Consider the following 118,021-nt stretch of genomic DNA (forward strand, 5'->3'; position numbering starts at 1 on the left):
CTGGTTGGTGGTAGCCACAGGAGAAATGAAGGCAGGCAAGGACAAGGCTGGAAGGAGATGATAATCTGTTTCCTCTCTGCACTGAACAAGGGGGAAAGGCGTTATGTCGCAGTGAGATTTAGATCAGGCCTAACCCTGGCTCACAAATCATGCTCAGCCTACTGGGATGGTGGTCCAGCCTGTGTGTCCCCCCTGCTGTCCTCTGGCCTGACGTGGGCAGGTATCTGGGGAAGTCAGCAGATGAGATGGTTTGCCATCACCCAGAGGTGCCATCTCCCCCTCTGTCCATAACCTGCCGGGGACTGGGGGCACCCTTGAGGAAAAGGCAGCAGCCCCAAAGCCGTGTTACTGGGTGGCCCCTCGGACAGCAGTGGGGGTTTGTCCTCATACACAGGCTTTGCTGCGTGTGCATCGGAGGTCTGGGCCACCTCCGCTCCTACAGAAGGACTATCCGAAGAGCTGGTTGCGGTGGGAAGACGGTGTTACCCGGCCGGGGAATCAGCCCCTTGACCCACGGCTCACAAGGGCGGCCGTGGCCCCGGCGGCGGCGGGCGGACGGAGCGCTGCTGACACCCGGTGGCCGGGGCCGGGCGGCACCTCGGAGGTGCCGGCGCAGAGAGCCCGGGCTTCGTAGGAGCCCACCAGCCTTCCGAGCGGAGCCACGGCTTCCCCAGGCGGCCACAGGCGGGGGAGCAGGGATGGGAGAGGGCAAAACCCCGCTGTCGTCTCGCGTGGGCTGTGCTGGTGGTCTGCCCTCGTCCTACCCATCAAGCTGCCACTGTTCTCTTCAATGCGGTCCTGTGCTGCCGCGTGGCACATAGTTCACGTGTTCATAAAGAATTTTAAATTTTGGCTCTTTTGGGAAAGGGAGCAATTGAGAGACACATCTGGTCCATTGACTCCTGCAGGGTTGCTGAAGTCCAGCAAATCTGGAAGCACAGGACTGCAGCCCCCGAAGCATCCCACAGAGATCTCAGCCGCTGAATTGCACCCCAGTTGGGGGGCAAGTGTCTGAGGTAGGCTGGGCTAAGATTGCTGAGGGGTTTAAACACCATCCTCACGGGATGTATCCAAAAAGTCAGAAATGGTCAATGCTGCTCCCAGTGAGCTTTCCCAAGCAGGGCAGCCCTGTGACTGTCTATAGCCAAGAGCCACATGCTGTAAAATACCTGGGAGCTGCCCAGCAGAACTAGGTGGTCACAACAGTGAGTTTGAGAACTTTGCTGAACTTGTAAGCATGTAATCAGTGAATAGGTGAGAAGCAGTGAAGTACAAATAATAGCTAATGAAGCCACACAATAGTTTAATGCAAGATTTACTGTGAATAAACTGAAAAGAGCTTAGGTTTTACCTATGCTTCAGAGACTAAATGCTTAAAAAAGTGCTGGTGCATTTAAAGGTAGGAACACAAGTTCAGTAAGAGGGGAACAACGTCACAACAGAGACCTCCTTTTATAATTTCCTGTTATATGAATTATGGTAGTCCATCAGGAAGGTGGATGTAGTGATGCTGTTTTCCATAGCGCTTGCTTCTGTTAACAAAGCTGTTGGAAAGTGCCATCTCATCTCCCACTTCTGATGCTTCCTGTTATTTTTTTCCTATGCATTAGCCTACACTGTAGTGCAACTTTCATCAGTTTAGGCCTGCACTGTCTCATAAGTTTCTTCTCCTGTTCAATTAGCTCTTCCTACCTCTGTAGATTTAAACTGCTCCTTATGCTACTTTATCACAGAAGCATACTGAATGCTAGCGGGGAAGGCCTCTTTGGGACTAACAGACAAGGCGTTGAGCTCCTGGATGTGGACCTCTCCCTGTTGGGATTCAGCTGGAGAAAGGCAGGCGGCACCTGCCAAGAGTCTGGTGGGATGGGAGTCCGGGGGTCTTCCTTGCTCAGCTTTCTTTGCTTGCCATAGAAGATTCAGCCAGTTTCTTCACCTCCAAACCACTATTTAAAAAACAGCCTGTGCCTTTTCAAGGAGCAAATCAAGGAAGACTGATCAGCATCCCTTCCTCTCATCACACTTGTGCAACACGAGTTTGCAACCTGCTATATTCTTGGGGGTATTATGTGGGGACTCACTTGCATATCTGGCAGGTAGCTGGGTTGGGGAAGAAATCTTTGATCTCTGAGTCACGCTTTTGTCGTTTTTGAGGTACCTTTTGCTTTCAAGCCAGGTCCTTGTGCTTCTTCAGGTGTGATGCCCACTTGGGTGTTTATCCCTGCTCATGGTGCTTCAAAGACAGACTTTCCTCTCAGTAATGCCAGTACAACGTTCACCCAGGCAGTTCCCAGGAGCACAGATCATGCTTGCTGCAGAGACACTGCATCAGAGCTATTGGCCGGATTTTGGTTCTTGCACTGCCATCATGTCACATCAGGGCTTACCAAGGCTGGACCAGCCCGGGGCTACAGGGGCTGTGCGCTGCTGGAGGGTCACTGGTGTAGGAGTGCTCACGGCCCTGAGCAGCCAGTGGGAGCCATGGGGCACGGGGTCTCCCATCCTAAAGCCCATTTGCTTCAGCAAACTGAGACCATCCTCCTGAACATCCTGCATAAAACCAGGGGAAAGATGCCCACAAGGCCTCAAGCTTAGACAAGGAATGGTGATTGGAAGTGCAGGCTTTAATGCTTTTTAGCTGATGTGGAACTCAACAGAAAATTCTGTAGGAGATGTGTGTGCATACATGCACATGTGCATATGTACCTGTGCATGTATTGCAATGGAGGTTTAAGAAAACACCACCCATGGAGTGATAGTAAAGGTTATTCATCATCACAGCAACTAAATATTATTGAGCTGTTAGTATTATATTCTGAAAAGAGGAAAATTTACCATTATCTTGTAAAGGACCTTGTACCTTTCTCCTACACCTGCTTCTTTCTGCTCAGCTGGAGTTGCATATGCCATTCCCTGTGAGTTTGCAGCCAGCCAGTGAAGTCCCCACGGGGGGCCGTGTACAGGTACATGAATGCAAGAGAGCTCTCTAATGTGTTAGGAAGTACATAAATGTTAGTAAATATATGTTTGTACACATACAAATGTTTATGGAAGCTTATTACTGTGTTGTACAACTTAGCAATAAATTTCTATAGTTCAATTTCAATCAGTGCTTGTCTGAGATGCACTTCTATCCCTCTCCACCTTCTCCTCCTCCTCAGATAGATTTATCTTGGTGGATTGGAGACATGTAGGGATGGTTACTGACAGTTCCTACGTCTTGATCTGAAGATAGCAGCTTCCACCTTTCATGTTGGTTCCTCACCAGTTTCTCACAAGATGGTTGGCTATCTTAGCCTTTGCACGTTCTTAGAACGGGAATGATATCAAGTAATTCAAATGCAGAGTAAACCTACTCATTTGATGAAAAAATGGACATAGCCAGAGAAAACTTGGTTTAAAGGAAAGGTAATGAAAGCACATCCAGCCGAAAACACTGTGCTGAGGAAAAATTTAAAATGCAGAATAAACAGCTTACTCAGCACCAAGGTACTCTGCCTGGAATTCTGTTTTTTTCTTCTGATGTTTAGCAGTTGATCAGTACTGCCACCACCAATTTCCCATCTTCTTGTCCTGATGCCATCCCTGGGGATAACCACCAGATCTAGTTCATCTCCATTGTCTGGAAGTGGGAACCAAATGCTTGTGTATGAGTTAGATGGGAACCTGCTGAAAATGTATTATCGCCAAGGGAATGAACATAGCACCGTAAATACGGAAGTGGGAACTTGTGTGTAGAATTATTTATCCATGGCTGTGTCCTTTTTTGTTTGTTTGTTTTAGTTGCAGCAAAGAATGACGATAGTATATTGTGTAGTGCTATAACTTCGTTGTACAAAGTTTCTCAGGAATGAGACATCTGGGAAACTTTAAACCTCTGTGATGATTTTTAAGCTCCTGGAAGAAAACTAAAAGGATGTTCAAAATCCAGATAGAAGCTGGTTATGTTATAGAGCTGGACACTTCAGTCCTGGCCCTCCAGTAAGGGGGTAGGGGTTGGGAAGCAAGGGCCTTCAGAGCTGACCTTCCACTCCTGCTCAGCAGAGAGAATTAGTCTGTAACTCATGTCCCAGCACCGTCTCTAACTGAGAAAAGAAGAACCCCTCGGGGGTGATGTTGGAGTACGATTGCAGGAAGAGAGGCTTGCTTTGTGTAGGCTTGTGTATGAGATGTAGTACAAAGAGTATGAGAGCAAGTGGATATGAATGGAGGAAATCTGGTAGGTAGGTAGTTTCTTAAGTGGGTTTTGGACAGTTTGTAGGTACCTGTTAGGTACAACATAGAGGTTAAAGTTGGCTTTCTCTGTGTGGTGCAATTGGACCGGTGTGGAAAGATAATCAGAAGTGGATTTTTGGAATTGTTAACTGCCATGCAGTTAGAAGTAAGAAACATGCTTGAGCTGAAAGGATGCAGTCCTGTAAACTGGGAGGTGGAAACGACACAAAAACTGACATCTTGTGCTGTCCTGCACCCCTTTCCCTCCCACAGTGGTGCAGACGGTGGAGCCCTCAAGCGCAGGCTGTCCCCGGGCTGCCCCTGCCCGAGCACGCGGCAACCCGAGGCCGTCCTGACCGCCTGTTGGTGTCCGGCCGCGGGGACGCGCCCCGGGCGGGACAGCGGCGCTCTGCAGCTGCCGGCGCGTGGCGCGGCTCCCGGGCGGTCCCGGGGCGCGAGGCGGGAGGCGGGGCCCAGTGCCGGGTTCGGACGAAATTGGCTCGTACGCGGGCTGGGCGGGGACAGGCTCCGCAGGTGTGCGCCGGGCGGGCTCACTAGCGTGTGCTGCCCGGTGCGGCGGCAGCGTCAGGCCGCAGCAGCAGGTGCGAAAGGTGGTGTGGCAGCGGGTAAGCGAGGGGCTGGTGGGCGAACACTGAGGTGACTCGGCGGGGCTACCCTGAGGGGGTATGCTGGAGGGTGAGGGACGAGGTGGTTTCGGAAGGAGGAAGGCGATAGGAAGCCAGCCCGCGAGCACCGTGGGAAGATGCCGAAGTGCCTCGTGAGCCGCACCACCAACGGTCCCGGGCAGGGGAGGGACCGGTGCGAGGCGGGAAATACGAGAGTGGCTTTGAGGGAAGGGAGCCCTGGGCTGACGATTGGGCAGGGCTCAGATGGGGGCGGTGGGGCTGAGGGTGAAGCCCGTGATGACGCCAGGGCAGAGGAGGGAAAGTGAGTGTAAGGGAAGAACGCCGGGTCGGAAAGGTAAACGCTGAAAGCGGCGCAGGGCGAGGACAGCGGCGCCGTCGGGGCGTTGGAGCGCGCGAGGGGCAGGCGCTGCGGTACCTCAGGGAGGGGACGGCGCCGAGGGTGCTTGAGCGGGAAAGGCTGAGGTACCTCAGGCAGGGGATGATGGAGGGGAGGAGAGTGCTTGAGCGGGAAAGGCTGAGGTACCTCAGGCAGGGGATGATGGCGGGGGGGATGTAGCTTGAGCGGGAAAGGCTGAGGTACCTCAGGCAGGGGATGATGCCGCGGGGGGGCGGCTTGAGCGGAAAGGCTGAGGTACCTCGGAAGGGGACGATGCTGTTGTGCCAAATATGGGTTCCTCCATCCGGTGTGCAGAGATCCGAAAAACACACAGAGTCGAGATATTTGCTTTTTTCCAAATCTGTGCAGAGTTGGGTGCTAGGTTATAGGTCCACAAAGCTAGCACACCTTGGTTAACGGATGGTAAATCCTTATACACTTCGAGCAACAGTTATCAGTATTTTTAAAAGTTGGCTCATTCACCCTTATTCCCATTGGTTCTCACAAGTCTCGGCTCCACTTATGAAGTCATAGCAACCTTCTTTTTTACTGCGCATGCTCAGTGAGGAGGGATTTTTGTGAGTAGGGGACTTTCCCTGCCCAGGGGCTGGTTTCTATTATGTCAATTAGATGTTCATTAGGATAGTTCACTGAAAGTTCAGTAGCTGTGTTCCTTTTGTGATTATCTTGTTCCTTTCCTCAAGGTTGCACCTTGTTAACTGCTCACAGAGACTAAACAATACTCCCAGCTTAGTTTCTTGCATACCTTCAACAGATCCCCCCTTTGAGACTTATAATATTAATATTAAGTCTCATTATTATATTATTAATATTATATTATTGAGAAATAATATTTCAAATAAATCTCACTTAGATCTTTTCATTCTAAGTCCTCATCCTTCAGAGGCTTCAGAATTTGCCAAAATTGCTGTGTGATTCCTTCCCATTGCCATATGCCTTGTTTGAAATGTTTTCTATTCCTTATAGGGAATGTTTTAGGTCTGAGGAATTTATTTTCCTGTGTTGTGAGCATGCCTACCTTGGATGATTAGAACTATTTGCTTCATTATGAGCCAAACCTTAAAGTATAATATGATTATAAGCAACAAACATAAACATGTTAATGAGAATAAGATCACAACGGGATGTAGCATGACATTAAGTATGCCTGTTGCTGTGTGTGACCATCTGAGGAGGGCTTCCCACCATCTGTCTTCTCCATCTTTCTTCATCTGGTCTAAAACCGATGTATCTCTTCTGTGTCATGGTGAACGGTGATTAAAGTTCCTTGTCCATAATCTCAGGCACGTTCCAGCAACCGGCATAGATCATTATAGAAGTTTTTTTTTTACCAATGTGAGATTTGTCCCTAGGGGAGTAGGTAACAGATTTTTAACTAAAGTATAATTGAATTTTAACAGCTGATAAGACGTAATAGGAGCTGAAGAGTTGATATCACATCGTATAATGTTAATAGAGTTAAAAACACAGGTATTTGAGTTATTAGTTGTATCAACTATGACATTATCTACAACTAAAAAATTACAAAGAGTTCTTGTACACACACATCCCTTCCCAATATATTTAAGTATAGCTCTAGTGACTTCCTCCAGATGAATGTTGATGTGACAAACATTTTGCTGAGTGTCAAGGCAAATGTCCTGAGCTTTAACTGTGTTACTTTTGCAAATGAATTCTTGTTGTTCCTGTACCACACATGCATCAATTTCAACAGTCTGCCATTTGTTATTAGCTCTTTGGGCCCATACGCTGCTGTAATGGAAACAGTACTGTCATCTTGTGATTTTAATCCTAATGCAATGATTGGGTAGGTGTTTTTTACTGATGTATTCTGTATGGTTAAAACAAAAGCTGTGGCTTTATTCTTAATAAGTGAAATTAACTAGATACCACCATGATTGGAATTTTTTTCTCAAATTCAATTGTATTTTTCCAGATTATTTTTTGAAAGTCAGCGGGTAAGGTGCCATCTTCACCTTCTTTTATAATTGCTGCTATTGTAGATTGCACCCACAGTTGAGCTTGGATGCAACTAAGAGCTAGAGAAATATTACTTAGAGCTACACCAAGTGCATCTAGGATTAATTGGTGGTCCTTTTCAGCAAGTCTTTCCCATTGAAGTATAATTTTAGATAAAAGCCACTGATGAGTTCCTAAAGCTGATAGGGAGGACCATAATGGATGTTCTAGTTTGTTTAGATCATGTGTTGCCATATTAGTTTATTTGCAAGTATTTCAGCATTTATGTTGTTTAAGACTCCTAATCCTGTCCCTAAGATACCAGTTACATCTATTCTTGCTTGTTTTGAAGGGGTAAAGGACTGCTCATGTAACCATGCTAGCCACCCTGCATAAGACGTACTTATGAATGGTAAACAGGTTGGTTTAACCGCAGAGATATTAATCTGCATTGATAGTTCTACTTGCTTAAGGGACCATGATGAGTTAAACATCATTTGCTGTTGTCCTACATATCTGGTTGTGTATGATCCAATTTCAGATATCAATGGGTATATATAGTTTGGGTGGTTGTGTAAGTAATAGGGTAGGATAGAGACAGATAGGCGGCCAGGATGACTGTTGGGGTGGTATGAGGTTTAGGAGTAGGTGTTAGTATGATCTTTAAGGATAGTCCATTTCTATTATCTCTCCCTGTATCTACCCATAAGCATACTACTTACTATTACTACTACTACTATAATTGAAGCATAAGCTAATGTTACAGTAAGGGCTTAAAAATCAGCTTTCCTTTTCCTTTGATTGAGTTTGATTTGTCATTTTGATGACTATAGAAGTATGTCCCTTTAAAGAGTTTGTTGCATTATATTTAATAGAGATTTTATAACCTGATGTGACAGAATTAAGATGCCTATTTGTTTCTGTCATTATATGATTACTAGTAATTTTCAATGTAAGATTCTGTATTGGCTTTCCCATTATTCCCTTGTTTCCATCAACTCTGATCATGTAGAGTGTCAGATTAGCAGTAAAAGCAAGAGTATCTTCATTAATATTCTTGTGGTCATTGTGATTTAGTTTGAAAAGATCGGTGTTACCATAAACCATAATATAACTACAAACAGTTCATTAGCCCATAGAGTCTTTAGAAAATCTTCGCTTTAGCACTCCCGTTGATACAGATTTACACTGTTCCTCTGGTGGAGCTCCCTTCTCTCTCATGTAGTGGATTCAGCAGCCTATCCCTTCTACTTTTACTGCAGTGTATGTGGTCAAGAGCATGAGGTGAGGTCCCTTCCACTTTTCTTTTAGGGGTTCATCCTTCCAGGTCAGGTTGTAAGTCAAATCTCCAGGCTTGAAGTTAATGTACAGGAGAGTCCAAGGGAAGCAGACCTCACTGGTTTAGACCCTGTGCAAAGAGCATAATACCTGCAAGAGGGATAATAAATAATCTTTCAAAATTCTTTCACCTCTGATGTGTATGTGATCACTCCGACTACCCATCTCATTAACAGGATACAGTTTTCGATATTATATTTCAAAGGGGCTTATCCCTTCTCTCACTCAGGAAATCATTCTAATCCTCATTAGGTCAACTGGTAGGATAGCTACCCATTTAAGTTGGATTTCTTGACATAATTTGGAAATTTGTCTTTTAAAGGTCTGATTCATTCTTTCTATCTTACCCCTTGGAGTCCACAGTCTAGTGGAATGCAGATCCCATTTCAATTGAAGGAATCTCGGCACTCATTGGATTACTTCTGAAATAAAATGAGGTCCATTGTCCCAGGATATGCTCTCAGGGATTCTGAATTGAGGAATTCTTTCTTTTAATAAAATTCTAATGACTTCCCTAGCTCGATTGTTGCGGCAAGGGAAAGCTTCTGGCCACCCAGAGAATGTGTCTACCAAAACAAGTAAATATTTATACTGTCCACATTTTGGTAATTCAGAGAAATCTATTTGCCAGTATTCCCCAGGGGCTATTCCCCTTTTTATGTCACCCATCAGTAGCTTTCTTTGAATCTGAAAGTTGTTTGTGCAGCAGGTCTAACATTTTCTTACTATTAGGTCCGCACTTGATTGCTTTTTTGGCCCTATAGTCTATCTCCTGACACTACTTATCATAGCGTCATCTCCCATATGAGTCTCTACATGCAGCCTTTTAAAGAGAACTCCCATAATTTTGGCTGTAATAAGAACTTGTTGGTTTGGAATGATCCACCATACTTCTGTATTCTTTGTACACTTCAATTTTTTTCTGCTAGTTGATCTTCTTTCTTCAAATACTGAGGGGGTTTTATATCAATTTTTCTCCTGGGTATTAAAGCTCCAATTATTTTCTCATGTAAAGCAGCCCTTTTTGCAGCTAAGTCCGCTCTTTTGTTTACCTGAATTATTTCTCCTTGTCCTTTTTGATGAGCTTTGCAGTGAATTATTGCCACTTCTTTTGGCTCTAGTACAGCCTGAAGCAAATTTAAGATCTCTTGTCTGTATTTTATACTGCTCCCTTGTGAATTTAATAGTCCACGTTCCTTCCAAATAGCTCTGTGAACATGTACCACTCCAAAGGTGTACTTGGAGTCTGTGTATATATTGATTCTTTTTTTCCAATTTCTAGTGCCCTTGTAAGAGCAACTATTTCAGGTTTTTGTGCTGAGGTATTAGGGGGTAAAGGTTTGGCCTCTATTTCTTCCCATAAGACAACCATTGCATATTCAGCTTTCCTTTCTCCATTCTGTATAAAGCTGCTGCCATCTGTAAATAGTTCTAAATCTGCATTTTTCAATGGCTTATATCTCAGATCTGACCTGCTGGCATAAACATGTTTGGTAGCCGCTAAACAGTCATGTTGTAAAGGTTCCTGTTCTGCCATTGGCAATAAAGTGGCAGGATTTAGAGTTGATACTGCACTTACGGTGACATCTTGATCTATTAACACAGCTTGGAATTTGGCCAACCAGTTTGGAGAAATCCAGGGGTGTCCTTTTTTGTTTAAAACAGCAACCACTGCATGGGGGACTAGTACTGTTATTGGTTGTCCCAAGGTGAGCTTCTGGACTTTGTGAATTAACAGAACAGTGGCAGCTGCAGCTCGAAGACAAGCCGTCCATCCTTTACTCACTTCATCCAGCTGCTTTGAAAAATAGGTTACTGGCCTTTCACAGCTTCCAAATGTCTGAGTCATCACCCCTGAAGCCACTTGTTGTCTCTCATGTACATATAAGTGAAAAGGTTTTGTCAGATCAGGGAGGTCCAAGGCTGGGGCTTCCATTAATTTTCTTTTCATTTCATCAAAACCACTCTGACACTCTGGAGTCCATTCTAACAACTTCCCTGGGCCTTTTGTGGCAGCATATAAGGGTTCAGCTATGAGTCCAAAATAGGGGATCCATATTCAGAAGAATCTGGCCATTCCTAGAAATCCCCTTAACTGCTTTTTTGTCTTAGGTACTGCTATTCGGCATATAGCCTTCTTCCTTTCTTCCCCCAATGCTCGTTGGCCTTTTGATATATTAAAACTGGCATATTGGACTTCTTTCCTCATAATTTGTTTTTTTTTTCTTCAAGACCTAATATCCAGCCATTCCCAAAAAGTTTAGCAGGCTTACCATAGCTTCTGTACAAACTTGTTCAGTGTCAGCTCCAATCAAGATATCGTCCACGTACTGTAAAAGAGCAACATCAATATTATTAATTCGCCATTGTTCTAATTCTTTAACCAATACTTTACCAAATAAAGTGGGACTATTTTGAAATCCCTGGGGAAGAACAGTCCAACATAATTGTCCTTTCCTTCCAGTGGTTGGATTCTCCCATTCAAAGGTGAAGAGTGTTTGGCTTCGTTCTTCTACTGGAATGCAGAAAAAGGCATCTTTTAAGTCTAACACTGTGAAATAGGCATGGTTCTCTGATATAAATGTTAATAGGGTATAAGGATTAGGAACTGCAGGATGTATATCTTTGGTTATCTAAATTATAGCTCGTAAATCCTGTGCCAATTGGTATTCCTGGGAGCGAGGCTTCCTTACCAGTAAGTTAGCTGTATTATATTCAGATTGGCATGCCCTGAGCAGTCCATGTTGTATAAAGGGCTTCCTTGAGCTTCCAGTCTTGTAGGATATTGATGCACTCTCACCGGTTTTGCCCCCTCCTTTAATTCTATCTTAATTGGACTTAACATTTTTTTGCTTTCCCTGGGTTTTTAGTAGCCCACACCAGGGGAATTACTGCATTTGATACAACATTTGGAATATTCTCTTCAGATTCTTCCAAGGTTTTGTCTGCCAGCAAGTAGATCTGGGCTCTCCAAGCTGTTTAAGGCGGGATATGGAGCTGTACAGCATTTTCAGAAAAGGTTACTTGTGCATTAAAATTGTATAACGAATCTTGTCCCAATAGGGGTAGGAAGCATTCTGGCATATATAGAAACTCATATGCCAATTAGATGTTAATTAGATATTAATTAGGATTGTTCACTGTTTCTGTTTCTGTGTTTCTTTTGCACCTTGTAAACTACTCCCAGCTCAGTTTCTTGCATACCTTCAACAATGTGGTGGGGAAGGCTTTAACAGGAAAGGCTGAGGTACCACAGTAAAGGGGTGATGCTGGAGAGGGCTTTGGAGGGAAATGCTGAGGTACCTGAGGGAGGGCATGATGCTGGGAGGTGTTCAGCAGGAAACGCTGAGGTACCTTGGTGAGGGGACAACACTGGAGAGGCTTGAGCAGGAAATGCTGAGGTACCTCAGTGAGGGAATGATGCTGAGGGGCACTTCAGCAGGAAGCACTGAGGTACCTTAGACAGGGGACAGCACCTGGGGGTATTGAAATGGGAAATGCTGAGGTACCTGAGGGACGTAGCAGCGCCAGGGTGGGCTTCAGTGGTAAATGCTGAGCTACCTTGGGGTGGGGATGACATCAGGGGAGGCTTCAGCGGGAAAGGCTGAGGTACCTCATAGGGGGCATGGGATAGGTGGGGGGTTTCGTGGGAAATGATGTGGTACCTCAGGGCAGGGATAACATTGGGGAAAGCTTCAGTGGGAAAGGCTGAGGCACCTTGGGGAGGCGATACTGGGGTAAGAATGTTGAAGCACATCAAACGAGTCATGAGTGTGTTTAGGGTAGGAAATTGTGCAGTAACGCATACCAGTAAAGTGGTGGAGAATGGCAAAATGCTGATCAGACTTCCAAGGATGTCTGTAGGCTTGAGGACAAGGAGGTTGAGGCTGTTAATCCTCTCCTAAATGTTTCTTTCTCTCTCCTCTGCAGCACCTGATTGGATGGAAAAGCGTGTGGATACGAAGATCCCAGGCCACAACACAGACGCCATGTATTACTGTCAGCTTCAGAGACCTGGAGAACCGTTTCTGTCTTGCCTGTAAAGAGCCTCTGCTTATACACTTCTCCCAGGGAGAACACAGATTCCCCAATAAAATGCCATATTAAACCACAAGGTGTACACTCTGCCACTTGCAAGCCCACCTCTGCATTAACTCACCTACAATATTGCGCTGCACATGCGATTTTAACTTGGCGCTAGCTGTTGCAGTGTTTGGCTTTGGTGAGGACAGTGTGTGTTGGTGAGCAGTTAGGGTAGGGTGGAGTCTTAAGGAGAAGGTGACATTTTTTTCATGCAGGAGCTGTGTGATGTTAGAGTGTTATTGTGGAAGTCTTCCTGTAGGCACGTGTTGATGTTGGAGTATTATTGTAGGACGAGTGGCTTTGTGAAGGCTTGTCTATGCAAATGCAGTAGAGAGAGCAGAGTAGAGTGAAAGGATGAGATTTGTTCAGTTTGTGGGTAGGTTTTGGACAGTTGTGTGTTGAAGAGTTGGACAGGTACAGGTTAGGTGTAGGGGAGAGGGCTAAGTTGACTTTGCCTGTGGAGTGCAATTGGACTGATGTGGACAGCTAATGAGAAGTGGGCTTTGGCAGGTGACCCTAAAACTCAAGATCCAGGTGGCAGCCATAGACATTTTCCCACTGCCTAGCTGGGCTGAAGAGGGCCATGCATGGCTGCTGGGTGTTAACAGAAGCCTCTGGAGTGACACACTGCACGCTTGAACCTCTGCAAATGACAGAGCAAGTGTACCAATTTTTGGAATCTGGTTTTCAGGGACAATGTCTTATACACTGATGGTGAATTCTCCTCTATCCAAAGATATTGTGTTAAACATGCCACTTTGTCGATTTCTCCAATTACATTTCAGACTGTATTGTATGTTGTCAAAACAAAGCTTCACAAACACACACTTAATTCCTTAGCAGATTATTGTGATTAATATTAATAGAGATATTCAATCTTGTCCTAGCTAAACTGGAAGAGAGGCAAGATGGTTTTGTACTTTTAATAAAAATTAAGTCAAATATGCCATCTTGTTATCTTTGCGTGTTTTATTGTGATTAATTCCCCACAAATGCACAGTGTGTAATAAGGCCTGACATCCCGCTGCTAAAGTGGATGAATTTAGTGTTGACACTTAAATAACAGGGTCCATGCCTGCCTCAAAAGTTGTTTGTGATACAGGTTTTCTACTCTGTAACACCTCTTTTTTAGGAACAGAGTATATCATGAAACTGAATAACCATCTAGTTGTTATACATTCACTCCTCTTTTCTCTGTTTTATACTACATATAGCTTTTAAAAATGAGATTGTTTGAAAAGGATTTCTATTTTGACTCTGCATAGGCAGCCTGATAGTCCGTTACTAGGGCCTTCTAGCTGCATTCACCTCACTTGCGCATCATGTGATCATTGCGCTACACATTGATGTCAAAATTAGCTGTGCCTTGTATTTCTGCTGTAAAACAGTTACAAAAATACAATCTAATGATCATGACAGGAACTAACTTCACAGTGATTTTTTGAAGGAATCTGCTGCTATTATAGCTTTTAATTATTATTTGGGTTATTTAGATGTGACAAAAATCCCTACTTTCTTTTCTCTTCTGCTGTGCAGAAGGTCGTTGAACTTTTTTATAGCAGATTCAATCACTTGTAAAGCAAAATTGGCATCTCCTGTGAAGAAGCAGGGTAGATTTTTTTTTCATACTGTATAACCACCATAGATTACCTGTATAGAGGAACAGTTTAAAAAAATAAACAAACCAACAAAAAACCCCAAACCAAAATCCAAACAAAACCACACAAAAACTGCAAAAGCATGCCCACCTGTTAAGTGCTGTGATGTCAATTTTCCTGAGAGCCTCTGAGGGCATATCCCTGTAATTACAAACAGGTAAGCCAAACTGAATTATGCCACTGAGAGAAAAATTCTATATAAAATTCAGATTAGCTCACAACCCTGTGAAAAGCTGCTGAAAAAGGGCAGTTTTGGATCAGGTCAAGAGACTGATTACAGGCTCATGGTAATGTTATGTAAATTTGTGAATACTAAGTGTGCAACTGCTAAAAGAGTCATGAGCAGTGGACACATTCCTGGCACGTGTTCCTTGTCCCACCATCACGTTCTGTCCTGTTTCTGGAGACCTTTGCAGATCATTGTTTGAGAACTATTTCTGATGGATTTCCAGCCTCACAATGCCTGCCCAGCTGCTGCTGAACTATGGGTAAGCACTGCAGAATTCAACCTTGTTACAGTAGTAGAGTTGTTGCAGGTATTGATGAGTCATGTTATGGCTGTACACAAGACAAGGAGTGTGGAGAAAAGTAATGTATTTTATCAGGCCATTAGACATCACTGGGAAAAATGTTTTTAGAAATGCAAGTCTTTTGGGTTTTTTTAATGAGAAAATTTGCGGGAACCTGAAGAAGGGTTTATGCACACAGAAGCAGGTCTGTTGTTTCCTAACTAGGGCAGTATAATAAGGATATTCCTTGTTCTTACAGACTGCCTTTTTTATGATAGCAGTGTTACTTAGTAGGCAGTATCTTTATATTTTTTTTATTTAGTGCTGCTCATCAGTAGTGGCTTTAATGCGTTTAATTGGGGGAATCTCAATGGAAAATTGTAGTGGGGGTATTTGTGTGTGTGTGTGTACCTCAAGATAACTTGATTCTTTTTTAATGTATGTTAAGCATTTTGTTTCAATTAGCCATTTGAATCAGCAATTTAAATTAAGTCAGAGCACCAACAACATTATGCAAACAATATACCATGATTTTTTGTTGGATTTTTAAAATGTAACTCTTCTTCCTTTCTCCTCTTCTCAAATGATTTCCAATAGATGAAATCTTTTAATTAACTTCAAAAAGTCATTGTTCCCTCCTGCGTGGAGGTACTGTTTCATTCACGGGTGAATGCAGGGGAGCTGACGGGCAGCTGCTCAGCAGCGTGCAGCTGTAGCCTACTGCCAGACTTGAGATGCTCGGGATGAAGAACACACAGGTTACCTAAGGAAGCTGCTGGCCAGCTGACAGGGACTGGAGGCCTAATCCTAGCACCACGTAATTCCGTGATGGGAAGGGCCTGTAGAGATCATCTAGCCTCCCTCCCTCCACTCTCTCCTTACCATCTCTAGGAGACCTTCACCTAACCTATTCATAACGATATTCTCCCGCAGCAGGAAATGTATCCCCTCCCTAGGTGAACTTTTCCGGGGCTTTCTTCCTCTCACCTCCTCAGTGGCTTCCTTTAGTGTCCAAATTAAATCTCCATCCCTGTGGTCACAATGAACAAATTGCCTCTGCTTCACAGTGGCTTTTTATACCGCAGAACACTTACTGTGTTGTTTCCTGTTACTTGCTTCTGAACCCAGGACAAATTTCCAGGCTACCCTCAGAGTATCAGAACTGGCTCTTAGAAACAAGCCAGCGAAAAAGGGAGCAGCAAGCCTGGAGTTCCTCTACTGTAAATGCAGTGAATAAAAATGATCTTTCTTGTTCACCTGTAGCTGGGTGTGAGCAGTCCTACTGCTGTCCTTCTGCTTGGGGAACCTTTCTGTGCAGTGAATGGGTGGTCAGCCCAGAAACTATTCTGACCCACACTGTATTTTAAGGAATTTATTGACAGGAAAACTTCTGGGGCTGTGCTCCTTTGCCTTATCCTAATATGCTGAACCCCACTGTGATGGTGGTTTCTGGTTTTCAAAACAGTCCTCCCTGGGTACCTCTGAAAGGTTTCTTCTAAGTCTGCTGAAAAATGGACCCTGACAAAGAGGGCGGAAAAAAAGAATGGAGAAGAGAAATTCTATTGGCTGGTTTTCATAAGAATAAAAGGTTGGTGAATAAGGCCTAAGGTGCTGTAAGGAATAAAGACATGAGGTGAGGGCTGAAAGATGCTCTCAGACTTGCGTCCCTCCTTAGACAGCAAATACTGGTGCTCCACATAGTTTTACATCTAACACCACAGAGGACAACACATAGCGTCATGAGATCCTAAGTTTTGGGTCATATTCTCCCTGACAAGTCTCCCTGCACCATCTAATGTAAAATGAGGCAGCTTCCTATGCAAATGTGTATCCTGCCTCCTAGCAAGGAAGTGCTTGTACCATTTTGCAAACCAGATAGACAACTCCAGCCCCGCCTAAACTCCTGTCCAAAACTGAAGCATGCACAACAGTACAGTTCAAATTTACTGTCTGAAAAAGGACCTTTACAGACCTGCATAAATGAATGAGCCACCCCAGCCTGCCTGCAAAGCATTGCATTTCCTTAGTTATAGGGTGCTCTTTGTTCTGCCTTTTGTTAGGCAAAACCAGGTGACGCAGATGTGACCTGTCTTCTGGGCTAGGTGGGCAACTCAGTCTTTCAACACAGAGTCTCAAAGTCTGCCATCTCACCACCTGAGAGCTGTGCTCTAGCCAGTGAGAAGGCAGATCTGTGATATACCTGGGCCCTGACGGATGTGATGTGATGTGAGGTGCTGCTATGGCACAGGCAGCAAAACATGCACTGTGGAAAAAACCTGCATGCTCCCCTGAAGCACCAGCACTGCACCGTAAGCCATCTGCTTGCTTGTGGGCAGGTTTATCTGCTGTATGGTCTCGGGGGTGCGACAGGATGCCTGGCCCTGGCATGTGGCCTTTCACTGAGGTCTCATCCCTCAGAATTCCAGCTGCTGGAGAGCTCTGCAAATGCTTTCCATCTGTTCACCCCATTGACTCCATTCCACCACTCTCATTTTGCTAGGGAGTAATAAAACATGACAAGCCCTAATAACATCTAACTCAGTCCAAGCATCCAGTCCAGACTTGCAGTAACCTTCTAACCAGCTGCTGCCCTCTTAGTGCCCTGTGACAAACTGTGTTTTACCTCACTGTTGTTCAAGTAGCTCAACACCATCATCAGGCAGGTGGCATCTAGGGGACATCTCAGCTGGCCTGGCAACATCACCTGTATGAACATTATAGTTCAGAGAAAATACCCTTGCTTGTCCCTTTGAGCCCTGTGGTCCTACAGGTGCAAGAATCATGTTGCTTCCCTGGGTAATGTCAGAAAAATAGCTACTATTAGTACTTGTGGAGAAGCACCTCTTCCAAGTTACATATTCAGACCTGAGGAGGGATCAGGCTCAGGCTATATGTTCATTTACTGTCTTGCTGGCAAGACAGGACTGTCATCCCAGGGTTAAGCCATCACCTGATCCTCCCCTCCAGGGGTACAGCCACAGGCCTCCAAGCACCTGTGGGGCATGAGGCTACTTCTTGCTGCTGGCCACGGGGGAATGCTGGCAACGCCTAGTATTATTATTTCCAGTTTTGCCTGGTATAATCCTGTTTTTTCTCAGGTTTGCCTCAGGGCCAGCAGGCACTGCAGGGCTTGCGGGAATTCTGCAAAAGCAGAAGGCTCCAGCCCCCGTTTTCCAAAACGAACACTAAAAGTTTATTCCCGTATTTTACTCCTGCTTTTAAGAATGAGCTAGCAAAGAGGATGCTGGGGAAACGCTGACCGGGATCACGTTTTAGACCAAAATCCTGCTTCTTCCCGAAGTGTCCGCAATGCTTGGCAAACGGATTGCAGTGCCTCCGAGCCCGAGTGCAGGCAGCTGCCCGGGGCGAGCTGCCCGGGGCGAGCTGCCAGCGCCACCTGCCGCCGCCGGGGATCGTTCTGCTCTTAGAAGCCAGGACTTCCCCGACCCCCGGAGCAAAGGCTCTCCGTCCCGCCCCTCTGCCCAGCGGCGCTGGCACAGGGTCCCACGGCGGCTCCCAGCCCGCGCCGCGCCGCACCGGAGCCTCACCTGGAGCCGCTCTGGGCTGCAGGCAGCCTGAGGGGTCCAATTAAATCCCAGCCACCTCCTCTTCTTGTCTCCCCCCACCCCCGCCTCAACTCAGGGGCCGTCTTCTAGGAGCTTCTGCTTCCCACGGTGGCCTCCGGGTCTGTTATCTCCCTTGGGAAGCAGAGAAGATCTCCTGGCTGTGTTGGTGTTCCCAGGACTGCTAATAGATGGTGGTTCCTAACAACGCGTAGTACCAGCCCTCTGATGGGTGTCACCGATTGAGCTGGTATAAAAGAGAGAAAGGAGGTGTGCTATCTGTGGGAAGCTGAGGGTGTGATTGCTCCTGTGCTGTTGAGGCTGACAAGCGCTTTGGCATTGACTGATTCTTTCTCTGCTAACTTACAACTCCAGCCTGGGCAGGCAATCTTCACAATTCCAGTTAAAAAGTATTTCTGCTGACAGTGACTAGCTATGAGCACGTCTTGCCTAAACAACAGAGCTGAGAGCCATTTCGGAGCTTCAGAGGAGCATGAACTGGAAGCATTGGGGAAGAAAGCTTGGGACAATCCTGTTTACAATGGCTCTCCCTCTACCTCCTTGAAGATTCGAGCCATCTACAACCCCAAGTCCATCCTGGAGAATCCCTATGAGAACTTTGAAGAGGTGGGGGATCCTCTGCCCTATCAGGAAGAGCAAAGCAAAGCTGTGGATGGGAAGACAAGTCCTTTCCTCAAGTGCTGCTTCTACATCTTCAGAGGCATCCGAGGTAAATCTCTGTCACCTCACTAGGAAGGATATACTAGTCCTCAGGAAGAGTGATGGAGGGGAGGGAGGGGTGTTGTGTGAGTGTGGGGATGCAGAAGGTAGAAACCCCATGATGTCTGTGTAGCCCAGGAACCCGTTCAACATGGACTAGCATTACTCCAGGGATCATCTCTGGCTCACCAGGAAGGAGCATCCTCATTCCGTGTGGCTTGCTGTAGCTCAAGGCAATCCTGTTACCTTTACTACAAGGCAGGAGGTACAGACAGACTTAGTGCTGTGCTCAGCGTCATGCAGTGAATCTGTTGGCAGAACTTTGGACTGAGCTTAGGTGTCCTGAATCCACAGGAACCGTCACTGGTGATGAGGCTATTCTGTCTTTTCTGTGCATTTTCTAGATGGAGGGGTACTGTGTTACAGTAACTTAAGAACTGATATAAATATCCACCAGAGAAAATCTAGCACTGTCAGGACTGAAATGCAGAGGATAACAAGAATGTATCAAACCAGACTTTGCTTGAAGACAGCTGAAAGAAAGAGGTGTTAATTTCCAGGTTAAAAGACAAAGGGGAATCAAATATTATGTAGGCTTATTCAGAGGAAATCAAAAACCTGGGAGCAAGTTAGGTCTCCTGTAAGGATATAACCCTGGGCAAGAGCATTTGTTGAACAGTTTCTTATAGAAGGCATAAAGTCCTAATGCTGTAAAAACAGGGAAGACAAAGCAAGAAACTGTATTTCTTGTGGAAATTATTATTTTCTTGCCAATGTGTCTTTTCTTCCTAACTTGGAAGGCAAGAACCTTTCTCAGAGCTGTATTCTCTAGCAGTACATGTGAGTGAATAACAGTATAGCCTGGTCCTGAATTGCACAGCCCCTCTATGATCAATTCTTTCTTATTTCTCATTGCAATTACAGTCTAATGCTATTAATTTGCATGGCAGCCAGAACTGAGGCTTTAGAGGTTTCTCCTGGCCTGGGAGCAATGCTGGGTGGGCTTGGTCAGTTGTTATGGATCACTCGGGGGCAGTGTATCATTTACCTGTTTTATTGTTTGAGACTTAAAAGGAAAAACAATTCCATATTTCAAAATTCCATTTGTGAGATGCCAGGGTTGAAACTGGAGCATGCAAATGAAAATACACCAGGGCAACGAAGCTGGTAAGGGGTCTGGAGAACAAGTTTTATGAAGAGCAGCTGAGGGAACTGGGGTGGTTTAGTCTGGAGAAGAGGAGGCTGAGGGGAGACCTTATCGCTCTCTACAACTACCTGGAAGGGGGTTGTGGTGAGGTGGGTGTTGGTCTCTTCTTCAAACAAATAAATACGCAAGTAACTAGCGATAGGATGAGAGGAACTGGCCTTGAGTTGCACCAAGGGAGGATTAGATTGGATATTGGGAAAACTTCCTTTACTGAGAGAGTGGTCAAACACTGGAACAGGCTGCCCAGGGAGGTGGTGGAGTCACCATCACTGGAAGTGTTCAAAAAATGTGTAGACGTTGCCCTTCAGGACATGGTTTAGCGGGCATGGTGGTGGCGGGCTAACGGTTGGACTTGATGATCTTAAAGATCTTTTCCAACCTTAATGATTCTGTGATACCTGTTCAGGACACTACAGCATTTCCTTCCTCTATTACTGTTGCAGCAGTGTGTTCTGCCAGCAAGGGTGGTAAATAGGGTTGTAGGATAGACCAGAGCTGGGAAGATGAGCTCCAAAGGCCAGCGCAGGTAGAAGAAAGGCCTCTATCAGCCTCACAGAGGTGGGGAATTTTTGCTTGAAGAATTTGCATCCTTCCTTGGCATCTTTACTAAGTGCTTAAAATTTTTCATTACCTCCCCAAATATTGCTAGTTCTTACCTTCCTCTTCCACTTAATCACTTTAGTGTCTCACATGGAAAATGGAGGTAGTAAAGGTAAGTTGCTTAGCCAAGGACAGCTTGTGGTTTTGGGGGGTTTTTTTTTTTGCTTAAAAACCATTCCTTGGGATTACGTGTCCATAGCTCTTCTGGGCTACTGGTCATAGTTGGCTTATTGAGTTTTTTTCTTGTCCTCACCAGCTACTGGGCTGGACTACAAGTGAGTAGCTGCTGCTCGTAGTGCCACTGCTCAGGACTGTTCCTCTCTAAACTGCATCTAAGCAACTCTGTGTCCTCTGGTTCCTGCCTACCTCCTGCCGCCTCAGCTGTTTCATGGCCAGCCTACAGACACACTTTGCTGGGTATCTGGGTGGCACAGTGACTGATGAGGGACACCCAGCTTCTCACTGCCTTTGGAAGAGGATCTCCAGCTATACCTAGGACCATGAGCTAGTCACTCACCTAGGTCACAAGTCTGGTTTAAAAGCAGCCTCAGAAGATAATGTAGATGTTGCCATTAATTCTTATCAGTAACTTGTTACTAGCAGGAAGGAAAGAATTACAAACAAATTGCATTGATTGACTGTTTTCTAGATTCTGAGGTGTTTTTCTTTGCTCTGCCTTGTGACTGCTGTATGGTCATGCAAGATGCCATAAGGAGGCCTGGATGTTTTCTGGTCTTGAGTATCCTTCTATTCCAAATGTCATGTTCAAAATAGCTGCATCCCTGAGGGGGCAGGTGGTGCCAAAGGAGGCACAGATGGGCACATGCTTCATGTATGAGGTGGTATATTTCCATGGCATATTTCGTAAAGATACAGCTGAAACAAAACATCAGCTGATATAGTCTTACAATTACTGGATGCAATTTGAAAGGGTACTGGACCAGCTTCATGGTTGTATAATTTTGGACAAGTCTCTGAAACAAGTTTTCAACGATATTTGAGTGTCCCTGAATTTAGGTGTTCCCAAGCAGACTTCTACTCCCAAAGCAAAGAAAGTCTGTGCCTCTGTTCCAAACGTGGTTATTAGGGGTTCCCTGCCTCCTGGAAAAACAAACCTGTTAAAAGATTGTGATGTAGTTATATCTAGAGATGGAGTCATTTAAAAGTGACCTGAACAGGTGGCTGGGTTGTTTCCCCTTGTTTTCCTCTGATGTGGAGATTCCTGTAGACCACATGCTATTCTCTCCTGCACAGGTGTTAATCCATATTTTCTCCAGGCTCTCATTTCTGTTGCTGGTCTGGCATGTCCAGAACAGGCTATTGGTTTGTCTGTCCAGGAGTGAGGGTGGATGCTGCAACAGTCACTATGGTGGCTGATGGTGCAAAAAGCCTCTCTAATCTATTGAGATACCAAAGAGCTATCGAAAGGATAGGAGTAAAGGCGCACAGGCACTATACCACTTTTGCTTGTTCTAGGAAAAAAAAGTGCTTCATCTTCTGCCACAGACGACTTCAAATGTGTGGCCTTTGATCAGCTTTGATCCTGGCTTGCAGGAGGATGATTGTTGCATAGCACTGGGTACGGGCATCAGGGCTGAGCTCTCTAGGAGCTGCAGAAAGTAGCAAGACTATGGGTATTATTGACATAGCTTCCATCATTAGGCTTTCAAGTGGAAGTTCTTACGCCTTTCAACTTCAGAAGCATTTCAGAAATCACAACAGAAAGCCATTACAATAAGAACAAACAAATACACTAATGGTATTGGGCGGTTCATCAAACCCAAAATATCAAGGCTCCTTTTAAAGAAAGTGTTTCTCTGTTTTTTGATCAACCCTGGTGACGTTTAATGAGTTGCTTTCACTGTGTGAAGAAATCAGATCACTAGCTGGTGCATTTGACATAACTGTATTGAAGTCAGTAGAAGTCCATTGACAGATATCCTGAAGAAAATTTGGCTCCAATTTTTATTCTGAAAATATTGAGTTGGGTTATATGATTGATTCTTATGACCTACAAGAAATCTGCAAGAGCTTGTAGGTAAGCAAGAGACAAATATTTGGGGCCTGATGGTTCAATATACACTAAGAGGACTAATAGTTGTAAAGCTAACATCAGATGCAGTTCTGTTATCAAAGTCCTATCAGAAGGTCAGCTGTTGGCACATGAATGACTGAAATGAAATTCTGTGGTTTCCAGAGTACCTGTGACATAGACTGAATTTCTGCCAAGAATAAGCTGAAAAACAGGCATGAAAAGATCAGTCCACATTGAACTCAAACAGAAAACTGGAGAGTGATTTAGCAAAATAAGAAAGCCAGCATATTTCAGTTTCAGTCAGCCCCAAATCCTTTGTTCACACTGGAATGATTCTTTTTAGGGATTATTTAACACATTTTTACAGCCTTTAGTCAAGTTTTGAAATGAAAAGTGGTTTAGCTTTGAAAAGTGTCAAAAATCCAACTCCCAACAGTGTTCTTTGGGCACGGGACTGTAACTCCTCACATGGCCTTTGAGAATGGCCATCAAAACTCTCCAATTCCTTCTTTACACCCAACAGGTCTGTGGGGCACCACGCTGACTGAGAACACAGCTGAAAACAGAGAGCTTTATGTAAAGACCACACTGCGAGAGCTGCTGGTCTATATTGTGTTCTTGGTGGACATCTGTCTGCGTAAGTTACTGTCATATCTCATAGGTGTCCTTTCTGTGTGTGGTGTGAGGGGAATAACATGAGGTTTTATTATTAGACTTCCTCACTCTGTTGTAGGTGTTTAATTTATTGTACATGCAGTCACTGCAGCAAGCAGGTGTGTCATTAACCTACAGAATAGCTGCTGCACGCAGAAGTAAAATAATTGAGTATTGCTCTAGACCTAATTGATATTGGTTAGGTCCAAGAGGTATTTTCTGATCCACATTATCAGTTCTAGTCATTGATTTGGAAGAATCTGCCCAGGGTCTTTTCTTAGTTTCACAGCAAATGTTTAAGACCCAGAAAGCAGCTCTAGAAACTTCCTGGGATCAAAGACACAGGATTGTGTCAGAGATTTTCCCCCCTGAGACTGGAGGTGTGGCTGAGGTGATAAAGCAGATGGCAGCTCACACTGTTCTTCTTGGATGGATTTACTGCATCCCTGTACTGAATGGTAATGGGCTTTGTGTGGGTAAAACAATGGCTGTTTGTTTTTTGGGAAGGTTCATTCATTATCGCAAATGAGCACCTGTGGCATAGGACAGTGAAGAGGATTATATTTCATGGACCCTGTGGCAGGATAGACAGACAGACAATACCAACCTGAGTTACTATCACACTGGCACGGGGAGGTAATGCTTCAGTCACTATTCCTAAAGAACCAAGACACACACACAGTGTGGTCGCATACTGACTCATCCGGAAGTAGGGGAGGGGGGTGTCTCTTGAATGTCAGCTGCTTTATATTCATGGAACCCTTTCAACAGCAGGACGTGTTCTTAGTGATCACCATGATGGATGCTTTTCTGCAGGAAGGAGCACTGGAGAGTTGAAACAACATGTTCAGGGAAGTTAGAGCCTGCTCCTGTTTGAGGTTTCTTGGTAGATTAGAACTTAACTGGAGCTTTCCTCTTGGGAAAATGGGGTGGTCTCTGCAAAATACAGATCATGGACTTTATTCTGAGAAAGAAAAGTTCTTTCAGAAATTTTGTCTGAGGAAAAAAATTGTTACCCAGGATGTTCAGTTGCATCATTCAATCGTCTTCTCTGGCTTGTAAACTCTTATAATCTGTCAGTCTGACAGTTTAAATTCTGGAACATGCAACAGATAAATTTGTAAATCCCTAACAAAGACGGAAGTAGTATCATTAGAGTTCCCAAGGTTTCTTCTCTTGTGCCTTGTTCAGCTTACCTGTGATAGTACAAGCTACACAGAAAGTGTTTATATGTATATATCTGTGTCAGGCTCCAATATTCAGGTATAAGGGCGGACCCTCTTCTTGTCTCTTCTCTTAGTGACATATGGAATGACAAGTTCCAATGCCTATTACTACACCAAAGTGATGTCTGAGCTCTTCCTGCAGACCTCTACAGATGGCCGTGTCTCCTTCCAGTCCATCAGTAGCATGGCTGACTTCTGGGTGGTGAGTACAAGTCTGGCCCAGCATAGGGAGCCCTGGAAATCTCAGCTAGACTGGGATACTCAGTTCCCTCTGAATGTGCTCCCTACTGCTTTCAGCAAGGCATTTTGTTGCTACAAACTTTTGCCAGCTACTAGCAATAGTTACAGTATCATCTGCATGCAAAATATCCACTGATCAAAAATATTATTTATCCCTCTGAGCACTGTGGCCAGGATACTGGCTAGGCTAAGGCTAAGTGTTGTGTGTGACCAGAAGAGTCTGTTCCCCAGAAACTTACCAGCTAGACGGGCAGGACATAACAGAAAAAATTGCTGTGATATGATGCTCATTGCACAAATAGGGAGTACTGGCCTGGGAAGGGCAAGTGACTTACTCCAGGTTTCCTTGCGGTAGAAATGGCTTTGAATCCTACAGTCCAATGTTTTAGTAATAAGACTATCTCCATTTTCATGGGCAATTGTGGGAACAGCACACTTAACCTGCCTGTAATTCTTGCATGGGCTGGGCTGATCTATAGATTTTTTTATGAAGAAGCTGAATTAAAATTGGCACTGGCTTTTATCAAAGAGAATAAAGAGAGGAAAAGATGCCTAGGGTCTAAAACATTTCTGTCAAAGAACTGGTGAAGGAATAATATGAGCCACAGTGAATGTTGTTGAGATATTGCAACCACTTATCTCTGACAGTCTGACAAATAATTTGTCAGTTAGCCTTGTCTTTTCCTGCTGTATTAAAAAAGGAAAATGAACTATGGCACTATTGTTTTCCCCCCACTGTTTCCAGGGTACTGGCACACCCCCTTTTCGTAATTTGCACCTCATGCCAGGACAATTGCTTGAGACTTGTGCTCACTGAGGTAGAAGGGAAAAAGAGGCTTGCAGGTCCCTTGCCTCCTCACTAACCCAACAAGGTGCAGCAATCGTTATTACAAGCCTGCGAGAAGCCAACAACCCTGCTGCCCAGCATCCCTCCACCGTCGCTGCTCTTTCCCTGCCTTTAGTAGAAGCCTGTGTTGGATATATGCTACGTTCCAACTTGGGGAGTAGAGAGGGGTGGGTCAGGTCTTACTATCTCAAGCCCAGGCCAAGAAAATTCCTCTGATATAAGGAGGACATGAAGAAGTTGTTCTCCTCTCCCCCTCTTGCAGTTTGCACAAGGGCCCCTTCTGGATAATCTTTACTGGACAAAGTGGTATAACAACGAGTCCCTGGCAGCGCATGGCACCCAGTCATACATCTATTATGAGAACCTGCTACTCGGTGTCCCACGCATGCGACAACTGAAGGTGAAGAACAATTCCTGTGTGGTCCATGATGACTTCAAGGAGGAAATCTCAGGCTGCTATGATGTATACTCAGAAGACAAGGAAGAAAGGATGTCCTTTGGACTCATCAATGGAACAGCGTAAGTACATCTTCTGCTGTTCAGGATTAGAAAATCTGTGATTTCTTTCTGTTTTTTTTTTTTAGTTGCCCCAAATTAGTCTCTTTTAGTTAAAATAAGATCTGCTGAGCCACAGGACACCAGAGTTGAGTTTTTCATATAAGGCTGGAATTCCCCTTGCAGCCAGTGGCAGCAAGTCGTTTTTGTCTATCAATAAGGCCAAGTGTCTCTTTGAGGAAAAGCACAACAGAATGAGTGTCACAGTGAAACCTGTTGGGAAAGCCATGAAAAATCCAGTGGAGAATTAGGTAGGGATTGTTGTCTGTTTTTAGGAGGATGAAGATAAATAGAAAACTCTGGGATCAGATCTATCAAACGGATGATGCTATCTGCTTTCCTTCCTGGATTTCAGGAGCCAGAGAGAAGGGATTGTATCTCTTTCGTCTTGAAAAACCTATTTCTCTATAATAATCTGAGGTAGCTGCAGTTTAATAACTTTTTGCTTGCTGCATGAATCTTGGTCTGTGAACAAGAAGCTATTGTTCGTAAGGAAATAAGATTCAAGTGTGTTCTAAGCAGAGGGTTGTGTGCAACATGGTAGGAGGCAATACAGCAGATCCTGAGAGTAACCTCCATTCAAACAAGATTGCGGCATAGCCAAGGAACCTGTAGAATTTTCCCTCCATAGTATCGCAAGCCATGTTTTGTCACTGCTAGGAAGCACTGCATCAGAAATCTATCAATAATGAAGAACTGATATAAGCTCAGATACGGAACAGAAATTAAGTGCCAACTCTTTAATTAGAAACTGCTCTGTCCCTTGAAGATATAGTCTAATTTCTCTTGGCTACAAGGTCATATCCAAGACTAGGATGGTTATGCCTTTGTTTATGGCTTGCCTGTTGCAGGTGGAGGTACCATTCTGAGGAGGAGCTGGGTGGCTCATCTCACTGGGGAAGACTAACCAGTTACAGTGGGGGAGGATACTACATAGACCTCAAGCTGACCAGAGAAGAGAGTGCTGAAGCCCTGCAAGTCTTGAAGGAGAAGCGGTGGCTGGATCGGGGGACACGAGTTGTCTTTGTTGATTTCTCTGTGTATAATGCAAATATCAATCTGTTCTGCGTTCTGAGGTAAGCAGGGTCCCACTGACTACTCTTCTGCCTCTCATTTCTTTCTCAGTGCAGGTGACTGGACCTTGGCTACATGCCAGGTGCCCACCAAGCTGCTCTATCACTTTGCTCCTCAGCAGAATGGGGGAGGGGGGAGAAAATAAGATGTAAAAAACCATTGCGGGTCAAGACAAAGGCAGTTTAATAAAGCAAAAGGAAAGGCCTTGCACAGAAGCAAAGGAGAACAAAAGATTTGTTCTCTACTTCCCATCAGCAGGCGATGTCCAGCCACTTCCCGGGAAGCAGGGCTTCAGTCTGTATAGCAGTTGCTCTGGGAGACAAATGTTGTAATAACGAATACCACCCCCGCCCCATCCCTTTTCTTAGCTTTTATTGCTGAGCAGACATCATAGGGTATGGAATATGCCTTTGGTCAGTTTGGGTCAGCTGTCCTGGCTGTGTCCCCTCACAAGATCTTGCCCACCCCCAGCCTACTGGCAAGAGGGGAACGTTGGAGAGACAGCCTTGATGCTGTGCAAGCACTGCTCAGCAGTAGCCAAAACACTGGTGCATTATCAACACCTCTGTAGCTACCACTGCAGAGCACAGCACTATGAGGGCTGCTATGGGGAAAATTAACTCCATCTCAGCCAGACCCAATACAATGCCACAGTTTCTTAGAATGCAAATATTTTAATACTGTCCACTACGGGGGTAAGACTGAGTGGTGTCAGTAGATGTTGCATAGATTAGTAAGAAGACTTGGTCTTCCTGCCATAACCAGTCATGCTTCTCTTCACCTTTCACCCTTTCCTGTCATGGGCAGTGAAGCAGCAGAGATAAGGCTGCATAAACACATGCACAACTCTTCCACTCATGGTTTGGTGGATAGCTCATGCTCAGGTTTGATGCCTCTCAAAATTATCTAAGAGCCTCTGTCCCCCTTTTTGCAAGTATCAGAGTTTTCTTGTCCCCTTCAAGGTTAGTGGTTGAGTTTCCAGCCACTGGTGGTGCCATTCCTTCCTGGCAAATCCGGACAGTCAAGCTTATACGATATGTCAGCGCATGGGACTTCTTCATCATTGCCTGTGAAATTGTCTTCTGTGTCTTCATCTTCTACTATGTGGTGGAGGAGATTTTGGAGCTGCGTATCCATAAGTTTCAGTACTTCACCAGCATCTGGAACATTCTGGATGTGGTTGTCATTCTGGTGAGGATCCTTGCACGCTTTTTTGGGGAGACCAATGGCAGAGAGGTATAAGAGCCAAGGCAAATGAAGGAATGGGGAAAATGGTCTAGGTAAGACAAGAGCTGGCACATCTTTTTCTCCAATAACAAAATGAACTACGGAGTAAATGGGCATATGCTCTTCTATCAGTTGTTAGGAGAAATTGTTTTCTTTAGAGATGCCTGAGAGGCTGTGAAGTCAGGGCACCATTCAGCGCATTAAGACCTTATTTCCATCTCCCACCAGTAGACTGCAGTTGTGAAGTGTGATACTAATTTTTGTGGAAAGCATAGGCACAGCAGTCACTGCAGACTCTTCCTCTTTGCAGCTCTCCATCGTCGCTATTGGGTTTCACATCTTTCGCACCATTGAGGTGAACAGGCTGTTGGGAGAGTTGCTGAAACACCCTGACACCTATGCAGACTTCGAGTTCCTGGCATTCTGGCAGACACAGTACAACAACATGAATGCAGTCAACTTATTCTTTGCCTGGATCAAGGTATTGTAGGGGGTCTGGGAGATGCCAGGCTTCCAGTCTCAGATCTCTTCCTCTAGATAGCTTGGGGGCTGACTCTTCCATCCCTCTGAGTGAATGAGGGTAATAGCTATATAACAGAGAAGGATTTTCCTCAAACTCACATGATCTGTTTTGCAGTAAATCTAGACAACTTTTCACCTTGCATTTGGAGGCCAGTTATTTGGAGATAACAGACAGGGAGACAAAGTCAGATGTTGTGGTGTAAAAGTGGTTTTAGAAAATGCTGAGTACAACATAACTTTGTCCATCCTGTACTATTTTAGTATTTTGGAGGATAATCTGGCAAACCATGTTTCCCTTTCACGATGGTCACCCAACAATTGGAAATGACTCATCTGGTGGCATGGACTTTGCATTTCAACCAAAGCATTTTGGCATGATGGAAAGCCACACTGTACTTGTGACTCCTCATTAGCATCAAGACATTTGTCCTTATAGCAGTCCCTCTTCATATTTTCCTTTGACACAGGGAACAAAGTCATATGTTTATGATACCGCAGGAAGATGGTAGCATACCTGGGCAAATATCCTGAACACTATACCACCATTCCCCTAGCCTGGCTATCTTCTCAGTGCTTTGGTACTATAGTGATCTTCTTGCCTTAACAAACATGCACAGGTATGAGAGAGACTGACCTAGCTGATGGTTTGATCTAACTTTTTCCCTGTTCTTTCTTCTTGCAGATATTCAAGTATATTAGCTTTAACAAAACAATGACCCAGCTCTCCTCCACACTGGCACGTTGTGCCAAAGACATCCTGGGCTTTGCCATTATGTTCTTCATTGTCTTCTTTGCCTATGCCCAGCTGGGTTACCTTCTTTTTGGGACACAAGTGGAAAACTTCAGTACCTTTGTTAAATGCATGTAAGTGTATAAGTCAGAACCATGTTTCCATCATTTCATCAAAAGAATTTTAATTACTTTTCAACCCCCCCCACCTGCAAATCTGAATGTCAATCAGACACTTATTGTATCTCATTGTAATAAAGCCACAGTGGTTAATAAGTTGCTCATGGTCCTCCAACTGTGACACCTTCATAGACAAAAAAATGCAGTGAGAAAACTGATGGTTACAGACAGATTTCTGGTTGTCTGGTGTTTATCAGTAGCTGATCCTACCAGACTTTGAGATGCCCTGCAGCCCTACAATTCAATGGAAATACCAACCTTCTCATGGGAGCTTTTAGTGAGAAGTTTCCGTTTGCTAAAGTCTGGACAGCTTTCCCTTGATGTGGAGTTGTTAGGCAAACCAAGGGTACTCAAAATGCAGAGTGGTTTAACATCTTTCTGCAGAAAACCATCATAGCTCTGCTGATAATTTAGTTTCTGTTCTGCAGAACCTTCTGTCATTTTCTCACGTGCTGTGGGTCCATAAAGGTAGTAGAATGGTGCTGTCTGACTGTCACTGAGACCTGTTTTTGTACACCAGCAGATGGCTTTAGGTCTAGTTAGGATAAATGTCTCTAACTCTGGTGGTAAGAACTAAATAGCTCAAAACAAGCATTCTGAGGTGGGCTCAGAGTGTTGTTTTGGGTTGTTTTGTTTTGTTTTTTTAATAAGGAAGAGGCCCAGATAGAAGCTCCCGAGTTTTGAAATTCTATGGCTTCTAAATACACTTGCTGATCACATCATTTCAGTGTCTGTACAAACAGCTGCATGAAAACTTTTCTGTATTTTATCAGATAGTGCACTTCAGTTCAAACAAAGATTTGGAAGGAATACTGTTTGTTGCTACAGGGTTTTCACAGGGAAAAGCAGAACTAATACATTTATCTTATCAAGATGATAGCTTTAAACACTGAAATGAAAAAGTCAGAAACTTCATATTTGTATTATTTATAAATACATCTGATTTTTTTTATAAGATAGGAGCTCTGCTTCATTTCTGAAAGATGTTAGTCATATAATATGCCAATTTTAATACTAACTCAGCATGAAGTTTTCTAAAATATGTTGTATAATAGTCTAAATAAGATTAAGTAGACATTTTCAAAGCAAAAGAGATAAAAATAATTTCTTACTGGAAGGAGAGATTTCAGCATCACTGAATTGGGACAATTCAAACCAAAGAAGAGGAAGCAATGCCGTATTCCTCTTCCTTAGATCTTGAACACATTCCCAACTTCCTAAATAGTCCAAATGCAAGGAATCTGAAATGGAGCTTTGCATTTCTTAGACAGGATTTTCAGGCTCTGGGCTCTCATGGTCCTTTTTCCTGCACATGGCTTCACAGTCTGTGTCTGCCTTTCTGTCTGTCTTTTTTTCCCCCTTTCATTTTTTTTAATTGGAGGATATTTTTTTACAAGGGTCATTTCACTGATCAATTTCCAGAGAAGTCCCACAGATAATGTATGAAGATACCAGAGGGAGGGGATGACCAGTGGGTGGATGAGCACCCACAGGAGGAGGTGTTTGGGAAGTAAGTTAAGATATTCAGTCTCAGACAGTCCTTCAGGCCATGTGTGACGTTAAGGGAGCTACTTGCTACAGCAGCGGTTTTCAGCCTGTGTTCCACAGACCTCTGGCATCCAGGTCCTGCCTTTAAGGGGTCTACAAGAGATAACTGACGTAAGAAAACTTCTGATCAATAGACTTAAATTTGTTTTATTATAGGGGCTATGAATTGCAAAAGGTGGAAGAGCACTGTCCAGTACTAACATCCTGTCCACAGTCTCATGAACTTTCTTGCCAGAGAAGGCTTCAGTGAGTCAAGTGCCTTTATAAGGGAAAATTCTGGTTTTGTTTTGTTTTTGGTTTCAACTCCTGTTTAGACCAAAATGCACTTTGGACAACCAGAAATTTGTGTGGAAACAATGTTTTACTTTCCAGCCAGCTCTTGCTCTAAGCAGATCAGCTCCATTCACCCTGAAATACTATGGGTACATTTAACTCACCAGTCAGTCTGAGTGACTTAGACCCTGCTGTGACTTGTGCCTGTGACCATCTGGGCTGCAGGCACGTTCAGGGCTCACCTCAGGACTGCTTGAGGAGGTAGAATAAAGGTATGTGCCTTTCTGTGACCTTCTGCTTTTGCTCTCCTCCAGCTTCACCCAGTTTCGGATCATTCTTGGTGATTTTGACTACAATTCCATTGACAATGCCAACAGGGTCCTTGGGCCTATTTACTTCGTCACCTATGTGTTCTTTGTTTTCTTTGTGCTGCTGGTAAGCAAGCAAGCCCTCCTTGCCCCTGTATTGACAGCAGTGTTGGAGAGAGCCCTCCCGATAAGCATTTGCACTGCACCTAACTCAGCGATTAGCAAGAAAGGAAGGTTCTCTTACGATAGTGTTGCAGTACGAATAGACCAAAGTAGAGAAAGACCACATCACTGCAGTTGGGGATTTGATGATCAGGGCCATTAAGGGCCATATTCACACCCTTTAAGGTGAAGATTAAAACTGACTGGGAATACCACTGACATGGTAGCTGAATTCAAGGGGATCAGTTCAGCTGCTCTGTAGCAGGCAGTGAACAAAGCATGGGGGACAGTCTCTGGCTTCCTCAGCAATGGATGCAGAGGGATGCTCGTAATGACCAGGTTGAATACCCAGTGCTAGGAATCCAAATGTAACCTAAGATCTTACAGGAGGGTCTCCCAAAGATGGTATTTGAGCTGGGAACAAATGTACCTTCAGCCACTGCTTTAAATACAAGGACCTCCTCCCCAGTGAGAAAGCCCTGTGTGGCTGAAGTAGGCCTTCCCTTCACACACTTTAATTTGCCCAAGGGATACCCCATGTGGAAATAGCTCCTTGTTTAACTGAGCCCTGCACAGTTATGCTTGTCTCTTGCTGCTGGAGAAGGCAAGATGCCTCATGGTTATTCATCTCTTTTCTTTACCTTTTTCTAGAACATGTTTCTGGCCATCATCAATGACACCTACTCAGAAGTCAAGGAGGAGCTTTCAAGCCAGAAGGATGAGCTGCAGCTCTCAGACATCTTGAAGCAGGTGACAAATAGTGAAAACTGTGCTATTTTCTAGATAAATCCTGAAGCATTTTCAGGAAGTCCCTGACCTCCGTGGAATTTCCCAGAGAAAAACAGTGGTTGCCAACTCCAGATCCACCTTCTTGGTGCATACAGGAGTCACAGTTCCTTTCTGGGATAAATCAAGCTGCCAGACCCTTAGGCAATGGGAAGATGAGAAAGCAGGGGCTGGGGGAATCCTGTTACTTGAGCATGCTAGTAGTGTTTCTGAGACTTTTCTTCCCAGGACAGTCTCCAGACAAAGCTCTTTCAAGGTCTTAACAGAGTGTACTTTGATCAACAAAATGGCAGGTCCTGTTTTGCTAAGCTAAGCATGTTACAGTGGTGCAAATCTAGTGGGGTATATCTGGAATTCCCACGGGCAAATTCCAGAAAAGGTCCTACAAGTTCACAACTCGGTGCTGTGGGATCAATGTTCTGCAAAGAATAGTATTTGAGAAATTATCTTAAACAGCTGATGACTGGGAGCTCAGCTAAAGGGAGAACCGAGAGGAGAAAAGCAGAGAGCAAACTTTGTCATGGAGACCCTGGCTACCATGTTGGTGCCACCTTGAAGGCCTGATCCTAGTTTAGAGATGGGGCTCATTCAACAGTGTTGTATTTATGCTTCTGGAAAGCTTAAAATCTTCCTGTATTACTTAGCATCTGCTCACCCATGTTGCATTGTCCACTCTGCCCTATTTTTCACTGTTCTGCCTGCATGATTCTGTTGTCTGTTTGCACCTTTGGTAACAGAGCTACAACCGGACGCTCATGAGGCTGAAGCTGAAGAAGGAGAGGATTTCTGACGTGCAGAAGGCACTGCAGAATGGAACAAAAGAATTGGACTTTGAAGACTTCAAGAACAGCTTGAAGGAGTAAGTGAGTCAGATTGAGGGATGCCTGCTTATCCCTTTCTCTTGGTCATACAGGTAATTTATATTCTCTAGTTTTCAAGGCTGGCAGAGCAGTTAGCTCAGATCCGGGCAATGTAAGACTCAAAAAAATAGTTATCATCTTTCCTCACATGTTAGTCTCCTGTTCTAAACAGGTTTGTGTTGCTATTTCTTTCACATTTGGGATGTTTAGGTTTGTCACTGGCAGGAGGAAACAATACACTGATTTCAAAAGGTGTACTCCCACACTGTTAGAACCTAACCGTGTAATTCAGTGCCTTGAGCTTCCTCTTTTTATCCTTTTGCAGATTGGGCCATGCAGACCATGAGATCACAGCAGCCTTCTCCAGGTTCGACAAAGATGGCAACCACATCCTTGATGAAGAGGAGCAACAGCAGATGAAGCATGACCTAGAAGCAAAAAGGGTAAAAAAAGGGCAAGGAAAGAAACCCTCTGTTTGGTAGGGGTGGCCAAAAGCAGCCTCAGGAATCTTTGAGTTTGTGGTATAAACTAAGCAGGCAACTGAAATACAGCTCCAACGCTGCCTGGACAGCAGCTGAGTATATCACTGCCTGTGAAGCTCTGTGTTAGCCACAGTGAGGCTGACACAGAGTTAGCACCCAACTTTGCAGGAATTTCTTTATCTATCTTCTAGGTTGCTCTGAATACAGAGATTGAAAATTTGGGAAAATCCTATGATGACAACAACCTGGATGAGAATCTGACCTACATGGAAGCAAGAAATAACCATGCCAATATGGCCAGCTGGGTCTCCAAAGAAGAGTTCCAAGTGTATGTTTGTGCTGGCAGTAGTTTAATCCCTCTGCAAACGAGGGGTCTGATTCCCTGCTGCTTCCTTCCCTGATGTAACTGTTTACATTGGTGCTGAGCAGTTTCAGTAAGATCTTGTCCCTTTTTACCTTGCACGCGCATAAGTGAGCAGGTCAGGAGAGAACTGGGATAGTTCCTGTAATGTAGTTTGCTTGTTCCTGTAAAAGATTGGGTTAAGAAATTTTGCTTTCTGCCTCTTGAATAACTTCTGCAGCTGTCAGCTGGCCACAGGCAATATGCTGTCATGTTTCAGGTCAGAAGGTAGCCTGGATAACCGGGCCAGGGGAAGCAGATACTTTTACAGAAGGTCCTGTGGGAATAAATATCCTTGATTTATAACCTAGTTGGCCTTCATCCTCCAAGTCTGAGAATAACACTTGACTGTTTCTTCCACAGGAATAGCATGGGATAACATAGCACAGGGAATCAGCAGATCCTGATTCTGCTACTGAGAAACACTGAGCAATCCACATAGGGCCCCCCTCAAAGGAGAGGAAGATGCAATATTTAATAATGGGATTATATTGCCATCCAAACTGTTGGGATCCATCCTAAGCAGAATCACTGATTACAGATGAAAACAGTGTAGCGGGCAGTTGTTTTCAGTGGGTATGAATGAGTTCTCTGATGAGGAGCATTCACTCCTGTTTGAGGTGTGGCAAATTGTTCATAAGATTTCTGCTGCAAATCCTACTGTTCGACACAAGAAAAAACTTGAAAATGCTCTTCCTGTCTTCCTCAGCCTCCTGCAACGCGTGCTGCAGCTGGAACAGTCCATAAACATCATTGGCTCCAAGATTGATGCAGTGGTGAACAAGCTGGATGTGCTGGAAAGAAACAAGCTGAAGAGGAAGGACCTGTTGGGCAAGCCGCTGGATAATGTTAGCAAGGTTGGTAGCCCACCACCAGACATTTGAACCAATTTCAGGGTAGGTGACCAGCTCTGCTATGTGAATGGACCTGGTATCATCTTTGCTTTCCCAGCCCCCTTTGACATAAGACAAAAAGGGTCAGCACTTTGTATGATCAAGCCTCTTCTGTTCCAGCAGGGTGACAAAAAGTTTCTTGCTTTCATGTCCCCCCAGTTAACCATGGTACCCTTAAACACACCTTACAGATCCTTTGAGGCCAAGCTCATTCCTGTGGCAGTGGATGCAATTCACTTGTCTTAGTTTCTTTGTGCCTACTTATCCTCAGATGTCAAAAAAGACCATACTGTTCTTCCCAGCAAGAGCGAGCTCATGATAGTGTTGTGGACTGTGATCTTAACATGTTGCCTGTGGATTATTTATCACACATGAGGTGGAAGATTGTTAGCAGTGTGCCCATAGTGCCTCACTGCAGACTTGTGACTTTTGCCAAAGACTGCCTGTATTCAGTCAACCAGCATATTTTGGGTCTTCAACTTTAAAGTCAAAGGCACGAAGGCATGCAGGAGCCATGTCATTACTTCATGTCCTCATGGCTTTCGTAAGGAGAATAGTCCAACAGCACACAGTGACCTAGCTGAGTCAGAAAGAAGCCTCTTTTGCAGAGTAGTTTTGTGATCCCTTCCCATCTGAAAGAGTAGTTTGGAGGATCCCAATTCTCAGGTGAACATGTCTGAAAGATTGTTTCAGTGTTTGCTTTGCTTTGCCCCGGGATTTCTGTGAATGTTCTTGTAGAGGGTGAAAAGGGATGAGTGTACATTCATCAGTGTATTGCAGCAAACAGTATATTGGATCTTTAATAGATGAGCAGGTTGTACTGATTTCTGGAAGAGTGTGGAAGGATATTTAAGTATCATGCACACCTTGTCTCTCTCCTGGAGTGTTGCTAGACCTCTTGGTAGCTTGCTAACAATGCAGGTCACTTTTTTTCTTCTGGTTCACAGGAGGAAGAACCCAGTCAGGAAGAGCTGCTCCCCCAGAGCCTAGACCAGCTGGGGAAAGAAGCAGCAGAAAACTGGGGAACGGAATGTGTACAGGCAAACAACCTGAGTGGCAGCTCTTCCCAAAATGGGGTCTACTCTATCTTGCCCAGGTCAAGTGTGCCGGGATCTCAGGTGCCCAAGAACATCCAGGTGCAGTCTGATGTGCGCTTCTAGTGAACAGCCCAGTGCTCCCTGTCTGCCTCCTGCAGCACTAAGTCACCATCAGTTGTTTCCCCAGTGTTAGAAAAATCAGGGCAGCTGGACACAGATGCCACTATTGCCAGGAACTGGTGATGTGAAAAATCAGGGATGCTCTTTTCCAGTGTAATGATGTGTAATGTCATAGAGCTAGAACTTCTGGCCCCTGTATCTCTGGAGTAGGTAGAAATTTTGAACCAAGTGTTGTATTAGTTCTCTGCCTCTGAACAGGCTGATGCTAAGCCTTTTATCTATCCTTTCTCAAATAGTAGAAACCCCAGAACTCTGAACACTTATGTCCAGAGTGGCACATTGCAACTTGTTCCCAACACACATAACTGTCTGCAGGACAAAGATGTGCTAATCATGTAAACAAAGAACAACATAGTAATTAGTGTGACAAGGAAAGGAGAAATTTAGTTATTTGTGTTTACCTGGTTACCAGCAGTTTTGTTCTATTGTAGTTTGTTTCCAGAACGCTTTGGTAACCCTCTCTGTACCTTAGATTCAAATGTTGAGAAAAGACGATGCTAACACTCTGGATAACTACAATGAGAGTTGGGAGGAGATCTGAAATATCATAAACAGGGAAGCAGTTGTAAGTGGTAGAGTCTGAGGTCTGAGTGTTAGGGAGCAGACCTCTGGTTATATGATTTCTAACACAGCTGTTGATGTTACAAAATCTCTTTATGTTGGTTATTTTCACACTCCTTAAATTGCATTTCAAGGTACTGCACAAAACAAGCACCGTATGTACAAATTTGTGACAATTCTCATTTTTGTCAAGGAAACAAATTTATTTGCAGTTGTCAGTGCTGACACCATTTTAGTTCAGGAATATTGTGAAAATGAGATGAATGTTAGTTTTTCAAGCACATGCAAAATACTTCTTTTCCAGGCATTTTTCATTTTGCTGAGACTTCCTTGTAGTTGGTGCAGACTATTGCAGCTGTTACAAGGCCACTGTAAATGTATTTCAAATATCTTAATTGCTGGTATTCTACAATGGGTAGCCTCAAATAGGCTCTGTAGGCTTAAAGCCAATGGAAATGTGAGTTGTCCCAGACCACTGCTAACAACTCATATTAATGCTACACTGTTGAGTGTGCTGCGCAGTGATAGTTTTAGTGGGGACGTTGTGCCATGGCATTTTGTATTATCACCTTTTCAAGATGGACGTGTCGCTGTGTTCTGAGGGAAAGCCTCCCTGGGACTGTCTGAAGGACCTCAGCATCAGGCCTGTCCCCAGATGGCCTAGGCTCCAGGGCTGTCACAGCTACTAGATATCATTGATAAACTGAAGCAAAAGGTCATTCAGCTGCCAGAGCCTAGCAGGAGCTGTAAGACCTTGTCACCCAGCCCACAGGGATTTAGATTTCAGCCAAGAACTGTGAATGCAGGAACTCAGGGTCTCACAGCTCACTTCCCATCAGCTGCCTCTGCTGTTGGGGATAAGACTTCTCTATGAGACATTGCCGTGTTGACTCCCAGTTCCACTGAACTCAGAATTGAGCAAGAGCTTCTTAACTTCAGCGTTTCCAAATTATGTTGGTTATTTTCTCCTAATCCCAGCATTGAAGTTTCTGTCTTATTAAGAAGAAAACAGACTATGTCAGGAGAACTTCCTCAAAGAGGTTTTTTTTTTTTTCTTTTCAAATCTTAATTAAACAGAAAATCCATAGGCTAAATTGTAATTGAACAGAGAACCTACATGCTTTCTAATGGGCTTGAAGAGTGCACACAGCCCTTTGAGTGCACTCAGAGGGTGCCCCCCCCCCCGAATACCCTCCTGAGAATCAGCTGCCCTGTGTGTTGAAAGGCACAGAGGAAGGTTCTTTGTTAAATTAATTTGTAAGACCTTGTTTTAGATCCTGGGTCAACAGCAGACTATGGTTATTGAGGCCTAATTGCAAAATCAAAAATACAGACTGCTCTTTTGAAGTGTCTAAAGGAGTGTCTGCCTCTTCCAGAGCCTCAGAATATTGGGTGAGGTCCTGAGTCTGTGTTACTGCAAATACTTGTGATACTGATCTGTGAAGAACTAAGTCTGGCACCATGGGAGAGATCCAAGCAGCAACTGCCTGCTTCAGGGGGTTGATCCTGCGCTGGCAGAGTCAGTGGAAGATATGTTGCTGGCTGAGGCTCAGCTCCTTAACATAGCAACAACTCCTGTGAGGACAACAGCATCCTGAACTCAGGTCCTGCCAAGAAAATGAAGGTGAAAGTGATTATCTGTAAGGCCTGGCTTTATAAAGCCTCAGATTTCTCACAGGGAGAATGTTGCTTAGTTGTTCTGCTCAACAGAAGACGTGGCACAAGACGTCCCTCTTTGCGTTGCCAATAATTCTGTTCGCCCCCTGAGCTGTGTCAAACATCTGCAGGACCAGCCCCACAGATGACTCACCCACTGAGGCAGGGGTGTCACTACACACCAAGAGGCAACCTCCACCACCATGCCCCTTTCTGCACAGAGACCCTCGTAAGTGTCAGGGAAAGCAGGTGAAGCAAGAGTGGATGCTTCACCTGGAAGTGGAATAATGCTGTGGCAGCTGGGCTAAGATCTAGAAGACAGTGACCATGAGCCTCTGGCAACAAGGTCATGAGCAATGGGGGATCCTTTGGGGTGAGGGGCAGCAGCCAGCTTGCCCTGTTGAGGAGCCCTGAACCATCTCTATCTGGGATCAGACATGAACCACAGGCTGCAGTGGTCTCCTGGGTGTCATCAACAGCCTGGTCAGCAAGCTCCTTTCCACCTTTCTGTCAGAAAAACCACTCCCTTCACCCCGTGCTGTGATTTTGGTGGTGCCAATGCCGCTCAGTGTAAAACAAGTTCTGGTATATGCCTGTGCCTACATTAGTATCTTCTCTTGTGCAACTGTGTCTTGTCTGTTCCTTGTCAACATGCTGTCATGTATATGACGTGTCCTAGAGTAGGGCAAGGCAATTACTTGTCCGCAGCAATCATTTGTGTGTAATTGCCAATCTTGTGTTCAAGCTGGTTGAGAAAAAACATAAATACACTGGATGGTAAGTTCATACAGCTTCTTTTCAGATTGTGTTGTCAGGCCTCCCATCAGGAGCTGGCATTACTTTCCCCATGAGACATATATCATCTAAATAAAGTATCTTTTCCTTGATAGTAGGTGCATGGCTGTGTTTTGTTCCAATTTAGAGGTTGCCTTCCAAACTGCTGTGTCTGGCTGAGGAGCCCCTGTCTTGCAGAAGACACCTGTGCCTTGAGGTGGTTAAAAAATCTTCAGGAGGAAGTTTGGAAAAGTATAAGGTGCTCCAAAAAGATATCACCACCATCAGGGGGATGGAACACCTCTCTTATGAGAACAGGCTCAGAGAGTTGGGATTGTTCAGCCTGGAAAAGAGAAGGCTCCGAGGAGACCTTATTGCAGCCTGCCAGTACTTAAAGGGGGCTTTATAAAAAAGACAGACTTTTTAGCAGGACCTGTTGCGATAGAACAAGTGGTAATGGTTTTAAAATAAAGGAGGGTAGATTTAGACTAGATATAAGGAAGAAATTTTTCACAATGAGAGTGGTGAAACACTGGCACAGGTTGCCCAGAGAGGTGGTAGATGCCCCATCCCTGGAAACATTCAAGGTCAGGTTGGATGGGGCTCTGAGCAACCTGATCTAGTTGAAGATGTCCTTGCTCATTGCAGGGGGGTTGGACTAGATGACCTTTAAAGTCCCTTCCAACCCAAAGATTCTATGAGTCTATGGTTATTTGTGTCGGCAGTTGCAGTGGCCAGGGTCTAAGCCCCACTGTGGTAGGAGATGCATGTGCTCCAAAGGAGAGGCTGTCTTAAGGCTCTCTTGAATCCAGCCAAGGGGGAAGAAAGCAATGCCCTAACCATGGCATCAAAACACAAGTGAAGCACAGAGATCTTCACTGATGTGCACAGGGAGGGGCATGGCAGAGATGTCTGAAAGCAGGCTCAGGACTCCGGCAAGGGGCAGCCCGAACCAGCCATGCCAACGAGCATGGAAAGCTCCTGGAAGTGTCTTTTCTCTGTGTCTCTCCAAGAGTGTGATGCATTTGTCTCAAGAAAGAGCAAGCCTAACTTTTCAGGTTTAAGAGAAACACATAAATCCCCAGATTCCCCCAAAATACAGCCCAGCTTCTGGAGTGACCTTATAAACTGTGTTTAGTTTACCAGTAGATGTCAGTCAGCACCACTCACAACCCTTCACCCCTACAGACCCTTCTCTCTTCCATTTTCAAAGGAGGGTGGTAGCAAATCTGCCATTTGTTTTACTAAGAGAAACTGAGACACCAGAAAAATCACTTTCTCCGTGGCCAAAAACAGAAGCAGAATTCAGGGTTTCCAAAACACACTTTATGATACTAGATCCTCCCACCTGAGTATTTCTGGCAAACTTTGCCTATCTCTGGCACGTTACAGTTCTCTCTACAACCTTTAAACAGGGTTAGCACAGGGCTTTTTCATTCTTTGCAGTCCTGTGAAAAGTCTTTAATAAGTGCTAGTATTAGCCTACAGCTGCTGCTGACAGGTCAGCCTTTGGTACAGGAGATTGTTGGTTGGAGACCACCCTGGCCCTGCCTGGTTTACAAACACATCATAGCAGGAGTCATAAAGAAAAGAGCAACATCAGGGAACAACTATCAGTATTCATACATCAGTAACCAGGGAAAAGGGAGCATCCTCTGGCGAGCCAGCTGATTACAAACCCAGATGAAGTGCCATGCCATCCTGTGGCTGGTCACAAAAGCCCCAATTCAGGGCCTCCAAACCCAAAAGCAAGGAGCCCGGCACCGGGGGAGCGGTGGAATTAGGAGGAATTTCAGCAGGTGCCAGGTCCAGTCCCTCTCCTGAGCTCAGAGGCCAAGGGATACATTAAAAACAATGTGCCAGGTTTTGGAGAGAGGTAGCGGAATTCAATGCTTGAGGAACTGACTAAGAAACCTTGCTCACGGCCCGGTTTCAGAGGTGGCAAATGCCAGGCGTAGCTCATCGCCGGCCAGCCGTGCTGCACACGCGCCTGGCGCCCAGGCCCGGGGCAGGAGGGTGCCACCGGCGTGCGGTGAGCTGAGGCCAAGCCCTGGCCCAGGAGCGCTGAAGGAGGAATGCGAACGCTCAGCTGACGACACGATGTGGGCGCTCGGCGAGGGGTTTCCGGCCTCAGGCCACAGCAGGCTGCGTGGAGGCAGGCCGCAGCAGGTCACCACGAGAGCCTGGGAGCCCGTGTGCCTGGCAGTGGCAGGATGTCCCAAACCAGCTCTGGGTGGTGCTGTATCCCGACCGCTACTGTCCCCAGAAGATAGCAGTCATTTCTCTACTGGCATGCTCACCTCTAGGTGCCAGAGGCCTAAGAAACAGCCCGTCAGAGCAACGTGCAAGGCAAGTTGTGCTTTGTGCTGACTGAGAAAGGGCCGAAAAGCCAACACGTCGCTTCTGTTGGCTGCAACTACCTACAGGGTCCCCTTCTGCAAAAAGCATCAGAAATAACAGCAAATGTCTAGCTCAGGCATAGAAAAACTCCATATATGCGCACGTACCCACACACATTGCTGTAATGTGTCAAATCACCCAGGTTGTCCAGATACGTTTGGAGTTCACAAAGCAAAGCAAGCTTTGAAATCACATACAAAGATTTCCGGGACAACAAAAGGGCAGAGCTTTTCCTCAGTTTCCTATAGAATAGACAACTGTTACGGCAATGAGAGATGTCAGCCTTTCTGAATCCTTTCAGGAATACAGCCTCTTCTGCCTCAAAGGGTTTTATCCTGTACAGGCCCAGAAGAGGCCATGCCACCAGCCTGCATTCTCCACCATGTGTATATGGAGTCAAGGGCAGTGGACCAGCTGAAATCCCGTAGCATCAGGGTCTGGTCCTTGAGCTGCTTTACTGGATCACATCGAGAGGTGAGACTGGGAGTTCGTTCACCTTCAAAAGAGGCAAACAGTGGTGGAAGGAGACTTGTGACATCCAACCCACATGTAAACTTTCCAAGAGCAAGGTGGAGGGGAAGTACACAGTACAGCACTGAAAAAGCCTCCTTGGTCACCTCCTCTGTATGCTGGACACGCTTTGTTAAAGGCCTTTTCAGCTTTGATTTTGCCAGCCTTGTTAGGTTTGGCAGGATTTCTGAGAGAGGGTTGGAAAACCTCTCAGCAAGGAAACCCTCAGGGAGTATGTGGCATGTTTGCCTGTTTCTTGCACTAGGGAGAAGGAAAGCCTTCTACAGGAATGGCCCAACCCGGTGAGCAGGCCTGCAAGGGCCCTGGTTCTTTGATGGGAGTGGTCTGTGGGCCATGCTCTGGCTGCAGGACCAGGCTATGGAGGTCTTCAGCTCTGGTGTGAGATGCGAGTGGCCTTGGTAAGGGCTGTGCTGCTGAGGTGCTGCTGAAAGTAGAGCAGGAGAGAAGGCTGAATTGGACAGAGATCAGTGCAGAGGTGGGCAATGCAGGCACCAGGAGCAGGAAAAAAAAAAAGCAGCAAAGCTCAATGGTTACTTCATTTTAAAACAGAACCAACTGCACTCACTTCTGTACTCATGAGCACCAAGAGATGTGTCCAAATGGACTGTTCAGAATTCGGGCACCAAGGTCTGTGTCCAGGTGCTGTGGTCATGTGTCCTTGTGATGACACAGAACAAGGAACACCAGTTATGGCATTCTCATGTCTTCTGCGTTCTTAGCCTGGTGACCGTGGCTTGCTTTTTCATGTGTCTTTTCATACCCTTTAGGAGATGACAGTGATCAGTTTCTTATCCTGTCCCTCCTCTGTGAGACATTAAGATTTACTTATTGTCTGTTCTTTCCTAGTCTGAGTGCCTGGAGGAGCTACCCCTAAATGTGTTGATGTCCTGATGGACTGCTAAGTTCAGTGCCATCAATATCTGCCACTCCTGGTGTTCCACACACAGGCTTTCATTTACTCTCCATTCAGACCTGTCTGAGCTTCTCTATTATGATTCCCCACTCCCCCTGCCTCTCCCGAATTACTGCCAACTGTGTCTTGTCCTAGGACACCAAGCTGCCCTTCAGTGGTTCCTGGGTAGCTCTGGACAACCTCTGTCCCTTTTGCATACATTAGTCATCCCCACTTACACAGCAGTTTCCAAACTAGGAGGGAAAAATTAGCTGTGGAGAGGAGCAGAGCAGCACTGTCAAAAAACAGACGCCCTGGCCAAGATAAATACCAGGCAGTGGCTCTACCGAAAGAAATAGCTAAGTATTGAGATGCACCTGGGACTTAATGGAACATAACCAGTTGGGCAAGCTGGAAGGTGAGTGCAAAGAGCCCTGGCATAAGTACCTTAGGAGTGTGGAGCTTTTTCCTGTGGCATTACTGGGTGAGATGTGCAACCAAGTGCTTCCTTCTTATTATCCCCTTCTTATCCCCTTCATCTGTGTTACTGCCTTCATCCTTAAGTCAATCAAGGATTAGCCTACTGCTTTGTGTTCTCTTTGATAACACTTGCTACCTGGTGATTCCCTGTCTTTTTGCCTCAGTTTCCCTACTGGTGAACGTGATTTTCCTGCAATCTGCGTCAGAATAGGAGACAGTCAAGATTTCTGAGCCTTTGCACTTCCTCTTTTTTTTTCACCTAACATGATGCTCTGCCCTGTCTTGGAACGACATGGCATGGTAGTTCTCTGTCAAGGTCATATAGCACTGTTAGGCATCTAGGAAGGCACAAAGGAAAGGGGAAGTTATGGATGAAACAGAGCCAATTTCTTATCTCTCCTCCAGAATACAAGTTGTTTACTGTCACGCTATGTCACATTCTGCTGTTGTGCAGTGTTGCTTTGGGGAAGGACACTCTGTGACTCTGGGTGTACAGCCACCACCGCAAAAAAGTCTGAATCTGTTCAGGGCTGCCACAAAAAATACTAATGGCAGCAGCTCAGGCCTTGGGAGGGGATAGAAGTTAAACAGTTTTTAGGAATGGCTGGTGGGGCAGCCTGGACTTTGCTCCTGAGTAGGGAGGTGAAACGTCTACATAATATTGTGTATGTCAACATTCATGTCTAGGGAGGGAGCTGACCTCTGGAGAGCTGAGTTGGGACAGATAAAACACGCTTTAATCCTGTTAATCTTGTGAGGGCACTGAGGCCCTCAAAAGGGAAGCAGAAGGATGGAGTACCCATTCCTGACTTGCAAATAGCAATGCAAGCTGTACTTGAGGGAGTCCTGTCCCAGGAGTTTGGGCTGAGTGTGGGATAATCTTGCACGGGCGAACTTGTGCTGCTGCCTCACCTTAGCTTGGTGCTGCTTCTTAGTCTGCAGTCCCAAGCTTTGTCCTAAAGGTGTAATAACATGGGGCAGTCACGACTGGTGTGTCTCCAGATCTGCTTTTTTAGAGAAGGCATGGGAGCTTCCTTTCTTCTTAGCAGACTCCCAAAGCTTACCTCCCTAGTAGCTACTACACAGCGTGGCTAAGATGTATCCCTGGTCTAGGTCTTTATTCCAGCTTTCTCATCAGACCTCACTGTTTCTGCTCCCTCTACCTGTGTTATCTCCTTCTTTTAATCTATCTAGACTGTGAGGGAGATCATGAGTGTGTCTGTATTTGCATTGTTCTCTGTAACATTACTAACAACAGCAAGTTGGAGCTGTAAATATCTGAACACAGTTATGATGTTAGCTTTTTAAACACTGAAGAACTGCAACGGTAGTTTAGATGCATTAGATACTTCACAGTACAGATCTTGCATCCTTGTCTGATTACTTGCTTTACCCAGATAACACCTGTGTGTAGCTATATTGATCCTATAGTTTAGCTATTCATGATTTCTGTCAGAGATCATGATATCTCAGTGTAGCGCACTAGTTAAATATTGATTTCCTTTACTCTTAGATTTGCTTGAATCCTTTCTTATCTTTAACCAATTAAGGAGTTAGTGCTACTATGATTTCAGATAATGGGCTAAATGTTTAACAAAACTTGACAAAGTCAGATTTCTTCTACATAATCTGCAAGTCTAGCAAAAGCCAACTTCCCCAAGGCAAACAGCACTTTAACGAAGTAAGGGAGGCCAGTCAGCACTAGCTTTAACATGGTGAGCAATCAGGGTGGAAAAGACATGATGAGATGTTTTTTTGTGCCTAGGGTGGTGAACTTTTAGATGCAGCAAATTCAGCACATGTGTACACATCTGTACAGGGTGTCTCTTTTAGAGTGATTTACTGGAGCTTTTGGAAGAGAAGAGCTAGGAAATATCTCTCACTCATGCACCATGTCTGGTATTGCTGCATTGGTCTCAGAGCTGCTTTTGTACAGAGGGCATTGGGATCTGCTTCTTGCTGCATTCAGTAGCGAAGGTAATAGTACACATCAGCATGAAGTTCCTCCTGCACATATTTCTCATGCACTCTCTTGCTGGCTCAAGTCCCTGAAATATTTTACAAGCTCTATGAAATTCAGCATTAGGGAGAATTAAAAAACAACATGGATCTTCAGGGCTATGAAAGCAGCATCACAAAGAAAGCAGTGGAGAAACAGATCTGAAAATCATGTGCTAGACAATCATTCTGCTAGACAAAACCATGTCTGACTTGATCAAGTGGTGGCAAGTGTTGGCCCATGTGGAAAGCTGGACTAGAGGGAGCTCTTATCAGCCCCTTCAAACAGATGTTTTTGTGATGCTGTGGCTCAGGCTGCAGGAAGATGGGAAGAAGAGACCAGGACCTTCAGCAGAGAGTGGAACTCATAGTCCTCAGTAACTTCTTATCCACTCTGTGTGCTGGGGCACATGCAGGACATGTCTAGTGTGACCAGAAACCACAGGAAAGGAGCAATGTTCAAATCAGCTGCAAATGAGAACGATGTTTTTCAGCAGGACTCTTCAAAGCCTGACTTTCTGCTAGGTCACTTCCCCCATGCTCAGGACAGTATCATGGTCTCTCCTGCTCTGTGACCTTGTAGTGCCACGCAGATTGGAGGCTCAAGGCAGCAGGGGCTAAGGAGCAAGAGCAAAGACCCCAAACCTGTGCTAAAACCTGCATGAGATCTGAAACATAACCCAGGTTGCTCTTGCCTTGCTATCACAGTGTATCAAGGCAAGGCCTATAGCATTATTTGTTTAATGTCACTCAGTAAAAGCAACGGAGCTTTGTAGCTTGGTGCTTGCTAGAGCTCTATGCTGTGCTAATGACTTCGTTGCCTTTCTGTAAAGATCCCATCCTTTCATAAGGAGCAAAGGCTGAGGGTTTACAAGGCAAATGCCCCTCTCTGTGGACGAGCAGCAGAAAGCGATGCTGGCACCCAGCGACCTACGGAGTGCTGCAGTGAGAGAAAAGTACTGTGCGTAACATCAGGCTCTCCTCAGGCTTGTTGTGAGTATTCAGCTTAAAAAAACAGATCCCTGGGCACTGTTGTCTACCTCTGGACTGGCAGAAATCTTCCTCAGCAAGAGTATGAGCTAGATCAACCAGACCAGTAAAATGATAGAGTTGAAAAATACGCCCAGCTGGGGTGGGAAATGAAACACGCTGAGGATCAAAAGGTCCTTGAAGAAGCCCAGAAGACTGTTGCTTGAAGAACGGGCTAGAGGAAAGCCAGCGCCTCCAGCCAGATGCTGTAGTTGGCAGATCTGGTTCCTCCCCATATCTCAGGTCTCTGCCCATTTCTATGCCATCAGGATGTGCTTAGGTACAGGGGTCAGAAAAGTGTTTTTTCCATTCCATGAAGTGCGGAAGGAGCAGTGCTGTTTCCCGAAATTGCCAGCATGGAGGCTCCCATCATCTCTGTCAGAGAAGCAGCTGAGCAACAGAAACAAACTGTGAAGAGTAACCTGAACCTTTAATTGTGCTCCTTCAGCGAGTGCTTCTCCTGCACCACTGTGCAGGCACTATGTGGAGCAGCAAGTTCATGACTCAGAAAATGCTCACCTCTGCTCCCAAGCAAACAAACTTTTTTTTTTTCACTGTCCCAGGCACATGATGAGAGAATTGTCACTGCAGCACATTGAAGGCTAGCAAGTATTGAAGTTTGAAATATTCTTGGAGACAGACAGATATGTGTGCTTGGTGAAAGACTAGGGCAAAAGTCTTCAATCTAGGCAGATTTTGCTCAAAAAAGGAAGTTAAATCACAAATGAAACATGAACTCAAGTCTGCTTCTGACCCATAGAATGACTGAAGATAACATCCTTATCCAGCAAGCCTGATCCTTGGGTGTACCTGTGGCAAAACTTGCTCTCCTGACAGATCTCTAAAGCTATTTCAACACCCCCATAACCCCATCTGCTCTGGACTCCAGTCAGCCCTGTAGAGCAATGCAGCTGCGTGAGATGTGTCTTCTGCCTAGTGCATCAATGGCATTGAGTGCATCGACGTGCCTGGAGGGAGGCAGGTGTCTGAAAGGGGATAGGTGAACCTTTGGAGCTTTTATTACTGGTATTGACTGGGTAGCTAGAGGTATGCTTTGGCTTGGCTGAGCCTTAAATTCATCTAGCATGAGGTGGTGTTAGAAAAAGGCAACGCTGTAGAGAACTGCAGAGGGTAGTCAACCGGAGACAATTAATATGGTGACTTGACAGCACTTATATAAATCATATTTATAAACCATAAAAGCAAGCCTTTCCTGCATTCATAACACCAAGGAGTCCAGGCAGAGCAAATTTATTTATAAAGACAATAGTGCTTGGGAACAGGAGGCTGAGGAGAATCCTTGACAACAAACCAAAGGAAATCCGATCTTCCGGCTTTCACACATTCTCCAAGCGGGGAACACGTGGCAGTACTGAGTGGCAGCCCAACGGGCTACCGGTAGCCCCAGTGGGCTACCGTGACCCTCGTGGGCTCAGCGGGGAAACACCTGAGGAGCACACTCCCTCTGAAGGTGTGAGATCAGTGCAGCTTTGTCACCCTTGGAGGGGCTCCCAGGACTGTCTCTGGCCCCAGCCGACCGGAGACCATCCCCTGGGTGTGATGGCCTTTCCAGAAGGTGGGAGAGCAGGAGAGAGAGTGGGTGCTGCCTCTCACCCCCCAGCTCTACCCCTCTGTGCCAGGGATGTGCAGGGGCCGCGGGCAATTTACTGGGCATCTCCGTCCGATGCCCGTTCCCCTCTTTGGTGGCTTCCCCCTTCCCTTCCCCTCCCCTCCTCCTCCTCCCTCTCCTCCCCCTCCCCCGCCCCAGGAGGGCGGGGTAACGGCGCGGGGTAGCCCTCGGTGTCCCGGCGAACGGGGGCTCCGCCGCGCCGCCGGCCGGGGGAACCGGCTGCCCCAGCGCGGCCCGACTCAGCGGCGGCACCGCCCCGGGAGTCGCGCAGCCGCGGGCCGTGCCACGCTGCCTGGCGGAGCGGGGCTCCATCACCACCGCCGCTGCCTTCGCCCGCGTCCCGGCGGGGGTTGCGTGAAAGCGTCCGGCGCTCCCCGCCGCCGGTTTATGTAACCCGCCGCCCGGACCCGGTTATAAAACGCCGCCAAGGCAGCGCCGTCGCCTGAGCCGCGCCGCCGCAGCCCGGAGCGCCGCGGTAGCCGGGAGGTAACGGCGAGCGCGGGGCGCGGCGGAGCGCTCCGGCGGGCAGCGTGGCAGGGGCGGCGGGCGGGGGCCGGGGAAGGAAAGCGGAGCGTGGGCGGCCGGGTCGGTTCGCGGCTCCGGCTTAGTAGCAGGACCGGCCCGTGGGGCGAGGGTGGGAGAGTGGAGGGGCGCTGCTTCTGCCTGGTCTCACCTGTAGCCTCTGCTCAGCTTTTTCTCGCCCTCCGGTCATCCTTGCGCATACCCGCAGCAGTGGTTTAGCTCGCCAGTGCTAATCAGTAGCTTTGCAAAAACCTGTATAAAAGGGTTTATGGTGTAATAAACTACAAAACCGACCCAGAACAGACGTGGGTCAATGTCCAAAAGTCTAACCAGGTCTTTGCCCCTGGTGTCACAGTTATCCTGACTTTTTTTTTTTTCTCCTGGTCTGTTGTGTAACCTTTCAAGCATATAAGCCTTCTCTTGCTGATGTAACCAGCATTTCCTTTCTTGTTTCCCACAAGCAAGGCTTTCCCAGAGGTGACCAGTCTTAGAGTTCAGGATGTGTCCAAGCTAAGCAACCCTTCCTCCTCCCCAACATTTTTATTTTACTTATACAGGAAAAAACTGCTGCAACTTCTGTTGTAGTGAGAGGAAGAGGTAGAGAGGAAAGGGCAAATCCTGTTTCTTTAAATCTGGCTCTTGTAGTTCCAGTTTCTTAAAAGGATGACCATCTTTGTCCCTGAGAAATCCACTACTTCTGCAGTGGTGGATATGTGGATATTGTTGATCCTACTGGTTATCAACCTCTCAGTCCTGGGAAGAAAGAAGTGCAGATCATGGGGAGAAGGGTGATTGGTGGAATAAATCTGCCTTCCCACAAAACTCAAGTAGCCAGCAATGGATGTCTTTGTGGACTGTTCTCTCTCCTTGCTCTCTTCGTTAGCCTGGTGACCACCTTGGCTTTCTGCAACATCACAGTAAATTTTTATCTTTCCAACAAACACTGTCATGCCAGCAGCTAGAAGGGAAGTAAATGATTGGACTAACAGAAGTTAACTTGTGTTCAATTTTTGGAAGGGGCACATAGTAATTCCTCTCTTCCTTGCTCTAGTTCTGTGGAAAAGGGACAGGAAGGTTTATGGCTGTGAGGGCATCTGGCTAAAAGGCAGGGTACATGTTATGCTCAGGCTTTGCATAGGCTGCAGAACTTGGGGACTGCAGGCTTCCCAAGTTCTTCACATGCAACTTGAAGGCAAGAACCTTTTTCTTTTTTTTTTTTTTTTTTTAATAAGGGAATGGATCCAAACTTGGTCTCCCTCAGTTACAGCAACAGAAAGGCAAGCAGCCCCTTGACAAAAGAGCTCTGCTGCTGTGACTAAATTAATCAATATTAATGGTTATACCTGTACTGATACATTTCTTACTAGGTAGGCTCTGACGCATGGACAGGGAGAACAGTTCCCTCCCTTTGCTGTTCACACGTCCTCCCTTTCAGGTGCTCCCATCCTGAGCTACAGAGGCAGCTTATCTGCTTGAACCAGGATGCTTTACAACTTTGTGATTACAAATAGATACCATATTTAATTTTCCTTAATATACCAGTTTGTATCATGCTTTTCCTGGCTGTGGCATGTCCCAGATCTCTCCCTGTGAGAGGGGGAACCTCCTATTGAGGCTTTTTTTACTACATTTACCTTCACAGTAAATGATGCCTGCACACAAATGCAAATTTCTCTTCCTATTTGTAGTTGTGAAGTATCTTGATACTGGTGTGACTGAAACATGATAAGCAACACGTGTAATTGTTATTTTAAACACATTGGTATCTCTGAAACAAACTTGTGCCAGCAAACAAGATGCATGTGACTGGCCTTCATTTTCATAAGCACGACTGTTTTTCTTCCTGTGGTTCTCCATACAGATTCATTAATAGTTTTTCTCTGCTGGCTTGGTGGAGGTGTGAGGGGGGTAAGCATGTTACACCTGAAGGAGGGGAGCTTGCATCTCTTTAACTTAAGTAGTAGCAGGTTGCATTTGTTCCCACTGTGTTGGGCAAGATGGTGACCATCACAGAGGGGCTGGGTTTTTACCTCATTGAGTGCTCTTTGAGATAGTGTCACTTCAAGAACATACATGTCTCATTCTTAAAGGCTATGTGTATTGTTCTGAATCTGTGGGTTTCCATGCCTTTGGGGACTACTTGATGTTCTCCAGGGTGGGTGTCATCCTTTTGGAAACTTGGCAGTTTCCTTGTAAGGATTAGTGTGGTGTGCGTGAACTTGGTTTTCCAAGACACTTTCTGCAGAAATCTTTGCTCGCATGTCTCCTTCCCTGCATGTTTTTGTGTTCTCTCTCTCTCAACAGATGGGAACTGCTCAAAACAACAGTGGCCTCAAAAAACTCCATGCAGTGGAGCTTGACCTGTGTAACAAGGACATGATGGCAGACACGTTTGATCACAGCATTATTTCTGTTGGAGAAGAGGAAGTAGCAGGCAATTTCCAACGTACTTTTCCAACACGAGAGTCCCTCCGATCCCCTCGGGGCTCTGTTGTGAGTTTCCATAACATCCAGTACTCCGTTAAGCAGTCCAGTGGATTCCTATGTAAACGGAAAACTGTGGAAAAGAAGATCCTTCATAATGTTTAGTAAGTTCTTGCTTAAATAAAATACTGGAGGGGAGGAATTAATCTGCTGCTGTGAATCAGTGACCTCAATGTCACCTTCCAGATCCAGCTGTGCTGGTAAAGAAATTACTACTCTCCTGCCAGTCCGCAGTTCTGTGAGCACTTTCTTATTTGCTTTGAGGCAAAATAGCCAGGATATAGCTGGAGCAGTTTCAGTTATTGATCTGAGCAAATTAGGACCAAACTTGTGTGAACTTTTCTGCCAGAAGATACGAGGGTTCCCTTAACTATAGTTCAAACTGCTGCTGGAGGAAATGAGCAGCAGAGAGCAAGCTCAAGATCCAGCTCAACAGGGAAGACACTTAATTTCTGTCTTTTGTAGATTGCTTTTTATGTCCAGCTCTGGTTCTGTTCTGACCGGCAGTCTGGGACAAGAAAGGAAAAATGCTTACTGATTTCAGGTTTAAGGAGAAGTTTTTAATAATCTCTAAGTTTTCCTTTCAACAGCATTTTGTTCACACCTTACCTCTATGAGCTGCATGTGAACAGTCCTCCATTTGGAAATAACTCTTTCCTTCTTCCAGTGGCGTTATGAAGCCAGGCTTGAATGCTATCCTGGGGCCAACAGGGAGTGGTAAATCTTCGTGAGTACTTTCTTCTGCTCCTTCCAATGGACAGTCAGCTGTTCAAAGAGGATTTGGGGTTCTGATGGTTGGGGGAGAGGTGAGGGATCTGCAGGCTCAGACCTTTGCTCCCTCTATCAGCATTGCTGGAGTTCTTGCCCTGCAGCAGTTCACACCCCTCATCTGCTCCACTTGGTGGTCCATATTACTGCAGTCACCTTTGGTGGTGGCCTGAGTTAGCACACCAGGCTGAACTGAGGTGACTGAAGCTCAGGTGTAGGCTCTGTCCTAGACCCGTAATGGGGTGGGAAGGGGTGCAGGCTCCCTTGGGGCAGGAGAGATGTCATCCCCTGTGAAGTCACTGCAGCAAGACTTCCTTGAAGATGCTAGTCCAAACCCCTCCCTGAATACTGACAGGAATATGGTGTAATGTCAGTCTGTAGGATGCTCTGGATCCTTACTCCAACTTGGCTGTGGCCTGGGTGGTGGGAGTGCCCATGTGCTTGAGTTCTTTGGATGAAAGCACAGAGAAATGCCATGCAGACTATCTCCAGCCAGTGCTGATGCTGTTTTATCTCCTGTATAACATGGCAAGAGACCTCTTTGTCACTCTCTGCCTTTCAGAATGTCAGAGACTGGCAAACATGGCCAGGATTCACACAGGCGTGTCTTTGTGGTGACTCTTGATCTTCCTCTCTAAGGAGACTGCTGGCTAATCAGGATGTTTTCAAGAGCAGCACTTCATCACGGCAGTGTTCACTTAGCTAGCAGACAGGCTGGCCTCTGTTGGCAGTCAGGAGAATCCAGTGATATGTTAAAATAAAATTACTTTATAGAATTAATCTTAACTCTAGTCTTGTTTATATCAGTTTGGATTAATTCCCTTGAGATCAAAGTAGTTACTTCTGTGCTCGCCTGGCTGGAGAGCAGACTGCAGCTACTTGGCAAGGTGCTTTTGTCTCTGAGCATTTGAGGTTAACTTTTCATACAGAGACTGAGTTTATGTCTGTAGAGGGTTGACTGCTGTGAATTGTGAGAGTCGGTATACTACCATACTGCTATGGCACACCGTGGGCTGGAAAATCCGGTATCTACACCAGGCTTTCTGTATAAAAAGCCCCCAGAGTAGAGGAGCCCCCTTTCTGCGCCCTTTGGTTTGCAGCGTGCTGTGAGCAGGCTGTAACTGCAGTCCTGACTGGTGGTACTTATTCAGTCAAAGGTAGAAGCAGCTGTTATGGCAAAACCTAATGCCTGGTGTTTGTCTAAAGTCTCCTAGATGTGCTGGCTGCCAGGAAGGACCCAGCAGGCCTGTCTGGAGAAGTGTTTATAGATGGCATCCCACAGCCTCCAAATTTTAAGTGCATCTCAGGATATGTTGTGCAGGTGAGTAACTGCCTTCAGTGGAGGCCTGGGAGCCCTTGGGAGGGAAGACTGCATATAAGATGAGCAAAGCATGAACTACTAGATTAGGTAATTTTCAATGATCCCCTCCAGAGTCTAATTTGATAACTCAGATGTTACAGTATTTAGTATTTTTCTGGGATATGGAAGACAAGAGGATCAAACAGTTACTCCAGCCAAGTCAAGCACAGAGGTGTTTGTCTTCCCAAAGCCACATGGATGCCCAAACCATTGGACTACTGTGGCTTCTTCTTTGGGCTCTGCCCTGAAGTACTAGCAAGGGTTTAAAAAAATAAAAAGGTGAGGTAGAAATCCACAACACCCAAAATCTCTTGTTGTAAAACTCAGAAGCAGTTCTAGCTGTTGGGAGTATCTTCAAGCTATCAGACAATAATTCTAGGAAGTAAATAGATCCCTGCTGTTCTTCCTCTGATTCTGGCTGGCTGGGAGAGAGCTTTGTTCCACTCGAAGACAGGAAAAGCTGACTGAATCTGCGGAAGTGGGTGGAGGCCTGGACCAATAATAGACCCTCAGAGCCCTGGGGGAGCTGAGAAGGGGATTCTTGGCATCCATATGAGCAGCCAAATCTGGAAACCATCCAGGCTTCTGACTGCAGGCAGATGTGAAATAGGCAGCTTTTCTGAAAGCTGCCAGCTGGGGGTCTCTGGGATGACACATGAAGACACGTGATGAGACTGATGCTGAGTCTTGATCCTGCAGGTCAAAGATCCTCAAATCCTCAGGGTTTCATGAATGGCCAGGAAGTTTCTTGCAAGTTGTCCCAGTTTGAGACATTTGTCTCTCCAATGTCCAAAGTAACCCAGCTTAACCTTAAAATGACAGGCAACTAGGTGAGCCATTAAATGGTCTCTCTCCCACCCCACCCCTGTGCAGTACTCCCTAGATCAATAAAGATGCCCCAAAGACTACGAACAACACTTAAGACCTAAACACATAAATATATACATACTTATAGGGTCAGTTTTATGCAGATGAGCATATAGACATGCTAAGTCATGTGTCATCCTTATAAAACTGCTGGTGGTCTCTCCACTCATGCCTTACAAGCGAGGCTGTCATGCCACAGTTTGTTACATTTGGTGTTAAGGTAGCTTAAATTCACAATTTAGTTTCCAACATGGTGATCCTCGTGGTATTAGTGGATCTGAGGATGGGGGGTGGGAGGCTAGGGTTAGAGGCTGAGGGTATGTAGGAAGGGAAGTGATGGTAGGAAATTTCTAAACCAGCTTTGGCAGCAAAGCCAGTTTATCATAACACTACACCCTGAATAATCCGTCGCATACTTCTAGCACAGCAGCATGTTCAGTCTTCCTCTGTTAACTCCAGCGCCAAACATGGTCGGCTGGCACATCCTTTGTGCTGCTGATCAACCACATCTGATGTGGAAGGAGTCCCAAAGCAGGGAAGAATCTGCTGCCCTGCAGCTTAGGGGATGTCTTCCAAAAGGACACTAGATTTGAAAGGTCTTAATCAACAGGCATGTTTCTCAGCAGCTGCCCAGTTTTGCAGGCCTTCATCCATCATATGGTGGGATGCAGAATTTGCTCGAATATCAAAGCAGGGGTGATGGAGAGGCATGGAGTTCTGGACAGACCTGATGTCAAGTCTGTTTGGCTTATGGTTGTTACAGGTTGGTGTAGGCTGCCCAGATGTTTGTCAACTGGATAGATTTGATTCTTACTCAAAATGCACATGACTGTTGAAGCTTTTCTAAAGGGGTAGTCCTTAGAATAAGGTCTTGTGCCCAAGAGTTATAAATAGTTGAGACATGGAAAAAATCAGGAGCATCTTAGTTCAATACTCTTGTTTCTCTGAGAAGCTGCTGCCAGCGAGGAGCTGGGGAGAGCTCCTTGTTGGCAGATGAACTCGGTAGGTGCTCTGGAACACAGCAAGCTATGGCTTGTAACCAGAAACGGAGCCGACTTGGGTGACTCCTTGAGTGTCTCTACCTTGAACACTGAGCACTAGCAGTGTCCATTGGCTTCAGCTGGACTGGAAGAAATTTAACTCTTTACAAAACCAGCTACCTGCTCTGCCTCCCTTTGGCTGTTAAGGAAAATGCATGTGCAGGAGAAAACGGTACTGTCAGCACTTGAACTCCTGAGCCTTAAAGCAGGCTGTGGTGGTGCTTGGTGTAAGCTGGGAGCCTGCAGAGCTGCATTGTCTCCTTGACTGCTACTTAGTGACCTTGAATTTCATATCATGTAAGTTTTGAAGCAAGGGTTGTCCCTCAGTCCAGTTTCCACTGTCGTCCACAAACAGCTTATCCAGCAAGTGCCACTGTAGGGACTCTGGTGCCCAGTTAGGCAGCTGAGAAGGGTGCTTTCCAACTGTCCATTTGTACTGCTTTCAGGATGATGTTGTCATGGGCACAATGACGGTGAGGGAGAACCTGCACTTCTCTGCTGCCCTGCGACTCCCCAGCTCCATCAGTGTTAAAGAGAAGGAAGAGCGAGTCACCCAGATAATCAGCGAGCTGGGTTTAAGCAAAGTGGCTGATGCTAAGGTGAGCAGTGAGCATCTTTCTCAGAAATCATACTACCTCTGAAAACTGAACTCTGGGCAGTATGGCATATGTAGCGCAGCTACACTAAGATAAGCAGGGACCTGACTAAACCATAGTGCATGCAAAAAATGGGTCTCCAGCTCAGGAGGTAGCTTGGAAAGAGGTATGTGTATTTGCTACTAAAAGGGGAAGATTTTGGACAATGGACAGCATATTGTGTAAGTTCAGAGGGAAAAAAAAGTCGCCTAGTCATTGCACCTTGGAAAGCTGCTCAGTCACTTCCTGGCTTTGTGGGACAAGACAGGGATATTGTTTTGACAGTGCTGAAAGCTGCAAGGGATGGAAAGCTGGGCTGTGACAGAGAAGTCCTGTGCAGAGCTTGTTCCTCTTGGCAGCATTCTTACTCTCATTTTACTTTACCGCACTCTTACTTGAGCAGCAGGCGAGCTACCAAAAAAAGGCATCCTTGAACACCAATGCCACCTCTGACTGCTGCGGCCTTGCTCTGGCTCTTCCTTGTCAGTGTCATCCTTGTTCTCTGAAGTCATAAGGTGCCTGGTACCTCTGAAAATCAGACTCTGCTTACTGCTACACAGTCCCTCACACTGAGTCAGACCCATCATGTGCTGCTGGCCCTAGAGTTCACTAATGGGACTCTGAAAATTAAAAGGGCTGCTGGGTGTGGAGAGCGCTGAACTACAGACCATGCACTGATTAGGTCTTCTTGCAAATACGTGATTTATTCTGTTTGTAGGTAGGAACCGAACTGATCCGAGGAGTGTCGGGAGGTGAACGGAAGAGAACCAACATCGGGATGGAGCTCATCACGGAGCCACCAGTCCTTTTTCTGGATGAGCCAACAACTGGCCTTGACGCCAGCACAGCCAATGCAGTCCTCATCCTTTTGAAGAAGTAAGAGTCAGTTCTTTAGGACTCTGCTGCAATTTTGTTTTCAGATCATTGCTTAAAAAAAGCAATACTGTTATGACTGAGTAGCTATGGTGCTCTTTTTTTTTAAAAAAAAAAAAAAAAAAGCTAGACAAATATAACTCACTACCACTTCTGAGTCTTTATTTGGGTCTTGTCCAAAGCCTTTTGAAGTTGATGGGAATCTTTCCACAGCAAGTATTGGATTGGAGCCCAAAAAGCAGATGTAGCTTGGACAGTTTCCCTTTGCCACAGGGAGGGGTGGACTGGGAGGTCAGGCCTTGTAATCATAATTTCTTGGACTTACAGTTGAGTCTATTACAAAGTCTCTTTCTCCACCCTGGCAACAGCCTTGAACTCAGATCAGACTTCACCTGTAGATTTATCCTCACTGTTACCCTCTGTTTACCTTCATCTCCTATGTTTTGGAGATGAACTGTCTTCTGGTACTAAGAGGACCAAACAAGGCTTATTTAATGAGAATGAGTTCCTAACCCTCCTCCTGAGTTTGTAGCGTGTTGTTTGGTCTTGCTTGGGAGGACATTTTACAGTGATGTTTGTGGATAAAGGTCTTTGATCAGCAAGGATACTTGTTGGGCATCACTGCTAAAGCACTTGAAAGAGCATCTGACAAACCTGAAGAAAAACTAGTTTTGACTTTTCTAGAGAGTAAATCTTCAGCAGAAGAGCTAAGAGAAATCTCAGCTGGCTAGACTTCCAGAGCCTGCTATGTAAAGCCTGGTACTGCCACTGAGTGCAGTAGGACCATACCAGTTAGTCAAGTTGAAGACTGGTATAGAAAACATGTAAGGAGGGTTTATACACAGTTGTGGCCTCAATCTTTGCTAGCTACAGACAACATCATACTTTGTCTACGCGAACTGCAATGATGGTGTCTTGTAGTGATGGCTGCTGTCTTGAAGCTCTTGCAGGCAGCATCTGACACACTGGCAGAGAAGGGGGAACTATAGCTTTTCTGGATCGAGACCCTGAGAAGTTGACAAGTATTTGTCTTTGATTTGGAAACGTATTTTTTGTTTGGGTTAACATGACCTTTCTGAAATGCAAAGTGTGGTGTATTTGAGAAATGTTTTTTTTCTTCTATTTCAGGCTCTCAAGAAGAGGGCGAACCATCATATTTTCCATCCATCAGCCCCGCTATTCCATATTCAAGCTGTTTGACAGTCTGACATTACTAGCTTTGGGAAAGGTGCTGTACCATGGTCCTGCGAAGCAGGCACTGGAGTACTTTAGTTCTATTGGTAAGTCTTCTGTGCCAAGAGCAAGGGCAACTGGCTAATGAGTTTAATCTGTGGGTAGATTCTTACTCTAGCACTGGATAACAGTCCTGTGCTTTTTTATCACTAGGATACTAGAGGCTGTAAACATACAGTCTGAACAGTGTTATGTCAGAAAAGGGAAAAACAAAAATGATAAAACTAACATTTTTCAGAAAACACAAAGCATGGCACTCTCCTGCCTTTGTTTTGCCTTGTATCAAGACAAAAACCCAGAATCACTTTGATGTTTAAAAGCATGATGCACAACAGACAAGATGATGCTTGTAGTTCTACCAGGCCCAGGTGGCAGACCAAGTGGGTTCTGAACCACAGCCTGCAGATTGGCAGCAATCTGTATGGGCTAATCGAAGAATCTGCTTTAGTCTGAATGCAGGTGGGCAACTGAGAGGACAAAATCATGGTGTGTCTTAAGATGGGTTAATAATTGCACTGTTGGGTGGCCGTCACCTCCCCGGATAAGCAGGGTGAGGGTTTCTGACTGTAATGCACAGAGAATGTGGAGTGAATTTCCAAACTAGTCTAGATGCAGCCATGGACACGTTGGATTGTAATCTTCCCCTGTGTTTAAGGGAGATGCTTTAACCAACCTTATTACTTCTACTTCTCTTCTTAGTAACCCACCTCACTTCCTTTCTCATAGGAATACTATAGAATAAGCACCCTTGCTTGGGTTGGGTTTTTTTCTTCTTTCTTCCTTATCCCATAGCTAGAAACATATTATAAGAAGCCACTCTTGGACAGCCCTTCCTCTTCCTTCTGACCAAGGAAAGACAAACAAGAGTTAAGCTTCTAGAGCAAGCATCTGAGGCTGTAGAGCAGACTTCCAACAACCTCTACTGAGGAACTTTGTGTATTTTACAGTGGGATGTGGTTGAACAGCACCGTAAAGCAGGCAAGAATTGTCCATGATGAGCTGTGTAGGAGCAAATTACAGATTTCTCCTCACCTGAAATCAGTGGAGAATAAACAACTTTGAAGCTCTGTATAGGTACCTCAGATTCACCATCTCCTAAATCCTGTCCCTTCTACTGCTATAAACAAATGCTCATGGAAAGCAGTGAAGTTTTCTTGTAACGGGGTTGTAGAGGAGTGATATAGTATTAGACATGACCTTCCAAGCTGTGCTCTGTGCAATACAAACATGTTGCATGTGTGGTTTTTTTGGTTTTTTGTTTTGTTTTGTTTTTGTTGTTGGTGTGGTTTTTTTGTGTTTTTTTAGGATATGAATGCGAACCCTTCAACAATCCAGCTGACTTCTTCCTTGATATCATAAATGGTGATTCAACTGCTGTGGCAGCAAGCAAGCAAGATCACAGACCTGTGGACACAGGGAAAGGTAAATTGTGAAGGAGAAATCCACTGTTGGCTGGTGTAGGGAAGATGTATGTGGTGATGGCAAGCTTTTATTCTCTGAGTTTCCTCCAGTCTAAGGGCACTTCATCATCTTTTCATTTTTCCTACTAATAGATATACTTTGCTTTGGGCTTCTTTAAAGAGCTCAAAAAACTTTTTAAAGGGATTTTTTTTCTTCCTTCAGTAATATAGGAGAGCAGTGATAAATATCAGTAATTTACAAAACCTGTGTGGGAAAGACTGAGAAACTAGAATTGCTTAGTCTCAAGAGACAGCTGCAGAAGACAGAAGTTTTCAGTCACATAAGAGGCTGCTGCAGAGAAGACAGGGTATCTACTTATAGGGTATCTACTACTGTCTACCCTTACTCCTTAAGGCTAAGGAGTAATGGATTTACAGGACAGTGAGAAAGGTTGGAACTAGATTAGAGAAAAAACTCTCTAACAATATAGTGAGTGAAATGTTGGGAAATATTTGTTTGGGGATGCTGTACATATCAGTGACTGAAGGATTATAAGTGAACAGTTTTCATAATGGTGCTTTTTGGGGATGGGAAATGGGTCAGAGCAAACATTAATTTCCCCAAAATTCAGTTAAACAAATCTTTTCTGGTGTCTCATTCTAAGAATAAGGCCATTTTTGTGCCACAAAGAACAGGCAGATTAGCTAGGTTTGATTGAAACTGTAGGGAAACCCTCTCACTCAAGTTAGCCTCTTAAGCTCAGAGCTTGAACAATTCAAATTCTCTGGGCATTCCTGCTTTTTTTTTTTTATTCAGCCTCCAAAGTGGCTTCAGCCATTCCCCATGGGTTCATGGGGAATCACAAGCTATATCTTGTCTTTCTTACTCAGAGGTGAGCAGTGAAAATGAAGTGGCAGAAGATAAAGTGGACAGCAGTGTGGTAGATGTGCTGCACCAGAAATATCTCAACTCCAGCCTGTATCAGAGCACAAAGGAAGCATTGAGGAAAGTGCAGCTTGCACAGGGAAGCAAGCAGAGAGTATCCAAGCAGGGACATGAGATTACCTATGCAAATGGATTCCTCACCCAGCTGTACTGGGTGTCCAAGCGTTCCCTGAAAAACCTCATCAGGAACCCACAGGCCTCTGTTGCACAAGTAGGTAACAGCTGCTAAGAGTCTCAGATTCTCTCTGCTCTCAGCCCCGCAATCTGCAGTTTTTAGGCTAGATTTGTTTTCAGAGGCAGCTAGGGAAACAAGGAAGTCCTGTGCCGCTGCCACTTAAATGGAGTGAGATGCCCAGCTACCTTTGTTGCCTTTGAAGAAACCCTCCATTTTAGTTTAGCACAAGGACTACTGCATTGAAGATTGGGGAGTGGGAGGAAATGCTCCATTCTGTTTTACATGAGGAGCTTCTAGGGTGACGTTAGTTTTGTGCCTCACTTGAAATTTTAAGCTGGGTTATTCTTTGAGTGTGCTTCTACTAACCTTTCCCAGCCAAAGAAGATCAGAGGAAGGAGAAAAGTGAAGAAGATAAACTTGGGAAATTTGCCATAAGGCTTTCAATTGTGTATGTCATAGGTATACGCTGACTCACAACAGCAAAGTTTTAGGCAGCTGTGAATCTTAAACCCCGCATATGCCTTAATAAGTTTGTCCCTATTTACTTATCTGAAGGACTCCCTTTTCCGTTTTTTCTTTCCACTTCTAGATTGCAGTGACTATAATTCTAGCCTTGGTTGTGGGTGCTATCTTTTTTGGTGTAAAATTGGATCCAAGTGGTATTCAGAATCGGTAAGTTGGAAAAGCACAGCTTTGCTCATTTTTCTATCTGTAGCAGACAGGTTTTAGCCACAGGGAAGTCCTTGGGATCCACTTGGACCACAATAGGGGGTTGGGTTGGGTTCACAAGCCTCAATGCACTACAGCATGGTATTGCTGGAGGTCCTAAAGGGACTGCAGTTCTGTTGGGCTCGCACATATGTACAAAGGAGATGTGAAAGGGAAGATAAAGGAATAAACCTGGTTTTACACCTAAGATCTACACAAGTAGCACGATTAAATATCGCCATTCTGTGGACAGAGACAGAAAAGCACTGACTTGATGGTATGATGGTGTCTGAGGCTGCCAGTGCCAATCTAGGCTGTCTCCTCACTTTTGACTGTTCTGTTTTGCCTTCTAGGGTTGGATCCTTGTTTTTTGTCACCACAAACCAGTGTTTTTCCAGTGTCTCTGCAATTGAGCTGTTCATCAGAGACAAGAAACTATTTGTGTAAGTAGTGTGGCACTCAGACTGTCTCATACCCTGGAGTGAGGTGGGGGGAGTATCTTACAGGCTAAACAAAATTACCACCAAAGACTTGATTGCTCCCTTGTAACATCAGATTGTAATAGTAATGCTAAATTGGTCTGTAGAGCAGGGAGCTGAAATGCTAAGAGGTGGAGGAAGGAGGGGAGGAGTAAAATGCTTTTACTTGCTTGCTGTGTCACAGTTTACTGAGAAGTGCTTTTCCTACCCACTTTTGTTAACAGCTGTTTTTGAAGTTTGCATGTGAATCCTGCAGACTGTGAACGCTGCCTGCCCTCTTGCTGACAGGGTTGAAGTGCTGTCTTGCAATGGTCCTAAAGTGTGCAAGGATGAAGGGAGGGTTCTTGGAAAAGCTTTGCAAGGGATGCTCAGATGAAAAGGGCTGCTGGCTGGCTTACAAGAGCTACCTAATAATCAAGCACATCTCTCTGTGTATATATATATATGTATATGTGTTTGTATGTGTGTACATGTATGTAAATGTGTGTATATATTATATACATACATGTATGTATACATATATGTTGAAAATGTAGTTTGGAATAGCCTCCAGCTCATGGGGTGAAAGGGCAGGGGACACATCCTATGCAGTAAAGAAGAAATTGGAGATTTGTGCCTGCAATGAACATGTCCATCACAGGTTACTCAGAGCAGCTTAATATTGCCCCTAACAGCTGCTCAGGAGTGAATCTCCCACACACTGACATTGGTTGCCAGTCTGCTCTTCTTACCAGCTTAGTTTACCAGCTCTGTCAATGGGGATTTTGGCACCTCACCAATTAAAGCATCTTTTCATGAGCTCCGTTAAGCAGCAAAACAATGATAACGACATTTAATTGTCCTGTGAACTAGAGGTGAATTGATGTCCTAAAGCTGTTTTCCCATTGTTGGGTATCATTCCTTCTCCCCTGGAAGCAGCTGTATGAGTTAGCTGTGGATGAAGTGTTCCTCCAGTTAATAGCAGTCTACTACTTTCCCATGCTCTTGTGTTAAGGATCATTCGCTTTGAGAAGAGATTGAGGAACTTTTTTCCCAATATGTTAACTTAGCAGTCACATAGCCTTTCATTCACTTTCCTCAGAGGTCTCTCAGTATGACTGCAGGGCTTGTGAGATAGATCAGCTCTTACTTTATAGAGTGGGAAGTGATAGCACAGAGAAAATAAGCAACTTTCATGTAAAGAAGGAGTCAGCGGTAGAGAGAACAAACTGAATCAGGATAAACCAGACACACATGCTGTACCTGCTTCCTACATAACCTGTAAAACTCCCCACGTTTCTGTCCTTACAGCCATCAGTACACCAGTGGATATTACCGCGTGTCTGCCTACTTCCTGGCCTTGATGATAGGAGATCTGCTGCCCATGAGAACTGCTCCAGCCATCATATTCTCATGCATCAGTTACTGGATGATTGGTAAAGAATTGATGCTTTTGTTGAACTTGTCATCTTCCAATACATCTGATTTCTGACTTAGCCAGAGTTTAATTCCTATATCTGTAACATGAAACTAGTTGAACCTTCAACTGATTTAAGTGTTTGGCATCATAACTTCAGAGGACTCTGGGGCAGGGGCAGAGACACCAGCAATCTAAGACAGGGACCTGCTTTACCACATCTTTTGGTAATGCTCTTTGGGCCCTTGGAGAATGCATAGTTCCTGCCAACTTCAAATTTGGTCTTTCTTCCTGCTTTCCCTGGCTTTTACAGGAGTCCAAGGGTACCTCTCTGGGATTCATAATGTGGTTTTTACTGGACTCTTCCCTTTCTGTTTTTTGACAGGATACCAAGCTGTTGCAGGCCGGTTCTTCTTCTTCATGCTGACCGTGGTACTGGTGTCCTACACTGCCACGGCCATGTCTCTGGCTATCAGCGCTGGGATGGATGTGGTGGCTGTGGCCAATCTGCTTATCACTATTTGTTTTGTCCTGATGCTTGTAAGTACATAAGGGGGTGATTGCTCCTTTGGTGGAGGTGAGGAAGCAGCTGAGACAGGCTGAGAGGAGTGGGTTGAGCCAGCCCTAAGCAGGCTGAGAATCCACAGTCTGGTAGCATGTCAGCCCCATGCCTGTGATTTTATTGTCACTATAGTCAAAGATCTACTTCTGCCAAGTTGTAATCTAAGGGTCAAATCATTGCTCAAGTGTGATGCCAGTAGGGCTTTGCAAATAGTGTGGCCCAAAAAGTGTATGGGTTGTTATTTTTTTAAATTATTCTTATAAAAATTGATTTAAAAAAAAATCTTTAATTTCCAGTATTAGAATTCTAAGTGATCAACTAGATCATTTAAATGGAAAAAATCTTGAAATAAACTTTAGATCAATTGATTTTAATTGCATTAATTTTTGTTGCCCAGTGGGATTAGCAGCAGCATACCCTTTATTTTAATTCAGTATTGCCCTTGGGTTCCAGAAATTACTTCAATACTTTTGTTCAAGGACTTCTAAGGAAGAGAGCAAGTGCGAGGGAAAGGAATTTTGACTACTCATAGATGAGGGATGTGAATTCTTTTTCAAAGAGGTAGTGTCAGTGATGAAAATTCTTGACTGTGAGGGCTATCAAGTTACCTTAGAGTAAAAAGTCCTTCCTGTCGGGTGATTCCTGGTAGCTGTCTGCTTACATATTCTGAGCCCACAGTGCATCCCTTATCCTTTGATTTGCAACTTAACCTGATTTTGCAATAAGCTAAGTGAGTGTATCACTTCAAATGCTTGCTGTGGGTGAGAAACGTGCATGCGTAGTGAAGGGCAGCTGATGGACATGGAGTTAAGTTACAGTATATAAGGAATGGCACATGCACATCCTGAAAGACTGCAGGATAAGCACAAAAACACTTGTGATGGAGCACAGCCTGAAGCGTCATGTTTGGCTATGAAGTCCAACTGTGCTAAGAAGTAAAAGAGCAAACCTTGTCCCAGGCAGGAGAGAGCACAGCTGTAAGATGTAGGTCAGAGGAGAAAGCTGAAAAAGTAACAGCCCTTAAGGCTTCCCATGGTTTCCTTCTTGTTTCTCCACTTCCTCATCTCCCAGTCATCCTTCTTTAGCCTCTGGCTAGCTCTACCATAGTACACAGTCCTCCAGAGTAAGAAGCTGTTAGCGTGCATGCTTCTTAGCTCACATGTGGATGTAGAAAACCTTTCTGACCTCTTTGCAAGCAGTTCAACTGGAGTACTTGGGTGTGCTGTTGGGCCAGCTGGCTGTGACTGCTGCAAGGTTTGAACCTCATACCTGTAGGCACAGACGTAACAGCAGTAGGAGGTCCATCTATCCCAGTGCACCTCTGCTGGGCAACTGCAATATCTGTGCAGGAATGTCACTGTTTGCAGTAAACAGAGTTTGTGACACATTAATCTCTTCTGTTCTATTTCAGATTTTTTCAGGCCTCTTAGTAAACCTCCCTTCTGTAATGGGCTGGCTGAACTGGCTCAAGTACTTCAGCATCCCCCGATACGGCCTCACTGTGAGTAGAAAGTACCATCGGTCTCCTGTGAGTAACATAGCCACACTGCTGCTTCCTGAGAGGTTTTGAGTACAAAATGAAGTTCTCTTAAAAGTCAGATTTGGTTTCTTTCCTTGCATAAACATGGTAAAAGAAGAACAAACCAGCTAACCCCAAGAAGGAAGCAAAAGTTGATCTCTGTGTGAGATTATTGATGATCTGGATGAGGGGATTGAGTGCTCCCTCAGTAAGTTTTCAGGTGACACCAAGCTGGGTGGGAGTGTTGATCTGCTGGAGGGTAGGAGGGCTCTGCAGGGGGATCTGGACAGGCTGGATCGATGGGCAGAGGTCAACTGTATGAGGTTTAATAAGGCCAAGTGCCGGGTCCTGCACTTGGATCATAACAACCCCATGCAATGCTACAGGCTTGGGGAGGAGTGGCTGGAGAGCTGCCTGGCGGAAAAGGACCTGGGGGTTAACAAGCGGATGAATATGAGCCAGCAGTGTGCCCAGGTGGCCAAGAAGGCCAACAGCGTCCTGGCATATATCAGAAATACTGTGGCCAGCAGGAGTAGGGAAGTGATCGTGCCCCTGTACTCGGCACTGGTGAGGCTGCACCTTGAATACTGTGTTCAGTTTTGGGCCCCTCACTACAAGAAGGACGTTGAGGTGCTCGAGTGTGTCCAGAGAAGGGCAACGAAGCTGGTGAGGGGTCTGGAGCACAAGTCTTATGAGGAGTGGCTGAGGGAACTGGGGTTGTTTAGAAAAGGAGGCTGAGGGGAGACCTTATCGCTCTCTACAACTACCTGAAAGGGCATTGTGGCGATGAGGGTGTTGGTCTCTTCTCCCAACTAACTAGTGATAGGACGAGAGGAAATGGCCTCAAGTTGCGCCAGGGGAGGTTTAGATTGGATATTAGGAAAAATTTCTTCACTGAGAGGGTGGTCAAGCACTGGAACAGGCTGCCCAGGGAGGTGGTGGCATCACCATCTCTGGAAGCATTCAAAAAACCTGTGGATGTGGCGCTTCAGGACATGGTTTAGGGGACACGGTGGTGCTGGATTAATGGTTGGACTTGATGATCTTGAAGGTCCTTTCCAACCTTAGTGATTCTGTGATTCTGAGAGTGAACAAATCCTTTGTGCCACAAAATCAGTGCTGCTTGGACAGCAGCAGAGTGAGCTTTCCAGTGAGGCACTGATTCCTAGCCTCATCCCTACAGTTTAGAATACAGTCAACTCTCATATGGCCTCTCCAGAGACTGCTGTTTGGATGGCCAGTCTGAGGTTAGTGACTGTCTAACTAGTTAAAGGATTTACCACAATGCCTGAGTGTCTCAGTCTTCAGTGTGGCTTCCTCTGAAGTGAAATATGACTTACTGCCATTTCTAGATAATAAGGAGCTGGGGTACCAGAAAGCTAAGGGTGCAGCTGCTTGAAACAGAGTAACTAGACATAGCAGGTCACCCAGTGGTCACAGGTGGGAGTTGTGCTTCCATCCCCTGTCTTCATCCTGGCCAGGCTTATTTGGGAGGAATAGTTTCCTATCTTTGAGTAAAAATGAGTGAAATGAATGCCGGAGCTGGTGCAAGGTGGTGTGGGCAGGAGTGTGTTGACTGGCAGTGGAAGAGAAAGGTAGGATCCGGGAGGTGGGAAGATGTGTGAGACCTCCCCTGTTTTGGTACCACCGAGATGTTTTATCGGTGTTGCTGAATATGGAGATTGTAGTTAGCCCAGGATGCCAGTGCAAGGGAACGCCTCCCCTGTTGCCTTGGCTGTCTGTGCCACCTGCTTCAGTGTGCTGCTGCTGTGGTGTCTGCATGCAGATGGTTTTCTGGGTCAGTAGATTGACCCAGGTGATAGTGGATAAACAGGAACTTGTAGTTGGCAAAGCAGAAACCCATGGCTAAATCACTGAGCTGTAACTTTGAAGCCAAAGACTCAGACACCAAACCATCCTGCATGTAGAACTTGGAGCAGTTCCACAGAAAGGCAGCAAATAAAGGCTTAAAAATAAAAAGGAACATAAACATACGATTCCAAGAATGGTGGTACGTGTCTTCTAATAATCAAGTTCCTTTGAGGTGTTTCAGTTTTAGCACCCCAAATCACAAACTCTGTAAAAATCTGTCTGCCTCTTTTTCTAGGCTCTTCAAGTGAATGAGTTCAGAGATCTCTACTTCTGTGGTGAGAAGAATCCAAACGTTACCGTATCTGTGGGAGATGCAGGCAGTTGTCCCCCCAGTATTTCAGGAGAAATGTAAGTCTGTAGCTCATGGTGGTTCTTGAGCCTGGCTTGCTTAAAGAGAATTCTGACTGTTTCAAATTTTTATATTATTCACAGAATAACCACTCACAGGCCAGTCTCAATGTGTCCCAAAATAATGTATTTTAGGGTTATAGAGTAAAACTTCACAATTATCCAAGAGTGAAGTAGGGATGAAACTTTACTCTTAAAAATAGGCAGATGAGCTAAATTAAATTTTGGTTTTGATAACCTAGCCCTGGCTTATCAGTTTTCTTAAACCCTTAGGGTCACTTAGCAATGGAAATGCAATGTGTGGACAGCTATAAAGTTGCTGGGAAGCAGTAGACCTATGATCAGAAACATGCCTGCCCCTCAGATCTTGTTTGTAAATATTAAACTCCCTGCAGATACAGCAGAGAGCCAAGTTATCTATCTCCCAGTGCTACTGCCCCATTTGAAATACCCTGACTATTGATACCTTAAGTTGTAGCAAATGTAAGTATTTCATGACACGTTAGAGGGCTGGCAAACTAAGGTTATTGCAGGGAACAGTGCTAGAGCACTGTTTCCACAGCTTTTGGACCCCAAACCCCTGCTATGGACCTCCAACAATCGCTGTGCAAAACTAATGCTTTTGTATTTATCAGAGTTTAATGTGGTTCTGAGGTTTACTCATAAATTGCCAGCTATCTCAAAACAATAATTAGGATACTACTGAAAAGTGATGAGAACCAGAGATCTAGATTTGTCCCTTAAGATGTTAGTGATAGGTTATGAAGTTACTCTGTCACTTGTTTTGCAGTTGAGGGTAGAAGAATATTTGTGGAACAGGAATAAAAGTAACTACCTGAAGACTTGTACCACATAGTAATACCAACTTCTGCCCCATGCTTTTCTGCAGGTGTTCTGGTGAAGCATACCTGTGCAGCCAAGGAATCGCAGCTACCAACTGGGCAATGTGGGAAAACATAGTGGCTCTCTTCTGCATGACTGTTATCTTCCTTATCATTGCCTATGCAAAACTCCGGTTTATGAGAAAGTTTACATAGACTCCTGCATTGCCTTGCTCTGCAGCTTCTCTGGTCTTAAAACTGCAAAGCTTGTTAGGGCCTACTGGAGATTGCCAAAAGATTTTAACTGACTTTACTGGACTTCAGATGGGAACCCTGTCCCCTTGTTTCTGGAGCATGGTTTCCACACAATTGTATGATTTTGGTTTTTAAGAAAAAATGCATTAATGTACATTGCCTAGGTGATTTTTTGTAAGAGAATATAATTCTTCTAATTCCTTAGGTACATATCAAACTATATATTGTAAAGCATTATTCTTCTGTGGCAAACTTTGAACATTTCCTGTATAAGGGAATCATTTTCCTTTGAACATGTGAGCTTCTCCTTCACAAATGGTATAAGATGATGATGGCATTTATGCATTGATATGTTGCCACTTGTTAGTGCCTATCACCTACGTGACTGGAGATGCATTTGAGTTTGAAGTCAGCACAGGGAATGAGCACTCCTTGCCAAACAAGAAGAGTTACACTTCTAATAGCTTCTCAATGGAAGCTACTTGCAGAAACAACTTTTGCTTGATTAAAAACTAAACAGCAGTGGTGTAAGACAGAGAATGAGAAATATTTACTGTTGTAAAAAAAACCCAACACCCCGAAACCAAAGAACGCCCCTCAACAGCAAAAAAATACATTTACTTCTTAAGAGAAGGAAATCATCTTTCTTTTTTCTTTTAAATAAAGATTTGTATACTGAGCAATGGCAGATCTTTTTAACAGACTTAATGCTTAGCTGCACTATCTATATATAGTGCTACTTACACTATGGACTGACACTGCTGTGGCAACTACAGCAACGGTTACCGCAGTCACCACAGGACAGACTGCAGTGTGCCAGCAGTTGTCTCCTCACCACACCGGTAGCAAAAGCAGACCTGCTTTTAAGCTGCATCGAGACCCTCAGATGCAAGTGGACCGGCAAAGGCAAACATCCTCAAACACGGGGCGAGCGCGTTTGCTTGCGAGGGCCCTGGAAACTGGCCTGCAGCCTGACAGTGCTCAGGTGCCGCTGCAGTAATGGTTCAGTCGCGGCGTTAGGAAGAGGGAGGTCATCGAACTGACGGCGCACCCCCATCACGCACAAACCGTGCTCTTTCTGTGCTGCCTTACTGCCTTCTGCAGCCGGCAAAAAGTAAACTCGTGCCGCGTTTTACATCTCGGTATTTGTCTTTCGCATCCTGCCGCGATGAAGGCTGGCAGCTCTTGCGTGCTCCCGCAGCTGAAGCTGTCGCCCATCGGACACCTGCTGTACGCGGTAGCGGAGGCTTCCCGTCGCGACGCGGCCGGGGAGGGGCGGGCAGGCCCCGGCTGCTGCGTGAGCCGGCGGGAAGCGGCGCGGGGCCGGCGCGGCGCTACCAGCCCGCCGGCCGGGACCCAGCTCTGCCAGCCGCTGCCGAGCCCTGCCAGGCCCACCCCACCCGCAGTCGCGCATGCGCCGCGGCGGCGAGGGGCGGGGCCACGGCCGTGCGCGGGGTCAAAGGCGGAAGCGGGCGCCGCGGGAGGGGGCCTGTCGCCATGGCGACCGCGGCGGAGGGGCTGCCCGAGGCCGGCGCGCAGCCCGCCAAGCGTAAGGGGTCGGGACCGAGGGGCCGTCTCCGCGTTCGCCCCTTGGCCAGCCAGCGGTGGCCGGGCCCTGCCAGGCCGCGGCCTGCTCCCGGCGCGGCGCAGGGAGGAGCCGCCCGGCGGGACAGCAGCCGCCCTGCGGCGGGAATGGCTCTGGCCGTGGGGTGGGGGCCGGCTGCGAGGCGGGCCCGCGGCTTCGCCTATGTCGGGCGGCCGGCTGCTCCCCTGGAGCCCGGCGGCTGCATCCCGCCAGGGGCTTACCGCTGTGCGCCTGTCACCCCCCCGCCCTGCCGCTTCGGCCGGCGGGGCCGCGGGCCTCGGGGCAGCCTTTGTGTTCAAGCCGGCGAAAGCTGCTGACAAAGGAGAGAGCAGCCCGTCGGGCTGAGGAGGAGGTGCCGACCTGCTCCTGCGAAGAGCAGTATAAGGACAGGTTGTGGTAGAAATGGGTTTGAAGGAAAAAAGCGGCGATTATCGCTTTCCATAGGTGGGGATCTGTTGTAGCCCTTCGTGAAACGGGCTGGGGGGGGCTGCTCTTCTCTTCTGAATCGGTGACTAGAAATATAAGTCAGTAGCGTTGTGCACAAAGTCACTCAAAAGTTCTCTCCAAATTCCTTTCCTGTCGTCTAAGCAGAGGAGGGGGCTGATATTTGCAAGTGCGGTCAGGCCAGGTACCTGTCCCTTAAATGCTCCCTAAAGTATTATTTTGAAATAATCTTGATGCTACTTCAAGGAAACTGCCTAGGTTTGTTACCCCCTAGTGTAAAGTAGACAACTTGCATGGAAAGTAGGTGTAGTCGGTTAGAAGAGGAAGAAGTTGGGCCCATTTAATCTTTATGGTGTGTTTCTGTACCTGTTAACTTTCCCCTAACTCTGTAATGTCTGTACCCTGACTAGAGGATCCTGCTGTTGAAACAGCAGAGGAAGCTAAGGAACCAGCAGAGGCAGACATCAATGAACTCTGTAAAGACATGTTCAACAAAATGGCCACTTATTTAACAGGTGAACTGACAGGTAAGGCACTGCAATACTGACCTGGAAGTAAGTTTTTGTTTCTTTTAATTTCCTTTTAAAGAAATGTGTTGTGTAGTTTGTTTAAACTATAACTATTTAGATCATATCTAGCAAGACTGGCAGTTCAAGTCTGGCACTTGAGATTAGTCATATTAATGAAGTCCCAGAACAGCACAAATATTTTTCAAAGAAATTCAGTATGATATCAGCAACTTAACTTAAAAAAAAAAATTCTTTTTAGTCTTGCAGAAGCTTGTACGTGGAAAAACAAAGAAACAAAAGGTGTCTAGGTTAAGAAGGACTAGAAGAGAAGCACAATTAAGAGTGGAATATATGTGGCTATTTTGTTTCTGAGTGAGAGCAAGGATCATACACGTGTTCCAACATTCATGCTTTAGAATAAACTGGTGTGCAACATTAACTGGAGCAAAGTAAACTGCTCAACAAGTTAGTGGATTCCATTGGCTCTAATTTTGAAAGCACTCCACAGTACTACTGATTTGCATGGACTTGAAGGGTGTATGGTACAGATTACCAGTCTGGATTTGTGCTATCGGTTTTGTGAACATAAGTGTTCAACTGACAGAATAAGAGTAGAAATGTGAGGAATTAGTCAATTTTTCTCAAAAAAAAAAAAAATTGCAAGTGAATAAATATTCATCTGTCCAGCTGATTTTTACAATACACAAAATGTCATCTCTCTTTTATAGCATTATACTAATACCTGTATTACCATCTAAACTATTCTTTGCTACATTTGGCTATTGGTTTGAAATCTCTTGCCCTCTTGAAGAGTCCGCATTGCAGACTGCATCAATGTTTAATTAAAATAAACTCTGTTCTTTTTAAGCCACCAGTGAAGACTACAAACTCTTGGAAAATATGAACAAGCTGACTAGCTTGAAGTACCTAGAAATGAAAGATATTGCTATAAACATCAGTAGAAATCTGAAGGATTTAAATCAAAAATGTAAGTAAACCAAATAAAGTAGGGGCATAATGAATGGTACACTTGTTTGGGAAATAGAGCATCTAAGAGTTAGGTAGTTCAGCACCTAATGGAGTGTGAAGGAAAAAAACCTCACTGAAATAGACATGCTTCTATACAGTGTCAATCTTGTATATTTCTTTACAGCTATAGACTAGGTAGACTAGCATAAGAGAAAACACAGATGAATTTATGTCTTGTTTTACCCCAAATTTTGGATCTGAGAGGAAATAACACTTCTTTTGATTCATGTTTTAGTGTTATTTGTATTAAGTGTAGCCAGTACTCTTAAACATTCCATACTTTCCTAGGACATGGCTATCAGTATCACTTCTGGATTTTGGGCCAGGGGCAGGAAGGAGCTTTTAAATTGTTCTATCTGAAGAATATAATGAGAAATTCTTGTGTTTCAAGTGTGAACTGTTTCTTGGAAATTAATTACTGAGAACTGACAAATATGATTTGTCTGCTTTTTTAAGATGCAGCTCTTCAGCCATATCTGGAACAAATCAACCTAATTGAGGAACAGGTTGCAGCTCTGGAGCAGGCAGCTTATAAATTGGATGCATATTCCAAAAAACTTGGTAATTATTGTCCCTTACTGTTAGTACCTGGCAGCATAGTCCCTTGCAAGGGGATTTAAAAAGACAAGCTAGATTCCTCCTCTATTTAACAAATCTGAGCTGCAGAGTTGCCTATGCTGCTTTTGAGCAACAAACATTGTATGTTAAGTGGTAAGCACTGGGAAAAGATTAATATAACAAGTTATATGGAGGTGGGTGGACTAGGACAGGTGTTATTGAACTACAGCTTATTAGTGAGGCTTGATTTCTCTTTTACAACATGCACTGACCCAAATTTTAAAGGCAGATCCTTAATCCTGCAAATAGAGGGATTCATAAAGGTCCACCAGGCACCCAAGTACCTTTTGCTTAAATGAGTATTAGTTGTCTGACTTAAGCACCTGGTTCTTAAAAATTTTATTGTAGTATTGTATTTGCCTAAATGCTTTAGTAAAAAATGACCCTGAGTGGTAAATTAACCACTGTAAATTAACTTGAATTTTAAGAAATATAGCAGCTTACAGGATTCAGAGCTTTTATCTATCCAGTCCTAAAATACTGTTATTTTTCCTTCTGCAGAAGCCAAGTACAAAAAACTGGAGAAACGGTGAAATTACAACAGTCTTTACGTTGGAGTTGGGCTATGAGTCAGACTGATTTCTGTTTAAGTTGCACAACAGCAATTCTGTATGTTGACAAGAATTTGGTTACAACTAACATCCAGACTGGTAACTTTTTCTATCTATTGAATACAGTAGGCTGTATTCAGGCTTAAGTCTCAATAATATTTTCCTCTTTTCAAGAGGTTCTGTCGCCTCAGTTGTTCTGCAGTGAAAATTAGAAGCCTGTCCCTAATGCGTATGTTGGTATTGGCTGTCTGTGTATGTCCTATGTCCATAAATACTCCATCTAGGAAAAGGCCTCCATAAACTACAAAGACATGTTCCCTTAGTAGCAGCAGGACCTAAACTTCATTTTTTCCTTCATTTTGCTCTGCACTGAGAAGATACCCGGGCTTTTGGAGTTATGAGCATGGTATTGAAAACACTTTGCTTTGGTATCCACCTTTTATCTGTTTGAAATAGAGAGACTAATTATTATAAATTTACAATAAAACAACTTGCTGCATTTGTCTCTCTGGAATCTCAAATTCCTGTTGGAAAGATTGTCAGTTGTCTTTTTATCTTTTCAAAGGGTCTGTTAATAAAGACAAACTCCTTGCAGCTACTGTAAATCGTAGAAGAGAACATGTTCTAAACTTTGCGTCAAGTATTTCTGCAATTATATTCTTCGACTATCTGGACCTCAGGTGAAATTGCAAGAAGTATTGCTTTATCACATGCTCAGTTAATGTAACAGATCCTTTCTCTACTTTTACCAGTGGATTTTGATCCTAGTAGTTTTTGAAGAGGCATACCCAGCACAAAAAGCTTCTTCTCTGCCAGATGAACAGTGTTGCTAATTTAGCAGAGCCCTTCTTACCAAACAGGTACTCCAACTTCAATTTTTTTTTTCTGTACCTATTGACCCTGACTAGTTCAAGCTGGCTTTTGAATGAGTTGCTGTTGAGGATAGTACAAGTGCTGATGTAGGAAAGAAGTAGTTCAAACTTCCTACAGGCTGTTTATAAGAATGGCTAGTTAGATGCCAATGTGGTAAACATCATAATGCTGTCAGTCAGTGTACATAGTCAAGATGGACACTTTTCCCTCCGCTATTTAAAAGCGGTGAAGCAGATGACCTTTGAGAGCCTTCACCATCACTTTAAAAATCCTGGCTTGAACAGGGTTAGGAACAGGGTTAAATCTCTCCGAGGTATCCAGCCATTTGCATCCGTATTGCTTTTATCCATAGTTAGGTCACTGATGACTTTTCTACTTGTGAAAGCAAATTGACTTCATAGTATTGTTATCAAAGCAACATCCTCTAACACCACAGGAAGAGGTACCAACAGATAAGTTATCATTTCTGTGTTGGAGGAAATTATACCATGTAAAACAGCAGTCTGTCTGTTTTATAATCTGACAGATCATCATCTTCTCAGGATTCATGGTGTGTTCACAGTTCTGCTGGACAAGAGGATCTAGCCAGCCAGATCTAAAATCTTCATGCCTAGAGACTGGCATTTGAATGACAGCCTGAACAGTGACCTGCTTGATCTTGGATGCTGGGAAGTGGTACCACAAGGTGATAGACAATCTAAAAGTCTTGTTTCTCCAGTGTTTCATGCATGTGTAAATTATACAAGAGCTAGAGGTGATTCAGACAGACTCACTAGTGTTTTTGATAGTACCATTCTTCCTCTTTGCCATTGTGGAGGAGAATCACAGATGTTTGTCTGCTGATGTAAAAGCCTGAGGGTGCTGCTCAGAGCTCCTCTGTTCCTTGGAAGAATGAGGATTTTCATTACGGTGGGTAGCGCTTGCACGTGGCTGGGAGCTTAGTCCCTGATCCCCTGTAGGTCCTCTCCCTGGCCCCTACCCATCTCTAAGAACAGAAAAGTTCCTGATTCATATCATGTTGAAAAAGCTTCTGGATAGGTGGACATCATCTAAAGCTGACCAGCCACTGAAATGCTTACCAGGGCAGGTTCTAGGATTGAAACAAGACCACTGATCTTCCAGACTAGTGATCTCTCCTTCCCAGCTCTTTCTGGGAATATGGTGCTAGAGGCACAGAGCAGATGCTGGCACCCAAAGGGCTTGTTCTTCATTGCAGGGATGCAGCTGGCCCTGCACTCTGGCTTGGTGTAGAGGCCAAGATGAAGGAGTGACAGAGTTGTATCCTAAGGAATTTCATTGGAGAGTTGGCCATATGCTGTCTAGAGAATTGTGGTCATCTCCATGTGATAAAAATCATATCAAGCCCTAAGCGCCAGTGACCTGCCCTATTGCATGTCGGCAAGTCAAGTAAGTTTCTGCTCATGGCAGATAACCTGCAAATCAAGTATTGAACACAGGATGGAACGTGGCCTGGACACACTGATAATGTAGTTCCAAGACCACTCCCTTATGGACCATATGCTCAGACCCCCAATGGGTGACAGACTCCACAGGTCCAAGCTGGGTATGGAACTGGATGTATGGCAGCCCTGCTCTGTCTTAAGATGAGTCCCAGTTACTGCCCCTCCCCCTCCCCTTTTCTTAATACATACTGTCCACATTGCAACTGGGATGCCAAAACTCATAGTTCCATAGCAAGAAGGATTCACTCTCACTGGGATCCTAACAGCAGCCTGTAACAGCTGTGTAAATTCCTGAAGTGGCCAGGGAGAACAGCATGACTCTCCTCTCTGTTTTGTAATTATATCCTCTAGCACTTCCAACTGCCTCAGACCCAGTAGGGCACCTTTTAGTCTTGAGACCATGGGGAGGCCTAATAGTGAAGATGTTTCAGGGCTGCTAGTCTCTCTTAAAAGAAAAGAGGAGATGGTTATGTACCCGACCCTTCTTAAGCGTGATTTAATGTACCAAGCTCATCCTGTGGCAGCAAGACTTTCTTTCCATAATGTGTGCCTGGATCACACTGTGTTGCCCACTGTGTTGCCAAAGGCAGCTACGGACGTGATAGCAGCCTAGTAGGAAGTTTTCCTAACATGGAAGTTAGAGGTAAGTATTGTCAGAGTGTTTGGGCAGAAAGGGTTGCACTCAAGGGTAGGCTAGTGCTAGCTAAGCAAGAACACATTCTCAGGGGCATGAGGGCTAGAGTTTTTCTGCTGCTCAGCAGGGAACTGGGAATTTGTGATTAAGCAGGTTGTGACTGTGCAAAACACCACTCTGGAGTACACACATACTAGCTGTAAGCACTAGCCAGCACTTTCCAGGTCTCCAAAGACATGTCTGAAAGCAGAGGATGCTGTCAGTGTCACAACTAAAAGTGGAATGGTGGCCTCTAAGACAGCATCTATGCAGCTGTTAACAGGTATAGCTCCTCACCCCTCAAGGCCAAGGGGATCAAGGGGACTGAGTGACAGTGGACAAGTAAATATGGTCACATGAAAGTAAAACCATTGTATCCCATTTCCTCTCTACATACCTCACCCAGAGAATGCTCAGTCTGCATGGAGCTTCCTGGCCTGCCCCATCTCACCTCTTCATAGTCAGAGGCCCGGTGTCTGGTTTGTATTTATAGCAAGGCAAAGCGCAGGCTCAAGAATAGGTTTATACTCCAGTGACACTCCTACTTGGATCTGGTTTTGTAGAACTGCTTGACTTAGCCATGGCTTGTTTTAATCACGTGTGCATTTGATGGTTGCTTTGATGAAGAGATCCACTCACCACATGCAACACAACGTTCTGTTGGAAGGTCTAGGAATCTGTGATGTGGGCATAGAAAATTTCAGAGAAAAATAATACGGCATTTCCTTGCTCGTTGTCTTTCCGTGACGGGATTGCGGGAGGGCCGCATGGGGGCGATGTGTCAGCAGAAAAGGCTGCCATAAGATCAGCAAGTAAAGGCAAAGTAAGGACCAAATCTTGCTCCTGTTGAAAAAGTTGCTTTTCTACCTATAGAAAATGCTATGCTGTTTTAAAAAACTACAAAGATTAAAACCTCCAGGAACTTTGAAGATGGAAATCCATCTAGCCATGGATCCAATAGGATGATAATCATAAGTGTGTATAATGGCCTGAAGATAAATACATTGTTGTATTTGCAGCATCCCATCAGAAGACAAACATAAGCAACAGTAATACTCTGAAGACAAGGATGCTGTGAAAGTATGACAGGGTTTGTTAATCATTAATGTTTGTTCCTGCTTTCTGATATTATGGTAGAACAAGGTTGACCTTAAAAAACGTCACAAAGACTTAAAAATCAAAGCAGTTCATCCAAGTTTGTTGGCAGCAAGTGCTTTTTAACCCAGAGAAATATATTTAACCCAGAGGAAATGAGAGCAGTTATTGGTTACTTTTACGCTTGTTGGTTTTACTGTAGGCTTCATAAAGTGAGCCTTCCAGGATGCAGCTTCAGCCCTTCTTGATCCCACATCCCTGTTCGACCTTGCAATGGAACCCCTGGGAGCCACAATCATTTTCTTGCTGGTTTGCATTACTGCCTCCTTGTCTGTTCAGTGTGGAGAAATATGTCTGAAACGGGGAAGCTGCCTCCTGGGCCATTTCCTTTGCCCCTCATAGGGAACATGCTGCAGCTGAAGAATAACTTGCCTGAGGCAAGTGGATGTAACTTAAAAGCTGTGTTCTTTTTTGGTAACTTGTTTCATCTCAGTAAAAAGTATGGTTCACAATATGTTTGGGCTCAGCACGTGCAGTGGTGTTGTATGGACCTTATGTTGTGAAATAAGCTCTGATTGATTGACAAATGTGTAGAGTTCAGTGGAAAAGGATTTATGCCACTCTCCCAAAAGTTCTCCAGAGAAACAGGTACTTCTCTGCGAGATTCTCCCTAGGTAGAGGTTTTCTTTGGGGAGGATGTGACTAAGACAGAAGTGGGAAGAGCTGATGTTTCATTTAGTATAGGAGCAAAGCCTGGCAGAATCTGGAGAGACCTTTGGCTCACTGGTGTTAAATGATCCTAGTGTCTTGCAGTTGTAGGTGGTAGTTGTTGCACCTTTTAAGGTCTGGGTTATGACCTGGAGAGCAGGTGGCTGTGGTGGTATCCTCACACAGGTTTCTGCATTAGTAACTGGGTATGTCATCCCAGTGGGACAAGATAGCCAGGACTACTTTTCACTGGGGGCCATTGCCCTCCCTCTCTCCCTCAATTACCAAAGAGTTGGACTAGAAACAAAGGAAGTTCAGGCAAGCTGCCGTAAAGAAACCAGGCATCATTCTAACATGATAGCAAGTTAAAGAATTTTACTTAAATGGACTGCATAGGGAGTAGTTAAAGGGAGCAATGCAATACAGACACAGTATTGGAAATCCATGCAATAAAATAGTATGAACTAAACACACTGCTAAAGCAAGTTAACCCAGAGGAATTGTGATCAGTTACTGGTTATCATTGCACTACCTTTGGTACCACAGGCGACACAAAGTCAGGCTTCCAGGACACAGCTTTAACCTTCCTCTAATCTCAAAGCTCATTGAGTGTCATGGTGGATTCTCTGGGAGCTAAAGCTGTTTTCTTGTTGATTTGCATTGGGTGCCTCCTTGTATTTTCAGCATGGAGGAAGATGTCTGGAACAGGGAGGCTATCCCTGGGCCATTTGCATTGCTGTTTTAGTCATGTAATAACTGACGAGGAAGTATGGAGTGCTTTCTTCTTTTTATCTGATGAGAAGACTTGTAATAGTTGAAGTTCTTTGGTGTATAGTGATAAACTAGATGATATTTTCATATATATCTTTCATTCATATTTCAATGATTTTGATAGTTGTGGCTTTGGCTTTTGCCATGCCATTCTAGCAACTTATGGTATATCTAGCTGATTAGTACTTTCAAAGGAAAGAAGTTGTGCCTGTTTCACAGAAACAGTTAATGCTGTTGTCATAATATTAAAGTTGCTGCCTTTTTTCACATAGCACAGATTCAGCTCTCTCTCTGTCTTCACTGTATACATTGCAGAGAATGTGATGAAGTTAGGAAATGCCAGTCCTATATCTGTACTTGTATGCTTGGCAACTCATGTAAACTCTTTTATCTTTTTTTGCCTGATTGTAACATTGCTATAGTGATCTTTACATGCTTCATAAAGTAATGGGAAGATGCAAGCTGCCATTCATCTAGTAAATGGCACTGGGGTGATCCCAGTATTATTTAGTTTGTCCTCTTTTGCCACAATGGACAGCTATGTAACCGCAGTTGGGGTTCTGATAGGTCTTGTAGAGTCAGTCCAGCCTTCTCCCACATTGTTACTGAGAATGGAAGTTTTATAGGCCATTGGCCAGCTCAGTCTTCAAGCCATAATACATTTCATATAAATGAGTGAAATGAAAGAGTCGGATACATATAAAACGTGGAAGACATTTGGGAGTATAAGCTTTGTGGAGGCAGGTTTTTCACTAAAAGGTGTTCTTCTGTGTTCTCAGAAAGACAACAATTCAGTGTAGTACTTCTTTATTTTGCAATATAAATTGTAATTTCACAAACCTTCATTATAACCACACAGGAGAGGACCTATCTGCCCAGTCATCGATAAACAGGAGACAATATGTTTTGGGGCGACAATACAGTAGATGATCATCTTGTAACAGAAAAAAACCCACTGTTTTATGCTTACCTTTACAAATAGGTCACAAACAAACTGAAAATACAGAGGAGAGAGGTACCTCAAGCAGAGTCTGTGGAAACCCTGACGCAGAAGCGTCTGTTCCTGCTGTGCTGAGAGGATCAAGTGATAGAGACAGCAGTGGCAGGGCTCTCAGAGCACTAGTCCACACACCCTGACATGTCAAGGATGTTAGGAGCCAGATAGATAGCAACCTGAGCTAGGTGAGGTAGGTGCAGAGGAGAGCCTGTATAATTTTGCACAGGGAGCTGTCTCCTTCCCTATGCAATTGTCTGCTCTGTCTCTGTATAGAGCTGGCTGTGGTGATTTATAAAAGCACCACACAATCTTCTTTTCTAAGCATATTTCTCTCCATAAAGCACCTAGCAAATGACCTGAATGTTTCTGTCTCAACAGATTGGGAAATGACTGTTATTCAACCAGAGCTTTTATGAGTTTGGGAACTGGCAACTGTCTTCACTTGGCTAACGTGGAAGAAAAGAGACCTCATAAGGTCGGGGCATATTTGCCAGAGTGCTGACTAATGGGGAAATGTCAATGGCCTTGTGATCCACAACAGGCTTCAAAGTGAAGTTCTGCAGGATGGCTGTTAAAAATACGAATATCTCTATCCGGGCCAGACCTTCTCCTGCACAGATACGTTTTCCTGCAAGTAAAAAATAATAAAAAGTGAGGTGACAGTGGAGTGTTTTGCTGGTAACTTATTTTAACCACTGTTCCATGAAAATTCAGGCATCTGAGAACAGGCAGCGCTGCAGCGCTTTGGGGAAACAAATGAATTAAACTGGGTGTTAAGTGTCTAGAACAATAAGAGCGCTCAGTGGGCAAAGGCAGTTTGAAGACTTTGGCTTCTTATGTTCTGCTGCTGTTTGATGATCAGTTTGGAGAGAAGGAAGTTGCATGACTAAGTCCCACTTCATGCATCTCTTTTTATAGAATGCATTGGAGGAGCTTCTGTGATTGCCAGAAGAGGAAGTCAACTGAAACTCTAGTACAGGGGTTACAGCTGCCCAGAAATGACTCCAGCAGATCACCAGACATCACTGTACAGACCATGGTGACTGAGCCACTGAAGATTTTTCTTCAGAGAGGATCTAGGAGAGGATAGTTTGGGATCTGAAATAGAGAGCGGTCTTACCTGCAGAAAATGGCATGAAGTAGTCACTCTTTTTAAAGGTACCATTTGCATTCAGGAAATGTCCTGGGTCAAATTTTTCTGGATTTGGAAATTCCTTGCTATCATGTAGGACGGAAGTCAGCATAGGGAATATCATAGTGTCCTGAATTAACAGAGAGGAGAAGAAAGTTGAAATGGAGACATGCAAAAGCAAGTGGCATTGAGAAGTTCCCAGAGCTGAACAGAAGGGTAGTCAAAGTTTAACCAGTTTAAAATGAGCATTTAATGAATAAAAATGTGTGCCATTGGTATGGCAAAGTTGTTTTTCTAATGAATTTCAATGGTGAGTCTGATCAGAGTATTTAATTTGATTGCTTACATTTATGTGGAAAAAATAGAAAGCTCTATCTCCCTCTTCACATAAAGGGTGAAAAGTCTTTTTTTTTTTTTTCCCAAATACAAGGGGTTAGACTCAATAACTTCCAGAATCCCCTTTCTAATAAAATTATTCCAATTCTATATCACATTTCAATGTTTTTGAAAATAAAATAAAATACAATTAATAAAACACATCATTGTTTTAAAGAGATTATGGCCTTTCTCAAATACAGTGGAAGAGACCTTTGGGATAAAATACTCTCTGAACTTGGTGTCTTTGATCACGGTATGTGGGACATTAAGTGGAAGGAAATCAATGAATCTCTGGATTTCATGGACCACAGCATCTGTGTAGGGCATCTGGCTCCGATCTGCCATGCAGGGGCTTCGGTCTCGGCCAATCACACAGTCAATCTCCTTTTGAATTTTCTCTGTTAGGAAATAAGTAAGTATTGAATCGATAAGTCCCCCATCTGTTTGCCTAAGCCTCTCCCCGTATGTACAGCAAAACTTGCTTTTAGTGCACCGGGAATATATGAACGTACTTAGTACTAATATCTCTTTCCTGTGAATAGAACTAAGACTAATACACACTTCCACACTGCAAATACATGTTTCCTTAGTCGGGGGACCATTGCTACATGTGGTAGTGACATGAATTGTCCAAATTAATCCCATGATCTATTAAACAGTTTTAAATTATTTATTTCCTTTTCTATTACCTACTATCTCTGGATATTTCTGGAGGATCAGAAGTCCATGTCTCAGTGTGATGCTGGTGGTCCCTGTTCCTGCAAGGAACAAGTCGAGTGTGGTTCTGCTTAACGTCTCAGTGGTGAATTCTGAGTGACCATTCCCTTTCTCCTGGAGGAAGATTTAGCAGAATGTTTTGAATGACAAAGCTAAGCAGCTTGTTTAAAAAGGAAAGTCTTGTACCCATAAATATGTTTTTAAACACATCTAATGTCCTTTCAAAAATATGAGACTTACTCTCCAGAACACCAGCATTTATGGTACTTTTACTAAATAATATTATGAACCGTTTTTAACATGGGAGAAGCATTGAATTACATCAACCACATTGGTCTTCAGCTTTCCTAACTTTGGCTAGAGCTGTTAATTTTGTGTTTAAAAATCCTTGGTAAGGAAATGGAGAGGATAGAATGAAGCTGATCTGCCAAGAAAATCAAGTTCCTGTCTGTATTTGCAAAAGCCCAGTGCCCTGCTACAAATGAAAGGAAGTTTGGATTCAAGCAGAGGTTTTCTTATAATCCAATGAATCTCTCATTCTTTCATTACCTGTTCCATTTTGTTAAGAAAAGCATCAATAAAATCACGAGGACAAGTGGGGTCCAGGGTTTCCTGATGTTCGGCTATGATTTCTAAAGTAAATTGATCAACTTTTTCAGTATTTTTAATCATTTTTTGATGAGGCCCAGGTAAATACTCCATGACAGTTGGGAAGAAATTGTATAGCTGTAAAAATACAATGATGGAAAAGCACATTCTGATTAATATGGATACAATAAAATGTTCCCCTAACTGTAACTATGAAAATGGGGCAATTAAACTGTTTTGGAACAGTAGGTCTTTATTATTAAATTGTATTTTAAAATTCAGTGCCTTTTACTTTATGGTTTCACTGTCTTCAAGTATAGACTTCACTTGAGCAACTTTTGCAATTCTATTCTCCTTTGAACATACAATAACAATTCCATAAGGTAAGAAAAAACAACAGGAAGTGGTTATTTAACTGCCTTTTTGGCTTTCAAAAAATTTCTCTAAATTTAGGAAAATCCACTCCAATTAAAAATTAATAACACGGATAAATATTCATTAATACAATATTATAATAATTAAAAATCTATTAAATAAAACTGTACATACATGTGTTTGTATGGAGTTTTGGAGCTTGTTGTTTTCCTCTAGCAACTCAATTAAAGTTAGAAATTTCTTGTCCTCATAGTCAAACCGATCCCCAAAGACAATGGAGCAGATGATGTTGGAAACAGCGTGGACTAGGAATTTGCCAGGGTTGAAGGGTCGCTCTGCAACAAAAAAACCCCAGTATCTTGCTTTCAGTATTTCAGGCATCATTCCCTCCTTTCCCTCCTTTGACACTAGAGGGAAGTTTTGCATCCTGTTGAGACCCAGCGTTTTGCAGTCCTTTGAAAGAATGGTGAAGGGCTTATCCAATTTAGTCTTCTCTACTTGCAGTGAACTAATTTCCCTGTTTGAATGGTTTAAGTATGTCTTTTGTCCTGTTCTCAGTAGAACACTGGTCTGAGTGGCTTGATTCCTCTTCAGCTGGTACATGCCTGTTTGCCTTATAGATTGTTTATTAGAAATGGCCTAAAGATTCCCACCAAAACCCAATGAAACCATAAGGACTTTGCCTGAGCCGTGTCTTTAGGTTATTGCATCCTGTTTATGAACTCTATTAGTGTAACTTCAGTTGTAGAACCCTATCCTAGGGGTTCAAATGTCTGTGATTGAAGTCTAGTTTTGATAGCACAGATGCATAAGCTTCTAAGAGGAGAATTACAGTGTGAGAAAAAAGTGACATTAGACCCAAGAAAGAAAGGAAAGGCATAATTGCAGACAGTGATAGGGTGCATCTCAAGGTTTCAAGAGGAGGAACAATGTGAAAAGGTGTAAAATCCCAAAAGAAAAACAAGGAGTCAGAAAATAGCAACCTGGCAGCCTTGAGGATTAGCCTATTCCAAGGAGCAATGGCACCAACGCTTCTCTGCCTGACTGATGACTCCCTGGCCATTGAAGACTCAGCAGACGTCTCATCAGAGGTGGTGAGTATATTAATGCTGAGCCTAGTAGATAACTAGTCCTAGCTATTTGTTATTTGCATTAAGAGTGAATAACGGCCTTATACGTTTCAGCTGTATGTATCATGCTTGCAAAGCCTTTTAGTACACATTAAAAGATGCCATAACAAGGTGAGCCGGAGCCGGAGTCTTGCAGTAGGGCATAAGAAATACAGTATTACCATGCTAGTGAAAGGGTAAGAGGAGTGCAGGTGAGAGTGTTTTCTCTGATTTGTAGCAGGAATGTTTATCTATGAAGCCAGACTGAATTTTCTAATAGCGCATGGGAAATAGTGATGCTTCAGCATCCTTTTAGATCCATCTTCCTTTTCTGCCTTGCAGAATAAGCACACATTGAAGGCTGGCAGTGGAAAGGAAACCTGTGGTCCAGGCTGGTACTATGCCACTCTCAGGGGAAGTACTTAGAAGTAACATTGTCTTACATACTACCAGAAAATGCATATATAGGTTGAAACCAATATATTGGTTACCTTATTCCCTGCCCTCAAAAGCAGCTTATAGTCTCTGTTCCCATTGCACACCCGCACCAATACTGGGAGGGTATTGTCTAGTGTTCAGATGGACTGGACCCAACCCCAAATATCTGTAAGTGAGCTCTCTGGTTACTCTAAGTTTACTTAGAGCTGCAGAAGACAAGGCAAGGAAGTGCATGTTGCTTGGTTACCTGGTAGTGCTCAGCCTGTCTCCGTGGCTGAATTCCACCAAACCCTTGGCTTTGGGGCCACACCATTCCCTTTGCCACTTCCCTTCTTGTTCCTCAAGCAGAACAGGTTAAAGGATGCTTTCCAATGCCAGTCTCCTACATTTATCCCTCCGTACCGTCCCAGTGCCTTTGACTGACCCTCTCCCAGCAGTGGTAACTTTGCCTGTTGGAGAAGGCAGCAGAAACAGCAGCCACCTGCCCGCTTCAAGGGTCGTAGATTTGGTGAAGCAGCCCTACACCTCTCGTTGTTTCATTGCAGATATGCAGGGTGTCCCAACAGGCACAAAGTCCATGTCCTACCATGAGTGTTCCTGATCCTCTCCACCAGAAAATGAGCTTCCTCCTGGATTCGCTCCTCGATGCTCTTCTTCCCCATCCCAAAATCCCGCAGGGTGGTGAGTGCAAATCGTCGGAGTTGCTTCCAGGTCTCCCCATTGCTGGTCACAATGCCTGACACAGGAAGGACAAATAGACCACCATGAGAAAACAGATTTTCTTCCCCTGAATGGGAGCTACTCAGCAAGTACTCAACATGCAAAGACGCCTCTCCATGGAGTTATACTGCAATTGCTATATGCCCAAAAACGTAACTTCTCTGCAATTCTGGAGGTGACAAATCTGATCCATCTGTCACAGCACTTTGCGTAAAACTGAGTTTATTCCCCAAATAAGAAAAACTATATTAGGATGTAAATAAGAAGGTAACACTGGTACTGAATTGATCTTGGCCACAAGCACATGGCCTTTGCACTGACAGAACTGCTCAAATGTTCTGCTGTGCACCTTCACACCAGCGTATCATTATTGTCAATACCATTGATACTGTACTATAGTACCATGGAATAGGTACTACTTACCCAGATAAATGCCATACTGGGAACTGCCCTGGTGAATAAGCTCGGGGCCTAATCTTGAATGTGGCCCTTACTGGGACAGCCTATATTATCTTGTCTTTGTTGTGCTGTGGACTTTCCTTTTGCTGGTTGCTTAGCTGTATGCATATTGTCAGTATTTTCAGAAATGGGAGAATGAACGTAAGGTCTTAGAGGCACATTTAATAAAGAAAAATTTTAGCCAGAATTTGAAGCATGCTGAAAATAGGCAGTCAGTGAAGCCAACCTGAGGCCTTAAATAGTTCTCTAGGGGTCCAGTTTACTCAAGGGTCCAAGTAATGAGTCAGGCTTTTAGTCTTTTATTGCTAATTTGTATGCATGAAAGTAGTGGATGAAATCCACCATTCCTTCCTCCACTGCCCTCTCAGCTGTGTTCCTGAAGCACTGAAAGCATCGGCTTTGTATGCTAGCATTACCAGGGACTTACCTGTGCCTTGGAAGAGTTTTTTAAGCAGTGGTAGATTGCCTCTTCCGCTGAAGTCATCTGCCTGATCAATCAGCGCTTCTTTCACAACATCATAGCCATACAGCACCACAATCTTTTGTGGGCCTAAATATATTGTGAAGACAGGACCATACTTCTCACTGAGCTGTAGCAAAGAGGAACACAAAGAACAACATGTCTGAATGTTAATCATTTGAAAAGAAGTTTGCAGCGAAGGATGTGAGGGGTGATGTGCCATTGTACCAGCATCGCTGAGACATGGCATTGATTAGCAACAGTGCAGAGATCTTTCAACTACGAAGGATAACCATGGGAAGAGGGAATTGTACAAGAAATAGGGGATATGAATGGAAATGGTGAGATGTCAAGTCCAAATCCCAGAAAAGACAATAGTTCTTCATAGGGCTAGCAAAAGAGTCTGGAATGCCCTTCTACAGGGCGCAGTGGATAAGTTTACACAGGCTCAAAAAGCAATTATATACACTTATGGGAGCAAGTGCCTAAAGGGTTTTTGAGCACAAACACACCACAGTTGTCTCTCAAATATCCTGGGCCACAGACCTCTGGAAATTGGGTGAGTATATCAGTGGGAGGGTCACCGCATCCTTGCATTAATCATGTACTCTTTCCCAGATATCTGCTTTTGGCTACAGTTGCAGAAAGATTCTTAGACTATTTGGTCCGACCTGGAACACTTCTTATCATGCTCACTTTTTAAGAGCAAATTAGATATAGTCCCAGTTTTTTTATGGTGGGAAACTGAATCACCTAGCGCTCTGAAACAAAGCAGAATGTCTGAGGGTGCTCATGATTGTCAACGATCACAAGTACCAAGGCAAAAAGGAGTTCATATAGGTATGTGTGCATCTGACAATACACATGGTGATATCAGCCATCACCACAATTTTTCTCTGAAGAACTCAGGGATGCCTGCCCTTCCCATCCATCTGCCACCATCCCCTCACAATGCCCTAAGGAACAGGCACTCCAGCTGAACTCCCTCCACCTATCCCCTCCCAGGTCTTGCAAAACACAGGTTTTGTTTGACAGGTGGGTGATGTCAGCCAGGGGAGGGAATGGACAACACAATTCACCTCTAAATTTTTTTGCTTCAACCCCTTCACTTGCTATTTCTGCTCCCAGGAGACTCTACCTATCTGCTAGGCAGCAGAGGCAGCAAAATAGAGCAGTGTCCTCCCCAAGAAAGGGCCAGGCTATGTTGCCAGCATGGTGAGGAGTTGGGCACAGGAGAAGTATAACGAATATTGCAGGAACATCAGTGCCTTGATTGCAAATCCACTGCAAATTGCAGTACTGCCATGAGGTCAGCATAGGACTCATCATTAGTATGGTTATTGCAAATATATGGACTTAGACTTGCAATATATAGACTTAGATATGTAGATTATTGCAATATATAGGCTTCAGAAGCATGTATTTCTGGGAAACCTTTTGTTTCTGTTTGAGCCTGCTATTTGGTCAATTAAGCTTGTGTATTAAGCTGAAACAGTCTGGACTGGACTTCATTTTATGTGCAATGGGGACAACGTACGAAAGAAGGAGATGTCCCTTACCTTCTTCAGGCTTTCAGGCAAGTTCCATGGGTTCAGCTGGAGTATGTTTCCAACAATGGGGAGTGTGATGGGACCAGGAGGCTGCTTCTCTTTTTGCGATATGCTTCGCCATGTGGCAAAGAGAAGGCATGAGATGCAGACCAGCAAGAAAATAGTTGTCATTCCCAGGAAGTCCATGGTGGGCTGAGGAAAAGAAGTCAAGTGTCAGAAGAGCCTGACGTTGGACCTGTAAATCCATGCTTATTTATATGCTGTGATATCAAAGCACATGGATGAAATTAGCCAATAGCGCATTCCTATTCCTGCTGAAATATGAGATTACTTATTAATCTGCTCAAGATAAGAATAAGCAAACTAGGGATGAACTCCTTATTTGCATACTGATTTTTTATCTTTCCAGCTTGTGTTCCTTTGGGTAATCATTCATGTAGGACTAAATAAATCATGTTCTAATGCTGTCAAATAAACTCAAAATGCAGAAATATTTGGAGCCTTAATGCTAGTTATATGCTTAAACTCTTGCTGTTTGCCCTCACGCATAGATTGTCATCTGCCAGCCCCACTAGTGTCTGAGCACAGTGGAGGGAGGTGTTGTGGCTGAAAAAGGGCATCATTCCAAGTTCTTCCTAGGCATTTCGCCTCCATTTCTGGAATGAATTTATGCAGTTGTACCCAAGTCACACATGCAGATTTTGAGGAATACACTATACTTGTCCTAATCTGATATTTTAACTGGACAAACCATCCTGTCTACAACATTTGCATGGTCACAGGTTCAGCAACCTGCAGTCTCCTTTCTGATGTTTCTAGAAAATAGTTGAAGGTCCACAGAAGGTGTGAAGATCCATGAAAGGTAAGGGCAAAACCTTTGACCTAGTGAAGCCCCAGTAGGGAAACAAATAAACAAGGGAAGAGGACATGGGGTGTAGAGAATGGAAGCTGATAAGAACTGCAGCTTAAGGAAGGGAATGGGAACATTACTGGTATAAAAAAACCAATTAGTTTCATCACTGAGGGAAATCTCTGTGTCTCTGACACAGAAAGAGACATGAAATTGCTCTTAAACTCACTCTGAGAATCAGTGCCAAAGGATATTATTTTCATGTTTATCTCTGATTAACAAAGGTCAGATATTTCCTACCTATGAAACTGGCGCTCCAAGACAATGCAGTGGATAATACTGGCAAGAAAAATGGAGTAGGTCAAATGGAGTTGCTCTGTAGCAAAATCTCCGTGGACAGCTCTGTTTGAAACAGCTTGCTTTTTTTTTTTTGTTTTTTTTTTTTTCTTCCCCACTCTGTTGTTGAGAAGCTTTGTGTTTTACAGCCCCAGATCCCCAGCAGGGGTGAGAAGTCTCCGTTTCTATGCTCCCTGGGTAGGTCTTGCCCTACAGAAGAGCCCTACCCCATCAGCCCATAGGCTCTGGTCACACTTCTGACCACTCTCCCACTCTTCGCCTCAGACACCCGGGGCTCTGTTCAGCACCTATTGATAGTGGGTGAGCGTTAAATGGGTGTCAGTGTCCTCTGGCAGTGCCTATTTCTCTCCACACACCTAGAGAGGGAGCTCATCTAGACTTTCAGAAAACTAATGTCAGATGAGACAGATCCCATCCAAACTAATGACCACGTTAGGGACTATTTTGGTTCCTCTGAGCCAGCGAAACAGGCTCTGTCACCTGCCAACACTCAGCCCATCCCATTACATCTTTTGAGATACATAGTCAAAATGATACTGACCCCTTAGGTGGTGTGATACGGGAAGGAAGTGTTAAAATGGATGGATGCTTATATATCCTTATATATCATATATATATATTCTTATATATAAGTCTCTTATTTGTCTCTCAGGTAATGGTAATGGGCTGTGAAAGGCATTTTCTTTCCTGGATCAACTCATTGGCTTAGAACTTGAGTCCACATTGGTTTGATCAGTTTTTGAGTGCTCACATCTGCACTTTCACGTGTACAAAAATAGCCAAATATACTGTGAACACCAGACTGTGCTTTCTACTGAGCTGTCAAAATGGGATTTAAAGGATGGTCATATTTTATCTTTAGCCCAATTAGCTGAGGACTAGCAGATTCTACAGCAGCAAGGAAAGAAACATTTCCCTCCTAAATTTAGATATTAAAAAGGGAGGTGTACAAATCAGCTAGTCTTGCCTGTTAGTGGAGAAACACTGATACTTCCAGAGAACGGGTCATCTGAATTTTCTTACACACCTATTTTAGTGTGAAATGAGTCAGTCACTGAAGAATTTTAATTGTTTCCCTTGACTACAACGGGAGCCTGAGGAGACACACAGATTAACATGTCTGGCTGCCAGGGATCTCTTTTGAGGCACGACTCCGATTCCCTGCACATCTCTCCTGGTCCTAATGATGTTCTTTATCAGCAACAAATTCTGCAAATTCTGGTACAATGGGAACTGCTCTGAATAACGGATACCAAGGGTATTTAAAGCCAGAAGTGGGAAGATGAGTGAAATTAAGAGGAGTCTTCTAAGCCATGTCTGGAGGGATGATTAGGTTGCTGAGAACAGTCAGTTTTATTGTCATCAAGGAAAGATGAAGTTGTCTACATTTTCTTTTCCTCTACTTTTGCAGATAAGGTGCCTTGCACTCCTCTATCGGCAGCCCTGTGAGCTGGGAAAGCAGGGGTTTGCTCGCAGCATCACTCCCACACCCAGATGTGGCTATTTTATTATTTATCTAATTACTCACATAATCCCTGAAGAGTTTCAAAATGGTGTTGGGATAAAGCCAGAACTGCTTGGAGGGATCTGTGAGTTTCACTGGAAAGATTTAATTGCCAAAGGTCTTGGGTCACCTCTGATGACAGAAAGGCAGGAACTATCTGAGTATGAAAGGCTATTTGAGTATGAAAGACCCATCCTGATACAGTTCATGTTCACCAGAAGCACCTGAAAGACTCCGCTTTCTTCCCAGCGTGGTATGAAAGCAGATGCCGGGGCCTCTGGTCTTGTTATGAAATGGCACCACTCTCTGGCTCCACCGGTGAATTTGAGCTCACACTGGCAGGGTGGGATGCCACTGTATGAAGCCATCTTTCAAAATACAGGCCTTCCTCTGAATGTCTTCGGGAGGCGGTTGCTTTGCTGAGCCTGCCTAGTGGCATGTATGGGCCAGCTCCTGGGATCCCATCCTGTATTTATATGTAGCTGTTAATCCGGGGCATGCACGTAATGTTTCACTTGCTTGTCCTCCTCCAGATTGGGTCTGTGAGAAAAAAGACACCACCCCCAAACAGCCCCTTCAAGTGTATTCACAGCCCACGAGGGTGTACTGGATCTGGCTTCTTCTCAGCAGCCTGTACGGCGCTGTGTTTTAGATTGGTGACTAAAACAGTGTTGATTGATAGCACACCAGTGTTTTAGCTATTGCTGAAGAGTGCTTGCACAGCATTGAGGACTTCTTGGTTGCTCACTCTGTTCCCAAACGTAGGTAGCAGGCTGGCGGGGGAAGAAGCTGGGAGGCGACAGAGCTGTGACAACTGACCCAAACTGACCAAAGAGATAATCCTTGTCATCTAATGTCGTGCTCGGCAATAAAAACCGGGGAGTTGTCTTTCCAACGTAGCCGTTGCTCTGAGACTGTCTGGTCACGAGTCTTCTGATGGGATGTGGTGAGTCTTTGCATCACTTGGTTTTTGTTGTGTGTTTTTTTCCTTCTCTTTGCTTAACCATCTTTATCTTGACCCAGGAGTTTTTCTCACTTTGCTCTTTGAAGTCTCTCCCTCATCCTGCTGGAGAGGGATCCAGAGTTTCCACAGTGGAAAGCTGGGTGCAGGCTATTAGCCAGCATCTATTTCTTGGCTTCCAGATACAAATAAAAGTAACGATTTTCAATATTTGTTCCTATTAATATTCAGGATCAATATTCAGAAATATTTCCTGGCAAAGGAAGCTATCTGGCTATAAACTTTTACAACATCAGAATATATACCTTCTGGCTAATCATGCACTGGGGAGTGTGATGGGTATCGAAGGTTCTAAGAACACCTTTACATAGGGTAACCCTTACACAATTACATATGTACCACAAACAAACTGAAAACAGATCCAGCTTGTGAAAAGGACAGTTTTACCCTTGAGCCCCAGGCAGCGGGATGTTGTGTGGTAAGTTGAGAGGCAAGGATATGCAATCAAATTTCTAGCATCAATGGCCTTAATAACATCCTTTAACTTTTGGTCATCCCTGAAGCGGTCAGGCAGTTGGACTAGATGATCATTGTAGGTCCCTCCCAACTGAAAATATTCTATTCCAGTCTAGTCTAGTCTAGTCTAATCACCAACTGTGCAAACTCCACCTCTTTCAAAAGTCTCCTGGGCTATCTTCTCCGGTCAAGCACTTTGCGAAGGCTGGATAATACTTGTACATACGCCTTAAGACATCCAGCATTTGAATCTTTTGTCACCCTTGAGACACAACTATATGTTTGACGTGCTTTAGTGAGGGAAGAAATAGGCAGGGAAAGCTGTCTGGCTACAACAGGTTTTGGTGGGGAAAGGTCTTCCTGATCTCATGAAGACTGTAAATCAAACTGCAAAATTATCAGCAACATTAGCATCGCTTTAAACAGGCCAAATTCCTCATCTTTCCTTAGCCTTTACAAGGACAAAGGCTTTCTACCCTTTCTCTTTGCTAGAAGGAGGCTGGGAGGTGATTGAGAGAAACAAGACGTGCAAAAGGAGTGTGCTGCAGCAGCCCCCCCCTTCCTGCTTGAGCAGTGGAACATCATTTTGCAAGATGTATGTGTCCAAAAAGTAACCGGGCAAACTCATGGGAGAAAAATCCACCGAGGATATTCAAACACAAAGATACCACCGATGGCTCAGGAATCACTGGAGACTGGAGCAGTCTGAAAGCATGTTCCTCTGTGGATGCCATGCTTTTATTCTGTTCCCTGGGAACTCATTTTTAAGCCACTGTTGGGCAGGACTCTGGGCTGGCTTGACTATTGTCATGATCCAGTACATCCATCCTCAGGCTCCTATATCCTTACGTTATAATGTCACATTTCACTGAACATTTTCATTGAGCAGGTTAGCAGAGTAGCCTGCGGAAATCACTTTGCCTGTTCTGCTGTGAATAACAACATCTCGGCTACTAAAGTCCTACTACTTTCAGATAGGACTTTCCTTAGTGCCTTGTAAAAAATCACAATATCAACCTCTGCGTTATTTCTGGCAGTAATTTGACAGAGGATCTTTTGTGATCAGCAGATACAAAGGTTCAGTGACAATTTCAGTGTTCAACAATTTGTGTAACACCCATATTTGTAACATTCTACATAGGTAGTAGTAGAGATAGATAAGATACAAACCACATCATTAGTTTTCAGATCACAGAAATGGACATTTGACCAACTAGCTCAAACAGCTTGGTTAAATATTTGTATATGAACTCACTGGGCACAAAACATAACTGAGCTGAAAAGGATGAAGCCAATGAACTTCATTAGCCATTTGTACTACATAGCAAATTGCTTGTTTAGTCTCTAAAACTACAAGGAAATTAAGCTGATAGCCTTCCTGCAACCTGTACTGTGACTCCACAGTAAATCACTATGTTGCTGCTTCTGGTGGGTTGACCCTGGCTGGACGCCAGGTGCCCACCAAAGCCACTCTATCACTCCCCCTCCTCAGCTGGACAGTGGGGAGAAAATATAACGAAAGGCTCGTGAGTTGAGATAAGGACAGGGAGATCATTCACCAATTACTGTCATGGGCAAAACAGACTCAACTTGGGGAAAATTAATTTACTCTATTACCAATCAAATCAGAGTAGGGTAATGAGAAATAAAACTGAATCTCAAAACACCTTCCTCCCACCCTTCCCTTCTTCCCAGGCTCAACTTTACTCCCAGTTTTCTTTACCTCGTCCCCCTCCGAGCGGCACAGGGGGATGGGGAATGGGGGCTGTGGTCAGTTCATCACATGTTGTCTCTGCCGCTCCTTCCTCCTCACACTCTGTCCCTGCTCCAGCGTGGGGTCCCTCTCAAGGGAGGCAGTCCTCCATGAACTTCTCCAATGTGAGTCTTTTCCACGGGCTACAGTTCATCACAAACTGCTCCAGCCTGGGTCCCTTCATGGGGTGCAGTCCTTCAGGAACATACTGCTCCAGCGTGGGTCCCTCAGGGGTCCACAGGTCCTGCCAGCAAACCCAATACAGTGCTATAACCCATCATCTTTGAATAAAGCCAAGATGCTTAGCTCTATACTATGGTCAGCATTAAGAAAGAACAGGCCCTTCCTCAAGCCAGGCAGAGAAAAGTCAGAAAATGGTAAAAGTCTGTCCCCTCCTCCCAGCCATCATCTTCTCCTGCACATATCACCTCCACTGGAAATGATGGTCCCTAATGCATCCTCTCGCATAAACATGAAAGATGTCCCCTATCCTTTGGCTTACACTCATTTGGAATAACGGAAGAGGAGAACATCAACTATGATTGATTTTCCTCACTTGAGAGGTGTGAAATATATATTTTAATGAAAAATTGTCAATCAAAACAGAAAAATCTGTGTATGTACCCCTGCCTTTTTCCTATGTGACTGTCAAATAGAATGATTAGCTGAAGTAAAGATCCCAATAGTGCTGAGGCAAAAGATGCACAGTGATCCATGTGTGGTACAGTACAACGTATTCTGGTGATACAGCTGCTGGAAGCAAAACAAAGAATAAATAAGAACTAACCAGACACATTGCATGGCCTGTCTGATATTTCACAAGGACTTGGCAAGAAGGATATTTGATTTATTAGCGCAAATGGGTTGGTTAAATGTTTCTTAATGAACTCGGTTAATCCAGGCATCAGCTGAAAGGATCCAACATCAGACTTTCTAAATAGCTTTCATTGAAAATGAAGGTCATGAACTTCCATGACCTCTTTCAATGTACCCTTCAATGTACCATGACCTCTTTCATTGTACCTTTCAATGTAAGGTACATTGACTCTTCAGACTAAAAGCTATTAAGGAAGGACTATTATTTATTATTTGATCCAGGTGTACTTGAGGGGATCTATAGATCAAGTGAGGGTGAAGGCCTGCCTAAAAGTACTTCAGCTTAGGAAGGAAAGAAAAAAAAAAAAAAAAAAGGCACACCACCATCCTCTTTTTACATAATAAAGTGTTTTTCCTATGTCTGAATCGAGTTTCCCCAAGCTCTAGTCTCAATACCTTAACTGGAATCATCCTTAGGATAGTGTGTCTTGTGCCACTATTGGAGGCTAAGTAATTTGGTTTGCTTTCCATGGGTCATCTGAATATATTTTGCAGATTGCAGACTCCTGCCTTAGGGAAAATGAGACATTAACGCAGAAAATATTCAACCCAACCACTAAGTGCAAGTCCTGAATTTTAAATGGCTCACAGACTATGTAATTGCAGGCCAAGAGGAGAGGGGGCTCTAGGTAAAAGATTAACCCAGAAAAGCAGCTCCAAGCAGCACCGGTCTGTCATCATTCCCAGAAGGAGACATGTCAGAGGCAGAGGTCTTGAAGTGCTGTTGGCAGGAAACCTCAGCAGAAAAACCTGGTCAGTAAGCGAGAACTACCTTGTAGCAGGTAGACAGGGTTAAAAGAAAATATTTGGCAGAATAAAGGCAGGATGAGGAGGCATCCCGGGAGCAGCAGGTGCCTCAGGAAGAGGGCAGTTGCTGCACTTCTGGCAGCCTGAAGGGGACTATGGGCTGCAGAGGAGAAAGAAGTACAGAGAGAGATACTGGTAGGCGTCCAGTCAAGGGGTCCCATTTCATTCCTTAGACCCCTCCACACTGCTACTGGAAAGCAAGGGATTCACAAAGGTCAAGGAGGCACTGCTGAGGCGTTTCCCCTTCTGCAGTGAAGGGAAATAAATCTTGGCTGATACAAAGAGCAACTGAAAGGAACAACAAGCTTAGATGAGATAAAACATGTATTTATAAAAACAAATACAGATATCTGGATAACTTGTAACCATGGTATACAAATTTAAAAAGGATTTTAAACTACTTGCCTTGGCCATTATTTTTTCATTTAATTTGTTACTGATATATACGGAAATTTGCCACCTACTGGTGTCATGGACATATAGCCTTGCTCTATCAGTGTGATAATTTGATAAGTAATAATCTGATAAATTGCTTAGGGCTGTGCTGGGTTAAGTAAATTTTTGGCAAAAAATAAGAATCAAAAAAGCAGAATTGCTTGCTTTATATGCTTCTCCTCCCACCTCTCTCCATATTGTTCCTCAGCTCTCCACTGGCAAATAAATATGGGCCTTTTCTTATATCTCAAAAATTAAAATAACAGGCTCTGCAGCCAATGCACCTGCATCCTAGATGATTGTCTGCATGCCCACTAGAATGAATGGAGTCAGACAGGCATGTCTCAGGGGTTTGAATCGTAGGTAAGATTAACTATGTCCTTTAAATGCTCATTTATGATCACTCCACTGATGACCATAAGACTAACCCATCAATATTTGTATTGAGACATTTTTTGGTTCTAAAGATAGAGTTCAAAACCTAACAGGAACCAAATGACCATATCATTCTGCAGGTAACCTCTACAGTTAACCACTTTTTCTCCCTTCATTTTAGTTTAGCAGCAGGATGTCGCTGCTCAGAGTAAGCTCTAAAGAAAGGTAAACCAAGTCATACACCCACAGCCAATGGTCTGCAGCAGAAAAAAACTTTTAAGGAAGCCTACCTAGGAATTTTCTTCCAATATTGTCTTGCATTGGTCTGGGCGAGCCTGGAGTGATGTCAGTAGACTGCTGTTCTACCTCTAGTTACACAGAGAAGTGTTGATGCACTCCTTGCAGTGCATCAACATCAGACCAATCAGTCATGCTACAAATACTTGCTTTCCTTATCCTTCTTTTTGCTCCCTGAAGACTCCAAACGTGTTTTTATTTCCCAAACCAAGACCACAACTAAGAAGAAGCCCCAGTGACAAGTGGTGCTGCACAAGGACAATGCTACATATATTTCACATTTTTGCTCTCTTAGAAGAAATACCCACAAGGATCCGCAGACCCAGCGCCCTATGGATGCATCAAGGTAGTCTCAAGCATGACAGGACATTTCTGGGGCTCTGACTGCACTGGTTATGGTCCTAGAGATTTGTTAACTCTATATGGGAAAGTCCTGTGCCATTGTATAGTCACAGATCGACCCAATGCTCCCAGACTGAGAAAGAGACCTGGGTGGCGGGAGCACAGAGCAAGGATAACCGGCATGGAAGAACTCCTCGTACTTCTAACTCCCCAGAGAGTCAGTCAGCACTAACTATCACTTTGAGAGTTGGGCTCCAGAGATCTGTAACCTTTGTGACCAGGCCATTTGGCTGGAGTCCCTAAAACAAGGAGAGATGAGCGAGGGGTGGTCTGGGACATTCCTCTGCTCCTTTTCTACTGCTGGCTGGTTTATCCCAGGTCCTAGGAGAGCTACTGGTGTTCAAATCATCACGATATACAATGCAATCCCTCTAGATCACTGCTCACCAAGAAAAGGTTTGTGCTGGAGAGGACAAGGTGCTGCAAACTTGCTGCTTTCTCAAATGCTCTGCAGAGCCTCTTTCTTCCCAGGCCTCTGGCTGAACACATTATTTGCCCCGGTGATAGCACTGTGTGGTACAACCTAACCAGCCACGTGCAATCTAATTACACCAGTGGAAGAGGGTCACATGGACCATATCTGACATATCTGAGCCTGCAATATTGGGATATATGCAACATGTGTACGACAAGACTGCAGTTGTGATGTTCATTTACAGCTTGTGCTAAACGTCGTATAGTCCTTGCCAGAGAAATTGTACCAAGAGATTGACCGTTTTGTGCCCATTGAAGCTGGTTGCCTACACAGGTGGTGTAACACCTAAGATCCAGAAATATTTCTTTCTGTCCCACACACTTCTCCTAAGACAAGCAGGTCGGACAGCAATTTATCCTTCAGGCCAGTTCTCAGTGCTACCGTCTAATGCCAAACAACTCTTTGTCTTGTGTTAAACCTAAGAATTATGTCCTTAATCTCATAGACTCACAAATTAATCCCATCAAAAGTAGCGCAACTGAAAATACTTGCTACACTCCCTCACACAAACTCAGCCTTCTCCTTGTCCCCATCCAGGGCTATGACTGGAGGGTTGAGGAAAGTCTTGTCCTCTCTCCCAAACTCCACTTTTTTGACTCTTTGACTGTCAATAGAGAGTATGATGCAAGCAGCCAGAAGTGTGTGCCGTATGCATTTACATACTCACATACTCACAGCCTCTATCAGACAGGCTTTGGCATAGATGGAGCATTGGTCTGACCCAGGCTTGGCTGCTGGCTCTTCTTACACTCCTTCTACACACATTTCCAGCTGTGTGTTGCTACACAATTTAGGATGCGTTTAATTCACCTGATGACAGAGTGGATGAAGTGGAAGAGACAGAATTGTAACTCTCCAGCGGGAAGTAAATTCTGGTTTTGTATTCTAGTTTTCAACCAAATCCACCAACAATTTTTTTGAAAACAAACCAACCAACCCTGTCTGTTATCACAGTTCTGTTTCAGTAAACAAAACCAGCCGGTTTTATTCCCAAAGGTCATATACTCATATGTTAACATTAAAAAATCTTTTTCAAAGTGAACAGAAGCGAAGTCCTTGCAGTACAGTCACAGAGGTAGTTTGTGGGAGGTGGCTGGGTTCCTGCCCACCACTGATGCATTCTCCTTGCCAGAGGAGAAATAGTATGGTACAGTGTTTGGAAATAGTGTCGTTAAACAGCCCACTGAAAGGCTGGGAGGTTGCCTGTGCAAAATAACCCCAAAACAGCACTGGGTGAATCCTCTGTGTTAACCGATACTGTGTTATTTTGAGAAATGATCAACTTCTGCGGCTTGGCTAGTTTGTTAATAATTTCCGGTCACAATGGGAGGATGCAGGACAGAGGATGTCCTTTTGCTTTTCCGCCTTGCCAGTGATAGTGTAAGGTGTTCAGCCTGTGTAAGGTGTTCAGCCTCCCCCAAGTGTTATGAGATCCTGGTGCCCTCTCCTGGTTGGTACTGGCCGTGCTGGAATTTTCTGGGATTTTCATCTGCTGCAAATCAAGGATTTGCAGAGATCCAACTTCTTGCTTTTTCCATCTTTTTTCTTTCTTTCTTTTTTTTTTTTTTAATGCCAGTTAATGCTGGTATCATGATATCATCCAGTATCCTTGTAAGTGGCTGGGCTCCTATCTATTCCTCTTTTTGCCTCAAACTCATAAACCAACTCTCCCCATTTGTCTTGCTTGGAGAAATAAAATCATTCCCTTCCTGCAGCTGGACTTGAGGGGGATCACCAGGGTCCAACATGCTGCCAGCAGCCTGTGGGAGATCAGGGTCTGACTCTAGAACCACGTCGTAAATACGGCTGAAGGAGTCCTCCTCTGGAGCTTTGTTCCCGAATAAAACAGTCGTAGACCTGTGTGTCGACAGGAGAAGGCAGTGCCGCAAGCCTGGCAGCCTCCCTTTGGGGAGAGAAGAGAAAAAGTGACGCTTCCCCACATCCTGCTGCAGGGGTGTGAGCACGCCAAGTGCTGACCCATTCTGCTGGACTCATGGCTGGCTCCCATCATTATTCAGGAGCATCCAGCGTCAGAAACTATCCTCTGCCTGCTCTTAGCATGAAGCAGCACACGATTTCCTCTCGGTTTGGAAAGCTGCGGGATGCTCTGGAACCAGCGTGTGCCACACGCTGCCTCGGTGGCGTTGCAGCGGCAGCAAGCTGCTGAGCTGACAGTGGCATCACACACAGCGCGCGGCAGGCGACGTGAAGCTGTGCTCGTCTCGCTGCAGCAGCCTTGCGTGCTGTGCTGCCTGTCGGTTCAGGGCTGCCTTTCAAAGATCAGTTGTGTTCTGCTGTAGACAAGGCTCTATGTCTTCATTCCATACCCTACACTCAGATTTTAGGAGGTGTTTTCCATGAAAAGCACAGACGGAGACAAGCAAAAATCTTTATTGCTGTCCATTAGGTTAAAGGCTTGCTCAAGCAGGCAGCTCTGCAGGACTGTTTCATGACCATGCCTTAGAAAACATGTGCTAAAATTTACAATATTTTAGCACTTAAAAACTTTTAATGAACACTTGCAGAGTATCTACAATGGACACCAGATCTCTGCCCTGCTGAAGCGAGTGGCTGGATTCCCCACGATGCTGCTCAGGCTGGGGTTTGTCCTACAGAGGGAAGTGATTTCCCCTTTGGAGCTCTGTGTTCTGCAGCGATTCTGTGAGCTAGCAAGTGGAGGAGGCTGGCAGCTGTTTTTTCTGCTGCTTTACATTATTTTTACATAGGCTAACAGGAAACAATATAAACTTCCTCGGAAGCAGACAGCAGATCTCTGTGCCTTGGGGAATTTCCTGAAGGCAAATGCAGCAGGCAAACGTCCATTCCAGGACAATTCATTTGACAGCAGAGTGTTAACTCCATTATTATATTGTTGGTACCTGAACAACTCTCCTTCTGTCTTCCTCCTCCCACTGAGAATTTGGAACAAACTTTGGGCAGATAACGTGAGAAACCTCTGTTTGAATGCTCCTCCAAAATTTATGAAGAGGCAGATTGCCCTGGGGGTGTGCACGCAGGGAGGCACGGACCTCCCGCCACACTGGGCCCAGTCCAGCAAGACCTGGGCGGGGGTCTGCACAAGCCAGGCTCCCCGCCTGCTGCTCTCCTGCTGTAACGCTGAGTCTTCGTGAGGCAGCATAGCAGTGCCTGAGGGACATCGCTGTGTGCCTGCTGCAAGCAATCACTACAGCAATGTATGGCTGGCTCTTTCATCCTCCCCAGACATAGTGTGTGGTGCAGAAGACTCTTGGGTCTTGATTAGGCACCAAAGAATTTGTCTAACTGTTCTAACACAGCCCTACCCAAGACAGTTCTACCTCCCCCACAAATGCCAGCCAAAGCACAAAAGGGCACTCACATAAAATTGTCTCCTCTTTCCTCCTCATCTGCTCCTCCCATACAAGTTAGTTCTTTAGCAACACAACTATTCCAGCAAAAAAATCAGTGTTGGCTTTCATTGAAGCTGTGAGCTAAAGGCTGGGAGACTTCCCTGGGTTAAGAGCAACCCCTATGGATATTACTAACCATTCACCAGGGGAACTGAACGTCTAGTTACTAAGCTGTGCAAAAAAAGGAGTGCGAGCGAATATTATTACCTGACTGCTTGTATTTCCTGTTTGATCATCTTTAACATGGCAGAAAATGAAGGTCTCCTGGTGGGGTTGTGATTCCAACAGGCTTTCATGCACCCAATTAGTCTGGTGAGGTTTGGAAAGCTCAAATCACCACGAATAGTTCCTCACTCCATGAATTTTAGAACCTGTTTTTATTTATCCAGACAACAAAAACAATGTCACATTAGCTTTCTGGATATGTCACTTTGCCCACAACAAACTTGCTAGCAATAAAAATGGTCATGCTTGCACTGAATTGCATAACAAACAGTAATTTTTATGTGTTAATTGAAGTTAGTAGGAATAAATCGTTCCTTGAAAAAAGCTCTTGTATGGCTATTGTATAAATTCTTTAGCAATGTGTTTCAGTTTACAGTTTCAGTTTGCAGCCTTTTATTAGTGAAGGAGATAAACTATGTTTCTTCCCTCTGCAGAGGGAAGCTATCTATCTCCTGCAGGAGCCTGTATTGGGTTTGTGTGGCAAGGTTTTGGTAGCAGGGGAGCTACCCGGGTGGCTTCTGAGAGAAGTTGCTAGAAGCTTCCCCTGTGTCCAATAGAGTCAATGCCAGCTGGCTCCAAGATGGACCCGCTGCTGGCCAAGGCTGAGCCCATCAGCGATGGTGGTAGTGCCTCTGGGGGAACATAGTTAAGAAGGGGAAGAAAAACCTGTGCAACTGCAGACAAAATGAGGAGTGAGAATACGTGAGAGAAACAGCCCTGCAGACCCCCAGGTCAGAGCAGCAGGGGGGGCAGGAGGGGCTCCAGGTGCCGGAGCAGGGATTCCCCGGCAGCCTGTGGGGAAGCCCACGGGGAGGCCGGCTGTGCCCCTGTGGCCATGGGAGAGCAGATCTCCACCTGCAGCCTGTGGAGGACCCCACACTGGAGCAGGGAGATGCCCGAAGGAGGTTGTGACCCCATGGGAAGCCCGTGCTGGAGCAGGCTCCTGTCAGGAACTGTGGAGAGAGGAGCCCCGGCTGGAGCAGGTTTGCTGGCAGGACTTGTGACCCCGTGGGGGACCTGGGCTGGAGCAGCCTGTTCCTGAAGGACGGCACCCGTGGGGGGACCCAGGCTGGAGCAGTCTGTTCCTGAAGGATGGCACCCGTGGGGGGACCCAGGCTGGAGCAGCTCGTGAAGAACTGCAGCCCGTGGGAAGGATTCACATTGGAGAAGTTCATGGAGAACTGTCTCCCATGGGAATGGACCCCACACTGGAGCAGGGGCAGGGTGTAAGGAGTCCTCCCCTGAGGAAGAAGGGGCGGCAGAGACAATGTGTGATGAACTGACCGCAGCCCCCATTCCCCGTCTCCCTGTGCCACTCAGGGGGAGGAGGAAGAGAAAACTGGGAGTAAAGTTGAGCCTGGGAAGAAGGGAAGGGTGGGAGGAAGGTGTGTTGAGATTCAGTTTTATTTCTCATTACCCTACTCTGATTTGATTGGTAATAGAGTAAATTAATTTTCCCCAAGTTGAGTCTGTTTTGCCCATGACAGTAATTGGTGAATGATCTCCCTGTCCTTATCTCGACCCACGAGCCTTTCGTTATATTTTCTTCCCGCTGTCCAGCTGAGGAGGGGAGTGGTAGAGCGGCTTTGGTGGGCACTTGGTGTTCAGCCAAGGTCAACCCACCACAGAGCCTAATAGCACTGAGACTGGTACTCAGCCATCACACCCAGTCAACATGTTCAGAAGTCACTGTGGTGGAAGCAGGAACCAGGATGCTGACAAACTGATGGGCAGACAGACAGCACAGCACAATCGAAGAGGCCTCCTGCCCTCAGGACCAAGCTAAATGCATAAGTAGGGAAGGAGAGAGATTTCCATGAAGCCTGAACACAGCTTTCATATGGGAAAATGTAGATGAACAGCAGAAGAGATTATGGGTAAAAAGCACCTTCCTGTCTAAGAAGGGAGTCCCATGACCAGCATTGCAGATAATACACTCAGAATGTGGTGGAATATTTCTCAGTCCAAATATTGATTGAATTAAGGAGAAAATAATCACCTTCTGATAAATGGCAACATCCACACTTGGGGTGGGGGTTTCTTTCCATACATCAAAGAGAAAAACTGGAAGATTAGTCTTCTCATCCCTAGCAATGTCAGAGTTACAGAGAGGCTGATACTGAGTTTCCCCCCAAAACACTCTTACCATCCTTACCTCCCTGCTGTTCAGTGAGCGGAAATGTTTGCACATGTGCAGGTTGGTCAACTGTGCCGTTAAAGCCTCCCATATCGTAATCCCAAACTCTGTTGTGATGCTCGGGAATAGAGCCCATCATTTCTCACTTCTGGGGCAGCCCTATTGAATAAATGAACAGGTTATTAGTCTACTATGTTTCTGTATACTATAGAGCTGGGGGCAAGGCAAAGCAGAGTGGTCCATGCTTTTCACGGTGGATCCAGAGACTTGAGTTCACACTTTGCATTAGTGGCTATGGCTAAGTCTAAGTAAGAGAAAGAGAAGTGGGGTGACAACGGTGCGTCACGAGAGATATACCTAAGCTACTGAAGAGAAAGGGGGCACAAGGCACATCAGCATTTTTCCCATGTTCAGAGTTACGTGAGAATTAAATTTTTGCCAGAACATCCAAGTTTTCTGCTGGATAAAAAGCTATAAGACAGTTTCTTTGAAGCAAAGAAACAACCGTGTTCTGCTGTTTGGACAGGTATGAGGTAGAATATGGAAAACACAACTTTAAGAGTGAACTCTCAGCATTTTCCTCTTTTTCATAGGAGCTGTAAGAAGGATGTAGATATTGTGAAACAAGGTGGTGGTTAAAGCTGTGGATGGATAAGGTAGAGTTTGTGGTAGCAAAATGGGCAGAAAAAAGAGGGGAAGTGAAAGATAGTGCACTTACCACTTGGCTGCATCAGCTGGCATAACTTTGTGCATGTAAGGCTCAAAGAGGTTGTCATCTGTCCCTGGATGTGGCAGGCAGACTGCTCTTCCCCAGCGACCAACTTTTGCCATAACCTTTCAGAAGACAAGGGAAAGAGAGGGGGGATTTAAATCCGCAGTGTCTATACACTCTTCAGCAAAAGTAGCAAGAATTTCATAGGTGTAACAGTGCAGGGTTTGCTGGACAATTTATCTGTGTTCTGTCAACAGTGACCAGAATAACTGCTTCCCAGTTCCGGGATGAGTAATGATGGATTGACCTGTCTTGACACTCGTCTAAGCTAACCTTTCAGAAGTTAAGACAGTCAATATAAGCTTTTTATACAGCCTTCCTCACAGGACAGGGCTGAGCACCTCCAGAAAACAATTAGACACCTCTTCCCCAGAAACTTACCTTGGCATACAATGAATCTCTGTCTGGGGTGATTGCATTACCACCTGATTAAGAAAAAAATTACTACAGTTTTGGCAAGCCTCCCTGTTTTAATGAAACTAAAAACGCATCCTTCAACATGTGACAAACCATCTATGACTGTAGTGCTGTGCTCCTTAACGTCTGTCTGTGGGTGCTTTCCTGCTCATTTGCCAAGGGCTCTCTTTGTACTGGGGTCTACCTGGGTGGAAGTGGATTGTGGTTACAGGCAGCAGCGGTCCAGGTAGAGTTAGGGAATAATCTGAAACAAGACCGAATGAGTAGAAAGAACAAATACTTCTCAGCAGCTGTGACCAGAGTTAATGTAAATGTAACCGCACTGTATGTCGCAGTGTATGATCCTCCTGGAATGAAGATATACCACGACAGAAGCAACCTGCTCCAGGCAAGTGAGAAGTTTGACATCATCCATGCTAGGACTTGCAGCAACTTGTATTAGGGATGTTGCCATCAAGAAGCTTGGAAATCTGCAAAAGGGATACATGAGAAAATTAGGGAGAGGAGTCAAAGGGCAAATGCTTGCTAGCAAGCTATCACAAACAAAGCAGAGCTCTGCCTCCATATAAGCCCCTCACAGCAGTTTCCCATCTGCCAGGAGTGAACAGCAAGATGCTGTATTTTGCCCTGGATCTATGTGGTTTGCCTACTTGTGCACGGGTGCGATGTGCAGAGTTTCCTGTGCTAGCTCTGAGCGAGCAGCGGGCAGAACCCGAAGCTTGACAAGCCAGGGGAACACACTCAAGTCAGCACAGAATTAACTTGTCTGCATTCAGGAGGATGCGTTTAGCGTGGCATAGTGGGGATGATATTCCACCCTTACCTGATGGGATTTCATTTGCTACTGCAAACGGTAGCACAGCAATCACAACCATATAACGTAGCAGTGCTTGACCAGGGCTCCCGCTTGCAGAAGACTGGGAAGAGGTAAAATGGGACAAGGTCCCTGACTCACAGAGTTTACAGTCCATTGCCTACAAACAGCCGCTCGCTTCAATTCTTCACTCACTACTGTGCAGGTCTTTCAGGCCCTGTTGTGGCTAAAAGCTTTGTAAAACCCTTTACGATCTCTCAGTGGAAGCTGGCAGCTCTCGCCACTGCTGTTCAGCTCCTTGAAATGCACAAACAGCAGAGTGGCCAGCGCTGGATGCACACAGTTACAGCTACACGGCGATTTCCCTACTCAGGGAAGGACTCAGCAGCAGGAAGACTGCAAAGATACCAAACTCGTTCCTCTATCTACCTAAAGGGCTCCTCTCCTACGTTGCTCGGGATCCCAGCTCAAGACATGACAAACCCAGACACCAGGTAATATGTCAAAGAAAATCTTTGCACAGAGAAATTACTCTTTCCTCCACCACACTGGTATAAATATGCCGAGCTTCTCTTGAATTCAGAAGAATCGCTCCTGATTAACGTGGGAATGAAGAAGAGCAGAATTATCCAGTAATGCTTTCAGCATCTGCAAAAAGACATCTCCGTGGTATGATAACTGATTTTCAGTCTTGGCCTGGGCGGCCCCTGGGAAAGGACAATCTATGATACTGTTCTGATGTGATTATGAAAGTCAGCTAGTTACAGAGAAGTAAGCCCATTGATAAGAGGATGAAAATCTTTCTGCTGTGGAGTTGCACCTCCCTTGCTTACAGGAAAAATAAAAAGCACACAGATAACTAGCAGCTGCTTATTATCCCAATGAATATTCCTTTTGAGGTCTCCACCTCTGCTTTCAGAGAGAAGAAACATGACATTTCTCTGCCTGCTTTGCCCTGAGCAGGTATTTCACAAAGGAGCTGCACAAACACAGCCTTTCTAATAGGAGCGAATTTACACTTCATGCTTCCTCGAGCTTCTTGTTTCTGCCACTGCACACATTAATTCATGCACACTTGCCACTATCAGAAGCCACACAAAGAAAGTAGCAGAAGCTTGCAATTGCAAAATGTTAGAGATGCATGTAGAGACAGAGCTTAGGGACTGACCGGTTGGCGACACGACGTGCCTGGAGAGCACTCCTGCAGTCACAGAGCTTGGGATAGACCTGAAGGCCCTACACTGATTCCTATACCTAACGGCCACATCACTGCTACTGTGGGAGTGCTTTTATCGTCATGCATGGGCGTCTTCTGGCATTAATTCACTCCAGAAATGACTGCTCTGGTGTTTCTGCTGTGGCTGAGAAAGGAAGAGAGTCTTCTGTGTGATTGCGCCTGGAGGAAGTGCAGGGGACAACTTCAGCAAACATCACCAACATATTTTATGATCTCAGATAATGAGGAGTCAATAGGTTTCCAGGAAAAAAAAAAAGCTGTACCCACCCAAGGCATGGGAATGTTGTCTACACAAAATGATTCAGTGTTTTCACGCTGATAACCACTGAATGAGAGACGAAGTTAGTAGCAGCCAGTCATGTAAAGCTGTCTGTGTGATTGTAATGGGAAAAATCACTGTACCAGGGGAATGTCAGACATGTCTAGGCAAAAACATAAGCTCCTGGAAACTGTGAATCTGAGCTCAGAGCTGATTCCAAAGGAAATCAAACTAGCAGGGATCACTAGGGACCACTCAATGACTTGCTGAGATATAAAGACAGGACATCCTAGGGCTATAAGCAGTAAAGCTCTATCAAAGAAGAAAATCCTACACACATACTTACACACATTCTCTTAGAAATACTGTAGTGAGATGCCAGAGCATTCCCTTTACCAGGCGTTAAAGATTTACGATGTTGGCAAAGGATAAGATATATTTCTGAAAAATTCTTAAGGTGATTAATGTGATCTAGCAGCAGCAGGTGGCACCAGTCACAACATCTGACTTCTTCAGAGCCCAGACTAACCCTGGCCTGGGCAGTCCCCTCCACTCTACAAGGTCCCTTGGATGTTCTGGCAGTTCTCCAGGACTCCCCTTTGCATCTCTGCCAGGCTGCTTCCCTTCTCCAGCTGCTCAGCTTTGGGTCCTGCTTGAGTTCCACTATTCTCTCAGGATACTTATCCCAGCTCCTCCCTGTGTGATCCTTGCCCACGCTGTGGCCATTCCCACCCTCACAGCTTGTTCTCTGAGCCCCCTCACACCCTCCCCTCCTTGCTTCAGGTGCCCCTGCCCCAGGTGGAAGGAGTCCCATCACAGGTATCTCTCCCTGCCTGCCCCACATCCTGTGAGACCTCCCCAGAGTCGTGCCCGCTCCATGGCCCCCACTCCAGGGCTTCCACCACCTCTTCCCATCCTCCACAATGACCCACACCAGGAATTTGAGAGGTCACGGCCACTATGACTCTCATTTTGTAAATCTGTCCTAAGACACTCTAGAAAACTGATCTTATTTTGCCACAAAGAAAGAGTTTCTTTTTCTTAGCCCTCCTGATGATCTCCCAGAGCACAGTGGACTATCCAAACGTAGTCACAAAACTACCTCCAAACCAAAGCTGTGTTTCAGGAAGGCAAGAGAATAGCGGTGACAACCCATGGAAGACCCACAGTATTGAAGGCATAAGATTTGTATCAGAATTCACATCATACTCATGTCAGATACTTCTCTCTGGTTTTCTTCACTGACTCACATCCAGAACATCAAAAGCTAAAACTCTCCTATGGCTGCATCACATCTGCCCTCTCTTATGTCCTTTCCAGGTCTGAACGCATAGCTGTCCCCCACGGGCATTCTATGCACGGGAAGTCAGCCCACAGACATTGCTCACTTGGTGAGACAGAGCCCTGGCAAAGCTCTCACAAATCATTCCTGCTACACTCAGCAGCGTGGTGGTCATGGGGAAGTAGTGCATGATTTCTTTTACTGGCAGTATGTTCTCATGCTGTAGTGCATGAAGGGCTGTCTTGGTCGTACGGTTCATTCCGAATGACACTCACACAAGCAGTCATCCTGTAAGAGAGCCTGCAAATCAACCACCAGTAGCAGCAAGATGCCACCATCTTTATTGCGAAAAGGACAGAATATGAATCCTACCTGTTACAGCAACGAAGATACAAGATCTTCCCTCAATAACATTAGTGAAACCCAACTGACTTTAAAGCAATGACCGGAGAATTACAGTCTTTGTAATGGAAGAATGTTGCATTTACTGGTCCTGTCAATTTAATTAGTTTTGTGAATGACTGAAGAGGAAAAGAACAGTTTGATGATTTAACTTAATTTGCATTTGGAAGAAACAAGTGAAATTTTCCAGCTTTAAGTTCCCCAAAATCTGGAAAATCAAAACCACATATCCAAAATGTATTCTGAAATTTTATTTGCCTGACAAGATTTGGTCTGAAAACACCGTTTGTTACTTATACAAAATATGTTATTTATAGGAAACCTACTTTTACGTGCACTTTTTTGTCAGTCAGTTCATTCATAGTGAAAATGCTCATCTTGAAAGTCCCAGACACACATGAATTTTGGCAGGTCAAACTATACCAAAAGGAATAAACAAAATCACAAAGAAGTGTCACAGAAAAGCTGCAGATACGTAAGTTTTCCCATCATATTTCATTTCCAACTGTCCAAGGATTTTGCCTTATTCCTCTGATTCATCTTAAACTGTCTCCTCTCATTAAAATGTGCATTTACAAATGATGAAGCCATAAACAAGTAATGCAGTTTCACCTGACCATCTCTACAGCACAAAGAATTTTTGCTTGTTTGACTGCCCACATAATCTTTAAAGATTCAGCCAGGCTGAGTTCAAAAATTGCCAGTGATGATAAATCTACCACCAGCCTTACTTTTATCTGAATTTTTCTATCTTTAGCTACTGGCTCTTGATGTGACTTTGACTGCAAAGTTTAAGTATTTCTATTGATAAAGCAGATAAAGTTTTAGAAGAGATAAAGCGATAACAATGCAACCAAAGCACTACCTTCGCTCAAATGTCTTGACACTTCTCTGGAAATATGTTGGGTGATCATTCTTCTGGAAGTTGCCTGAAGAAACAGCAAGACAAAAATAGTAGGAAGTCTGTTTCTCCTTATAGATATATGAGCTGTATGTTGACATACTGGCATAGATGTCTGAAAAGTTGCTCCTAATTTATCCCTACCAAAGGAATATCTGCATCAGTCCTCAAATTTTTTAATAAAGTGTGTTTAACTCTCCACTGTGGCCCAGTAATACAATCATTTTGCCAGAATGTGCTCTTGCAAAAAATTGCCTCCCCAGGAAAGTAACTTGTGCAGAGCAGTCTCCCACCAAAAGGACAAGCTCCATCCTCCCCTCCACAGGGCTTGCACAGCACAGCATGTTCTGCCAGCATGAAGGAAATGGGAATGGGGAAACACAAAACCCACGCAGTGAGGTTGCACTGTGTGTTTCTGAAAACAGCTGAAGCTTTCAGACAATGACCTGCTTGTGACACCCTTTATTCTCATCATTTCTGAGGTCTTCAGACCCTCCTGATTCCTGTACATGCATTTTGCAAAGCCTCCTGCATCCTCCTATTATTACACCTGTTGATTTCCTCTTGAGACACAAGTACTGTTAAGAAAGTTTTCTTGCCAGAGACATTTGTCATGCACACTTTGAGAAAACTAGCTCATACCTTTGCTGTCAAGGTAGCCCTGTAAAACAAAAGGGAGGAGAAACATAACTAAATCTTGACCATTCTTAGTTATTATTTCTTCTTACTTCCATCTACACAGACAGAAATACCAATACTCCCGCTATTAAATTACGTAGCACTCATTAGCCTTTGAGATCTAATGATGCCAGAAAAACCATGTTTCAGCAGTGCAGATGCTGGAAAGGAGAAGGCTTCTAGATGGCCTTTCATTCCGCAAGCAAGAAAAGCCTGCTGTGAAATGCAGCTGCTAGAACAGCTTGAACATACTGAAACAACCCAGGCTTAAGTAGGATCCCAATGGTGTAAATCCATTGCTTTTAGGTTATAATTTAAAAAACATTTTTCTTCATGTCTTAAACCAACCTCATTTTCTGGAGTCTGCTATCAAGTATATTATATGGGTGCTTTTACTTTTGGCCAAATACAGTGGCCAAGTGAAGATAAGGCAACACTTACATATTTCCCATGAACACATAGGACCAGCAAGTCTGCTTCTGACCATTTTTTTTCCACAGGGCCAGAGAAACCAGATCTGCTTGTTTTAGGCCTGGACAAACACAGCTTTCCTAACATTTGAAGTTCAGCAGTGACAAGGCAAACGCTGGACAAAGCCGGACTGTTCAAAGCTTTACACAAACACTTTGTGAGACATGTTCCGCCGAGTATCAGGCTAGCTTTCTCACTATGCCTATCTGGCTTTCAATAAATATGCCCTGCAGATAGATTACCCTGGAATTGTTAGAATAATTATTAGTGCTGATTATTGGTTACTGATTAGCACTGATTGCTACTAACCATCAGTAGAAATAATGTGAGCGTCAGCAGTCAGTGCCATAGACACCATGCTCTAGAACATGCAAAAAGGTTATTTACAAAGTTGGCAGATCTGGAAAAGTTACTTAGCAGCTTTGACAGTTACCCTTATAATATCTTCCTCGCAGATGGGAGAGAACTGGCTCATTATCTCATGTAGCTTGTCCAGACCTGACCCTAGAAAAAGAAAAGAAAATAAAGGCTGGAGTTTGTATTTCATACTACCCAAACCCTTAGGGCTGGGATAGAGTTGCCTTTGCTGAAACGGCCACAGTATCTTTGAGGCAAAAGGTATGGCTCAGCTTTTGATGAACTGAAACAAAAAACCTGGCTAAGAGCTGCCGGCTGCAACCAAAGAGCAGTCATTTAAGTGAGATGAGAGTCACCCATACACTTCAGCCCCCTCCTCGAGACGGTGGCTCTCATATTGCTGTGCTTCCAGCACAGACAAAAGGACTCGGAGACTCTGTTTCCCAGACTTCAGGAAGACCAATGTACCACTTGCCTGTGGGGATTTCTCCTGAAATGGATCCTGATGAGGCAGCAAGTGGGGAGGGAGGAACTGCATGTGACAGCTGTCAGTCTGTACACAGTGTTAGTCACTTCATGTATGTGAGGAAGATTCTCAAAACAAGGTACTGAAAAGTGAATAAAGATCTACAGACAAGCACCGAGTTGGGAAAAAAATGACTTTTCAGTGACCCGTATAAAAGGACGATGTCTGTCTAGTTCCCACCACCGACACAAACCACGGTAATTACATTGAGTGGAAGGCGTTCCTCCGTTGTATCCATAACCTGCTGTGGTCTGCTGAACTGGCTGGCCAGACTTCCCAGAAACCTCTGCTGTATACCGGTATATGCAGGTAGCCAAAAGCCTGAATTAACTTTAGAGTAAACCCTGATTGAGTTAAACACAGGTTAAATATTTCTAGCATCAGAGACTAACCTCTATTGATTAAAATGTCTTGCAACTTCTGAATCAAGGAGCTGCAGCAGTGACCACCAGGCAGCAGAAACCACCATGGGCATGTTCCCATGCTCTGACTGAGCACTGTGAATAATTACAGGAAATGTCTAGGCCCCTCCAAAGACTGACAAGTTCCTCAATGAAGAGGAGACTCAAAAACACTCCCAGATGTGGGAGCAGATGGATCCATCAGTGTGCTCTGTAACCAGGGAATTAGACCAGAGCCTGGGAAAGGACCTCCTGCTTCTATCTCTGTAGGGCTGTTCCAGGCAATTAGAAGTGTCAGGTTGGTGATGTCATGCTATTAAAATTCACTGTCATCATCTGAGGATTGTCTTATTTAATAGCTTCTGTAATGAAAGAGAATTCAACCAGGGAGCCAAAATTGTTAGTTCAACTGGAAATCATTAAGATCTAGGTGAGTAGCGCTGCTGAGAGAGACTTCTGTCCCTCTGAACTAGCAATGCACTAGGTAAACGGAATGAAAACAGATTCCACTACCTAAAAGCCAAGGTCCCACTGTGAAAGACATTATAAAGACAGAGGTAGACCTGAGCCTTCACTTGAAGGAGAGAGACTCAGAACAAAATGGGGTACAGTAATGGGGCAGAATTAGTGGAGAAGTTTACCCAGACCCTAGCAGCATCAATGAATAGAGAATTTATCAGTTAGGTATATTATACCATATACAGTTTTTAATGCATTAAACAGTCTGCTTGGTCACTGTTACTGTCACTCTTGAAGCTGTAATTGAGCTGGGAAGGTGACAGGTATGGGCATACTGCTGTCTGAATTCCTCAGATCTAGCTTTTCACAGAACGAGGAATTTTACACCGCTGGCCTGGTGTTTTGCTGGTAAAAGGAAGGATCACAAGCAGGATCTTGTGAATCAAGATATCAGAATAAAGAAAAGGGAGTCCCTAAGATTGGCTCTCTAGTTTGTGGAGCTCCTCCAGCCGCAGGACTCTGCTCCTCTGCAGGAGGGAACAGACACATACTTTTCATGGCTACATTTACCTTAAAACTGTAAGCTCTCTAACTCTGCATCTGTACAGCCCTAGCACAGCCCCTTGACTGGGTACTACAACGCTACAGATGACAATTAAGTAGTCATTGCAGCAGTGATGTTGACCAAGAGACTAGCCAGGTAAAGTGACTTCCATACCCAGGGTCCTCCCATAGTTTTCCAGGCACTCTACCAGTGCCTCCTGAGATGCATGGAGCCTCCATGGCTTTGTCTCATCACGCTCCAGGTTGGGGGCTATTATGTCCCAGAGTTTCAGAGTTTACATACTCCTGGGCATTTCTGGGACAGTTTCATTCTTTAACCTTTGACTGGCATTATTTACAGCATGAGTTTTCCACCATTTCTGACGGCTCAGTGATCTAACCTCAGGCTGCTGTGACAGCTTCCCAGGCAAAGTTGCAATAGGTGTTGTGTACAGAGACTGGCCGAATTTTTTATGTACTTCCTGAGCTGCTTTTGTTCACGCCATTTCCTCATGAGAAGCACTTGATTAACCCTATCTACGGCGGGTTTGAGCGCTTACTGCCGCTGTGCACATATAAGTAATTTGTAAGAACGAGCCAGCCCTAGCCAGGTACTCCGAATGACTGCCAGACTGCAGCAAAAACTGAGGAGGAGGAAAACAAGCTGGGGCCCTAGCAATTGAATTCAGTTGTTTCAATAGCAGTCAGGGTAAGAGCAGGTGCTCGCTGAGGTTTCTTACATTTCACTCTCGGTCTTTTTGCATATTTGTATCATTAATAGCGTTAGCTTGCATTTATCAGGGCTCTCTAAGGTCTTCACAGATATGGGGAAGGACAAACTTTGTTTTCCCTAAGGATACTAAACCTCAGAGCAGAGAAATGATTCACAAAAGAGCTGTTCAGTGAACAGCAGCTCAGTGAAAATTATCAGCTTTTCCCAAGCCTGTGTTCACCCCACCACGCTACTTGCCTGGGGGTTGTGTGTTCGCTGCTCGCAGAGTAATGTCACACCAGTGAGAGATGGACAAGTCAGGAGTTACAAAAGCAATACGAGGATGGCATGATCAGTTTGTTACACACCTTTTCAGTAAGAACAAGAATAAAAATACGTCTTATCATCCCGGGTACTCCCTGAAGCTGCTTCTGGATGAATGGGAACTGCATGACCCCCTGTTTGCACAAGTCGCTTTCCAAGTGCATCAGGTATGTTTCTGTGAAATTTGGCCGGGATATTTGTTTCTTTACAGCAGTGCAGATGGCCGTTCTGATTTCCTGGTAGGCACTAAAGCACAGATATTCATAATTTCTCTCCTCTGAAGGGACAGTGCATTTTGTAAAGACCATCGCCCTCAACAGAACCTTCAGTTTTCCATTGTTGTGGAGACATGAACAAACATTGCTGCCAGAATTCAACAGTGTAGTTTCTCCTGCTGAATGTAAAGCTCCTGATTGGAAGCAGAGCTCTTGCATTGGACGAGATTTCTTACTCTCAGCTCAAAGTTCTCCAGGTTTGCCAACCGATAGAAAGTCAGAAGTCCCTCTTGGTGTTTTTGACCAACACCTGACAGATCTGTTTTCTGATCCGCTCATTGCTAACACCCCAGCACCTCATAAAATAATCATCCAGCTCTTGAAAAGATATGCAGGTGTGTTGGGTTTGTGTGGCCAGGTTTTGGTAGTGGGAGGGTTGTAGGGGTGGCTTCTGTGAGAAGTTGCTAGAAGGTTGCCCTGTGTCTGACAGAGTCAATGCCAGCCGGCTCCAAGACGGATCCACCGCTGGCCAAGGCCAAGCCAGTGACAGTGGTAGGGCCTCTGAGGTAATAGAGTTAAGAAAGGGGAAAAAAAGGGCGCGTGACATTTGCAGCCAGAGACAAGAGTGAGAATACATGAAAACAGCCCTGCAGACCCCAGATCAGAGCAGCAGGAGGGGCAGGAGGGGCTCCAGGTGCCGGAGCAGAGGTTCCCCGGCAGCCCGTGGTGAAGCCCATGGTGAGGCCGTTTGTGCCCTTGCAGCCATGGAGCTCCATGGAGGAGCAGATCTGCACCTGCGGCCTGGGGAGGGCCCCACACTGAAGCAGGTGGATGCCCGAAGGAGTCTGTGATCCCATGGGAAGCCTGTGCTGGAACAGGCTCCTGGCAGGACCTTTGGCCCTGTGGAGAGAGTAGCCCACACTGGAGTGGGTTTGCTGCTGTGGTCCTGTGGGACTGCAGCCCATGACCAGGATAAGGTGATATCCCCTCCACACCCAAAGCTGGCGTGTGAACACCCTGTTCAGAATCGCCCATAGATTTGTCACCCTCCTGCCCCGAGTAGAAGTGAACCTGGCATGCAAAACCACAAGTACTGAGTATGTCAAGGCAACAGCCATCTCTGATATTGCCAAATCGATTGCAACAGCCCAGTTGCAACATTCTTGCTGAGTATCCATAAGGGCTGTCCTCTAACAGTGCTGCTAGGAGAGCCCATGCGCCAGGAGGTGGCCAGCAGGGACAGTGAGAAAGCTTCAGACAAGCAGATCTCCTGTACAGCAACTTGCGCACGGAGGGAGCGTCCTCATGCCCTTCCGTTTAAGCGTGTATTTAAACCAACAGGTGCTCTAATGCAAAGGCAGAGACACTGAGTACAAGCCAGCGCACCATACCCAAGTGGCAGACTTCACATATTTGAAATCTGCTTTAATACAGCAAAGGATGAATGAGGACTTGTTAAAAAAAAAAAAACAAACAAAAAAACAAACCAGTGATAAAGTGTTTTCTCTAGCAATCAGAATTGTGATTGAACAAGATTACCAGCTCTGGTGGAGAAGAGGACTAGTAGAAGAAACCACGGCTCATGTTGCTGGTACTGGTATTATCCAAGGCTGGAAAGAGATTTATTTTAATATAATATTGCTGCCCTCTAGTGCTTAGGAAAAGAATCTGCCCACAATTACTAGCCATAAACAGACATTTTTTTAGGTAAGGGAAGCATGCTATTTCCAGGAATGAACAGGAAAAGGATCAAAATAGTCAGCAATATCTATAAAGGCAAAAATTAAAGACATCTCTGAATGGGTATAAATCCATATATCCATCAATTATTTCAAATTACCTATATCAGTTTAGACCACCCCTAGAATCTTGCTCATTTTTGTTTCCAGTATCAACAGACTATCAACAAATAGATCTTCGACCTTCCCTTTACTGTATCCTGAGGCAAATGCTTTCATCAAGAGACTATAGTTGCTGAAGATAAGGTGTCAATGGCCAATAACCCACCTAGTGCTCTTGACACTAAAACTGACAGATGGTACAGGAACACGCTAATATATTATAGATATTATTAAATTATCTTCTGACCTCAATGATAACTTCAGGTCAGCAGTTAGAACATCCTTCCTGGTCTCCAAAATATGCTCCACATACCTCTGCCTTTGCTGTACCTGTTCTGTGGCTAAAGTTCATTAAAATAAACTATGTGCAAAATAATCTCTACTCACATCTGCTTAAAAAAACCCCAACAACCAAATGAACAAGCACTTAAACCACTCTGTTGCTTCTGATTTTAAAATGATAGCTCAGGTCTGTGAGAAGCAGCTCAAAACAACTTCAGCTACCTTTCCTCCCTCCCCTTCCAAAGCAATTTATTGCATATCCATTCAATTAAAAAAACATTGTTGTGTTAAAACTCACCTCACAAAAATGAAAACTGTAAGTCTTCAGTCTCTGGGGAGATCTGTCAGAAGCAGCAACGCCTTCCTCAGCATCCCCATCTCACTGTATAAGGCAATTAACCTTCACAGTGTTTGCCAGATAACGGCATATTCAAGCTGGAATGTAATTCTTCAGCTGGTAAAGCTCTTCTCTCTTGCCACTGCTGAAGACAATCAGCATTTTATCCATTATTTTGTCCATTTATCTGGACAACTGCAACATTAGTTTTTGCTTTACAAAGAAACTCTAGCAGTAAGGGAAGGAATTTCAGGCCTTGTGGTAAGATCACAGAACTGACACCTTCGTTTTTCTGAGTTCTGTCTCTAATTTTCTGAGTTGTTATGGAAAAATCTCTATAGATTATATTTTCCCTGTCTCGCTGTATATCTGACATATATTCTGTGATGTCTGCTAGAACTGTAGACACTTCCTTTTGAGATTACAGTAATTTCTTACAGTTGTGAAAAAGTCTGGCTAACCTTTTATTAAGCCTTTAGACTGCTGTCTAGCCAAATCCCAAAAACAGGTAGCAACTTTCTGCCCACCTGAAGTCCCTCCTGTGTCTATGATGGTTTATCGCATTACTCTGTATTTCCAGTCATGTCACCTGCCTGTGCCCTTATGATGTATTTATATCCCTGTATGCACGTACCTGCGTGTATGCGAATTATGCTGCTGATGAGCAGCCGGTTCCTCCCTTCCCCTGTATGCTGGCTGCACCAGTGATGGCAGCACCTGCGTGATGACGTCTCTCTGCCCCAGCAGGATCCTGGAGACAAGGCTTCCTTGATGTGCCCATCCTGCTTCCCAATGCCCTCTGCAGAGGCCACTGCTTGTGTCAGCTGCGATGTTCAAACTTGGTTCCTACCACCTGTTTCGC

The 118,021-nt window shown here is 44.7% G+C and overlaps 4 protein-coding genes across 5 annotated transcripts; 3 read left to right on the forward strand and 1 right to left on the reverse strand.

The window, feature by feature from the left end:
- Positions 1 to 18,804: 18,804 nt before the first annotated feature.
- Positions 18,805 to 37,057, forward strand: PKD2L1 (polycystin 2 like 1, transient receptor potential cation channel; the record flags this gene model as incomplete). The annotated part of the gene is made up of 15 exons (XM_082002462.1): positions 18,805 to 19,099; positions 23,455 to 23,568; positions 24,886 to 25,013; positions 26,161 to 26,417; positions 27,305 to 27,529; positions 28,490 to 28,718; positions 29,065 to 29,235; positions 29,959 to 30,140; positions 32,321 to 32,441; positions 33,128 to 33,226; positions 34,000 to 34,121; positions 34,448 to 34,565; positions 34,796 to 34,932; positions 35,714 to 35,861; positions 36,845 to 37,057. 15 exons carry the CDS (start codon positions 18,805 to 18,807, stop codon positions 37,055 to 37,057), a joined length of 2,559 nt encoding a protein of 852 aa, XP_081858588.1.
- A 14,834-nt stretch (positions 37,058 to 51,891) lies between these two features.
- LOC309406787 (broad substrate specificity ATP-binding cassette transporter ABCG2-like) lies at positions 51,892 to 69,289 on the forward strand (the record flags this gene model as incomplete). Its single annotated transcript, XM_082002119.1, has 15 exons — positions 51,892 to 52,175; positions 52,739 to 52,798; positions 54,046 to 54,160; positions 56,553 to 56,705; positions 57,460 to 57,617; positions 58,743 to 58,894; positions 60,153 to 60,269; positions 61,139 to 61,404; positions 61,958 to 62,040; positions 62,430 to 62,519; positions 63,846 to 63,970; positions 64,337 to 64,491; positions 65,925 to 66,014; positions 68,140 to 68,252; positions 69,142 to 69,289. 15 exons carry the CDS (start codon positions 51,892 to 51,894, stop codon positions 69,287 to 69,289), a joined length of 2,109 nt encoding a protein of 702 aa, XP_081858245.1.
- A 1,536-nt stretch (positions 69,290 to 70,825) lies between these two features.
- On the forward strand, positions 70,826 to 74,046 carry BLOC1S2 (biogenesis of lysosomal organelles complex 1 subunit 2; the record flags this gene model as incomplete). 2 transcript variants are annotated; one of them, XM_082002183.1, is made up of 5 exons in its annotated part: positions 70,826 to 70,877; positions 71,768 to 71,884; positions 72,735 to 72,854; positions 73,352 to 73,456; positions 74,015 to 74,046. In XM_082002183.1, the coding sequence occupies 5 exons, from the start codon at positions 70,826 to 70,828 to the stop codon at positions 74,044 to 74,046; spliced, it is 426 nt and encodes a 141-aa protein (XP_081858309.1). The 2 variants fall into 2 exon arrangements, with proteins under 2 accessions (XP_081858309.1, XP_081858310.1); XM_082002184.1 differs by lacking the exon at positions 70,826 to 70,877 and having other exon boundaries at positions 71,776 to 71,884; positions 74,018 to 74,046.
- A 7,044-nt stretch (positions 74,047 to 81,090) lies between these two features.
- On the reverse strand, positions 81,091 to 88,756 carry LOC309406971 (cytochrome P450 2H1-like; the record flags this gene model as incomplete). Its single annotated transcript, XM_082002356.1, has 9 exons — positions 81,091 to 81,272; positions 81,765 to 81,906; positions 82,365 to 82,552; positions 82,844 to 82,985; positions 83,421 to 83,597; positions 84,009 to 84,169; positions 85,968 to 86,117; positions 86,988 to 87,150; positions 88,580 to 88,756. 9 exons carry the CDS (start codon positions 88,754 to 88,756, stop codon positions 81,091 to 81,093), a joined length of 1,482 nt encoding a protein of 493 aa, XP_081858482.1.
- Between the last annotated feature and the right edge of the window lie 29,265 nt (positions 88,757 to 118,021).

Source organism: Phaethon aethereus (assembly GCF_964289735.1).
Source record: "Phaethon aethereus genome assembly, chromosome: 7".
NCBI lineage: Eukaryota > Metazoa > Chordata > Aves > Phaethontiformes > Phaethontidae > Phaethon > Phaethon aethereus.